Source organism: Eschrichtius robustus, chromosome 11 (genome assembly GCF_028021215.1).
Source record: "Eschrichtius robustus isolate mEscRob2 chromosome 11, mEscRob2.pri, whole genome shotgun sequence".
Lineage (NCBI taxonomy): Eukaryota > Metazoa > Chordata > Mammalia > Artiodactyla > Eschrichtiidae > Eschrichtius > Eschrichtius robustus.
The window spans coordinates 5,631,006-5,775,184 of NC_090834.1; the positions used below are offsets into that span (position 1 = coordinate 5,631,006).

Here is a 144,179-nt window from a genome sequence, read left to right on the forward strand (position 1 = left end):
TCATGAAATACTTTCTCTAGGCTAAGGATCACCCACGTGTGGTCTCTTTGACTCTTACAATATTCCTAAGAGGGCGATATTATTCCCATTTTACAGATGAGATGAATGAGGCTCAGTTACTTTCCCCAATAAGTCTAACTATAATTCTGGGAGGTGGCGAGAGGATCAGTCAAACTGGGATCTTCCTTCAAAGCCCATGCTCTTAAGCATTGTACAAACTTTGCTGCCCAAACATTTTTTTTTTTTTAACTCTGCATCGTTGCCTAGTGGCTGACGTCCACCCTATAGGATAATATGCGCTTTCCTAATTTCCCCACAAACTAGAGGCCCTTAAAAACCTTGCAGAGGTGAAATAGAGGAAATGAGCCTCTGTGGTCTACTTTTTGGACCTCCTCTCTGGTTTCTTTTGGTTCCACATTGGTTCCTTAAGGGCATGAAGGAGGAAGGTCATCTGCAGAGCTGCCCTGGAGAACGGTTTCCTTTGCTGGCATCCACTTCGGGTCTGTCACCGAAGCATGGCACTCACTCCCTTTGCCCCTTGCCCCCTCCTCCATCAGCCAGCTCTGTGAGCAGACAGAGTCGCTGAGCCCAACTCAACCCTGAGAAGTTTCTGAAAGGTTATACCCTTGAAGCTCTCCACAGTGCAGGCAGCACGTGCTGAAGTTTACACAGACTCCCCGGACCTCTGAATAGAGAGACTAATTGTGGGGAAGCTGCCTTTCAGCACACAGGATGGGCTCTTCTCTGTGGGTTTTACTATCAAAAGGCTTTCAAACGTGCAGTGGAGCCATTGTTGAATATTTCACAATGAATTAAATACCATTTCTCTCCTCACAGCTGTTCCGTGTGCGTGAGTGGAGTGCTTTTTTTTTTTTCCTGGCAGAAGACGTCTGCTGTATAAACCTAAGCACTGGGGTAATGAGATTATTTGTGTGCGAATTCTTTAGGAAAAGCATTTCTTTATTTTAAACTCAATGTGATGCAGGGCTGCTGCTCAGGAGATGGCAGGGAGAGCCTCGGAGAAGAATGCGATGGAAATGTCTGAGCAGAGCTGGGAACGGCAGGGGTGAGGGGCTCAGGGACCAGACCTCCAGCCTCTGTACATTCATCCACATTTCCCCAGGGCCGCCTGCATCTCCCAGACCTACTCGCTGGGCTATGGAGGCGGGAAATTCCATATATTTTTTTAGTAACAATTAATCACTTTTCCATCTGCCCTTTCAAAATTCCTTCCTGATCTCACAAGTTTTTAATGGCATTGAAGGAACCCTTGTTTTGCTCTCTACCTATTTTTATATCAAGGAGCATTTAAAAACTTTAAAGTGTAAAAGACACAAAGAAAACCGCTTTCTTGTAACAGTTGAGGGCGGTTTCCACAATTAGGACATATTTGACCTTACTGTTGCTAGAACATTAAGTGCTTCACGGAGTATCCACTCATCTTCCCTTGCTTGAATTACTTGTCCTCTTCAAATTTTTCATTGCCTTCCGTAGACATTAGCTTCAGGTAATCAGTGAATTGGAACTAAGTATAAAATTGATTACGATTAAATACTAGCGTAGCCTTAACTCTTCTTAAAGTATCGTCGGGGAGCTACCAGCGATTCTTTAGATCCATTGAAATCCAGGAAAAAGACAGGGGGAAAAAATGGGAAGAAGAGGGATTTAGATTAGCCACGGTGAAATTTAACTCTGAAATCTGTTGTTAAAGGACTTTGCAAATTGCCTCTCCCTTCAAATATCCTTCAGGATATTTCAGAAGTAGTTTAAGTAATTTTTGATTATCCTTCTGCTTCTATCACATAAGACAAAAATTTTGAACCTTTTGAGAGAAGTTCAAGGGAATGTTTCAGGATGCTATCAAGTGGGTAGGAGTAGGCCAGATAGGAAAAGAAGAGGACAGAGCGTTTGAAATGTAATTCTGAATTTCTCCCATTTTGGTCCCTTACTCCCTCCGCTTCCCAAATTTCCCAAAGTCTATGGCAGGGTGGGCAGGTGGGAATGAATCATTCTTCCCCCCCTCTAATGGATGTGAAAGATCTGCTGGAAAGGCAAGAGCGAATCTATGCTGTTTCCGTTGCTTTAAAACACCTAACCTTTTCCCTCTTCCTGGCTGTGTACCTGTACTTTGCCATGTGCGTATATACCAGGCTTTGTTTATTTTGTTGTAATAATCACTATAAAAATAATACATCTCTTTAAAGAAAATGTGTAAATTAAAGACTAGTCGGGAGGGGAGGGGGAGGCAGTTCAGTTCCATCACTAATGGTTAACACATTGAAGTCTCTTCCGTGGATGTTTTCTCTGTGACCAGTTCACCTGGATATCACACAGGTATCTCAGTTACCACTGGGCTTATCTCTTACTCCTCTGCCTCTGTAGGAAGCCTGTCTATACCCTCTACCCCAGGGTCACGTCCTCTACCAATCACCAGGCTGGAAAACGGGGAGTTATTATTCCACTCCCTGCTTTGTGCCTTAAGCCTTGTGTTGGTCAAGGCTCTTTTTGTCTGCAAGTGGCAGAAACCTGGCTCAACTGGCTTTATTTTATTTTATTTTTTAACTTTTTATTTTATATTGGAGTAGAGTTGATTAACAATGTTGTGTTAGTTTCAGGTGTACAGCAAAGTGATTCAGTTATACATATACATGTAGCTATTCTTTTTCAAATTCTTTTCCCATTTAGGTTGCTACATAATACTGAGCAGAGTTCCCTGTGTAATGCAGTAGGTCCCTGTTGGTTATCCATTTTAAATATAGCAGTGTGTACATGTCAGTCCCAAACTCCCTAACTATCCAATTTCAGAAGGGGATTTATTGAGTTACAGAACTGAGAGGTCCAGTAGAAGAGCCAGCCTGGGGAACTCTAGAAAATCAAATAATCTTGTCAATTCCCCTTTTCTCCTCCCCCGTCCCCCCCTTCCCCCTCCTCCTCCCCCTCTTCCCCCTTTCCTCCTCCTTCCCTTCCTCCTTCTCCTCTTTCTTCAGCTCATGTCTTTGCTTTAGTAGAGGGGAGCTGGGAGGGGTCTCGTGCTGGAAGAAGAGGGGGAAACTCTCGGGAGAGAAAAACAGTAGATGACCAAGTCTGTCAACTTTATCTTCTAAATATCTCCTGAATTTATCCCATCTTCTCTCTTATTATTGTCAATACTTTGGTTCAGGTCCCAGTATCAGTGAGCTAACCCTTTATTGTTGAGGTCATCACACTGTGTTGCAGTCACTGATTTTTGTTTTCCCTGTTAGTCTACATGCACCTTGAGGGTAGGACTTTGTCCTTGTCATGTTCATAGGACGTGGCAGAGGGCCTGAACTGCCATAGGCACTCAGTTCAGGTCTGTTGGGTAAAGAGACCAGGGTTATTAAATTCATCTGTCAGGATAATGGTGAAAACGACCCAGGATTTTAAAATCAATTAAGTCGTTAAATTAAAAAACAATGAAACCCCTCCCCAAACCCTTCGAAAGAAAATTCCAAGACTGTCCCAGAAGGCCCTTTATGTTCCGGCTCTTCTCCTTCTAAGGTCGAGGGACTTTACCATTTATTCCTGTGTCCCCAGTACTTAGCCTAATACTTGCCACGGAGCGGAGGGTTGATCCGTATCTGTATCCTGCTTGTCCAAACTCACCACAGCTTGTGGTGGGGTGGTTGGTGGCTTGGTAGTCAACCGGATCAGAAATAATTCAAAGTTTTGGACTGGTTTAGGGTCTAAGTTTACCTTGGTTAGAGCCCTTTTATTCTGTCCTTCATCAATCAGCACATACATATTGAGCTCTTACTCTGCATGGGATATTGGGCCACAAAGTAGGGTGGCACACTTGTCTTCAAGGAACATCAGCACAGCCTTGGTGGGGAGCTAAGGCAGACACAGCTACACCGGGCAGTCGGGTGAGCCTGGGAGGAATGGGGGTGATAAGGACGGTATTTTTGCTGCAGACTCCAGGTAAGGAGAGACCAACACAGCCGGGCTCCCCCGGGGCCTCTTTCCAAATTGAGTGAAAGGGAAGGTGGTGTGGGGGGAATTCATCTTGAGGTTCATTCATTTGTCCAAACTTGGTCAGCAGAACAGGACAGAGAGTTCAATTTGAAAAGGGCTTGTTTTACTGATGTTTAGAATAGTGGCCACTCTTGTTCTGCTTTATGTATCCTGGTTCCTTGTTAGTCTTTCCTGCGTTCCCCTCTGTTGATTTTCACCTCCCTGGCCCTGAGCTGCCTGCCTCCAGAGATGAGTTTATCCTCTACTTGGGCTTCCCAACCTGAGTGAAATGTTCCATTCCCTGGGTCTGCTGCCCCTCACTTCATTAGCCTTGCCGATGTTTATAAAGCCAGGAGATAATATTTTTAGGTTCCATTTGGAGTTTCCCGAGCAGCCTCTCTTTAAGCCACTTAGGAAGTTTAGAAAAGAAGGTCACAGCGATGTTAGATGTTTTTCCACTGAACTTTGGTTAGGCAAATGGTCTTGGGTGATGTTCACAGACTCCACTGGGCAGACTTACTGGATGATTGGAACTTCTTTCTCTTTCTTTTATTCGTCTTGCTTCACCTCTGGAAAAGCAGAGTTGTTTTCTTCTTTTTTTTTCTTTTTTAAACAACTTTATTGAAATAAGCTTCATTGAGATATAATTCATTACACAATACAATTCACCCATTTAAAGTGTAAAATTTAAGGGTTTTTAATATATTCACAGTACCATGCAATTATCACCATAATTTAATTCTAAAACATTTCTGTCCCTCCTAAAAGAAATCTCATACTCATTAGCAGTAAGTCCTATTCTCCCTCCTCCCTCCCCTCCACACCACCCCCCCATGCCCTAGTAACCACTGGTCTAAGTTTGTCTTTTTAAATTTGCCCTTTCTGGGCTTCTCTTGTAAATGGAATCGTACCATATGGGAGCTTTAGTGACTGATTCTTTCACTATTTTCAAAGTTCATCCATGTTGCAGCATATATCAGTACTTCATTCTTTTTTAATCACTGAATACTCTTCTGTTATATGGATATGTCACAACTTACGTGTCCATCATTTGATGGACATTTGTTGGCACTTTGTATCTGTTAGAAATAATCCTGCTATGAGCATTCATGTGTAAGTTTTTGTGTGAACATGTTTTCATTTCTCTTGGATTTATGCCTAGAAGTGGAATTGCTGGGTTGTATGGTAACTCTATGTTTAACTATTTGTGGAACTGACAAACCATTTTCCAAAACTGGCTGCACCATTTTACATTCCCGCCAGCAATATACAAGTGTTCCGATAATGACATATCCTCACCTGGACTTGTTATTGTCTGTCTTTTGGTTAGATCTCACAGCAGGTATGAAGTAGTATCTCACTGTGGTTTTGATTTGCGTTTCCTTAATGACTGATGATCTGCAGCACTTGTTCATATGCTTATTGGCCATTTGTATATCTTCTCTGGAGAAATGTCTATCCAAATCTTCGCCCGTTTTTTAATTGAGTTGTCTTTTTACTATTGAGTTCTTCATGTAGTTTGGACATAAGTTCCTTATCAGGGATATATCTATATCTATATCTATATATCTATATATCTATATATCTATATCTATATCTATCTATATATCTATCTATATATCTATCTATCTATATATCTATATCTATATCTATATCTATATCTATATCTATATATATGATTTGCAAATATTTTCTCCACTAGTATGAGTTGTCTTTTTACTTTCTTGATGTGATAATTTGCAGCATGAAAGTTTTTAGCTATGATTAGCCCAATTTATCTGTTTTGTTTGTTTGTTTCATTTTGTTGTTGTCTGTGCTTTTGGTGTCATATCTAAGAAATCATTGCCTAACCCAAGGTTATGAAGATTTATGCTTTCTTGTAAGAGTTTTATAGCTTTAGCTCTTAGGTTTAGATCTAGGATCACTTTGAGTTCATTTTTGTGCATAGTGTGAATAAGGGGTCTGATTTTTTTCTTTTGCATATATATATATCTTATTGTCCCAGCACTATTTGTTAAAAGATTTTTCTTGCCTCAATGTCTTGGCCCTCTTATAAATTTTAAATACATAGGCCACCTATGTTTTTGAACTGTCTTCTTAATCTGTGGCATAGATAATAATTTGTAGGGCTTCCCTGGTGGTGCAGTGGTTAAGAATCCACCTGCCAAGGCAGGGGACGCGGGTTCGATCTGTGGTCCGGGAAGATCCCACATGCCGCGGAGCAATTAAGCCCGTGCGCCACAACTACTGAGTCCGCGAGCCACAACTACTGAAGCCCACACAGCTAGAGCCCGTGCTCCGCAACAAGAGAAGCCACCACAATGAGAGGCCCGCGCACTACAAGGGAGAGTAGCCCCCGCTCACCACAACCAGAGAAAGCCCACGTGCGGCAACGAAGACCCAACACAGCCAAAAATAAATAAATAAATAAAAAATAAAAATTTGTGTTAAGTGGTTTTTTCAACATTGTTCACTATGATAAATCAGTATTTTTTTGGTTTATAGTGAACTTGGTGGGTTAGGATACCAGAGTTCTAAGTCTGGTTTGAAATGTGATTTTTTTGAACCTGAAAAATACCCCGAGTTGCCATTTATTGTTTATTTTGAGCCAGATACTATCAAATATTTTACATATATTATCTTATTTAAATCTTACCAAAACATCCTGTGAATTATTATTAGCTCCATTTCATAGATGAGGAAGCTGAGCTTTACATAGTTGAAATAACTTGCCAAAAGTTACACTGTTAGTAAGTTATAGACCCCGAATTTGAGCTCAGGTCAGCCTGACTCTGTAGCCTAGTATTAAACACCGTGCTGGGACTTGAGCAAGTTATGTGAAGTAATAGTAACCAGGAATAAGAAACAGAAAGCAGCCACTATGTGTGCAATTTGTGAAGAATGCAAAATCTGAAAATCTAGTTATGCTAAATGATTATCAATTTCCACACCTCTAAATAGGAACATAACACCTTCCCCTGACCGCCTGTGTTACAGTTAAACCATGACAAATGGTATTTAATTTTGAAGTTACTTAGTGTATTTTAACTCCAAGAAGAAAAAAAATAATCAGCAGACTTTTTAAGGAAAAAGTCATCATGGTTTTATGAATTAATTGTATAAATCTCAACTTAATGCAAGTGTGTTTACCAAGACATCGATATTTCTATTTCATCCTTTTGGTCTTGTGCTTGATAAGTTTCTAACAAAGTTACTAACAGTTGTCTGGAGAACACCCTGAACTTACAGAGTTGACCATACAAAAGACTTGTAACCAAATTAATATGTTCAATTTGGGCATCTTGAAGGAATAACCACTGTGAAACCCAGGGAAGTAGAAACCTGTATTTCTACTGTATTACCCCTGTATTTCTACTGTATTACACCTGTATTTCTACTGTATTACACCTGTAGTATTGGAAGTGTCAATACACAGAAGACCTGAAATCACCCCCACATCCTCTCCGCCGTCTCTTTTCTCTTTCTCCCTTCTTTCCAGTGCTCATTTGCCTTTGGTGAAGAATTTGGGGTCTGTGACTTTACAACAGTGGAATGTCTCCCAGGATGTATTGTTTGTGTGTTTGTGATGCCACGTCCTACTTGTCATGAAGTCTCTACTGGAACGTGTTATTATAAAATCACAATAAACATATATAAGTGGGAAAAAACTATTAGAAATATGTGTTTTGTGACCAGCTGCTCTTATTGCTAATGCGTCCCCACATTTTCCTGCTGTAGCTGCAAGGAGATGGGAGGTCGACTGGAACGTTCTGGGTGCAGGAATCCTCTTGTCAGTTTCCCTCGCCCCCATTTCCCGCGGGAAGGGAGCTGACGCCATCCTCCACTTCGCCTTAATCCCCAATCCTGATCTCATTCCTCCCCTGGTTCATCCTTGAGTTCAGGCAGATGCATCACTGCGAGTCCTACTGTATCCTCCTCCCAATGACAGCTTCGCTTAATTCTATTTTGAGTGGAGATGGGTAGGAATTAATGCATGAATCGTCTTCTCTCCGCCGCACCGCGCCTTCCCTCCTTCTCCGCCTACACACACTTTCTTGGTGGGAAAATGATGACTCGGTTTGTGATATGTAAGTGATAAAAGGTCTAATAAGAAATCCAACAAATGAGGACAAAAGACTTGGCAGGAGAAAACCACATTTGAAAGTCCCCGAGTGATAGAGGAGAGTAATTCGGGACATAGGAATAATCTGAAAGAGTTGCACGAATGTGTGCCTTCAGTATTTTGCACAGCTGACTTGGATCAGAATCATGCAGACTAGGAAAGTCTCTATACCCTGGACAGAGGCTGTATGCTGAGGGCCAGGAGGCTTGCCCTCCTCTTGGACATTTCTCAGAGGTGCTGTGAGATGTTGATGGAAGTGACCTTCCAGGCTATAAGGTAAAACGTTGCTGTTATTTCAATCAGAGGAAAGGAACCGTGCTTACATTTAATTCTGAGGTTTGGCACATATAGGACTTAAAATGACCCAAACTCTATGAAGATAGTGTGAAAGGGATGTCTCCTAGTTGCTCTTCTAAGGGACCCCATTTGCAGAATTACATGGCCAGCTTACCCTGAAGTCATTGCTTAAATAACCTGCTAATTGGAATGTATTGACATGAACTATCAACACAGCTTCTCCCAACGGTCAATTCCAGGCTCTTCCTGCTCCAAATAAGAGGTTCCTTGTGTGTTTTGATTTGTCTATATTGTGCTTTTTAATATTGCTCCAAACCACGATTAGATTTAGAAAGCAGCTATTGCTATCACACATAATGTATGCTATTTTCTAAGACCTTAATAATATTGTGTTTACCCATTGTACTTAATTCTTGTACCCAATAGCTTCATGACAGTAGTCTTATTTACAATACATATTTCTTTCCTTATGTTCCTATTCTTTGATTAAAGTGCATTGATTATATACATCTGATAGTTCTATTTGATTAATGCTTTGGCATTCACACCTACATTCATTTCCAATCATTCTTCTCTTTCTACCATGTTTTCTATTTATCTTTGTTGTTAGCCGTTTATTTCTGCCATGTAGTTTATTTGATCTGTCCTTGATAAATTAACAGGTGGGATTTTTACACTCTCGACGCTCAGTGGCTGCTTTGTAGTCATACCAAGTGGTACGTTGAGGAAAAAGATCGCTATAAAAATGCAGATCGATTTGCCTTCATTTATTATCCTACTTTATACAAATCTTAGATGTCTTGGTGAGTCTTCCTTAAGGCAAGACCTGAGGATGGAGGCGCACTGTGGTAAAGGCAAGTAATAAAGAGCTTATTGCCAGCCAGAATCTAATTTTACAGCTTTCAATCCATTATGATCATTGTAAAGTGGGCATTCCACTTTAGCAAGTAGGAGGCTTGCCAGGACAAAGTGGCTGCCAAAGGAATGGCAGTGTTTTCTCCCTTGGTCTTAGGTTGGAGCTTCTGTACTCGCTGATATGATTATTCATTGCTGTAAGATCATGGAATCTTCCTCTGTGTCCTCATCCCCTTGCTTTCTCTCTCTCTATAGAAGGTACCCTCAAATATTAGAAAAACGCATCTTTCTAAATGTTGAGATTGTGATGGTAAAATAACAAGGGAAGAACTGACCCCAAATGGCATTGCACATGGAAGTGAATTTATACAAGAACCATCAGGGAGTGACTATAAGGCTTTATGTTTTAGGGATGGGAATCATTCAGTGACTTTGGCTGTTTTTAAATGTTTGTGGATTTGGCAGAGTTCAAAATCTGTTTTGCCAAGTGCTTTAATTTTTTTTTTCCGCTAATTTTGAGGTCCATGAGTATTACATGGGAAACTTAAATTGTATACGGGATTACTTTATAAGTTAGCCATCCATTCATCTGTATAGGACATTTGAGAAGATTGGTGACTCTTCTTAAAAACACTTAGAAGGAAAGGTTGGTATGGTCTGATGATTAAATGAGCTACAAACCTCAAAGACTGGAGTTGATTTGAAAAGTTAAGCTCTAGAACTATTAAACAGATTTAGAAAAGGGCTGGTCTCCTTTCATTTTATTATTAAAAAAATGTTTGTGTCTGAAACGCGTGTATGTGTGTGTATGAGATTGGACAATTTCAAACGGGGAGAACCATGTCATAAGGTAATAATGCCCTTTTCTAAACACGCAGGGCCATCTACAGTGAAGCTGGAAGTGGGCCTGATTTTACCATCTCATATCACTTAAAAAAAAAAAATTTATTTATTTGGTCGTGCTGGTTCTTAGTTGTGGCAGGTTTGCTCCTTAGTTGTGGCTCGCAGGCTCCTTAGTTGCTGCATGTGAACTCTTGGTTGCAGCATGCATGTGGGATCTAGTTCCCTGACCAGGGATCGAACCCAGGCCCCCTGCATTGGGAGCGTGAGTCTTAACCACTGTGCCACCAGGGAAGTCCCTCAGATCACTTTTAATATCAAATGGTTGTTTTAGTCACTCCTCCATTTCTTCATGATTTCATTCACTTATTCGTTTATTCAGTTATCTATTCTTTCAACATTTATTAAGCATTTACTATGTCACCAGGTCCAAGTCACTGTGTTTTAAGCTGGAAATTAAAATTTGAGTAGAATATGACTCCTGACCTTGAAGGGCTGAGATTATTTTAAGCCAGGTAGTAAGTGCTCAGTCAGAAGCCCGTGGGCACTGACTTGAAGTCAGTTTTTTGTGAGAGTGCAAAGGAGGAAGTGCCTGATTTTATCCCAAAGACCCAGGAGACCTTCAGGGGGGTGGGGGTAGGGTGGGCGGGGTAGGTGTGATGTTTGCTGCTGTTTCCTGATGGATGAGTGGGATGGGTGGACCAGGGCTTTCCAGAAAGGGAAAGGCCTGTAAAAGTACACAAAACGGTGAAACACTAGGGCATGTTCAAGGGATTCCAACAAGTCCAGGACTGTTGGAGAGCAGGGGAAGAAGGTGAAACCGGTCTGAGAGATGGGCGGGGGCCAATTTGGGCCACTTGGCCCATGCTTGGATTCCATCTGGTTAGCACTCCAGAGTCTTTGAGGGAATTTGTTATTTCTACATCACGTTAAAAAAAAAAATGGGTTGAGATGTTCTCTCGTATCTCTGCTTTCCTATATAGTATCTTTCTGAGAAGCTTGTGCTTCTGTTTCACGCAGGTCTGGGCGGATGTCTTGGCTGTATCCTCCCAAGGCTCCTTGACTTCCATGGAAAGTCCTTCGGAAACGCTCCACTGCTGGGGTAGCACTTCCAGACTGCGATGTGGGTAGATTCCCACCAAAGGTTTTGCAGAAGTGTTGCCTTCCCAAATCATTTATTTATTTATTTATTTTTGGCTGTGCCGCGGGGCATGTGGGATCTTAGTTCCCCGACCCAGGGATTGAACCCTGAGCCCCCTGAAGTGGAAGTGGAAGTGCGGAGTCTTAACCACTGGACTGCCGGGGAAGTCCCTTATTTTCAAAATAATATAACATTTGTCTCTTTCTTTAAGCTGAGTATAACTCAAGCCTGAGCTCTGGATGAATGTGGAGCCTGAACAAACCCGGCAATACTGATGCGGTGGCTTTTCAGAGGCCAGCGATCTGCGATGGGGGGACAGTAGGAGAAGTGGAACATTAGCTTGTCTATCTCTAGGCGCTTTGCAGAGGCTCTGGATGGAGGAAAGCTAATCAGGAGACCTGCATGGGGAGAGAGGCGTGTTATTTAATTAGCTTTACAATGGGCTGACTTGAAGGCACGTGGTGGTTTTAATAGAGGCAGATAGATGTCCTTTTTTGCAGGGCTAATTGTTGGGAAAAAGCAGGGTCTTTGTTCCGGCCCAGCATGAGGGCTCTGATCTCTTGGAGCCCAGGGCTGCCCCTGCTTATAATTTTAGACAGAGCTATTCAAGGCTGCCCTGTAGAGAAAAGAAGAACAAGAACAGTATTGTGTATGCAGGATCTGTGCCCAAACCTCCCCAAAGTCACTAGGAAAAAAAAAAAAAAAAAGAGAGCGAGAGAGAGAGTAAGAGGACCCAGCCATGTGCATTGTAGAGTATTTCCCCATCACTTATTTGCTATGTTTGTTGGAAAGGGCAAAGCCATGCTTTAATCAACTTGGAGCTGAGGTGGGGTGACTTAACTAAACACTTTCAGAAATCCAATTAAGTCCACTTTCCCAGTGATATGGCATTAATCTTGCCAAATGGAGCAGGCAACTTGCAAGGAGAGTCTGTGTGTTCCATGCTGCCAGTCTTCATGGCCAGATGCCAGGCATTGGCGATGCCAGAGTATGAATGATGTAGCGGAGGCCCCTAAATAGCAAAATCTGTGTTGCTGACCGGCAGCACGAGGGGCAGGGTGGGCTCTCTTCCCTCAGGGTTCAGCTGGTCGGCACAGGTAGTGGCCCAGCAAGTAAAACACTTCATCTGAATGCCAGGAGGCAAGTCCAAGCTCAGAGGGGGGCTGCTACGTGGGCCCAGAATTCTGTAGCTAAAAATGCATGGGTCCGGCACAATTAGAGATGGTTAGAGGTTCAGGTTTACAGCACGAGTTAAGTTGTTAGGAAACCTCTAGCTGTCAGAAACAGAGCGGATAACGTAAGAAAAGACTTCTGTGAAGTGACTGCAACCGTGTGTGTATGGGGGGTGGTGGGGTGCTAGTTTGGGGAACGCTTCAAGCAGCAAGACACAAGGTAAGTACTGGACAGTGTGTGTAAGATTCTGCTAAGTTAGTGATCAGCTCGGAAGCCAAATAGTGAGGCCGTTTGCTTGGGATCTTATTTTGCTCAGTTTGTATGAAATCATTGAATGGGTATCAAACATACAACCCAGAGTGGGGAGAACCCAGTATTGGAAGGAGTCCTAGAGGGTGTATCTTCCTCTCTGCCCTGTTAGTGTGTGAGGTAGCTGTGACCATGTGTTTAGAACTTCCATAACCATATTTCATGTCTATAGAATGGGAATCAACTCCCTTTCATCCAAGGGGCCTGGTGTCCGGATCTGTATAATTTACATACTCAGTCTTAAAACTATCTTTATTATTATGTCATGACTTTCACGGGACCACCATGTCCTCATCTCTTGGTGAGAACACTATCTACCACAGCTTGGATTAACTTCCATGAGAAGTTTATGGTCACCAAATCCAAAGTCACAATTCCGATTTTTTAAATTATTAATAGCGGCGAAGCAGTGTCAAGTGCTCATTCTGCGTTAGACATAGTGCAAATGGCGTGGCTCAAATTCATTCCATTCTCAGACCAGCTCTGTGAGCTGGGCACTATGATCAGCTCCATTTTACAGATGAAGAAACTGAGGCTTTCTGAGGCCAAGGGACCGACGGCTGGAGAGGGGCCAAGCTGACTCAAACTCTTGTCCACCTGCAGCCAAAGCTTGTGCTCTTAACCGCTCTACCCCACTGCCTCCTCAGTTCTTTTAGAGTTTAAGGGCATTCCTTGTAGTTAGGAAACCAAAGCCTGACAGTTGGTCTGGCAAAAAAAATGGGCTCCTTGGAAGCAGGGACATTTATTTGGAATTGTCTCCTTATCTCCACACCTCTCCATTCCATTCAATCAAAAAAATACTCTCCGGGAGAGAAAATGTTAGCTCAATAGAAATGGGGAGTATATGTGGATGCTGGGCCTTTCCTGGGTCTGGAATGGTGGTTGCCAGCCATCTGGTCTCTTTCAAGGTTGTGGAGTTCTGATCTTTTTGATTTTTCAAAATTCTGAACATTATTTAGAATTTTTAATTCCTGGAAAGGGACGTCTCCTGGGAACCTGCCACAAGAGAGCCGCTTGCCGTTTGCGCTTCCCTCCCACACTCTGCTGCCAGCTCCCCAACCAGCTGGACCTTCCTCCTCCCTCCTCCCCTCCCCTCCCCTCCCCTCCCCAGCGGGTCCCTGGTGGTGCTTGCTTCCACCCAAGGCCTTTGTGTGATGAAGTCTTTCAAGATGGTCTCCCCGTCTGGGGAAAACACATGTTTCTGATCAATCTGATGAAATACATTTCCATTAAGAAATAACTTCTCTGTTTTCTACTTTCTTCCTTCTCCACCTTACCTATCATTACCCATCATCTCGAGCCCTGGAGGCTTGAAAGGACTTCCCCAGGCCGACTGATTACATGGCGCCTTCTTGCACGTCACATATGCTTGATTTGCTTCTCTCCTCTTCACCAATGTGAAGGGAGAAAGGTTTTCGTTGTACAGGAGCCAATCCAGATAGATGAGATGTGAGCTGGGGTCTCTTCCACCATCCGCTACATTCCGACACCTTCAAAAGGGGTGATGCAATGTGCCTAGAGAGCCCAGCTGTCTTCTTGTAAATGAAAGACGGCTTCATCTCTTTGGGCCTGGAGAACAGAGAATTAAATGGGAGCTGTAATCCCGGAGAAGTTGGCATATCCCTTCTTGAGATTGTTTTTCAACTGTCATTGTTCTATCAGTGGCATATTTGGGGCTCAGTACATTCTAAATATGAATAATTACTCAGGACACCCTAGAGTTGTTTTTATGGATTTATGTTCCTGCATGTTTATGAAACTTAGATTCTGTGCACATTTTTTTTCGGGACAGTACACATACAAAAAGAGATTTGAAACAGCAAGGGACTTTAAAAAGTGCTCTGCATCCCACTTCCTCTGTTACTAGATTTAGCATCAACAAACGGAGAATTCGTATAAATTCATTATGAGGCAGTGATGCCGTGCATTGGAGGATGCTGAAGGCCAGGGAGGGATAGATGTCTGAGTGAGATATTTGTAGATGACAGCTTCAAAGTATGTTAATGTTTCTTGGCTAGTAAGATGTTCTCAGTGTGACACATTTCATTTTTTCTTGGGTCGATTACGTTTAACTAGCTCAGAGAAAGTGACGTAAAATGATGTGTGTCTCTGATTCTCTTCACAGCTTAGTGGCAATGGTGGACCCTAACCAAACCCATTACTTCCTTGGCTTCCATGGTTTAAAATCAGCCTGCGTTTCCCTCGCAACATTTCCATTATGCATCAGCAGATATAGCAAATTAAGTGCAGGGAGGTGTCGTCTGCTATGGCCCAGCCAGCCAGAGCGGTTAGGCCTTCTTTGTGTGTCTTTGTGCCGCCTGCTAGGTGGTAGCAGCTCATCTGACTTTCCCTCCCCTCCCCTTTCCCATCATCTCTCAACATATCCCTTTTCTCACTGGAGAGGATGCCTCCAGCATGGCCAAACAATTAAAAAAAAAATGCATTGCTTCTGGGGACTTGACAAGTTATAGTAAATTTGAGAAGGTGGAGGGGATTTGTAACAGGCACTCGACTCCCTGTAAAGTGTCTAACTATTCTTCCTCACAAAGATGGAGAAAATTGGCTTCATTTCATGTATTCTCTTATCTTACGAACAATGGATATAGCGATTCTACATCTTACCTTCATGATAATCAGTGAAATAAAAGATTCAGGTTAAAGTTCAGAAACTCCTGAAGCCTGCTTCTGACAATACGAACAGCATGCTGCGTAAAAGTTCAGACGGATGACAAAACGACTGGTTTGCTTTGTGGTAAGCCAAATGCCATTTTTCACAAACAGCTATACCTGTATATACTCAGATGAAAAATAAAATGAATATGGTGACCTTAACAACACTTTCCTTTAAGGGCATGAGAGGCAGGTGATGAGAACAGCAGAGTAAAACTTTACAGAGACCTTTTCAGTTGGAAAAGAGTCACCTGGTTATCTCTTTAGTCTTAAACTTTGGGCAACTTTGAGTCTCACATTACACCAAAAAAAAAAAAAAAAAAAAAAAGACTGATATTTGAGTTCAAGATCTGTATTTGGAATTTTAGGAAGTTATCGGTTCATTAATTAAATAATCAGCATAATTTATTGAGCTCCTACTGTTTTGAGCTGAGCACTGGAGCTGATGACAGAAACTAATCACTGCCTTGAGGGAGTGTAGGAGGTGGAAGTGCGTATTCAAATATTCCCTTGGGGTGTGCCTGGGCTGTTGGGCCCAAGCGCCTTGGGGCACCTTGTGGGTGTGGGGAGGAAAATTCTTTGCATACAGAAAATGTCCATGTTGGGGAAATACTGAGAAATACCCTCTGTGTTTGGTGTATATTTTCAGCTTGACCTTCCCTTGCATCTTCTGTGGTCACCTCCTTTCACCTCCATTCTGCTCTGAATCCTTTGCAACTCTTCCAGCTTGAGGACCTCCTGTTGATTTGTTTGACTGTCATCCCTTGACTGTTGGCCACGCAAGTCAATGAAATTGACTCTGTGAAGGCACTGGATCCGTGCCCAGGCCTCAGTTTCATTTTGGAATCTTGGAGATTTAAGTCCCAGAATGACAAGGACATAGAATCCCTGGTGACTCTACCTTCTCGTGTCCCCCCTCACCGCCCATCCTTCCACTGTTCTCAGCAAAGTTCCCCTGTACTGCTTCCTCCTGTACTATCTTTCCTTTTTCTCTTAGAGCTATTTCTTCTTCTCGTACAATCTGCTTCCTCTGCCTAACTTCCAGCATCTAGAACTGGATGGAGAAACTCTCCACTCCAGCCCCGCTCCGTCATCTCTAGGGTGGTAAATGCTCCTCCATTGGGGCAATGGACTTGGCATTTCAAAATGAAAGGGGGAAAAGAAAGGGGAAGATTCCACAATAAAATTATCTTAAGATTTAGACCACAACTGCAAAGAACATCTGTTTTGAAATCTGGTGTTGCTTTTGTAACCCAAGAGAAAAGCAGGGTAAGATCAGAGGAAGGCCTTAGCCTTCCACCAGAAGAAACCACCTGCCGTGTGGCGAAGGAGCCGGGATCCTGTCCTCCTGGGGTTCGGAGCTCCCTGCCAGGAGCCTGGTTCTCTGCTTCCACCCTGTTATTAAAGAATATTGGGTCTCCTGCCATTTGTGCTAATGCCATCGTCCCTCTACCTCCTCCAGAGGCCAATTTAGGACAACTTACATTGGAATTCATACTACATGATCCCAGAGGCTCCAGGGTAGCCTGCATTCTGCATGACCCAGGCCCAGGAGGGAGCAAAAAATCCTGGGAAGTGTGCTCGCTCCGTTCGCTTCAAGGAAGCCAGCTGGCCATGGTGTGGAGGGAGCCTCCGGACCCTGCAGCCTTGATCGGCAGCTCCTCACCTCCTTCCGTGTGAGCAGAGCCGGAGCTGCTTCAAGAGGGGTACGTGCTGTCTGAACGGGTGGATTTTCAAATGTCGCTTGGTCTGTGGATGAGGCCCATGCATCCCACATTGCTGGGGCTGCAGATGCAGCTGAATGGTTCATAATTACAGTCTAAAGAAACTGCAGACAGCAACAGAGCCAGCCCAGGCCCCTTCTCTCCTCACAGCCCATGCCAAGCTGTCACCCACAGGGAATGCTAGTGTGGTTACCCTACAGCGCGCTTGCCCAAAGACAACAAGTCCAGTGCAGAGGAGACTCGTAGATTTCTAGAAATTGAGGCTGATCATCTATCTGTTCCTGTGTGCACTGTATCCTGCTTCCTTTCTCAAGAGTGTCTGGGAACAGACCAAGCTGAACTACAGCGACTTCCCCTGCACTGTGGTATCTGTAAACCCAAGGAGATGCCCAGAGAGAGGATCAGGGGATCCCATTCTAGAACTGACACTGTCTTTTTCAGGCTGTGTGGCCTTGGGCAGAATGACTTACTCTCTCACAGTCACTTTTTTCCTCTGGAAATAAGAGGGCTGACCTTGACTATCTCTAAGAGTCTCCATCTAACTCTAACATGTGACAAAGCCAAGACCTAAGGTTTTGTCACCACAAATGTGATCTTCCTTCTGAATTTGAAAAACAACTTTTCGGTGACTCTTAAATAAAAGTCTGCAGTTTTCTCTCCTAACCAGGTAGTACTGGAATTTCTCAACTGAGGCGAAGCTGGGCAGGTTCCCAAATCAGGAACTGAGGGGAGGGGCTTGGAGAGATTTTTTTCAATTAGGTATGATCGTTCCCCTTATCTCTCCATAAGACAGTTCAGGTGAATAGGGGGTCCATGTTACTCTGTAAAGGGGATGACCATGCAGAAGATTTTTATGTGGTTCCTCCTATAGCCTATGGTCTACTGGCTCTTAATAGCAGTAACAGTGATTTTTTTTTTTTTTTAATAAATAGGTGCTCTTTTTTAAAGAAAATTAATTAATTAATTAATTTTTTTGGCTGTGTTGGGTCTTCGTTTCTGTGCGAGGGCTTTCTCTAGTTGTGGCAAGCGGGGGCCACTCTTCATCGCGGTGCGCGGGCCTCTCACTATCGCGGCCTCTCTTGTTGCGGAGCACAGGCTCCAGACGCGCAGGCTCAGTAGTTGTGGCTCACGGGCCTAGTTGCTCCGCGGCACGTGGGATCCCCCCAGACCAGGGCTCGAACCCGTGTCCCCTGCATTAGCAGGCAGATTCTCAACCACTGCGCCACCAGGGAAGCCCCAGTAACAGTGATTTAACTTTGAGCTCCTCTTCTGACCTAGACCCTGTGCTAAATGCTTTGCATGCACTACCTCATTTAATCCTCCAAAGGACCCTACTTTAAGCAGGGAGGGACTGAAGTTTAGGATTGTTTAAATGACTTCTGCGTAGTAATTCAGCTGCCTAGTGGGTAGAGCTGGAATTTGAATCTGAGCCTTATTCCAGAGCCTACGCTACTCACGCTCATCTTGGTTTTATCCTGGAGAACTTTCCCAGGGCAAAGAGGCCCCCGGTCCTCCCCTCTCCCCGCCCACCCTCTCCTCCCTGGCTTCCCTCCTTACTTATCGCTCATTGTTTATTGTACCTTCTAAACAATAGTTAATGAGTCTGTATTACACGGTCGGGGAGAGCCAGGGGTGATTTTATTCCCTGAAACAGAGATGAGGTTGTGACACAAAAAGGTTAAGTGGCTTTGGTGAGGTCACAGAGCCAGCCTGCAGTCGGGCGACAGCAGCTCCGATCCCCCGCTTGGGTTCCTGAACTGACCCTAAGGCCTTTTGGCATCAGAGTTTAATTAAGAGAGTTCTTTTCATTTTCTCCAATTTTCCGTTTTATGGCAGCTCCATAACTTAGGTAGATATCTAAGCCCCAGGCATCTTTCTCCCCCCAGGGTGCTTTTCAGTGACTCAACTTATCACACAGAAGCCACTTGCTTTAGAGTTAAGCTTTAGAAGCCTGTTTCTGTGTGCGATGGGGGACTGCTGCTTTTTTTCTCAGAGAAAAATAACCACAAATGCAAAGCGGGCAGGTTGTGAATCGAGGACTTTTTTTTTTCTTTTCTTTTCAATCTTACATTTAAGCCAGTAAATCAACATCTGTGAGTCATAAACTTGCTCTGGATCAGCCGTTAGTGGTCTGAATGTTTTTGCACCTACCTCTAATAAAGCATATTTTAGCTCAAAACTCAGAGATTCTTCGGCTTGTTGACGGTCAAGATGTGGGAAATAGAAAAGTAACTTATTCTAGCACGCTTCTGGAGGAGGAGAGTCTGTCTTTCAGGATTGTTTATGATTAGGTGTATTTTTATATTTCTTTTTTACTGAGGTCGGAGCAGGAGTTGAGGGAGGAGCATGAAAGAGAAAGTTTATGTTTTTTACACACTCTGTGTTTTTGAGGGAATTCTTATAAAAAATGTGACTGTTTTCTTGATGTCATTAACGTCTAACGTCACACCCCTGTCCCTCAACTCCTGCTGTCTTCTTTTAACCCCTTTGACATGAGGCTTCTAGTTTAAGGAATTTCAGCCCTTGCTGGGTGTGATTCCCAAGTCTTGCGAATATTTGAAAATACAATTCTGGTTTCTCCCAAGTACCGGAGGAGCAGACTGATGCATTACCAGCAAAAACAAAAAGTTGTCTCTTGGTTGATTTTTCTTGAGTGCCTTAAAAATTAGATATAGTCTTGAAACAACGTGCCCAAGGGGATGGCAGGCAAAGCTCTGCTGATCTTGTCTTGTTAGTGGGGAAACTGAGGCGCAAATGAAACCCAGCGCACAGGCGTGCTGGGGAACAGAGCTTCTGGTCGGCCAAGGCCAGACCTAGAGGCAGAGCGGCTGACGTTGTTTAGCTCATTTTCACAAGCGCTAGCATATCAAACTCACTTAACCTTTGAATTGGACAGCGATGGTAGCAAAGTAAAAGCCCCTAGTGACCAGGAAGGTGATAGCTCACCATTCAACACATGTTGATTGAGCATCTGCAATGTGTCAGGCACCGGGCAAGGCACTGTTTTTTTAGGATACGGTAAGATAGAAATATCATCTAAAGTTCACAGGAACATTTAGAAAAACCTACTTGTGTCCTAGAGAGAATAAAAACTTCATTGATCAAAACTGATCAGATTAATCAAGTGGGATCATCGCAGGCCTGATCAGATCATTAATATCCCAAATATGTAAAAATACTTTAACTTGTCCATATTAAGTGCTCCTTGTTTCCACCAGATCCGAGGTTAGATGCATAACTTCTGATAACATCAATACTCACAATTGGCCTCCTGCAGGAGTAACTTTCCTGGAAGTCTGTGGTAGCCTCTGGCTATCTTCCAAACCCCACTCCCTGATTTGCACAGTCAAACCTTTCAAGCTTCTGTGCTTCAGGACGGGGTTAGAAAGGATGATTGACAAGTTGAGCTGTCATCATTGAAGAACTGAAGGAATAAATTCCCCCATTGCTGAAGTGGACAGTGTTTTCGGATTCATCATGGCGGGCCTAGTTTGGGGGTGAGGGAGGCAGCAGCCGTGTTTAGGCTAGCCTGGGAAAGAAAGCTGAGAAACCGACTGAGGGAGAGAGACAGGACTTGCTCCGAGGAAGCTGCGTTTGAAATAGAGCACTCACACCTGGATTAAAAAAAAAAATACCAGCGTTTCCTTAACATAACATCAATAAAACAAAACTCCCCAAAGCAACTCCTGATTTGCACAGTTCTTTTGCTGATGTATTCACAGCGGGTAAGGCAGGATTGGTTCACGATCCTTTTCTTTGCTGCTCATTTGAATGTGTAAATGCACAGTTCATTCATGCGTTGTTTCCCTCAGCTTTTCCCAGGATCAGACGGGTCTGTTCTTGTCATCTGGGGGCCAGCATTGTTTTCTGATACCTTTTGGAAACACAGCTGGATGACAACATTCCTTCGACAATTAGGATTATCACATACAACTACTTCCCTCTGGTCACTAGAAGACTAGGGTAATCTGCAGTTTGAACCAGGAGCCTGAGATTTGAGATTTATCTCCTGTTCTTGGCTCCTTCCCTCCTTGGCTGTGGGAAACCTGTAAGTTACTAATACTTCAAGGGGACAGAACTGGAATTAGATGAAGGTAAGCAGGTGTGTTAAAACTTATCAGAGCTTGAGGTTACAGTTACAGCCAAGTGGTGGGAGCTCAACATATGCTTAGAAATCAGGAAACGGTATTAAAAATAGCTTTCTCTGAGGTTGTTCAGAAAGATTTATGTTTTTTAAAAAATTTTATTTACTTTATTTTTGGCTGCGTTGGGTCTTCGTTGCTGCGCAGGGGCTTTTCTCTGGCTGCGGCGAGCACGGCCTACTCTTCATCGCGGTGCACGGGCTTCTCATTGCGATGGCTTCTCTTGTTGCGGAGCACAGACTCTAGGCTTGTGGGCTTCAGTAGTTGTGGCACGCGGGCTCAGTAGTCGTGGCTCGCAGGCTCTAGAGCGCAGGCTCAGTAGTTGTGGCGCACGGGCTTAGTTGCTCAGCAGCACGTGGGATCTTCCCGGACCAGGGCTCGAACCCGTGTCCCCTGCATTGGTAGGCGATTCTTAACCACTGCGCCACCAGGGAAGCCCCAGAAAAATTTATGTTTAATCTTTTAGTTCATCAGAGATAGCTATCAGTGCCTGGCTCCACCTATACATATGTGTCTAGGGTTTCACCTCTATGTCTACTGCTTGATTTGTTAATTCAGACCCACTCTCTCCATTTATGATAACCAGTGTGCCAGTGGCAAACCATTAATTATGCAGGATCATGTTATGGTGTCTGAAGTGTCTGGGCTTCCCAAATGGAAAAGGGGTCTGTGTACTGGGATTCTGTCATGGCTGCGAATGACGTACTCCAGAAATTCGAAACCACAGAGCCTGTGCATCACATTTTTGATGGTGGTGATAGGAGGGTTGTCAGTTTTATCGAGTAGAGGAGAATCTGTGAGAGGAAAGACAAAACTTTTGGCCAAAGGTGACATAATTAGAGGAACAGTATAATAGTTCTCCCTGCCACCCAACCACTGCTGTAGGGAAACTGGAAACTTAAGGAAGCCCAGGAGTGGATGCCAGTTTGGGGGCCCTGTTCCTGACTCTCCCAGTAATAAAGACGACGTTGGGCCTTTGTATTGGGTCTCCAGAAGGCTGCCTTGGGCTCCATCCTTATCAAGGGCAGGTCATTTTTAACTAATTTCTTAACGGTAACACTTGTTGGCCCTTGAAAAATCGAAGGCTCCTCCAGCAATCCAGTCCCGATCCCTGACTCATAATCGGCTGGCGTCCAGTATTCCCAGAGCCCTTTGAGGACACTGGCTCGGAGCCCCCTGCGCTTGCTCGCACGCATGCCCCTCCAGCCGCTGCCTCACGTCCTGTGTGTCAGTCTTTGTGAATGAATGATAGACACGCACTTGGAGAACTATGCCGCTCCCGGGACGGGGCGGGAGCGGGTGACCAAGTCCTCAAGAATGCGTGGAGAATCGGACGCACTTCCCCGAAGGGCCGCATTGGCCCGGGCACCCCCTGGCTCCGCGTGCGGCTCCTCTGCGGCCCGGCTGCCGTGCCCGGGGGGCAGAGGGCGCGGCGGGCGCCGAGCTCCGCCCAGCCTTGCTTTCGGTTTGGACCGCCGCCGGCGATTGGCCGCGGGCCCAGGGCCCCGCCCCCGGCCGTGCCCGCCCCTCGCCGCCCCGCCCCTCGTCCCTCCCGGCCTCCCCCCGCGGAGATCCTGGGGGAGGGGGCCGGGCGCGCAGATCCACGGCCGGGGCTCGGCGCCTTGAGTAACGCCCCAAAGAGGAGGGGAGAGCGCGCGGGCGAGGGAGGGAGTCGGCTCCGGAGAGCGAGGGCGAGGGCGAGCGCAGGCGGCTGCCCGCGGAGAGGAGGGAGCCGGGCCAGGACTAGGAGGTAGCCGGCGGGGCGCTAGGCGAGGCGGGGACCCGGCGCGCGCACTTTCCCGCAAAGTGCCAACTTACCCGGGAGAGAGTTCCGGCCGCTCACCTTCTGGGCGCCGGGGAAAGTCAGCGGGAATTTGAGATTTTAGGGAAGAAGGTCCGATCCCCCCGTCCCCTGTCCCTTGTTACTTATCCCCATTAAAAAGAGAAACAACGGGAATAACAGCAAACTTGCTCTAGTGCCGTCTGTCCCCCCACTCCTGGCACCATGAAGGCGGCCGTCGATCTCAAACCGACTCTCACAATCATCAAGACGGAAAAAGTGGATCTGGAGCTTTTCCCATCCCCGGGTGAGTGGTGACTGCCGAAGCCCCCACTCCAGCTCTCGGCCAGAGGCCGGGGTCCCCTCCGCTTCTACCCCCTTCGCTCTTCCCTTCCAGGCAGTGGTGCGTTTCTGCCGGAGCTTCTGCCTGAGCAGGCGATGCTGGTGGCAGCTGGAGAGAGGTAGAGAGGAAGAAGAGGAGGACTGTTGGTGGCCCGAGACCCTTGTTTGGGGGGTGGTATTTATTTTCACAGCTGTGTTTTTGTGAGTAATGGGGAAAAGCTTTTAGAATGGCCAGCACTCCCATTCCTGCTTTTTTATTTTCCCAAATGAGCGGGAACCCTCTGGCCTTATTCCTTAAGGTTAGGGGGGTGGACACTGCTGCCGAGGACATCATCCCCTGACCCTGCAGTCATCCCCCAGAACTGGAGCCGGATGGAGGGCCTGGGGTAGGAAGAGCCCAAACGGTGTCAACTGGCTGGCCTTCATGCACTTTTTCAAATGTCTTGCCTTCCTGAGCTCCCCTGTCACATGTCCCTTTGCTATCTAGCCTCTCTCTTCTGGGGTGAGGATAGGGAGATGGGAGCAGAGCTGCAATGATCATCTTAACTCCAGGAAACATCCGATTCTGTTCATGCAGGTTACTCACTTGATCCATCTTTCTAAGCTGCTGTAAATTTGTCCCTTGGTACCAAAGATCTGTTAGAAGAGGGAAAACCTCCCAACACCAAACGTGACTTTGGGTCTTTGGTTGGTGTGTTATCCAACTCTTGGATTTGTAGGATTTGAAAAGGAAAAGGGTAGGACAGAAATTTCATTTTGTCTTAGACACAGTTTTTGGTGCTAAGCAGTTTAATGGACGCTGGAGCTCCAGAATTTCTGGAATAAATGCAATTTGAGAAGAAAAGATGCTTTCTTGTAGGATAGGGAACTGCCAGCTATCCTTAAGAGATTCGTTATTTTGGAGGTAAAGGTATATAGGAAGATGTAGGGAGAAGGTGGTGCTTTTTGGAAAAAAATTAATCGCAGTAACGTGCTGCCCTGTTATATCAGGTTATCAATAAATTCAGCGGCTGATCCCCATGGTTAACACTTCTTTGCTTCCGCCATAATTAGTTGCTTATTTTAACCCTTTCTTAATCTGCTTAAACTTTCAACACAAGCCAAGCTGACGTTTTGTCATTTGGAGATCCTGCAGAAATCTTAATGAAGACATGGTAGTGGCTGGTGTCTTCTCCTCTTAGACCCCCTAACACTCAAGCCCAGGCTTGCTCCCTGGGAGGTGCAGGAAGACTAAGGCTGTTTTGTTGTCACAAGGATGCTGAGATGACCCGGAACCTCGGAGACATTTCGGGCACATAGAGCTACAGTTCAGAAATTATGCTGCTGTGATGGTGGTTTGGGGGAGTTCAAGGTAGCCAGAATAAATTCTGTTAGTCGCAACTGATTCAGACCATTTATAGAGGAAGTGAAAGGATAGTTCCCAGCAAAGATAGATCTCAACCAATAGGTCCTTTCCTGAAGTATGGCTTATTTATATGTGTGTTTATGGGGAAGAGACAGATTTGGTCATCTGGGAAATGGTGTCGATATGTCAGTCCACGAACCTACAATGGATTTGGCATGCTGGGAAGGAAAAAGAGCCCCTAGCAACACATGTTTTAGATCACAGTAAACAGCGGAAGCATTTTGGGGGAGTAATTTAGTAAATATTAGAGGTTTTAAGTATATGGTGCTGTTCTGTTGGTTATTGATAAAAAGAAATCCTGAGCAAGTAACTATTCTTAGCTTTCCCCTCTGTAAAGTGGGGACAGTGAGGCCTAATGCTGCGGTCATACCCATTATAATAAGCAAATTTACAGCGCCCTTCTTTTGCAAAAATATTCTGTCAGCAACCTTCAATACAAGAAAATTTCAACTGATCAAAGAAATTGGGCAGTCTCCTGCCATTCATTGTAATGAGATTTGATTTCTGGCGCTGTCAACTAAGTTTGAGCTCATTTTTTCCTGGAGGTTTAGTAGCATATACGTGAATAGTTATACCCATACCCCAGAAAGGGAAGTTGAGGCACAGAGAAGGTAAGTTACTTACCTAAGAATGTCTAGTGAGCCAGCAGCTCAAGTAAAATGCATCCCGGTTTCTACCACCTCAGTGTACAGTTGCCTTGAGTAATACTGCAAGTTAACCTCTGTAAAGCTTAGCAGAGAAACTTCAGTTGAGACTTAAACTTGCAGGTGCAAGGATGCAGGAAGCATTGACCAGGGCTGCTTGCTTTTGTTGGTGGGAAAAGACACTGACTGGCAAAGTGGGGATTTGCTTTGCCCATCAGACCATACAGGACATTTTTAAAGTTTAACTTCTCATAGCGTGGCTTTGTGTCTACAGCTGTGGCAAGTGTTTGTCAGAATGATTCTTTGGGTTGTTTAGTTTCTTATGTGTGGAGACAACTATTTTGGGAACTTACCTGGTTTAAATAATTAAACCAGGATTTCTCCCTCCCGCCCGCCGCCCCCCCCCCCCTCCCATATATGAGGGCTGGAGAGAGGCAAGAGGGAGGTGGGTGTCCCAGCAGGAGCCTGGGTCATTTGCCAGTCTCAGTGGCTAGGACCTTATCAAGAACCTTTATTCACTTCGATTCTGGATTGAGACCTCACAGGAGTTTTGACAGCTTTAAGTGCCAAATTACCATATACTTGGAAATAACACTGGCGTTGAATTTTCCTTGTAGGTGTGTAGTTGGATGTATCATTTTGATTGTAATACATGATTGCCAGGTTCTCAGAGCTTAAATAGGTTAAAACAAGTAAAGCCATAGAGTGTCCATGGAGTCCCCTCCTGGTGTGGAGTTTGCTGAGAAGGGGTGGAGGCTGGGTGCCAAAGCAAATACATTCCCCAGCCGCTTAATTTGTCCTCTCCTTTCCCACTCCACTTTCTTGGTGAGGTGAGCATAATGCCCAGGGAAGATCAGGAATTCTAATCCTGGCTGTTTGCGCTTTTACAAGAATGAAAAAGGATCAGCCCCCCTCCTACCCTAGGAAAGGATGTCCATCCCTCAGGGACCTGTGTTGCCCTTAGAAATAGGAAGAAGCTCTGTCCCTCTCCCAGTGCCTTTGGTCAGTCTTTGTATCTTCATCTGTGCAGACAAGAAAGAAGGGCAGAGCTGCCGGACTCTTAGGATCGCCTGTTCACTGTGCTTCCAGACCCCCACGGACCACGCGCCATTAGTGACTATGAGCCCAGCATTTCCGAGCGGGGACTCTGTAGCCAGCCTGTCTGGGTTTGAATCTCAGTTCTGCCGCTTACTAGCTGTGTGACTTTGGACGAATTACTTCATCTCTCTGTGTGCTCCAGCTCCTGCATCTGTAAAATGAGTGCGAGAATCCTTCTACGTCATAGGGTTGATATGAGAATTAAATCTATTACTGTGTGCAAATCTTAAAACAGTGCTCATCCATAATAACAACACAAAATGACGACGGCTGTAGAACTTTTAGGGGCCCTTGAAGTGTTTTATAGGGGCTACAGCTGCCTATGCACCTCCCCTAATCGCTTATTTGAGAGGGAAAGAAGAGTAAAGTTAAAGAGAACCTTTTCACCTGCCTCACTGAGATCTCACGCTCCATTCTGTGCCCCAGCAGCAAACAGCGAGCCAGGTGACTCTCAGAGTGTCAGGGCATCTCCGGGGCCCGGCTGTCAGTTACAGGCTCAGGGATCAGTCAGTTACTGTGGGTGATGGAGGTTGTCAGTGCTGCCTCAGAGCCAGAAGGCCACCAAGACTAGGGGCCGGGGAACATTTGCAGGGTTGATGGAAACGTAGAGTTCTTCAGTTATGCAGGGTTGGGAAATGCATCATGTCCAGTTATTATAAAGTATCTCACATCTTATTTATTTATTTGTTTGGCAGAGCTTGCATTCCTGGCATTTTTGGTTGGTTTGTATTGCTGTTTTTTTGTCTGTGTAACTTTTTTTCTTTCTTAAAGAGACCAGACCACCCTGTAGGGGAATCACCTCCCCCTAGGAGACAAACCAGTCCGCGGTCAACCTCCCAGAGCCCAGCTTGCTCTGGGCTCCATCACAATCTCTGCAAAACCGAGAGCTGGTTAGTGTAGGTCAGGATTTTTTCAGGAAAGCGAGGCTCCCTATTGCAAAGAGCACAGATAACTCTACAATGGCGACAGCGACAGTATAATTATAGCCGTCTCTGGTTTGCGGAATGAATCACCCACGGCTGTGGTGGCATTCCCTGAGCTTGCAATGAAGGTAGATTCCGGCCATTCCCAAGTTGTAGGGATATTTCTGAAACACGTATTGAACCTGCATTACGTGCCAGGTTCTTTCCCACTTCACGCCACTAACTCTGGGGTACGGGAACATATTATTATATCCATTGTTCAGATGAGGAAGAGGATATTCTGAGAGATGCATAATTTGCTCTAGGCCGCACTGGTAGAAATTTATAAACTGATGAGCGTTGCGAGCATTTTATACCTTATGTAAAGCACCTTGTTATTCGCAGGAACTCGGGGAATTAAAAGAGGGGAAACGAGGTGGCACTGGTGGTCGGTGCTTTGGGGGTTGAGGGGTGCAGGGGCCCCCTGCCGCCCTGCACGACTCCTCTGAGCTTGGGGTTAGGGCCTGTCTGTCCCATGAGCTCCCTCCAGGGCTGGCAGTCGAGGTGTGTTGCTTTAAGAAGATGCTTGAGGGTTCCAGCGACGCTTGCCTGAGATCACCAAGCAGAGAACCAGGCTTCTTGTTTTTCCAATGTCTTCCAGATGTAGTTCGTTCTCTCACAGGTGAGGACGTGATTGTGTTCACTTCCAAGGTCACATCCTTCCCAGAGCCTCCCCATTCGGCCTGATTTACCTCTTTCGTCACGGACACAGCTCTGCATGTATCTCACTCGCAATCTGGGCGACGAGAGACACAGATCAGCAGCAGTTTGTTTTCTTAGTACAGATGTAATTTAATTTTCCTTCCTGCAAGGAGGCCAGAGGTACCTGCCTTTGTTGTCTGCACAGCAAATAAGTTTTATCTTTTTCCCTGCCTAAAATGTAGGGTTTTCAAGCCCATGTCATGGGTCAGGGCACATTGTGTGTAGCTGTTCTGGCACAAGGAGGGAAGCTGAGCCCCAGGGTGCTACCTGCAGACCTGCCCATGCCACCACCCCCCCACCCCCACCAGCCCCCCGCTGGCCCACAGCTCAGAGGGAAACCAACAGACTCCCTGGCGACTGGTCCATGGGTGAGGTCTTGGTTCCTCTATCACTGCCTTATGGGGAACATTTTTTCCAAACAGTTAATACCCTTGGGTCCCACGGTCATCACAGAGAGGAATTTGTATATTCACCACACAGTCCTCGTGTTTTTATCTGGCTGCTCCCGAATGAAGTGTGGGCCCCGTCCCCCTGCTCAGACAGAGTCTCAGATGGGATTTGCCTCCCTGTTCACAGTATTCTAGGTCCACCCTTTGCTTACAGCTGTTAAGCTCTTCTTAACTCTGAGTTAGGAATGTGAAGGCAATCCCCAAATCTATCATTTTTCCTTGTCAGGTATCTACAGCTCCGTTTTGCTTTTTTTTTCAGTTGGGTTGAAGAGCTCTTTCTCCAGAACTTCAGTAGATGTTTTTCACATTGCAGAAACAGGCTATTTGGCTACTTTTCTTGAAGCTCTGTGCCTATCTATGTTACCTTTTTCTTTCACTTGGGGAGTTTATAGTCTCTATGCAGATCCAGAAGGAAATTGGTCTGTAGTGTAGGTTACAGCAGATCCAATATCATTGGCGGGAGCCATGCTTACAGAAACACTCAAAATATTGCTGTTTGAGCCATAAATATTTATTGATTATTAGGCCAACTTCTTCATATTTCTCAGGTGCTTTTCAGTTTCTGCTGCTTGGAGGCAGGCCTGTCACTGGGCACTGGAAAGGTAGCTTCTTACTGCCCCATCACCTTTTCCCCATTGTCCTTTTTCTGTAGCATTTCGTTCGGGCTCAGAATTGTAAGATATTGACCTAGACGGTGCTTTAAGACCCAATGTAGCATTGGAAAGTTTTAGGGTATTGGATTTCAGATCTTGATGGTGTGTGCTTGTAATTTACCGCCCAAACTGGGACACTTTTGAGAGTGTAATGGGTGCTGTTAATAATTACACCACAATGAGAGATAGACTAGGACTCTCCCTGGAAGTGGGGTGCACACTACTTAGACACTGATTTTGGACAATAATATTCTTTATGATATGTACTTAGGCCATCCAGAGTAAGCTAAAAGGACCAAATTAAGAGTTTGAAGAAATTCAAGTTCAGTGTGGTTTCCCCCAAGCATGAGTTATATTTGTAAATGTGTTTTTTGACACATAATATAATATTTCTCAGCACCTGGGAAACAACTAAAAATCAACCTCAAACGAGTTCACTTTAAGCATTTGAAACCTCTTGGTAGCTTTGAGGAGCTATGCTAAGCTGTCGATTTTTGCTTTGCAAAGTTCTGCGGAGGAACTGTAAACTCTCTGCGTGTAGGGTGTGTGTGTGTGAAAATGAACTTTTGAGTAGGGGGAAATGCCATCATTACACACGTGAAGACAATGACATTTTTCCTTTGTTTTGTTTTAATGTTTATCCAAGATGAGAAGTTTTACGTTGTGATCAAAAGGGGCAAAAAAAAATTTTTTTTTTGTACCATTAAAATGGGTAAAAACAAAAAGAAAAGTAAAACAGCAAGCCCTCAATTTTTTAGGACGGGAGGAAGGGAATGGAATGGTGGATTCAACTGCAACATCCCGTTTGGCTAAAAAAGAAGAGAAAAAAAAGAAGAGAGGTGACAGGAGAGGAGTTAGAAAGTATGAAAGGACTAATGAAAGAACGAGAGGAGATAGTGAAAAAGACGATCAAAGAATTTAAGTGATATTTCCTAGACTTTTGGAAAAACCCCCATATGGACCAAACATTGATTGCACTTGGGTAGGAATTCTAGTCCAAGTGGCCAGGTGGGTAATCTGTTTCCACTCTTTGTCTCTGTAATCATTTCTGAATACTTGACATCCTGCACGGCTGTATGGCAGGTCCGGGCAACCCAGATGGAATAACCCTTGTGCTCTAGGTGCTTTCATGGGTAAAAGCGCAGGAGGAACATCATTTGAACTTGTGGAAGTACAGGGGGATCAATGATTCTATTTTCTGTGTCTGCTGGGCGCTTTCTTCCAACAGTTGTAGGTTAGAATAATTTCCTGGGTCAGCTTCAGGGAGACCATGGGTATTTCAGAAAAATTTGGAAGATGTGGTTAAAAACAGGGAGAGGAATATTTTAGTTAGAGAGAACAGCATGGGGAGAATGCTGAAAGTTTGGAGTGAAAGAAAGGCTTACATAAATAGGAAGAAAACCACCTTGATTGTAGAAAGGGAAGAGAGTTGGAAGTGTGAGACCAGGACCTATGTGAGAGCGTTTTGCACCTCAGGATGAATTTTGCCTTTGAAAGTAGGGAGATTTTAAGGACAGAGCAGTGTTACTGAAAAGGCTTATGAGAGAGGTGATTTTTTTTTTTTTTTCTTTTGGTAGCATTACTTTACCTATCAGTCATACTGTTAGTTGTTAAAACCCCTATATCAGTTTATCAGAATAAGCGTTAAACCTCAGAGAAGATGACAAAATCAATCAGGTACATATTTTCAGGGTACAAATGGAAAATAAGAATCTAGGTTAGGCCAGGGGGTTCCTAATCTGGTGGGTGTTTGTAGATACATGATTTTTTGAAGTATGTATCTAGAAACCCCTATTATGTGCCGGGTACTATACCTACTCTCAATTAATGATATTTTTGTGCAATTAGAGTTTTGTGCTGGGATAATCACTATCATTACTTATCATTCATGAGAGTGTGTGGTTGAGTCTGATTTTCAAACATCCTTCAGAAAATCCACTACAGGGCATTTTCAGTGGAAGAGTTTCCATGTGTTGACTTCTATACTTATAGTATTTATTTTTCTTTTTCCTATCTATTTGAGATTCCCTGCCTAGGTTTTTTTTTTTTTTTTAATTCTATACATTATGCATTGATTCTCTTATATCATTGAAATACTAATTAAATGCGTGGAATGCAGTGAGGATTCAGGACTAATAAGGGGAGATCTATCAGCCTAGCAGGAATACATTTTGTGTATAAGCTAAGCTGAGTGTCCACTCTGGGGAACCCATCGCTGCCTGGAGACCCAGGAGGCCTGGATTCTAGCCATGGCTTTGCAGCTCTTTGTCTGTGTGACCTTGGGCAAGTCATTTCTTTTTTCTGAACCTCCAGGTCTTCATCGTTAAATAAACTCACTGGAGAAGATGACCTGTAAGGTTTCTCTTAACGCTGATAGTGTATGAATCTAGACAGCATTTAAAATAATTAAGGCTTAGAGAGAGCATGCAATGTCATTGAAGAGGTAGGCAAAATGGGGATATTTTTCTCCCGGTCCCCACGTCCTGTTCATCACAGTTCCATCATTGGGAGGATTTTGAATACATTTGTGAAGATTACCTTTCATGGGGAGAGGCGTTAGGAATTGTCACAGGTCTTGCCTACGTTTGGAGAAACACATTGTCCCTGGGGTGATGCTGGACCAGGCGTCATACCTTCCTCTTGGTCCCTCTCCATGAAACAGCTTCCTTTTTCCATCAGCCTTTGCTACGGTTGCAGCGGAAGGCAGCTCCAGCGCGGGGGGTCTGCTCTGGAGGAAGGAGGTGTAGGCTGGGGGTCCGGTAGGTGAAGCAGCCAGCAGCCCCAGCTGCATCCTCAGAGCCGAGCGTGTGGTCTGAGCCAGAGCTGTTTCATCTCGGCCGCTCCTTCTCAGGGCGCTGCTCTGGGCATAAAAGGCCCCTCCTGCAGCAGGAACGCGTTCTGCTCAAAGCCACCCTGGTGAGGCCCTTGCCTCTTGTTTGTACCAAGGCAAGGGCCGGGCCCCTGGCTGCTGGGCGCTCGGGAATGGGGTCTGGCCCTCCCGGAGGTGCTGGCTGCTGGGAGATCCCACCTGCTCTGGTTTCCCCGGGTCCAGGAAGCTGCGAGTGTGTGCTGGGGTGTGGTGAGCACAGGCTGCCAGCCTTGCAAAGGCTGCATTTACGGCAGTGGAGGCACGGCGCCTGCACGCAGTTGTTATCTGAAAATCAGGTTCTTGATGTTATTGCTACGTTTTGAGAAAGGTCTGACACAGTTGCCCTTTTCTTTCAGGAGCAGGGACCTAAGATCAGCGTGCCAATTTGGGGGAAAAACAAGAGAAACTGCCACTGAGAAGAGGGCAGAGTTGATCTATCTGTAATTGTGTAGGCATCTCTCATCTCATTTTTACCTTTTTCTTTTGTTTGTTTTTTTTCTTTTCTATTAGTTATTGGATGCCAGCTTATGAACGTGCCAAGAGCCTCATTCTTCTACCCCTGTCCCTACTAGCTAAGTAGTATTCTCATCTCCCAGATGAAGAAACCACGAGGTTAAACAATGTGCCCAAGGCCACACAGCGGGTGAGCGGAGTTTAGATTCAAGCCCAGCTGTAGGTCACTCCAAAGCTCACTCTTCTCAGAAATATTTGGATATTTGTTGACTTCGGGGAAATACGAAGGTCTGTTTGTGCCTGCTGTTTACCACTTCACTTATTACTTGGTTGTGATCTGGTAGCATTTCGCAGTTTGACATGTGACTTACTCCCCCTTTTAGCTTCACGGTCCCTTGAGTTACAAATGTGTTACAGGTAGGGAAACTGATGCCCATTTGTGATGCCAAGTTCCTTCCCCAAGGTAGCTTGGTAAGTAAGTGGCAGAATTAGAACAGGAAGCTGGAATTCTCCAAACCCCTTGACATTTCCATTCGGCCACACACATTTTAAATATTTCCTTGATTGGATGAATACATAGTGCATTCACATTACTACTATGGCTACTAAACATTAGCTTGAGGTAGAAGTGTTAACAAGGCATCCTCTGCTCTTTTGCTAGAGATTGAGTTCCCTGCATATTTTCTATGCATAGTTAGTCAGTCCCCTGTAGACAGTTGGCTAATTATTGAGCTTCGAGTGGGTTGCACAAATCACTATGATATGGGATCTGGAAAACTTGCACAGCTTTCCATGATGCCAAACCACTGGCCAAACTTTAAGTAGGATGGTAGGTTAGTTCTTTCTCAAGAAGTAAAAAAAGGTGAGTTACCCCGCAGGCTTCTAGACAAAGATGCAGTTTTCCTCTGGGGTAGGCTGACTTTGGACTTGGAGAAATGCATTTTTTTTTTTTTTTTTAATCTAAAGAGTTTTGAAAAGAATTCCTGTCCAACCCCCGTTTCCTTATATTGAAATATATGCTCATTGCTTTGGTCTTCTGAGCCTCAGTTTACCCTTGTTAGCAAATGAGGTCCACTTTAATGACGAGCAGGAACTTCAGGTAGCCAGAGGAGCACTTCAGGATAAAAAGTAAAACAAAAACCAAAAAACTTTGCATCTCACACTGCATGCTATGGGAAAGAATTGTGCCAGAGAGGTGTACAAGAATTACATTTTCGGTGAGTGATTTTTTTCCCGTTAGTTTCCATTTGGGGCAGGGGCATTTGCTATGGCACCAGGTGTATACACTTGGAGTTTAGCGAAGTTATATTAGATTATCCCCCTAATACAATGTGTTGTTCCTTAGCAATAAAAATAAGTCTTCTTCCCCCTGTTTTGGTCATTCTGGAAGCCAGAGCATTCCAAAGCCAAATGACAGGTTGTTACACGGAGAAGTGGCCCCTTGGCATGTGGCTGTTTCCTTGGGAGTGAGTTTAATTCTAAATGGCCAGCAGTGCCCTCGGGGGCTTCTGGATTATTGGGGAAGAGGAGGTGGGGATGGGTGTAGAGCTCGGTACACCTGATTGCAGCCAGAATGGAGAATAGGTTTTAAGTTTGGCACTTTTGAATGCGGGCACTAACTTTAGTCTTGTCAGGAGCATTTAGTCTTGTAAAGCAAATCTTAGTGTGGCTACCAAGTGTCACCTCTTCAAAATGGGGTTCAGGCCTCCCCTTCTGAGTCGTTTTGGTCAGGCCTGCGGAGTCCTCGGTCTTCCCTTTTCCTGGTTTGAGCATTTTCTGTGTTGGTAGCCAGACAGGTGCTCATCCTTTACCTTTTGCCGCCTGGCATGAGAATCAGGATACATGATTCACTTTGAGCTGCCAGATCCTAGCCACATCTCTGCGTCACCTGTCACCTCCGTCAGCTCCGTATTCTTCTGGAAGAAGGGCGTTCCTGGTGAGTGAGCTGCCTTTGCTTGGAGAGAGTGGGAACGTTAATGAGCTCACGTTTACAGAAAACTCTGGGGGCATCCGTGATATAAGGAGTGTTATTAAATTACTGGGAGATATGATACAGAGTGGCGACGCTGAATAACTAGGAACTCTCTAAGGGTGAATCGTCTGTGTGTGCAGGAAATGCATCCTTGATCCCACATCAGATCAAGAGTTCAATCTTACACCTTCCTTACCTCCTAATGGAAATCAACCATTCTCCAGAACTGCTGGGTGCTTGCTTTTGGTCTCTGTACATATCTGTGCTTCAGTTTGGAGGCATGAGAGAAGTGAAACTAATAGTCCTGGAGTACCTACTATGTGCCAGGCACTTTGCAAAGTGCTTCACACAAATAATCACATTCTTTAAACAACCCTATGAAGTTGGTGTTTTATTTTTTTCAGTGTTTTTAAATTTTTATTTAAAAAATTGTTTTCATTGAAGTAGAGTTGACGTACAATATTGTATGAGTGATAGGTGTGCAACATAGTGATTCACAATTTTTCAAGGTCATAGTCCGTTTATAGTTATTATAAAATATTGGCTGTATGCCCTGTGTTGTATTATATCTCCTTGTAGCTTTTTTCGTACCTAAGAGTTTGTACCAAGGTTGGTGTCTTAACCCCCATTACGAAGATAAGAAATTGAGTCTCAGAAAGGCTCCAGTAATTTTCCCAAACCCATAGAACTCTCAAGTCACAAATTTAAACTTAGATCCTTCTAATTACAAAGTCCTACCAACTTAGAATCTGTTTGGAGAGAAAATTTGCTAACGTTCTCATCAGAGGCTTTGATTCTTGGTGCGTCCTTCTGTGCTCTTTTGGGCTCCTCACTATTCTCAGGCTAAGAAAGAAAAACATCCAGTATATCTATAAATATATACCACTGGGGTGTGTAATAGAGCGGAAGCCAAAAACAGAGTTCCCATCATTTCCATGTGCATTTTCAAATTCAAAGTGGACACATGAAACGTAGGTACCTAAATTTACTAATGCATAGAGAGCGTTGGTGCTTTTGGCTCCATTTTCCAGATTGGGAAATCGAGGAATGAAGTAAGGGCTCCACCCATTCTTGAGAATCCTCCAGGGCGTGGATATTCAGAAGCACACGTCTAGGCCTTGAGGCCACTTGATGCAACAGGAATGTTTGTAGAAAAATAAACACACACATGGAATGAATCAATGTCTGCATGACTGACGAGCAGACATTGGAGTTAGCCTCTGATTCAGTTGGAGATTTAAAAAAAAAACTCTTTATTTCTGGATTTCTGAAGGCCTCTCTTAGGGGAGCCTTGTGGCTTTTCTATGCCCTCACCTGTGATGGGTGGCCTGATGGGAGAAATTTGAAAGTCCAGGCTGGCTGCAGTGTCTCCAGAGGGTTTTGGGTGCTGGATGAGCAAAACAGCAGCTTCGTGTTTTAGATGAGATCGGGCCCTGGCGACTTGCTGCTGGACTCACAGGGTCGGGGTAGCGTGAGCTACTCACAGGCATCGGCTGCAGACGACGAGCGGCGACCGAGGATGAGTCCAGTCTCCAGGGGCCCCGACCGCCTTGCTTTGTAAGAAAACACTCGCGGTGTCTTTATGGGCAAACCAGTTCCAAGGAATTAGTATTTGAATTTCCAAAAGCTGGTGCAAGATACGTAGGAGGCTTCTCCCACACAGACCAGCCAGGAATCTGAGAATCTTCTTCAAATTCCTGTTCTTTTTTTTTTTTTTTTTTTAATTAATTATTTATTTATTTGTTTGCATTGGGTCTTCGTTGCTGCGCGCGGGCTTTTCTCTAGTTGAAGCGAGCGGGGGCTATGCTTCGTTGTGGTGCGCGGGCTTCTCACTGCGGTGGCTTCTCTTGTTGCAGAGCACGGGCTCTAGGTGTGCACAGGCTTCAGTAGTTGTGGCACGCAGGTTCAGTAGTTGTGTCTTGCAGGCTCTAGAGCGCAGGCTCAGTAATTGTGGCTCACGGGCTTAGTTGCTCCGCAGCATGTGGGATCTTCCCGGACCAGGGCTCGAACACGTGTTCCCTGCATTGGCAGGCGGGTTCTTAACCGCTGAGCCAGCGGGGGAGTCCCCAAATTCCTGTTCTAGTGGAGCCTAAATGCGGTCCACTTTTTTAGTCATTGGAGTTTGGTTCTTATATTCATCAGATGGTCTGTTTATGCCAAATGTTTCTTAGCATCTTCTTAAGATACAGATGCATTCTCTTCCCATTCGGTAGATGAGACCTCATAGTCACAGGGGAGGGATCCGTTTTTGGGTGGCTCCATAGAAAGTCTCTGTGTCCGTGAACCCCACAGCCTCTCATTCATGACACTGGTTGTGATGACGTCTCTCCCTGCAGCCACCGCCCTGTCCTGGAAAGAGCAGGGTTTGGAGGTGAGACAGCCCTGCCTTTGAATTTTCTGCTCGCTAATTCGCCCTTCGGCAAAGTATTTAACTTCCCCAAGCCTTCCTTGTCTAATCCTTGCGATGGAGGTAATCATAAAGAGCTTGCAGGGCTCTTGCAAGGATTTGAGATAATTCCCGTAAGATACTTTTCCACTGACACAGGGCCTCGTAAATGGTGTGTTATCCTGTCTCGTAGGCCGCCACTTCTGTACAGATGCTCTTTGCTGACAGCGCTGTTGGTACTTCAGTGGTTGTTAGGACTGTGGTTACTGTGAACCTGGTTACAGAAAAGTTTCCACTCGACACCCCTATAACCAAGTGGGCCGGAGCGGTCCCTGTGGCCAATGATGGTGTTTTCTTCCTCTCACGCACACTTACCAAACTTGAGCTTGGCCTCAGGTCATGGGTCCGACTTTAAAAGCATCATGTTCAGGCCCTGGCCAGGTCAACAGGGCCGGTTCTTGGAATTGTCGTTATCAGGATATAGAATTATTTTAATTGTCCTCGTCTTCTCTTCTGGGAGTGACCGACCTGTCACTGCAGCTGGCCTGGAGTAGAGCCGCCTCCTTCAGGCTGCCCTCCACGTTAGCCTGCTGCTGGGAAGGGCCAGGTCAGTGAGTCCACTCGGCGCCCTCCTAAAGATAATGAGCCTCGGGTCGGAAGAAGCCCACTGGCCTTGCTTCCTTCTCCACACCCCGTGTCCCTTCTGTCCCCCAGCAAATGCCCAGTAGACCCTCGCAGTACTAGCAGACTTCCGCTAAAGCGCTTCGCAGCTGAAGATGCCTTCTCTGGAATCTGCCTGTGGCCAATTGCAGTGGTTGATTTACAGCCAGAATCTGGCACCTGGAAAAGGGGATCCTGTGTCTTTAAACAGCTGTGCTCCAGTGTGTGTAAATGTGCTTGCTAATCCAGTGACTAATTCAGTATATTATAAAGCAGCAACAAGCAGGCTGCCAGGGCAGGGCTGGATCCCAACTGGAGTGGTGTGTTAAGGCTCAGGGAATTATTTCTTGAATTCTGCCACACCACCCGTCTCTGGAACGGACTGGACATCTCATCTGTCCGTTCCCTGCACCAGAATCAGCACTTGCGTTCTCCGGATTCCCATCCTGCTCCTGCCTGCTCCCTCCCTCCAGACCTGGGGTCACTTGATTTACTCATCCGAGGGTAGAGCCAGGGCTCCATCTGAGTCAGGGCTGGGGAAGCAATCAGAACTGCTCTGGGGCATTCCAGGGGCCCAAACTCATGATCCCTCTTGGAAGAGAATTTTCCAAAAGGTCCCATTTGGCCACAGTGTTGTGACTGCACCTTTTCTCGGTTCATGGCCGGTGAGCCTGGTCCCCTGTTTGTATGCCTGAAGCCCTTTTCTGTCTGCCCTTCCTTTTTTCCCCCCAGGGTTGGGAGAGAAACCTTCAGAAAGAGCCAGGTCTGATGGAGATTTCCTTCTCCTGAAAGCCTTCAACATAGAAATATACAAATGCTAATGTCACTCTATGTGGGCCCTGGGGCAGCCTCTTCTGGGGACAGCTTGGGGTGAGGCGAACTTGATGGTCTCTGCCTGTCTCTTGGAGTCTGTGGCCTCCCTCTCAGTCCTCCTGTAAGTGGTCCCAGAAGTTGTAGGCTCCAGGCGTCCGCCTCTGGAAACGACCTCTCCCAGCGTTTCCGTGGCCTCCCAGTGAGTGGGCCCGTCTGCATCTCATGAGGCTTCCCTGTGGCCGAGGTCACAACGATGTCTCTTCCCTGTCGCTAATGCCACCCACCTGCCACTGGAGTTGCCCTTGACACCTTGGCCCCTCCTCTTCCTCACCCCCTACACTCCAGACGTCAGCACCCTTGCCCCAGTGCTTCTGGAAGCCAGCCCATCACTCAGTCTCAGTCATCATCAGGAGTTGTGAGTGTGGAGCAGTTGTCTGTTTGCTTCTGTGAAGGGTCCCTGTCTCCCAGTCACCGGGAGGTGTTCCCATTGCTTGGCTCATAGCAGGTGGCTCATTAGCTCTTTTAAAAAAAAATATTGCTTTTTCAACTGAGAGGTAGTTCACATAATATAAAATTCACCATGTTAAAGAGTACAAGTTCAGTGGGTTTTCGTACATTCACAGAGTTGTGAAACCATCACCAATAACTGACTTGGGAACATTTCTGTCACCCCTGAAAGAAGCCCCCTGCCCGTCGCAGTCAGTAGCTCTTTCTGCGTGAAGGCGTGCTGGTCAGGCCGTCCAGCAGGGCACAGGAGGACGTGGAGCTGCGTCTCCTGGCGGGAGCCCCCACCGCTCTCCCCTGATGCTCCAAGCACGGACCCACAGAGCCACGAAGCTGGGGGCTCGCTTGTTTTGGCTCTGCTGTGTAGGAAGCTAGTGTCTGTCTGGGCACAGATAATGAGCCCTTTCACTGGCTGCAGGGCTGTTCAGTCCCGGAGCTTGGGGCTGTGGTGGCTGCAGTTTCCTAATGGCTTCCTGATGAGGCAGAGCCACTTACCAGCAGCGGATGAGGGCTGCGTATCCGCACCCGGGTCTTTCCCTTTCCCACCTGAGGCTGCGGATGGAGAGTGGCTTCTGTCCCCTCCCCTTCTGCATTGATCATTTCTTCTCTGCTCTCCACCCATTGGCCTGTCAGGCCCCTTGACCTGGAGATGGGGTCTGCCTGGTGACTTCTCAGCCTCTTGGGCTCGCCCCTGGGAGAGGCCTCCGATGCTGTCTGCTCTGGGCCAGGGTGGGTGAGACTCTGGGGTCACCCTGGGGCTGCCAGAATGCCCCGGGCTGGGTGTTTGGGGCCCCATTCCGAAAGGAGAGGAAAAAAACCCTGTGGAGGCTCCAAGAGACCACAGCACAGCCCTTAGCTGTCTGCACTCTGAAAGCATTTGCAGTTAGAACAGGAGCTGCTTGTACTGCTCTAGGACCTGGCCTTTTTGATTTAGACTTATGGTCTTGTTAATTAGATGCATCAGGTTCAACTTACAGGCCAGCGCCCCTGAGTTTCTGTTCTGCCTTTGTCAGTGGGGCTGGTTGTATCCCCTCATGGCTATCACCATGTCTTCTTTACCCTTCCAGCAGGACTGGAATGGTGGCGTCATAGACCTTGTGCATCATGACACGATGGTGCTCTCCTCTCCTTTCAGTGCTTTTTAGATGGAGGTCACTAGATCACTGAAATTAACTGCCGCCTTCACTTCTTCTGGATCGATAGCAATAGCACCCTCAAATTTTAGACCTGTTACGCAGAGTGGTTTCGTGCAATTGAAGTTGGGTGCTGGAGATTCTTGCTTTATGATCCCTGGCATTCAACTGGGATCCCTGCTGGAAGGAAGCTCTTCTACCGTAGAGCCTGGCCATCCTGATTGAAAACGTATAACCTGGAGCAGGAGCAGATCCCATCATGGGCCCGTTATATCCCATGCTGATTAGATCTTTGGATGGCTTGTTCCTCTGTTGTTCTTACGAACCTGGGGAGCAGTAGAGTTTGTCCTGAATGATGACCAGGGCTTGATAGCAGCAAAGATAGGAGGGAGATGTCTCCCTCCCAATCCACCACGATAAGGAAACAGCAGTGGTGCAGAGGACAAAAAATACTGGCATGGAGCCAAGAGGTCTTGAATTAGTAACCATGTGATGTCACTTCCCTGAGCTTCGTTTTCCCCATCAGTAAGAGAAAGGGGTTGAACTAGGTGATGTCTCAAGTCCCTTCTAATCCTGCGTGTTCCGGGATCGGGAGTCCTGTGGGCCACCTGACCAGGGCGGGCGCTCACCCACCCTCATCTCTATGGCAGCTTCCTCTCATTCATCTTGTAATTACGTCGAGTTGCCAGGAAGGGGAACATCCCTCCAAGGACTTGTTAAAGCTTTATAGCAAATTCTGTGAATTCCTCTCTTCCCTTTTTGGCCGTGGATAAGCTGTGTGCATCAGATAACCACAGTGAGGGCAACACAGCGGAGCAGAGGCAGGGAAAAGTGTGCACACGCAAGTAGGGTGCGTGTGGGGTGCTAGCTCCTGCCCAAGGCCATGGAGAAGGCCAAAGCTGAAGAGATACAGGGGCCAAAATTCTAGATCAGGAATACCTGGAAGCAGCCTCAGATGGTAGGTTTAGCAGGGAACTTCATGGTTTAGGGAGAGGACCCCATAATCCCTTGAAGCTGTCTCTCGGGGTTCTAAGTACCTCCCTAGCAGCTCAGGAAACTTGAGCTGGGACTCAGATTATTCCCTAAAACCCTTAAAGCAACAGGATTTCTGACTCCTCGTTAGGGATGTACATTTGGATTTACTGAGCTGAGTGGGGCCTTTATTTCACGAGTTGTTGAACATATAAAGCCTGATGCTGTAAATTCCAGATGCTCCGCGTTAGGGCACTGGCATCGGTTTTTGGTGCATGTAGCTGGTGTGCATTTTGGTGCACTTAGCAGGCGTCTTTGAAGATTGTGATAGGTCCAGAGAAGCGCTGTCTCATGCGCTTGCCAAATATACTATGGGTGGGAAGTTTTGCATCTTCTGTGATGTCAGTCTCTTCGGGGCGGGAACGTGTGTTCCTCTGCCTTCTTCCTATTCCTGCCATGTGGCTCCCACGTGGTTCTCTTGAATGACACTGGGATGAGTCAGCAGGGCCCTTGGAGAAGAAGGGGATGCTTACTTAGCCTGTTGGGAGCAGGGGGTGGGGGAGATTCTAGTCAAGGAAGCAGTGTTTGAATGAGGTCCTGGACCGGGTTGGATGGCCCAAGTACCCACTTAGATCTTCACAGTTTGGTGCCTTTTAGGTGGTCATGTTTCGCCTGAGTTTCAGTCTCCACCATCTGCTTAGGACAACAGTGTATAGGGGTGTTTGCTTGTCGTGGCCTTGTAGGTGGCATCTCAGATATCCTCGTATTTCAGGTTCACCAGGCCACTCTACAGATGGTCTGACCCCTGAACATCTGGATCCCTGCACTTCTGAAGTCAGCGAAGAGAGTGTGGGGATGGGGAAGGAACACAGTGCGTCACTTTTAATCACTCGTTGGTTACATTGGTCCCAGCTGTGTGCAGCACTTGCCTGCTCTGTGCTTAAGCTTTTAAATTATACGACATTTAAGTGCTTGTCTCCAGCTCCCTCCCGCTGTGGTGACATTACCTGGGATGTTCTCAGTGAAACACCCTAAGCTATTTCAACGGAAGGGACGAAAACCATCTTTTTCAGGTTCCTTTCTACCTACTTAGTGTTGGTTTTCCAGGAGCAAGGAGGTTGATGGCAGGAACTCGTAGGCATGAGTGGGGAGCTGAAGATTTTCCTTAGGGGTGGCGTCTGTATGAATCCCTGGATGTCTTGCCTTTGGGAGATTCCAGCTTTGCAGTTAGGATTCTGAAGTCTGTAAGCTTGGACTGGATCCAGGGGGTGCAGTTACTGACTCTGTCAGTTGCCGGTCAGTGCCGGGCTGTCGGTGGAAACTCACAGTGAAGTCCTGCGGGAGGAGGGCTGCTTGCAGGGCCTGCCCCAGGGTCCCTGTGCCTCCTTCCCCAGCCCAGGCCCGGGCTCTGCTCATTTTCGGTTTGGTGTCTATCACAGGCTTATGCAACCATTGCTGGTCCTTGTTGGTAAGCCTCTAGACTATAAGTAACGCAGCTGGGAAGGATTAAAATTGTCACTCCAAAGTTATGTCAGAGCAAAAGACGGCATTTCCAGAAAATAGAGAAACTGTCCAAAGAGGATGAACTAAAGGGGAGTCAGAGGCCTTTATTGAGACGTGGGGCACACATACATGTGAAGATCAGCCCTCAGCCTCTTTATGCGCCAAAGAAATGAGGAGGGAACATTCCCATGAAGAAGCACTCTGAGAGGGGCACCAACCATGTGTCATTAAGAGACCCGACGGGACGGACGGGACTGTTGTCTCGGGAACAATAGAGTTGACCTCCGTCTAGTGGTCAGGCTTTCCGTGCACCCCTGCCTTTATTGCTCTGGGCTGGACTGAGCAGCAGTTACAGTCTGGACCTACCGCTTCTCCGTGGTGACTGTATTTTAGCAGTAGGCACGCACACTTCTTCACTTGGCTAAAGAGATCCTTTAGGCTAAGAAGAAACTACTCTGTGAGTGAAAAAGGAGCCTATTTCTAAGCAGGCAGTGTTCTGGGTGACCTCATCTTCCTCCCAGCCCAGATCCAGTTGGAGCTGTGCGTACAGGGCAGAAATCCAGTTCCTCCTGTCTGGGACTCACAGTGGCAGATAAAAATAGACCAAGACTTTGTCTGCAGCCATTGTTCTCGAAGTGCCCATTGTTTCTGGAAGCAAAGTGGCTGTAGCTCTAGAGCTTTAAGCTCTGTGCTCGCTCTCTCTCCCTCTCCCTCCCCCCCTCCCCTCCTCCCTCCTCCCTCCTCCTCCCCCTCCCCTCCCCCTTCCCCCCCTCCCCTCTCCTCCCTCTTTCCATCTTTCATTGTGCAGGGATCTGAGTCCCGGCTCCCCCATTTCCCTCAGCCGCCTTTGCACTTGTCTGGAGCTCCCCAACGGGTAGGTCAGCAGACTCCACTGAAGATTTTGTCCAAGCCTTTCCATGATTTGTGGCCAAGATGTGGACCTGTGGATCCAATGACAGTAAAGGCAGGAGGATTTGTAACTGGTTGAGCAACTAAACCCAAAGGGTCTTGATTAATGTGTCAGTATCGGAACGATGCCTCGTCTCTGGTGTTATGTTATGGGTCACAGTACTTGGTCGTTGACGTTTCAACGTTTTTATCAGGGGCTCGGGTTAGAGAAGGATGCAGAAAGTATACTTAGTAAATTTCAAACGGTGCAAAGCTAATAGGGTAAGGACAGATTCATGATACAAAAATGATCTCTACGCATGGAAACATGGATCCAAACAAGGTGAAGTTTAGTATGGATAAATGCAGCCTCTGCATGAGGTTAATAAGACTCAGTCAATAAGTGCAGAACTGGCTCAATCGCAGCGCCTATGGAGAAGGTCTGGCGGAGCACTTTGAGTGAGTGGCTTTTGCAGTATGGCTGTTAGAAAGATCGGGGTTGGTCTGCACCAGTAGAAATGCGGGAGTAGGCTGGTCATCTCCACGTTCTCATTTGTCTCCTGAGAAGTCTGGTTCACCTGTGAATGTTCATGATGCTCTTTAGGGACACGGACATACAGGGATGACCCTGGGTGAAGGCATGGCCAAACCAGGCCATTGTGAATGGTTGCAGGAACCAAGGAATTTTAATACCTGGACTGAAGTGATGATAAAGGGATGAGTAAAAATATTGAAAAGCTGATAGATGAAGAAAGATTGAAATTGTACTGTGCGATTTCAGCCAACAGCACTGGAGCCAATGGTTGGAACTCATAAGAAGGCAGACATTAACTCAGTGTGCGCAGTTGTTTTAAAATAATTATTGCAGTCCTTAAGTGAAACTGAGTGGCTCAAAAAGTAGAGAGTGGCTGAATGTCTTAAGTGAGGAGTTATACTAAAGGACCCCTCCAGGCCTTTCTGGGGAGTGTAGCCATCCCGTCCCAGATCCTGCCCTGCCTCTGACTGTCATTACTTATTGCAGATAAACCTTTGTGGGTCTGGGAAGCTTGGCGGGGGGGTCATGCACACAGAGCGTATTGCTTCGGTGCCTGCGGCTGGCATTTGGAAAACGGTTGGCATTTTGAGATCATTTGTCTCTGTACTGGGAAAATGGACATAGATATTCTTATTTTTCACTGTGGTTTCCCTGGGCTGAAAACAGACAGTTGCACTGTGTGAATGTCTATGAGTATGCTTTTGCCCTCTCTGTCCAGATTTATTTATTAAAAGAAAAACACATCTGCATAAAAAAGCCTTAGAACACAGGAAGAATGTCCACTTTGTTTTTCTTTCTGTAGCACCGAGACATGTGGGGTTTCAGCTTCCTCCAAGGGGTTTTTGAAGACTGGCTTTCATCTCAAACAAGGCTTTTTCCCATTGGAAAAAACAGCCCATTTTTTTGGTTTGAAAATATATTTATATAATGTGTAAATAAATAAGAAAGACGAGAGAGAATTTCCTTTCAAAATTTATGGAAAAATGCTGCTTTCTGAACATCACTAATTGGGAGTAAGTTGCTGGCCCTTCCCAGCCCACTTCCACTCTGCCATCTGTCCCTTTATTCTGGTTTAAATTTTTCCAATATTGGCTTCCTCTGCTTTTCCCTTTCTTTCCCTCTGTTCCCTTCTCTGCCATCCATCCATCCCCCCCCCCATCTTCACTGCCCGCTCTGCCTCTCATCTCCTCTCCCAGTTCCCCCATGTCTGTTCCACTTGGACCCCACTCCTCCTGCCTTGCTCCTAAGCCCCTCTTCCTTCTGCTTTCCCCGGCAGCCCTCAGCAACTAGAGCCCTCACTGGAAGAGGCCTGTCTCTGTGTTTGTTTCCTGCGTGGGAGGGAGAGGCAGGCCTTGAGAAAACAGTTCAAAAGTGCAGAAAAACTCCACCTCTTCCAGCCTAAATAAACGGGCTCCACTCCATTTGTTTGCCCAGATTTTTCCTTTGCCCACCGAGAAAGCTCCTCACCCTCCACCTTGACCAGCCGGGTCTTCCTGGTGATGCTCAGATGCCCCCTCCGTGCCCATCTTGCCCCCAGGCCAAGTGCGGAGGGGGCCCTGCGGGGAGCCTCTGACTCAGGGTTCTGGGTGGGAGCCACAAGCTCTGGCGTTGCAGCTGCTGTCTGCGAAGAGAGTCCCAGGGTTGGAGGCACTTCCTTTGTCATTACTTTCTCTGTAATGAAAATGATGGAGAAAAATGAACAGAAATGTTTTTGTGTCCATTTCTGCCTCCGCTGCTTTTAACTCTGTTAAGAGGTACGGGTGGAAAATACCCGGCTTTCGTGCCCAGGGATCTGGGTTTGAGCGCTGGTAAGATCACTCAACTGGCCTGATTATCTTGGTTCAGTCACTGAAGTACCCTTTGTCAGCCTCCATACCCTCACCTGTGTGACAGAGAGAATACTAAACCCTTGGTTGTTCTCAGGCTCATAGTAGAATGGGGGAGAAAACGTTTTCTACAATGTAAACTTCTACTCAGGAAGCAGCACTGAAAATTATAGGTGGGAATCAAGTGACATGGAAATGAATTGGTCAGCCTGATTAAGCAACATCTCCGGGGCCTCAGAGTGAAGCATCAAAGAGTAATATGTAAACTGAAATCGCGGAAGCTGGGATAATAGCAAGATGTAGGATGTCAGATCTTTTCCATAGTCTTCTTGAGTGGGGGTTATCCTTTGCCATGTTGTTGCCAAAAGCCTTCTGACCCTGTCATGAGTATTTTAATTGAGGGCAGGACAGGGCAGGAGTTTGCCCTGGCTCAGAAGTCAAGTCTGGGGAGGAACCAGTGAGATGTACCATGGCTGTCTGCAAACCGTGGAGCTGAAAAGGCCCAATGTATACTTTCTTCCAGAGTAATACAGAGACCTTGCCTCTGTGTTTTCCGTGACAAAAGAAGTGACACTGTTCTGGGACATCCAGGACTTGTAAAATGCCTGGTGTGGAGTCAAGTGTAACTGTCTATGTAGGAAATGATTTGAAACATGTGATATGTTCTGTAAATGGCTTTGAATGACCATTGAAGAACTTTATTCTTTAAAGTACCCTATTGAGGCGGGCCTTCTATGCAGGAATCCTAATCTGAATAGCTAAAACATTCTTTTAAACTGTGAGCATGTCATTCGTTTAAGGGCATATGTATGGCTTGGGTAAAATGCAGCTTGGGTTCTGATAAATACCAAACATGAAGAAAAGAGTTTTGAGCACAAAATTACAGTTTTGTTTTGTGCCATATAGACTCTAAGCTGGCACTCTTAGGAAGTTTTTAAAACCAAAAGGCCTCTTAGGTCCCCTGGATCCTGGAGCTGTGAGGTGTTGTCATGGCAAAACACATATTCTAGATGATTACTGCTACAAAAAAAGATTTCCCCCATAGCGGATTGGAGGATACCGAATAGGTAAGGAGTCAGTCTGTCTGCCAAAACAAAGAGCCAGATTCAGGGGATGTCAATTTCTATTTATATCTCAGAATCTGATTTTTACATTCATTTCCTCATTTTCTCAGTTGCTTGGTCGTACATACCTGGGGAAATCTCCAGGTTCCTTCTCCTTGCTGTCTCTCTAAGCTTTGGGAAATAAAATGGTATATTTTTTTTAGTCTTTCTATTTTACAAGACACTTTTCAGTTCAGTTCAAGCCACCAATAACTTATTGAGCACCCACTAGGCTTTGGTATTTTCACACATATTGAATTTAATCCTCACTGCCAGGTAGGTAGAGAATCCTAGCGAGTGAAGGAAGCTCCTGAGCTTTCAGTGGTCCGCGAGGACTCTGCAACACACCCTCGCTTGCCAGAGCTGCTGGAGAAAACACAGAATTAGGAGCCGTTCCAGCAGGGCCCATTCATTCAGATATTTCCTCTTTCAGGCCATGTGCCCAATGTTTGGGGTGGGAGATCTGAACTGTTCTAAGTAAGGAAAGAGCAAGAAAACGTAGCTGCAGGACCCAGGGGGCAGTTCTGCTTTCTGGCGCAGCTCCTGGAACGGAAGAGCCTCTCTGGGTTTCCCTGAACACCTGGGATTGATTTGGGTTTTGCTCTGACTTGGAAACATTTGCTGAGGTGGAGGTTGGAGGAGGGGTTGGGGAGGAAAGAAATAAATCCAGTGATTAAAAATAGCTTGTGCATGTCAGGTGCCTGAACGAATTGGAGAACACGCCCACAGTCCCTTTTGTCTGGCAGGTCTAAGCTCCTCGCTGCCGAATTACAACCGCTTTCATTTGTTTTTCCTGCTCCCCTACCATGTAATGGTCAAGGGCTCATTGGAACCATGTGTGAGCCCGGTGAGTCACCAAATCCTCAGGACTTCAGTGGTAATAATGTGTTAAAACTCCTTTTGGGGGATGGGACGGGGGTGGGTGAGGGGAGAAGGGAGAGGACTGAAGTCACTTCCTACAGATGTTCAGGGTCCTTGGCTGTCTCTGCAGCCTTGGTTCCCAGGCCCAGCTGCTGGGCCCGAGGCAGGCTTCCCTGGGCAGTTCGCAGCCTGCTTTGCCTCTCAGAGGACCATCTCTTTTGTCCTGGGACAAGTTCCCTCTGAGAAGAGGCACCTACCTTTGAGTTGGTGTGCTGCACCCCAGCAGCGTGCTTTATTTCCCCGAGGCAGTAACTGGAGACTGGCTCGAATTTTCGGTCAATCAGATCACTGGAGGGTGAATTGGGGATTTTCTGTGCAGCTTCTTTCTCCATCCCTCAGAGTTTCTTGTTTTTTTTTTTTTTTAATTCGCTGGTGACTTCAAGGGCATTGGTATCAAGAGAAGGACCGAAGCCCCGTTGTGTTTCCCTAACTGATAAGAAAACTCTGTTTTGGGGTCAGGGTGTCCCATCATTTGGGGCAGCGATGGACTGCTGGGTTGGGATGGGTGGTCCCCAACCACGACGCTGAGCTATTCTCGCTTAGCTCTTGCTAGAGCCAAGGATCCTGCTTGTCTCTCATCGCCTTGTCACTTCATTAGGTTTGCGAAAATGGGGTCGAGGGGCTGAGGAGGGACGCATTTCCCTTCTTTGCATTAGCCTCAGCCAGAAGCTTTGTGGATTATACTGACTTCCTCAACAGGAAGCCCTGCCTTGCCAAGTTTCTAGCGCCTGTAACGGGATTTGGAATCAGGCGTGTAGGACAAAGAGGACCCTTCCTTCCTAGTTCCAATCCATCCTTGCATGAATGAGAGAAAGGTTGAATGAGATTCCTTTTCACAGCCTTCTGAGATATTAGTGTCTTCATTGGGTAAATTCTCTTAGGGACCAGTAACAACTGTCCAAGGACAATGTTGATTGTTCAGAATCGGTCACTGACCACAGCCATTTTGCTATTTCTGTTGATCTGAAGGAGTAAAGGTGCCTCCTCTCTTATTCTAGGCAGTTTGACTTCTGCCCTTTGGGTGCTGGCCAAAACCCTCGGCTTTTTCCGCCCACTCCTAGTTCCAGTTGTAAGTTCCTGAGGACCTAAACAGTCAGGAGGAATTATCTCTGCAGTCTTTTGCTTGTAGGACGTGGTGGTCAAAGGAACGGCTGGCTGCCCTGATTTGAAATCATCCCTCTCTGATCCAACTTCATCACTCTCCAGATCATGGTAATGTTGCTTTAAAAGAAGTTCTGTGGTTCGAGTGGACCAATGAATGAAATGTAGACCTAGATTTAAGCACTGTGGAAAGTACTCTGAAGCCTTATTTTCTTTTTCCATGAGCTTATCTGTTTCTTGTAAGCTTTCATAGTATGATCCTCCTTTATCTCAAAAGTATCCTCGTGACAATAAAATATTTGTGGGTGAAATGGCATGTGGCCTGGGATTAGCCTTAACAGTTCTTCTGTGTTGGTGGGGAGGAGACGAAGTAAAAACTGGTAGTGTTGATGGATTTTGAATAGGGATTTATTATACTAGTCTCTCTACCTTGGTGTATGTTTAAAAATTGGCGTAATGAAAAACTTAAAACCCTGTGAGGGATATAGACACTACCTATCAACAGACCTCTTTTTAGCCATGCACTGATGGAGTGACTTACCCAGCGTGATTACATAAGTGGCAAAACTGAGAACCTGTGGGTTTTGACCAACAAGCTAAGGCAGCAAGCCCGGTGCATTGTCCCACTGTGTCTTTTCCCCCTGTCTTCAGAATCCTATCTTTCCATTTGGGATAAGTGTCCTTTTTTTCTTCTCTGTATGAATGAGAAGGTTTCTTCTTGGTCCTTTCACTTTAAGAAACCTATTTCAGCCAGACTTTATGTAACTAATTAACCTTATATTATGAGCACAATTGCCCATCAGGGTGACTCAGGGGTGAACACAGACAGGGAAGGAGGCCAGGTTGTCATTTACCGTGTGTTACTTTGTATGGAAGGAAGGAAGCCTCAATACCCTTAGTTCCAAGAAAGGAAAAGATTACAGTCGGTTCTGTAAATGGCTTTTAATTATGTCTTTATGGGGCGAGCTATATGAAATCCTGGATTTCTTCGATCCAGAAATGGTTTTGTTTAAGTTTTTAATTAACTGACTCAAGTGTATCTCATTTTCAAACTGAGAAATAAAAGTCCCGTTTTCTGTGTCTCAGCTGTAGAAATTTTAGTGTTCTTGGATTTCTGGTCCATTCCTATTTGCAGCAGCAGTGGAATTGAATGGAAAGACCTTGGATGTAAGAGTTGAAAGATGGAGTTTAAGGCAGGCTCTTGATCTCTTGCAGTCTTGGTTTTCTGATCTGTGAAGTGGGGGTCCTGTAATACTTTCCCAGGCCCCCCGGAAGCTTTATGTTGTGAGGATATTGGGGAACAGTATACGGGAAGGGTCTCGGTGGACCGTAGTGGTTTTCAGATGTAAGGTGTATCATTCATTCCTGGTGTTTCTTTCCTGCTGCTATTGATTGGGGCAATACCCACCACCCGTGGCTGGTGTCGTCATGGTAACCCACCAGGCTTTGGCCAATCCAGTGGCTGCACAAGACTGGAATGTGCACCTTGGATTTCTAGTCCATCGCCTAACCCTCGGGTCCCAGAAGCTCCAGTCTTCCTGCCATTTATTTGAGGATGGTGACAGGAGGAACATCTCAGTTCAGCAAGGCCATAGGTCTTGAACTTCTCCTGGAACCAACGCCACTTCAGGCTTAGATTCTAGGTAACGTTGCTGATATGAGCCGTTCGGTTTCTTTCTTTTTTTTTTTTTTTTTTAGAGCTAGTAGTATTTTCTTTTATTTTATTTTATTTTTTATTTTTTATTTTTTTAATGTCTGAAACATTTATATTAACATATTTCCATACAAATACAAATATAAGATTTTTAGAAATTTCATGTAATGTCTGAAACATTTATATTAACATATTTCCATACAAATAACCCAATGAAAGTTTAGTATTAGTTGTTTTGTTTGTTTGTTTTTTTATACTGCAGGTTCTTATTAGGCATCAATTTTATACACATCAGTGTATACATGTCAATCCCAATCGCCCAATTCAGCACACCACCATCCCCACCCCACTGCAGTTTTCCCCCCTTGGTGTCCATATGTCCATTCTCTACATCTGTGTCTCAACTTCTGCCCTGCAAACCGGCTCATCTGTACCATTTTTCTAGGTTCCACATACATGCGTTAATATACGATATTTGTAGCCGTTCGGTTTCAAACAACTTAATAGAATGGTATGAAAAGTCACGTGACATGTCCTTGATGGGTTCTTGGGCACTGAGCAGTCCTTAACTTTGAGTTCCATTATGAGTGAATTGAAACCCTTGTTCTACATTTGACTTAAAACATCCTTGGGCTGTATAAGCTTTTGTTCAGGATTAGGTCACAGTGAAAAAGCAGATGTTTCCCTGCATTGAAAAGGCCACAATTCATTGTGTTCCTACGGATTCAAGAAAAACTATCTGCTAATTTCTACTCTGATAGTGTGCAGTCTTGATTGAACAGAGTTTGGGACCGTTATTTGCTCACTAGCTTCTGTACAACTCTCCTCTCAGAAATCTGGGTGATTCCTATAAATACTAACTCAGATTTAGGGTCCTGAGGAATAATCCCTGGGTCAGAAATCGAATATACTTGTAATATGTTTATGTTTCATAAATATACTTAGAGCCTCCACCGTATCAGCATAGTATGTTTCCAGGTCAGGCGCTCAGCATTTTGAAACAAATGTGTTATTGCAATTCAGGGTATTGCAAGTGCAATTATTAGCACAAAGGCAATTTTAGTTCTTGTCCGTAAAATACAATTAGTTAACTTCTGTGGAGCATTGATTAATTTATAGACGCTGCTGCTGAAATTAGAAATATTTTTGGCACGTAATAGAAAAGTCGTATGGTAGTTCTGTTTTCTGGTACCTAATAGAAAAGTCGTATGGTAGTTCTGTTTTCTGGTACCTAATAGAAAAGTCGTATGGTAGTTCTGTTTTTTGGCACCTAATAGAAAAGTCGTATGGTAGTTCTGTTTTTAAGGAACCTCCATATATTTTAACAGGTAACGAGATAAGGTGTGGTCAGAATAACAGAGATGCCTGCTTGGGCCAAAAACCATGTCAGCTGCTCCACCTGTGTAATGATTTCATTATTTTTATTGGTCAGTGTAATTGACAGAACTGCCACAAACACGAATGAGCAACCCAGAGGGCATTTTTGCATCCATATTCTTCGTGATGAGAGTTTAATGTTTTATGTTAATACCACTTTTGAAAGTGATTATTCATCATCATTTACATGCAGTGCCTGTGCTACTAAAAAAGACAATCCTGGATGATTGTTCATTCTCTTATAGAGGAGTTTTGATTTGTTTTTAAACCTTCAATTCCACACTTCATGAAAATAGGTAAAGCTCTGACTTTCCTGTCTGAATGCTTTGGGTCCAAAGGCACTGATAACGCCTTCTCCTGAGCTCATCAGGTCCAGGTGTCCCAAGTGTGTGGTGTTGGCTTTCCCCAGCTGGGCTGGGAGCGCCTTTTCCAGAGACCCAGCGCTCTGAGTCCCCAGTCAGGGGCACAGCCTCTGGGTGCCATGCAGCACCTAAAGCCTGGCATGTGGACCAGGCTTTTGAGAATGGCATTGAGGCGGACAGGCACAAGTTAATTCCAGCTGCTTCCCTTGGAGAGAACAAGCCAGAACCTGGAAGTGCCGGCTCCCTGACAGGAAGTGGAAACCTGCGTGGGGAGTTGTCAGCCCAGAGGCCCTGTCCTGGCCGGACTGCTGGGGCACCGCTGTGATAGGAAGCAGACTCCGGGCTCTCTGCTGTCACCCTCAGCTTTCACGTCACCCTAGCATCCAGCTGCCCAGGCTTTCCTGTTCAGAAGGCGTCTGGGGCCTCCTAGCCTCATCCTTCAGTTCCAGTTTGCAGCAGAACCACTGCTGGTCCCTTTGGCCTGGCCCACATTTTCCACATGCATTTTCCTGGCCCACTTCCGCCATCAGTAGAGTCCTTTTCATCGAGTCATAAATCCAATGGAGGGAACAAACACACACAACAAAACCCACACAGTTCAAGTTCATGAATTGGTGTTGGATGGGAGCAAAGGGATGGAAAGTTGATTCAAATTTGGAAGACATTGAATTCATCCAGCGTTTGTTGATTGACTCCTGTGCTGGGATCTGGGGTTGCTGCCTTTGTTCCTTCTTTCAGAAGCGATACTCTTGATTAAATAGAGAGCCCTTTTCTCTAAAGTCAAACTGACTTCCACTCTAAGGGAAGATCTCCTGGACCTGTCCCTTAGCTGTTCTTGGACGAGGAGAGTGGGGACGAAGGGGGAACACTGATGTCTTTCTTAGTGACTCATGTGATGATTATTCCATTGTTCAAAGGGCTGGATGTTATGTAATCAACATTTTATCCCATCCCCCTACTTTTCCCCTTAACAATCTGGGATTTTCCAGCATTTTGTCAACCTTCCTGGAGGTGTGTTGATTTTTCCACTAGGCTTTTTTGGGCATGTCCCAGGGCAACCCAAACTCTCCACTGCCTGTAACTTCAGATCCCCCTCAGTGCAGGGCCTGGGAGAGCCACAGCAGTGAACCCTTCTGTTCTTCTAGGGCACAGGGCAGACTCTGGGCAGTTTCCTGGTAGCACCGCTCAAAGCAAACTGAGGGAAAGAGCTGCCTGCCCTTCTTTCTTGCCACATAATTTCCATTCATTTTGATGTTCAGAGGCAATATATTTGTTTCTTTTTTCAGAGGTCACCAATTATCATTATTTTCCCTCCTATGTTTCCATTTTATCCAGCCAATAACACATTACTTACATCCAGGGAACTTTTTAAACTAGCCAGGGTTTAGAGATGGCTGGTGGAGGAACTTCTCCAGTGGCCCCGCCATTTTCTGTCAGTTTCCTATGATACACTGAAGATTCAGGGTGAGCAAGAGGGCTTCTGGAAATTACTGCAGTAAAGTGCATTGCTGTCTCAAGGTCACAGGACAGCTAGTAGGAATTCTCAAGTCATTTCTTTGCTTATTTGCTTTTTGTTGGAAGTTGTGCCTGAGGTGAATTTGGAGGATTTTTAACTTGAACCATATCTATGTATCTTGGCTTTGAACATGGTCTGCAAGTACAAGAGGGACACAGCAGAGATAAAGATGCACGTGGCCATAACAAAGGAGGTCACATTTGTGAATCTGCAGATTTTGATTCTTCATACTTCTTCACCACCTACATAAATCAAGTTTTATAGGTGTTACCTCCTATATGCATGTCACATCTGACCACTTAACATTTTCTGCAGAACCATCTTCCTAGCCAAAGCCGCCATCATCCCTCACCACAACTGATGCAAGAGCTTTTTAACAAGTCTTCTTGCATCCATTTGGAGTTACCTCCTAAACCATTCTTTACCGGCAGCTAAGGCGATCTTTTTTTTTTTTTTTTTTTTAACCCATTTTTAAAAATTGTGGTAAAGTGAACATAACCTAAAATTTACCAACTTAACTATTTTTAAGTTACAGTTTAGTGGGATTAAATATACCCATAATGTTGCACAACCATTGCCACCATCCACCTCCAGAACTCTTTTCATCCTGTAAAATTGAAACTCTGTCCCCGGGACACAAGCCCCCATTCCCTCCTCCCTCCAGGCCCTGGAAGCTACCATTCTACTTGCTGTCTCTATGAATTTGAGAATTCTAAGTCCCTTATATAATTTGTCTTTTCATGACTGGCTTATTTCATTTACCATAATGTGAAGGCTCATCCATGTTGCAGTATATGTCAGAATTCCCTTCCTTTGTAAGGCTGAATGATATTGTACTGTGTGTGTGTATACTACCTTTTGCTTATCCACTCATCTGTTGATGGACACCTGGTTGCCTCCACATTTTAGCTACTGTGAATAATGCTGCTATTAACATGAGTGTACAAATATCTCTTCAAGACCCTGCTATCAGCTCTTCTGGGTATATAGAGAACTAAAACTCAACACAAAAAGACAAATCACTCTACTAGAAATGCTTGAATAGACGTTTCTCCAAAGAAGATACACAAATCACCAATAAGCCCATGGAAAGATGCTCAACATCACTAATCATTAGGATAATGCAGATCAGAACTACAGTGTGGTACACTTCACATCTATTAGGATGGCTACTATAAAAAATGGAGAAAATAAGTGTTGGCAAGGAGGTGGAACCTTTGTGCACTGTGGTGGGGCTGTAAAATCATGCAGCCACTGTGAGAAAACAGGATGGCATTTCCTTGAAAATTTAAAAATAGAATTACCGGGGGCTTCCCTGGTGGTGCAGTGGTTAAGAATCTGCCTGCCAATGCAGGGGACACGGGTTCGATCCCTGGTCCGGGAAGATCCCACATGCCATGGAGCAACTAAGCCCGTGCGCCACAACTGCTGAGCCTGTGCTCTAGAGCCGTGAGCCACAACTACTGAGCCCACGTGCCTAGAGCCCGAGCTCCGCATCAAGAGAAGCCACCGCAACCAAGAGCAGCCCCTGCTCGCCGCAACTAGAGAACGCCAGCGCGTAGCAACGAAGACCCCACACAGCCGAAAATAAATAAATAAATAAAATAAAAATAGACTTACCGTAAGATGATATTCTTCAAACAAAATGTAGTCATGTCATTCCTCTGCATGAAACTATCAGTGCCTGTTTTGCTCAGGATACAATTATAAATTCCTTAACACACTCCTTACTTGCGTTTTCAGCCTCCTCTCAAGACGCTGTCCCCTTGATCACTCTGCTCCAGTTGCATTGATCTTTTTGATACTGAAACAGGCCCAGGTTGCCCTCTTCCCCCATCTCAGGACCTTCATTTGTGCTATTCTCTTATCTCGGATCACAGCCCTCTAATTCAGTGCTCATCAGGATTACCTGGATTCTGTGTTACAAACGGATTTCCGGGCTCCGCCCCCTCAGAGGTTCTGATTCAGGAGGTCTGGGTGGGGCTGAGTTCTCCCAGGTGATGCTGATATGGCTGGTCTGGGGACCACACTTTGAGAACCACTGGTCTGGAGTAGTTTTTAAAAAACTCCTGTGTATCCTTCAGGTCTCAGGTCAAACATCTCACTTCTAAAGGAGGCCTTCTCTGATTCCTCCAGACCTGCAGGACTCCCTGTTATGTGTTAACACTTCATCTTCTACTCCTCCTATGAAGCCCTTACTGACGTTGTATTTGAACGTTTAATTGTGTAAATAGTTTTTTTAATGACTGATTTCCCTGCCAGAATCTGATATCCAGCTCCTTCAGGGTAGGGATCATTACTGTCTTGTTCACTGTTCTTTCCCTAATCCCTTGCATGTGACAAATGCTAAATAATTATTTATTGAACGAATGTTGTTATTTCCTTTTCATAGGTAACGGCAAGTGCGTAGAAACATTAATATTCTCAGTGAGTGTGAAGGATGGGTAGGGGCTATGGGGGAATTAGTAGAGCTATACAGAAAGAATAAATGTATTTTGTCAGAGAGGCAGGGCATACGAGGCAAGAGTCAGGTTTTTTGTTTTTAGTTTTTTTTTATGGGCCCTACCACACTGTGGAAAGCCCCCCAAATTTTACCTGCCCTGGTGAGCATGCTACTACAGTTATTTCTCAGCTTGTCTTCTTCTTCAGACCATTCATGCTCTATTATATTTTATGGGTGGTTAATTACCTACTTAGTTTTATCTTTAAAACTGAGCTATAACTGACATGTAACCTTACGTTAGTTTCAGGTATACAACATCATGATGTGATATTTGTGTCTGTTGCACAACGATCGCCACCACCAGTCTAGCTAGCATCCATCACCTATTTCGTTTTTGTTAGTAGTCATGTGCTATTTTTTCCTTACAGATATGGAATGTGCAGATGTTCCGCTCTTAACTCCAAGCAGCAAAGAAATGATGTCTCAAGCCTTGAAAGCTACCTTCAGTGGTTTCTCTAAGGAGCAGCAACGCCTGGGAATTCCAAAAGGTAGGTTTTGTAGTTGGAAGGAGAGAGGATGGGATCAGACTTTGAGACATGGTTAGTTTTCTCACCTGTTGGGTGAGATAGACGTTATTACTCACCACGCTTCAGTCAGCAGCCACAGATCGTTGCAGACATCTGTTGGAACAAGCGTAGACACATGCCAATGCTCCTTCATCTCCCAGGCCTGCCCCTGCCATCTTGGTTTTAGGGCAGTGGTGCCCAAACTTGTTTGCACATTAGACAGGGGATCGTCAAAAAATTCCACAGTCCAGGTCAGGTCCCAGACCAATTAAGTCACAATTGCTGGTCGCATCAGTAATTCTGAAGCTTCTCGAGTGACTCCATAGTACAGACAAGTTTGGAAGGCATGGTCTTGGAGTCATTCTGGGCCACCATTGGATGAACTCGATGAGCTGCATTTCTGGGAATTTACTCATTTTCTCTTCCATGTCCTTTGGTGAAATGTGTTTACCTTTGGGTGTTCTCATCCAAAAGGGTTTATTCGGGAATGTAAGGGGAAGTGGCTTGAGTTGTCAGAAAGGAAACATGATGGGGGAAGACTTAAGCCTTGACCAAGCAGCATTTCCTGAACAATCGAGAGCAGAAAGAACGCTTTTCTATTGAGTAAGAGAAACAAAAGCTGTCTTTAGACCAGGCCAGTGCTACTGCTGCCTGAGAGGCTTCCACCCTGCCAGACGCAAGCCTTTGGTAGATTCTGTGCATGTATCTGTCCACCTTTCCATGTATTCTACTTTCCCACAAACCTCAGCTGACAGCAATGCCCAATCACAAGGCAGAATACAGTGAATTCTGACCCCTGGGTTCTCCAGCATCTCATAAGGTCATGGTCTAGATTGAAGGGGGTAACTTTGAGAGCAGGCATGCTGTGGGCCTCACAGCCTGCCATCATCTGAGCTCTTTAAGTGTCATTAGCTGGTGTAGTCATGTTAAACCAGGGGTCATGTGTGAAGATTATATATTGTCTGTCCTACACTTCTGCTCAATGCAGGGCCTGTGATGTGTATATATTTTGAAGGGTATCTGGTATAATACAGGTACCTAATAATGTCGTTATTACTAAGTATCATTTGAATGGCTTACTATTACTAATTGCTGTGATTATTACAGTCAGCCCTCCGAGGGTTCCGCATTGGCAGATTCAACCAACCACAGGTCAGATTCGGTTGGCTGAATCTGCCGATGCAGGAACCCACGGATACAGAGGGCTGACTGTAGCCCGCCCTTTTATGTAAGGGAGATGAGCATCCACAGACTTTGGTATCCGAGGGGGTTCTGGAACCAGTCCTCCTTGGATACCCAGGGACAACTGAGCTAACCGTGATTAACTAAGATAAAAATAATTCAGCATAATGGTCTCAAGTACATTATAAGAGTTAAGAGCAGGGAGAGGTGAGTGCAACGTCCAGAGCACACTTGACTTTGTTATTATCGCTGTTAAAGAAGTCATTTGTTCCCTTGTCCCAGGCTTTAAAAAAGTCTGATGGAAATAAGGCAGTGAAAGAGGAGATTCCTGGAATCTTGGTCTGAAGATTCCAAGGGTGGAGAATACTCTGCTACTTTTTAGCTGATGACAGTGATCTTCCAGCTGGCGAGATAGAGAAGATGGGGCTGTTGGATGCGGGATGGGGGGTGGGGGGAGGGTTATGGAAGGTGCCCCATCGGGCATTCCTAATTCTGTGAATCCGAGAACATCCTCAGCGAAGGTCAGATGCTTTCGTGTTGTCTCTGAGGCTCGGGGAAGAGTTAAGAGCCCGATCTGCTGGAACGTCATTTGATCTCTCCCCGCAGACCCCCGGCAGTGGACAGAGACCCATGTTCGGGACTGGGTGATGTGGGCTGTCAATGAGTTCAGCCTAAAGGGTGTGGACTTCCAGAAGTTCTGCATGAACGGGGCAGCCCTCTGCGCGCTGGGGAAAGACTGCTTTCTCGAGCTGGCCCCAGACTTCGTTGGGGACATCTTGTGGGAGCATCTGGAGATCCTGCAGAAAGGTAAATGCATGGGGGCAGGGTGAGGTGGGAGCCGTATGGGGTGGCTTCGAGAGTAGGTCCGGGAGCGTGCCCAGTGGTGCAACATCGATGCCATCACCTGGGCATCCAATCACAGCACGCGTGGTCTACGGCGTAGACGGTGCCTGGTAAATAGCAAGTGTTCCATAAATGTAAGTTTCTTTTTCTTCGGTGTACTGGAGGTTCCAATTTTAATCTTTAGCTAGACTGTACTCCTGAAGCTTCTTGGTATGCAAAGTTCTGGTCCCAATCCTTATCTTAGACTCAGGTACTGTTTGAACAAGCAGTGCCCACAGCCAGCAACAAGAGAGTTTTTCTTTCTTTCTCTCTCTCTCTGTTTTTTTTTTTTTTTTTGGTAATCTTAAGACACACTCTCTTGATCCATGGCCACATCCAAGGTTCGTTTCTCAGAGCTTCTTAATAAGCAGGCTTCTCTACCCACTAACTGGATTGGAATTGCAGTCGCGAGGTACACCTTTTCCATCTGGAGCAGAAACCGGGGTTATGTCAGGACGCCGTGTTGCAACCTTGTAATGACATGGCCTCTCCTACCAGCCTCTTCCAACCTTTTTGGACCAAGTGACTCATGTACCACAGTCCTGGCTGAGTACAGAAACAGCAGCAGGCGGCAAACTTGGGTGTTTTTGCGCTTATTTTTCTGAATTTCTTCTTAAAATAAATTGCAGTTACCAGCAGTCAGCAGTGCCCTCCAGCTGACTGTAAGCCTAGAAGCCTGTTGCCCTCTCTGACCCAGGCCCACCCTTTCCCTGTGGTCACCAGCTCCAAGCCCTGGTGCAGACGCAGTGACGGGGGGAGGGGGGCAGGCAGCAGAACTCAGGCTTAGCACTTTTATTCCATATAATACCTTCCTTTGTTTAAGGATATTTTCCACTCTGCAATGCCCAGGAGAGACCCAAATTAGACTCCTCTGGGCACAGAAGTGTTATCTTTTTCTTTTTTCTCCTTCTCTTCAGCTTCTGCTGAAACAGAAATAAATAAGCAGAGTCGAGAACTAGGTGCGTCTGGCCTTCCCCGAAGCAACGCCGTGATCTCGGTGTAACTGCCACAAACCACTCGCACGTGTTGACGTGAGCACCTGTGTATAGAGGGAAAAGATACAGCAGGCTCAGAACAGATCTGATGCAAGCATTGGCTTATCAACACAGCAGTGGGGTATACCAGACCGTGTCGCCCCAATATATGCTGCTAATACACCGTTTCCCTCCAGTCTTCACCCTGGGGCAGCCAGCTGTCCTGGAGTGTCTAAACCTGCCTCTGATCAGTTATAACTCATCTGTACAGCACCTCCTTGTTTCCAAAGTGCTTGAAACTACGTTTTTCTCATTGGATTCTCAAAACAACCCTGGGACATGGGAAGGGCATGTTCTCTCGGTGTCCTTGTCTGTAAAATGAGGACAGGTTAGGTGGTTTCCTCAACATCACTTGTTTCCTTAAACCTAGGTCTTTTCAGTCGAACTTCCTGTCCTGTGTTCTTTGTGTAATGATGCAGACTCGTGGGGTAGCTTCTGGCCTACCTTCCTGCAAAGGAATAATACAAGCAAATTTAGGAGAATTAGGAAATAATGGAGTGGGTTTGAGAACATCTCACCCATTTTCAAGGGAGAGAGGCAGGAGAATCGTCCTCCTTCAGGTCCTTGAAGAGCTGAACGTGACGTCTGTACTGAGGCTACAGCTTTTGTTCTGTGATTAAACTAAGGCAACCCAGCGCCGAAACAACATAGCTTTTCTGGGTGGGGTGGCAGGCCAAAGGTACAGGGGATGTTTCAATCTGATAAGCTGCTAAAGCAGAGTTTAATCATTTTATCTCAGCTGGGAACTGTTTTTTCTGTGCAGGCATAAACTTGTTTTCCCAGCAGTCTCTGCTCCCAACAAGCTATCAAATACCTGAGGAGCAACCCAAACCAACCCTCTGTCTTTATGTCTGATTCTTACAGTGAAACGTAATCAGACTGTTCCATACAATGGTCCGGGGCCGCCACCAGATTCCAGGGTCATTAGAAGATCCACAAGCTCACCTTAGTTCCACGGAGAGAGGCTTCCTCTGCTTGCTTACCTTCATCCGTGTTCCATTCTCATTCCTGTGGAGCTTGGCATCTGGACAGGAGTTTGGTTCTGTGCCTCTTCTCTCTCTTTGTATGAGCCCTGTCATATTTCACTAAGTAGCATCACCTTACTAACATCTTATCTGGGCCTGAACTTGACATTTGAGGGCAACAGAAAAAACACAAAACAAAAACCAGACATCTGTTGGAAGAAATGGAGGCTCTAAAATCTACCTGCCTAGGGATGGTCCTATATTTCTGAAAAGCTTTGGACCTGATCAGTTTGAGTGTTGGCGACTGATTTTGGTAACCTCGCAAGATGTCTTCAAGCCTCGGCTGCTGGCGGCACACGCATGCATCAGAAAGAGGGTGAATGCCTTCCCACCCCTTAGAGATTACTCACAGAATGCGCTTTCTGAGATATTAAATCCCATTCCGCAGCTACCGGAATCATAAACTTAGCCATACTTTAGTGAGCTCGTCTCTAGACAAGGCCCCAGTCAGGGGAGACTCAGACACCAGCTCAGTTAGTGGACATGCAGATTTCTGCCAAGAGGGGCTGAGATCACTGTGGTCCTTTTGTCCAAGGTCCTCTTCGGCTGAGCGTTGCTTGCAGGCTGACCTCTTTGTTTCGTTCCTCCCCTGTCTGTTGCAGAGGATGTGAAGCCATACCAAGTTAATGGAGTCAACCCTCCGTACCCCGAGTCCCGCTATACCTCGGATTACTTCATTAGTAAGTTCGCCTCCTGCCCTTCTCCCCACTTCCTGCTCGTTGTCACGGGAACGTAGGAAGGGATCCCCTGTCCTAGGCCATCTCAGGCCCCTGCCTGGTAATTCTACAGAAAATAATATCTTCTTAAATGTAGACTCTTGGTGGTTTTGTTCTTCCCACAAAGCACAAGGCTTCAACCTATCTGCACGTTTTATTCACCTGCACGCTCCTACACTGGGGTCTTTCCCATGTCTTCAGCATGAAGGTCACACAGAGAGACAGTGACTTGCCTCCAAACCGTTATGTGCCCCGTGGTGGCCATCAGAGGTTCGGGCTAGGGATTTTGCCCTGGACCGTGTTCTTTCCTTTTTACTGGTAGATGTGACAGCATTTCCTGTGAAATCCTTCCTCCAGAGCATGCCCTGCAGCCTCAGGAACATAAAGCCTTCTCCTTCTAGTACCTTATCCCTCACCAGGCTGCAGGGGTGGCCGGAGGGAGAGAATCAGCTGTAGGGCTGTGCTTATCTGATGGCTTTGCTTTCAGAGGGTGTCTTAAGCAGGTTTATTTTCACTTTATCTCTTTACTATTATGATTTTTATCCTAACAACAACAACGAGCTTATTGTGTGCTAGAAATGTTGGTAGGCTTTTTCCATGTATGCTGTCATTGGATTTTCATCACAAAACCCTGAGGAAGGTGGCCACCATCCCTATTTTCGAGATGAGACAATTAAGTCAGAACAGGGAAGTGTCTCGTCAAGGGCCACGGCTCTTGAGTAGTGGAGCAAGGTTGAAAACCCAGGCCCTTTTCACTTAAAATATTTTTCTTGCATTCCCAAAGGTAGTCAGCTTGTTTGACATTGCGGGGCCCTTGTAAGTGGGGAGGAACGGCCTGTTGCCGGTACTCATCTCTCCTCTCTCCAATTGCACATGCTCTGTGTTTCCAGGCTACGGTATCGAGCATGCCCAGTGTGTCCCTCCCTCGGAGTTCTCCGAGCCCAGCTTCATTACAGAGTCCTACCAGACCCTCCATCCCATCAGCTCGGAGGAGCTCCTCTCCCTCAAGTATGAGAACGACTATCCCTCGGTCATCCTCCGGGACCCTCTGCAGACGGACACCTTGCAGACTGACTACTTTGCCATCAAACAAGAAGTGGTGACCCCAGACAACATGTGCATGGGGAGGACCAGTCGTGGTAGGTCGGATTTCTGCTCTAGAAAATTCTAAGAATGACCTGACTTTGTGAGCTCTCCAGGTCCCACTTTTCCCCCCTTGCTCTTAGCCCCGGGCATTCCTGAGTTTCAGCCTTTCCATCTTAGAATGTCTAGATATTAAGAACTTTGTATCGTGGAATTTTAGCTAAGTCCTTCATGATGACAAAGGCTCTGGGTCCATGGTGGAACTGAAATCTGGCAGGAAGAACAATCGCCTTTCTTATTTGGGTAAAACATTTCACCACCTGATAACTTTAGGTGCTTGTGGCTGTTTTTTAAGGTATGCGTTATTTTCTTGGAGAGGATTTTGCTTAAGGAGGACACAATCACATAAAAATGATTCAGAGACCCTCCCGGGGAGCCCTTATCTCTGCGTCATCCTGGTGTTCCGAACATTCCCGGTCATCCCGAACATCCTGGCTTGGTATCTGAATGACCTCTGCTTCTCAGCCTGGGCTTCCTAGCCTCCTGTGACTTCTTTGGTTTGGGAAGATAGAAGATGGTTAACCAACAGCTTATTTGGAACCAGTCTTCAGCAGTGTGGTGGAAGTGTGTATTTAGCTAGAGGACCAGGGAAAGAGGCGGCCAGAGGCTTCCAGGAGAAGGTACTTTCGTTGCCGTGACTGTTAGGACAATGATAAAATACTCACTGACAGTGAAATAAATGGTTCAAAATAGAGCTGGCTGACTCTATAAAGCAAAAAAGGTTAAATACGCCCAGTTTTTAAGATCAGGACATAAACACTCAGAGGCGCGGCTCACCTAGTGAAGTTTTCCAGATTGTTTTGTTTCTGACAAAAGTGCAGTCCATCGTAAAGAGGGACTTGTTCATCCAGGAAGGACTAGCTGATTTCTGACAAGTTGAAAAAGATGACTATTCTGATGGATAAGTGGGAGGGAATTAGAGACAGGAAGAGGACAGGAGAAAGCCCTTCCAAGTGGTGCTTGCGAGGCCTTTGGCCCCAGAAGTCGGGCCTGGCCGCCTCGTGGTGACTTCTGCTCCGTGATGACCCCGCTTCCTATGCTAAGGCCTCGTGGGCCGGACACACTGTCCTCTCCTTCGAGTGTCCAGGCTCCTACTTCCTCCCAGCAGGCCTCGCGATGACCAGCAGGCCTGCAGAGGGAAAGTCCCCAGCAAAATCGGAACCTGTAATCTGCCTTCTTGCAGCCCCGGGGTGTTTTTGTGTTTCAGACAGAAGGGGATGGGTGGGACCAGCTTCGCCTTCCCCTTTCTTCTTTATTTTTGGATGCAGGTCTATTTAAATACTTACACACATGTGTACCTTTTTTCTCAGGCGGGTCACAGCAACAGAGCGCCTTTCTTTCTCACGGGGCTTCCTGTGCATGTGTGATGAGGCCGAGTGTGCGTGGGGACTCAGCCGTCGTGTCACTTTGGGCAGATCTGCTGCCAGGTCGTTTTCCAGTTGGCGTCTGGCTTTGCATTTGTGTGATTCCCCCTTCTCCCTCTCCTTCTCCTGGTTTTTGGTTTTGGTCCCCACCCGCCCCGCGACCCCAGATGAATCCCGATGGACCAGACGGTGACCTGTACAAAAGGACAGGAGGGCTTTCTCTCTGGCCTCCTTCTCCCTCACTCGCACCAAGCTTCACGCCACACAGACTTGAGGGGGAGACCGGTCTGTTCACGGTTGCTTCTTGCGAGTTAGAAGCGCCGCAGACAGGATGTATTCCAGGGGCTGATTGGCTGTGACACGGTAGGATCGGTCTAGACTGAAAGCATCACTGCGAGCTGCTTATTATCAACGATCATCGTAGTGTTCGTGTACTGCATTAGGGTATACAGAGTGCTTCTGTGTCCCACTTCTGTGGACTCGGAGAGCTGTCTTCTTTTTGCTGGTCTGTTCAGTGGGCTGCCGTCGTCCTCCCCAACCTACTGTTCTGAGTGCTCCGAGGTCTGTGTGGTGGAGTAGCTTTGGAAGGACCTCGCTGAGCCATTTCTCAGGAAAGCCAGCTGATGGATGGCGTGGAGGACACGAGCTTCCCTGCGTGAGCACAGTAGCCTAACCGAGTGTCTAATCCAGTTGGAGTCAACCCATTTTGGGAGAAAATACCCGTAAATGATGGTTCCCAGCTCCAGGATTGTGAAAGAGAGCTAAAATGAAAGCAGCCTACTGCTATAAACTGCAACTCTCAACAGACTTGCATTTGGCTCATGTTTGAGAGGCTGCCAGAGAGTGGTTCTGGCCTCGTTTAGTGCCCTTGCTTATTGGGACTCCTTGGAAGCTCAGCTGTCTTGCATGTGAAAATTCCAGTCTCTGTGCCCTCCAAATATAAAAATGAGTGAGAGAATCACCTCAGGGACATTTGAGTATAAATACAGCCTCAACATCGGTGACTTCGTGGGAGTATTCTTCATGAAAATATAAACTTTCTTTCTTAGGTTTTTGGTGTGTGTAAGATGGATAGCTGCTATGAGCAAACACCTTTTTATGAGAGACCACAAAATTTCCTGTTCTGTTGAAAAGAAGCTGTTGCATTCTTGGTTGGGGGCTGTTTTCTTGAGTCTTTTAATGTGAATTTCTGGAAGGGACAATCCCTTCTTTTTTTATTTTTTAAATATTTGTATTAGAGTAGAGTTGATTTACAATGTTGTGTTAGTTTCAGGTGTACAGCAAAGTGAATCAGTTATACGTATACCTGTATCCACTCTTTTTCAGATTCTTTTCCCATGTAGGTCATTACAGAGTACTGAGTAGATAATAATAATAAAAAGTTGCAAATATGACAGTGGACTGGGTAGGCGGGGCCGATAACTCCGTGAAGCTCTTCCATTTTACCTTCTGGGGCTCTTCCGTTTACCTTCTGGGGATTACCCTTCTTTGAATGAGTGATTGGAAGAAGGCATGAGATGAAGCAGATAAATAACTATGTTTCTGTTCCAGGCAGTATTGGAGGGGTTAAGAGGTTCAGGAAATCTGCAAGGGGAGATTATGTAAAAATTACATATTTAACTGAGTATCTTTTATCTGGGGTTAAAAAAAAATTTTTTTTTGGAAGCAGTGCATCTTCTTTCTTAATTACTGTATATTTAATTTTGGTTTGGGCACCAAGATTAAATATTTGAATTTCATCGGTTTAACGAATTCCCTCTGTTATGAAGGGGAGAATACACCAGAAACACATTAGTATTACGTTGTGTATGCCAGCCTTATGCTGGGATTGAAATTTCATGGTAGACCAGCCAGCCCTGACTCACAGGTATTTCTGCGTACACATTTGTCACATCCTTTGGCTTCTTGAATTTGCTGAAGTGGCCATTTAATCTCCCATGATTTAATTTAGGTTGCCTGGAAAGTATCTGGAAATAAAACATAAAAAAATATTCCTGTGAGCCTTTTCAGTAGTTAGATGCATTTATTTTTGTCCCCCCCCATTTTTTTAGGCTTCTTTTTAATGGCATTTTTGCCAATGGAAATTTCTCTAGCAGCTATTATGCAATCATAGCAGCTGTTTATAACCTGGTTTGGGAAATTAATGAACTTGCATGATCTTGTGGTCAGTTAAGAATGCCTTAAGCAACTCATAGAGTAAAGGATTTCTGACATCGCTATGGACCTTAACTCTTTAATCAACTTCTTTGTTTTTTATTGCCTACATTTCCCTAATAAAGTACAAATTTCAAGTACAAAGTTGCACCTGGAGAGGATAAAGAATATGGATTTCTATTTAGAAGAGTGATAGTGTTTTCTTTTTTTAACCTCCTGGAAAAAGCATCTCATAACTTCTTTCTCTGTTTGAGAAGGCATAGAGGCACTACTGCATGTATTTCATTTTAAAAGAGTGTTTGGAAAAAAGGCTAAAAAATAATATTTTAGTTCCAAGGTCAAGGAAGGTCAATCTGCTCTTAGTCTAATGGAATTTTTTTTTCTTATGACCAGAATATTTTGCCAGATGGGGCCTTTTGAAATCGTCTCCCTGGCTTGAGTTAGGATAGGGAATGAATTGAGCCTGACACTGCTCAGATTTCTTCATCTACTCATTGGGTCTAATTCATCAGCCAGAAATCCCATCATAGCAGACAGGATTCTCAGCCTGTAGATTTCTGGCTCTAGAATTCTTGCGGTCCCCAACACTGCTGTCTCCCTCTGGCAGATGTAAGCTGCGCCCGACTCTGAATCTCTGTCCTAGGGGCTCTGGAGCAAGACGAGACCATGCAGGGGGCTCGGAGGCTGGGCCCAGGCAGCCCCTCCTCCCCAGAGCAAACCCACACGCCTCCATCCCCCCCCCCCCCCCCCCCGGCCACTCCCTCCATCCCTCCTGCGCATCCTCACCGAGAGGGTTTCACAGTGTCTCTTCCCATCCCTCCTCCCTGCCCTCCTCCCGCCTCCTCCTCCTCCTCCCCCCCCTCCAGGCAAGCTCGGGGGCCAGGACTCCTTTGAGAGCATAGAGAGCTACGATAGCTGCGACCGCCTCACCCAGTCCTGGAGCAGCCAGTCATCCTTCAACAGCCTGCAGCGCGTCCCGTCCTACGACAGCTTCGACTCGGAGGACTATCCAGCCGCCCTGCCCAACCACAAGCCCAAGGGCACCTTCAAGGACTATGTGCGCGACCGTGCTGACCTCAACAAGGACAAGCCTGTCATCCCTGCTGCGGCCCTGGCTGGCTACACAGGTAGGCACCTGCCCTGCCTCCTGGTCGCTGAGGGTGGGCTCCCTGGAAGCTTCTGTGCACATTCCCGGCCCCTGAAGTCAGCCTCTTTCTTTCTGGGGGGGGGGGGGGGGGGTGGGTGGGTGGGGAGAAGTAGACTCCGAGAGGTTGGGTTAGCCTCTCAAGCCACTCTGGGAATAGCCATTGGGTTTTGGAAGCAAGCAGTGTCATTCTATCCCAAGGGATCCTTTCCAAGGTTGGTAGGGAAAACTGATATTTTGGATATTTACCCGTAACTGGGAGAAGGGAACTCTTGTTGATTTGGTGTTTCTGGAAGCTCTGCCTTGTGGTCTAGCATCAAGGGACTTCTCGCCTGCTCTTGCGAGGTCTCTCTAAACCCAAAAGCAGCAGTGGCATCTCTCAGAGCCATCACTGAATGGCCTACACCCTGCACTCATCTGCGGTAGAATCCTCATTATTAGGCTGGTCTCTCCAACGGGAAAAGTGCCCTCAGTCACCCTACACTCTGGCCGGATCCTGCCCTATGTAGGAAACCTTTCTTGTCACTTAGCTTTATTGTTGATTTTTTTCCAGGAGTGAAAGTTGTAGTAGTGGTGAACGAAGAAAGATCATAGAGAAAGGAAGATGTATGTTGAGAGTCTGGGCTTTGATTGAGAATCTGGTAATTGAGCGAAATGATTCATTGTCCAAGCAAGGTGTGGCCCGTAGGCTGTCTGACTTTGGAAGGGTTTGAAGAGTATATCTGAGAACTATCCAAGGAGCAGGCGTATGTTAATGATCAGACCCTTTCTGTAAGATTGTAGTGTTTTGTAAAAATTAGGAATTGTGTCGCGAGCAGAGCTTATCTTAAGCTTGGATGACACAGCTGTGATCTTGCCCTCTCTTCTCTTACGGTTTATCCACCCTGGACGGGTCACTGGTGGGGACCCTTTGTGTGGATGAAGACAGACAGCAAAATCTGTGTTTCTAGTGACGTGTCTGTCTGATCTGAAGAGTGTGCTGGGTCCCTGTTCTTGTGTGAGGGAAATCTCAGGTCTTTACTAGGAAAGCCAGCTGACCTTTGAGAACAACTCACATGCTTAGAAAAGTTCCTCCTCCTTCAAGGATCAGGGGTGTGTCTTTTACGTTGCATTCTTCCAGCTCCTCATGCAGTTCAGTGCACGGATAGGTGCTCAGGAGTTATGTCTGGATTTTGAGGTAGCAACAAGGTCTATATATAGAGTTATGGGCCAGAAAGGAGCTTAAAGGTTCCCTACTTTTTTCTTTCTGCAGTATTCCCCAAGTCCTTGCTGGAACATCATGCGTAGGTGGGAACTTGCTGCTTTGCCAGGGAGTTCCTTCCCATCTTGGGTAGCAGACAATGAACGTTTGCCCTTTTCCATTAATGACGCCTGGAATAAGGAAAGTATATAAAGTCTCTTTCAATATGCACAGGAGTGCTGGCTCCTGTAATAACTCTTAGGTATTGTAAGAACTGGACTCCACTTGGACACACTGATGGAGGAGGAGAGAAGTGCTGCTTAATTAGGAGGAGGAGAGGCCAGGGTAGCTCTGAAATGACTCTGGGCTGTGGAGGTGGCAGACATCTCTAAGTGGCTGTGTTTGCTTCTGTTTTATGGTGCAGGGAACCCTAGGCTCTGTCATTTGCCCAAGTGTAAAGGCCACCTCTTCTCCTCCTTCTGCCCGAGCTTCCAGGACCAAATCCTCAACTTAGTTTCTCCTTATTAAAGATCTTGCCTTATTCCCTCTGGCATAATCTCCACCATAACCACCATTACCAGGCACGATTATAATTCTTCTCCCATGACAATTTTCATCATTCTCTCTTAGCTTGGTGTACAGTTCTGAAAATTTTGCTAGCTAAGGCGGTTTTGTGGATAATGATATTAAATAAACTGACTTTAAGTTCTAAAGTTTGGGTTATGGCCAAAGAGAGTCTTATGATTTAGGTCAGCCTTCATCGGAAAAGATTCTGTTAAGGATTCATGGCTACACTACAGAAAGTCTAGAAGTTTCTAGAAATGGTGAAAGCCTCATCTCCACCTCAGATAGAAACTCCTCTGAAAGGGGTATATATATTAGTTATTGGATTTCCTAGATGGGAGAAGCTTGCAGAGCTAATAGTCTACAAGAGTGATTTAAAGGGTTTTGACTAAGATGATCTCAGTACCTTGGCAAGAATTATCTGAGAGTTGGGAATCTCTCCACGTGTCCCAGTTTCAAGAAGAGAAGGAAAAGGATGAATCGGAAATTTTAAGAACTAGGAATGAGTGTGAAGTACAAATTAGGGACATGAACTGCCCTCAAGAGGGCCAACACCAAAATGCCGCCTGTGAGGCTTCTCTGGCAATCCTAACCCAGAGCCAAACAGATGAGAACATCAAAAGCTCTTTTCAGGACAAATACAGGAATGTCCTGGAGCTCTGAGTTATGTTTGATGTCATCCCTTATTTGGATAGATTATTTTTAATGGGTGCCCCTCCCTCCCTCCCTCCCTCCCTTCCTCCCTTCCTTCCTTCCTTCCTTCCTTCCTTCCTTCTTCCCTCCCTTCCTCCCTCCCTCCCTCCCTCCCTTCCTTCCTTCCTTCTTCCTTCCCTTCCTTGCTTCCTTCCTTCCCTCCTCCCTCTCTCTCTTTCTCTGTCTCTCTATCTCTGTCTCTGTCTCTGTCTCTATCTCTATCTCTTTCTTTCTAGGGGATAAAACATTCAGTGAATGGAAGAAAAGAGTGGATGTTTATCAGTTAAGATCTCAAAAATTCAAGTAGTCATTTGAACTAAAAAACATTTTTCTAAGTATCTTACCATTCAGTAGTTTCTTCTTTATAACTGGGGATTTAACTTTTCAAACCATCTCAAATGGAGGTGCAAACAATAGCCCAGAAAACAGAAGTCCTCTGTGCTCCTCCCAGCCCTAACACACTGTGTGATTTTAGGCAAATTTACCCTGTACCCTCTTCTACTTTTAGTGAAATGGAAGTGTCCCTCCCTCTCTTGGTGGTAGGAGATCTGTGAAAATGTAATTGAACTAACTCAATTAACGAGACAAATGAGTGCTAGACATGGTGCTAGACGCAGGGGAGAGAGCTCACTCGTAACAAATCAATTATTTCAGCAAATCTGAGCACATGTTGAGTGCAGACAAGTGTTCGTAGCCTTGGAAGGTTCACTATCTTGACGAATTCAAGACATTGTCTTTGTCCTTAGACTTGAACTGGATTTTCTTATTGCTGTGGTTTGATGAAGGTCAGGAATTTGTTAGGCATGTCGGGAGTGGTCCAAATTGGGGTGGCTTTTCTTCCTGTGTTCAGTGCCTGGTGGACTTCTCCTGTCTGCAGTGCAAACTATATCTTGCCCCTCATTGTGACCCCTTATCACTTCACATACGTCCTAGGGAACGGGGAAGGGGGATGGAACATGCTTACTCAGCCCCCTCCACCACGCAGGGAGCCTGTAGTGACTGGAGTTTTTATAAATGGATCTCTGAGTCTATGCAGACATGCTAAGATGAGCTGCAGTTTGGAAAAGTACTTTGGAAAGTGGAAATCATTGTATAAGTGTTGGGAAAACTTTTCATTGCTCATAAATGTCACACCTATTTTCTATCTCAAGTTCTGAGCTCTTTTTTTTTTTTTTTTTTAATCTGTTTCCTTAAAATTCGACCAACTCCGGCGTATGTGTGGCCACACAGTAGGAGCACGTGTACCTTTTACATCACTATTACTTGGCTTGAACTAAAGGATGTATGTATAGATTCCCTGTGCTGGGGTGTGAATCCATTTTCCTGCCAGCGCACTAGGAGCCTAGGTCTCTGTTCATCTCACTCTCAAAGGAATACATTTTACTTCTTCCGATGCTGTCTTAGTTACTGCACTGAAAGTGTGGAAATCAGTTAGAAACTGAATTTTCACATTCTGTTGCACAGTTGCATTCTTCCTCCCAAGATAAGAAAATTGCATCAACCTTCATTGGGCTCCCATGGCAACTTGTTAAATTAGGTCAAGATGTGTGGGCAGATAACATGGCTTGAAAGCCTGCCTGTTAGCTGAGTTAAGAATACATCAAATGCAGTGCTGGCTTCCGCCAAGAATGCACCTTCTTACCTTACTGGGACCGCTTATGGTTATCAAACTGATGCGATCAGAGAGCTCCATTTTCTTTTGTTCGAAGATACATTATGAACCCCATCTGATTACAAAACAAACTGAGAGAAGTGGCCTGGTGTCTTCTGTGTATTTGATGGACCTAAACAAAATGCTTTGTAGATCCTTGACAAACATGGACATCTCTGATTTTTTTTTTTTTTTCCATTTCAGCAGGTGTAGAATAATATGCTGGATTGTCAAAGAGTATTTCCCCTTCCTCTCTGTCCCTCCAGGCCCCTTTTATCAATGATGAAACTGAGGCACCAAAAAGGACTTATTCCAGGCCTTCTGCAGGAAGGTAGCACTTGAATTGAACCTTAAGTGCCAGATGTCTCACCTGAGTACGAAATCTTTCTCCCTCTTAAAGAATGAGAACACTCATTGGTTATCTCAGTTGCTCCCATAGAGTAGATTAAGAGTCTTGTCTCTTGCTTGTCACTAATTCACACTGTGTGTGTTGGGGGGAGGGGGAGGGGGGTGTTGGGGGCAGGAGGGGGTGGAGCTATTGGTCTGTAAATCAGCTTTATAGGACTTCACTCCAGATTGCCAGACTTTTGTTGCTACAAATAAGGAATCCTTTCCTATCACTTCTGCAGTTGGTATGGGGCAGGCCTGCTGGGAACTGTCGTGTTGTCATTGTCTAGGAGAAGCCCCAGCTTTGTGTTGTAATTGTTGATGAAGTGGTGAGGGTCTCTTCTTTATCCTGGAGCCTGAGAAAAGCTAAGCCCAAAGCTAGTCAGTAACTATAACGAAATTATGTTTTACCATGCTGGGCAGATTTGTGAATAGTTGATCCCTCAGTCTCCTAAAGGCTCAATATGGGACTATCAGGAATTCAACTTGCAAATATTTTTGCGTGAGACATCACACGAAGCCGTACCAGCCTTGTAGAAAGAGAAGCCCTAGGTATTCCCCTGTTGCTTTTGGCCTGAGATAAACCTTCTTCTTGCTATTTTGTAGATAAATTAGAGCCCGTCCGCCGTCACACAATAACAGAGTCCCTGGGCCGTGCCCAGAACCTGGGGCATCTGACTGGTCACTGAGTTTTAGGGTTCAGGAACCTAAAGCTACTGCTAAAACATGTATTTGAAAATAAACAACTTTCCTGCAAAAGGAAGTGCTTCAAAGCCCTTCAGTTCAGATTGAAACCTGAGATTGGATGGCATTTCCTGAAATCACAGTTTTCTGACGGAAAGCTGGATTGCAAAATCACCCCAGTGTCCTCAGGTACAAACAACCACCAAGGAAGCTTCTGGTGTGAGCCTAAGTCACTGATGAGGAAGGGGGGGTGGTGCGTCACCAGAGCAGAGGAGTCGTGCAGTGTGAATTTGTGCAGAAGATTCTAATTCTGTTCTACAGGTGGGTATGTTATTAGGAACAGCTTGGAGTTTTATAATTGGGGGAGGGTGGTTATTCCCTGAGCCAGGCTCTGGAATATAGTCTTTCCACACGTCCCTGCTGTTGCGATAAGGGTGTGAATTGACTAAAGTCAAGAAGAACCAGCTTGCTGACATGAGTGTAGCACTCTGGTGCCTGTTGTGTGCAGTACTGCCTGTTACAGGGGCCCTGAGGTTCTCGGCCCAGGCGAGGCTGGGCCTGGCCTCAGGCTTGCAGGAAACATCACAGTCTTGGTGTAGACCATCCTTGGGCAGCACCTGGGTGGCTGGGAAGAAGGGAGCTTGGCAGTGAGAAAGGCAGAGACAGAGTATCTTCCCTCTCCTGCTCACAGGCCCCTGTGGGTAGCAGGCTGTAGGAAGCCAGACAGACCCCCTGAGCCTAAACGGAGGCTTGCTGCCGGAAGCCGGGGGGACTCGCATTCTCTGTGCTGTGTTTGGCGCTGGGCCCTAAGGGGGTGTGTGGCGTGCATTTGGGATCTCACTGGAGTAACCGGTTAACATGCTGCTCAGTTATGAGGCTGCTGGGAAAATACTTTGGAGCCCGGGGAAGGAGATCTCCCTGGCAGCTCTGGGCTGGAGGTGGGGGGCAGAAGCCCCTTGGTGTTGCCGGCATGGGCATTCCACTGCTTCCGCCTCCTGGCTGGTTCGCTTTGGGACCGTTCTTCTTAATCATCTGCCACCCGTGGAAAAGATCACACGGTGGGAGGATTTGGCCTCACTATTCACTTTTTTCTTCTAACTGGCTTCGAAAATATGGACAGGGAGTTTCCCCCTTTCCGTCAGTTGCCCTTGAAGACCGCAGCTGGCTGAGCCACCCCGGGGTCTGGACGCAGCTACAGTAGCTCCGGCGAGCTGCCTTTGGGGCAGAGAGGCCCCTTCATCCTTTACAAAACAGATCTCAGGCCCTGGTGTTCCAACTCCCTGAGGCCTGTGGGTGCCTGGATTAGGAGGCAGGAACCTTCCACGATGACCCATCTTTTCTGGGGACCCAGCCCCCCCAGCTTTAAAGGAGTCTCTGAGTCTCCCATTTTTTGGGTCACTGTTTCTTTAACAAAGTCTAACTCCAAGTGGTGGAACTGGGTGGTGACGGTTCTGGAATGCCACTCTGTCTCCACTTTGAAGCTCCACCTTTTTGTCTTTGAAGTCAAACGTTTCCACTGAACAAAATTCAGCCAGTGTGTTGCCGAGGCATCCACACAGGTCCTGTCGGCCTTGAATAGCTGGCCTGGGAACTCCCGCAGCCTCTGCTGGGAAGGGCTCTGTCAGGTGGCCCCGATTTCGCCCCTTGGCATCTCCTGGCTCCCTGGATGCCTTTGCCGCTCTGGACACTGATGGACCAGTGGTTCCTCGGCGTGGAGACTCCATTCAAGAGGTGCTACAGTTGACCCTTGAACACCACGGGGGCGAGGGGCGCCGACTCCCACGCAGTCAGAAATCCGAGTATAATCCCCAAACCTAACTACTAGCCTACTGTTGACCTGCTAACATAAACAGTCGATTTACGCATGTTTTGTCTGTTCTATGTACATCTACGTATATTTTATGCATTCATGGCATACCTAACTTTTTTCTTAGTCTTTCCATATTTCTAGGCTATGCGGTTTGTCTGAGTTTTTTTCAAATTGTTGCAAATCTACAAAAAAATTTTCCAATGTATTTATAAAGAAAAAATCCACGTATAAATGGACCCATGAAGTTCAAACCCCTGTTGTTCAAGGGCCTCTGTATATCCCTCCCTCTTCTCCCTAAAGTGGCTTTCATGTGATGCTTACAGATGGGATGGTTATCAGCACCCTGTCTGTCACTTTTATGCCTTCAGACTTAAATCCAGGTTAAGCACATGAGAGGAGACCATCCAGGCTGTTTGACCACTGGGTATGTTGCAGAGGTTTCATCGTGGTGGGGTTAAGAGCATGGACAGCCTGAGTGTGTCCTGGCTTTGCCACTGACCAGCTGCGTGACTGTGGGCAAGCTGACATCTCTGTGCCTCAGTTTTCTCATCTGCAAAATGGTCATAATAGGAGTTCCTATCTCCTAGGATTATTGTGGGAATTACATGAATAGCTTATGGAAAGCACCCAGCACAGTGCTAGGTCCACAGGAAGCACCCTCTAGGTGCTAGTTGTTACCACTGTTTCGTATTATTCTCCAGACCTTCTGTCCTTCAATACAGTTCTACATTCTTCGAGGTCAGGTGATGATGGATTTGACTGACAGAATTCCAGTAATTCCGGGCAGTATCTTGGGGGCACAGCCAATATTTAATATCAGATTAGGTCACTTCAGCTATTCAGCTCAACCCACATGTGTCATGAGCTCCTACTATGTGCTAGATAGACTCTTTCATATGCACTCTTTTTTTTTTAAACTGTCTCCAATGACCACATGAGGAAAAATCTGTTATCCTCATTGTACAAAGGAGGGAATTGAGGTTCAGAGGGGGAAGAAGTCTAGCCCAAAGTCACACAGCAAACAACAAAGGAGAGGCCTCTCACAGGTTTTCACAATGTCAGACAATTTGTAGGAAAATATCCAACATTAGTAGCATGTTAGTTTGGGTCTGCAGATGCCAAGGCATGATTAGACTCGGGGGAGAACATCTGAAGGACACAGTGGGAAGAGGCAGAGAAGGCAGGGGAGCCTTCAGGCTGTGCCGCAGGTAGGAAGGAGATTTGTAGGAAAAGCCTCCAACTGCAGCTCAATTCCAAGAGAGGTGTGGCCAGGCTGATGGGAATCCTCGGTCGGAGTTGCCCAGTGGGGGAGCTCTCTGTCTTGCAGGAATGGCCTCATGTGCCCTCTGTGCCATCCCTGGCTGGAGCAGCCCCAGGAAGCCTGACCTTGGTGGGGACAGGGTAGATGGGGTCACATATGCTCCCTGTGGCCAGAGGGCCCAGCAGCATGTGGTCATGGCCCCAGCATCCCTGACTGATCAGCGTGGTGTCTGGCTGGTCGTACAGCAGGACTCTAGACCACGGTCCCGACGCTCTTGGTGGCCCATGACAGGCTTCTGGATTCAGTGCCTATTGTTGACTTTAACTTACCGAACTGCATTGTTTGCTGTGTGACTCACCTCTCCCTGAGAGATAATGAGAGTGAAAGTTGTCCTAAGGTGGGTGAATGTGAAAGTCTGAACTCGGTGAGGAGGCTGGGACTTGTTCGGCGGGAGAGGTGCTCTTAGGGCCGGCTCCGTGGAGGTGTTTGACCTTCAGAGCTGAGATGGGTGCAGTTTCTCGTGAAGGCCCCTCAAGGCTGGGTTCTCGCTCCTTCGTTCTTTAAAGGCGTGGGTAGTGCCTTTTCAGCTCATCCCATTGTGGTGGAACAGAAGTGTTTCTGCTGCTGCCTCTACGCTGCTTTTAATACCCTCTTCTGTTATTCCACCCAATCTGGCTACCATGCTTTACATTTGAGGGGTGTTCAGAAATTATTTGCTAGATAAAGACTTGAAAAGTTATATGCTCAAATGATGGCTTAGGATCTAGTCACCTCCCCAAGAATTTGAATACGTTAACTAGTCATTTCTCGAGGGGGAAACTTGGTATGAGGGGGAAACTTTACTCCCTAGGATAAACTAAAGCTCAGGTTGCATTTGAGAACCTACTAGAAAAGGTCCAGGCTTCAGAACTCTCAAGTCCTATTTTCTAGTTCTAATCAGTGAGACATCCTTCTTTCTTCTTGTCACCTACATACTTAGGAAGGCATTTTCTTTTGACATTTACATTAGTGACAGAAAGCTTTTTGTTTGTTTGTTTGGTTTCTAAACAAAATTTTCGCTCCGTACCCTCAAATCCAAACCTTACCCATTTCTGGTGACTTCTTAAAACAATCAGTTACCTCGAAGACATCAGGAGGAAAAGCTGTAAAGAAACCCACTTCCTGGCTTGAGCTTTGCTGCCTCACCGTGCAAGTGTGTGTCTGAGTGGCGGATTGAACGTGGTCAGGCAGAGTTCTTGGGTTTGGAGGAAAGGTGCCTGCATTTGAGTACAGGCTGCCCCTTTAAGAGAGGAACCGTCTCCTTTCCCTGCGGCCACTCCCACACATGTGTACTTGCACACATGCAGGTGTGAGGAGCCCAGGCAAAAACAAGGGCCTTTCCTCCAGACACTTAAGTGTCTTGTTCTCAGGCCCCAGGCAGACTCAAGTGAGCCTCACTTTCGTCTTTCCCAGGCGGGGCGGCCCGGCCGACCCATTGCCAGCCAACCAGACTCGCTGCCCAGACTGTCCTGGACACTGATAGCTGGACAAGACTTTCTGCTCTTCCTTCCGTTAATACTGATGGGATCTGTGTCTAGGGCCAAGCCACAGACATTTGTGGGGAATGCTGGACTCATTCTAGCTCAGCCCTACATAATTATGAGGTGGAGTGTGCTTTGGTGATGAGTATAAATGATTAGGAGGGGAAAACGTGCACTGCGGGAAAGAGGATCTAAGTCTGTCTGTGGCCAAGATTTCCCCAAACCATAAATGTCGGTGAATGTTGCTTTCACTTGCAAAGCAGTTTGCATCTGTTCTGTCTTTTTGTGCCTGCCTACTTTGAATTAGAGCGAGAACTTCAGAGTTATCCCTCACTTTCAAAAACCTGAACTGGTTATTCTCATCTACAGTGTTTAAAACATTTTACACTTACACTTACTTTAACCATTTTGTCTTAGCTTCTAACTTTCTCCTTTTTCAAAGTTGCCATATAAAAGGCCAGTTGAATTCTTGGAAGAAGAATTGAATTTGATCTAGTGCTTTTGCTATTTTTTTTCAACTCCATCTTTTTTTTTCTCTTGTTTTCCTTTTGAAAAGTCTGCTTTTAAAAATATTTTTTTCTGTTGTTTAGTTCTTCCATTGTTGTGTTTTATTACTTTATTTTATTTTTTTGGCTGTGCCGCACAGCGTGTGGGATCCTAGTTCCCTAACCAGGGATCGAACCCGTGCCCCCTGCAGTGGAAGCACAGATTCTTAACCACTGGACCGCCAGGGGATTCCCTCCATTGTCGTGTTTTATATTGTTCCCAAACTCCTCTGCGCTGTGGTCAGCTCTTTATATATATGCATATATTTATATTTATGTTTATTTTTAATCGTAGGGACTTAATCTACATCTCTATAAAGTAGAGAGGAGCAGGGATAACTATTTTCAGTTTAGGGATAGATAAACTAAAGCCCAGAGAGGTGAACCAGCTTCATGAGATCGCTCAGTGAATCAGGGAAGAATTGAGATCAAAGCTCTAGACACTTGGCTCCCTGTTTTGGGCATTTCCCACCATCATGTATACATTTTCATTTTATAGGATACTACCTGCTGCTATCTCTCTGTCAGTATGTCCAAGGCCTGACATCTTTGTTTGTTTGTTTAAATTTTTTGAAATGCTTCCTCCTTTCTTTTGGTCTAACGTGTCAGAGACATGGACTTGACATTAAAAGCTGGTTTTAATTGTTTTCTAACTTGTTTCCATTGTAGGATCCTGGCTATACCAGCAATGCATAAACACAAGGGCAGGAACATGTTGTCCCTCATGACGTTCATGAGGTGTGTTTTTCAAGTGCCTGTTAGAATGTTGTTTGTGGTTATGAGTTGAATTATTGGAACTCATATCCCTGATTGCTGCCCTTGTGTTACTAGCCATTGATAGAGGAACATGTGTATAGAACATATTGATCTACAGTGATTCGTTGAACCAAGGCACCTTGGCCAGTTACAGAATGTATCGTACATATACAGATTGTGTTGGGGATGAGGTGAAATTGGGTTGAGTTGAGGGCAAAGGAGGGACATAACTCAGAAGAAATGGAAAAAGGCACCTACAGGCACAAAGCCAAGCCAAAGTATCAAGCAGTCTCTACTCTTCCTTCTTTTGAAAATCCCAGTGCTCTGGATGCCAGACCATCCAGCAGTACATCCCTTGGCTCATTCATCCTCAGGCAGAAGACGGTGCAGCGTCATGTTGAGTTTGGCCCAGAGGGCAAGAGCCTGACAGGATGCTTTCTGTTCAGTTTGTCACTGAACGTCATTTCATAAGGACTGAATGGAAACAGGGACTTGGAGATCTTTTGTGAATGATAATTTAGAAGGGGGGTGAGAAGAAGGGGGTGATGCTTAGACTCTGGGGTGACCCACCACCCCCAGAGGTGGGCACTCCTGCAGTAGTTTGAAAGACAGATACACTTGTGAACAGATGGGTCATTTCTGGATTTGAGTGTTCTGTTTTTGCCATCATCGTTTGGCTGTGGGTAGAGACACCTGGGTGAAAGGGAGGGGCCAGTCGGTCCCGTTCCTCTGTTTTAGGACCACCTGTCAGATGTGTGCCATTGGGGCAGAGTGAACCCTGTTGCAAGGGTGACCAACCATGAGAGTTTCATAGGTTAAAATAAATGTGGTGTCCTGCCCACACTGAGGTATTTGACTTTGAGAGTCGAGCTACAGAGATTAGATTCTCAAAGTAGCAAATGAATTCCCCAAAGGACAGGAGGTGTGGTCGTTTTTATTTTGGGGCCCATGTTGATGAAACGTAGCCTGGGAGTCACCCATATTGTTTGGCCCCAAATAGAGTTTAATAGAGAGAAGCAGTTTGGGTCACTGTTTTAAGCCCTGACACCTTTCTGCAGAGGAGGGTTGTTTTGAATCATGCAGTTCAGTAAATGTTTACCGAGCACCTGTCCGAGACGAGGTCCCAGGCCTGGCATTGAACGCAGAAGGGTCAATCAGACGCAGCCCAGGCTTGCGGGGAGCCAACAGCTGGAGTCACTTAACAACAAATAGCTTTTTGATAGCTGGTGTTTGTTGGTGAGGCACCGTCCCAGGCTTTGGGTTACAGCAGTGACAACACACAGTCCCCGCCCTTGGAGCATGTGTTCTAGTGGTGAGAGAGGTGCAGGGAGAACAAAGCTGTCAGAGCTGGTCTTGGTGCAAGCAAAGCATGATGGGAGGCTGCCCGAGAGAGCTGCTGCCCTGGGCTCCACGTTTGTGTGTTAGCCTCACGCTGGGCACAGGTGACAGAGTGAGAACTTGCAGCTGAACTGGAAAGGAAACACTGAAGTCCCACCCTGACCCCGGTGCACGAGCAGCGAGCTCATTGCCATGGCAGGCAACCCCCAAGCCTAGAAACGGAGAAGATACCTATACGTGGCCACATGGAGAGAATTACGGTCCTGAGCATCTGGAGCGTCTAACATCCCATCCTAGCCTGTTGCTTTCCTTTTACCTGAGTTGCTCACGTCTTAGCCTCGGAGCAAGGGAGTTAAAAAAGCAGGGGCTTTTAAATAACCAGCCCTGTCTCATTGAGATAGATGGGGATCTCCCAGTCCCTAGACAAAGAGAAGGGACATAAACAACCAAATGAGTAAGACTTTACTTGACAAGCTTTGCCTTAACAAAAAAAGGGGGGACGGTAGCCTTGGATTTGAATTGCTTTGAGGGTCCCCTCTGGAGGGAGGCATCCTCGTGTGACTTGCTCTGCTGGCCTGGGGTCCCTCCAGGTACCCACCTGATATTATCTCTTCTGAGATTGTGTCATAGTCTTCAGATCAAGACTGTCAGTGTTGTACTAAGAATTTTCCTCTTCCCCCCAGAAGCCGAGAAGAACAAAGCAGTCAGAGGAAATTCCCCACTGCGGCCAGGGAGGGGGCCGACGGCGGGGCAGGGGGGGGTGTGAGTGCGGCAGGGGCCCTCCCTCCCGCACCGCCTGGGGGAGAGACTTCCTTCTAACAGGGACCCCTCTGTTGTTGCGGTTCAGAGCTCTGAAGCATAGTTTCCCAGTGATGCCACTGGATTCCTGAAGTGTGACACCCCAGGGCAGCCTGGTGAAGGCCGCCGTTGACTGCCTCGGGGCCCCTGGACAGGGACACCATTGTGAGTCACATTTGGTGTATGAGCTCCCCCTTCCCATGACTGGCACTATTCTTAGTACCATTCTCTGCTCCCTGGGACAGAGGTCACTGGGACCACAGTCCAGTTGGGTGGGTGTGTGGGCCTGGGCCCAGAGCGGAGAGGAGGTGCCAGGAAAATAGAGGAAAAGGCTTTACCACGTGAGGGCGTGTCGGAGGGAGGGCACGGGATGGAGCCCGGCCCCGAGGATTTGAGCAGACCAACTCCAGGTGATGCAGAAACAGCCCCTAGGAGAGCTCGGACCGGGAGGGCCAGCCTCAGCCATTGTTTGCACAAGTCCGGGGCTTGAGAACTTCCCTTGGGCCTGGACTCGGGTGCCGGCCAGGAGGTCAGTGTCACCAGGGATCCCAGAGCCACCTCCAAGTGCTGGCCTGTCAGGTGGCCCTGATTTCCCCTCCCAGGCCCTCCCACAACCCCGTCGTTGTGGAAACAGGCTCCCGCGTTGGACTGTCCACTGGTCCAGCCGGCGGACAAGCCATCCTGACGCCCGCATTCCTGCCCTGACCCAGCGTTTCTGGCCGGCAAAAGAACCCCACGTCCTTCCCATTTCTGTTACCTCCACAGCCAAAGGAGGGTCGGGGTGTCAGCAGAAGTGTACAAGGGAGGAATCTCTGGGCGGCATCACGGATCCCTTTCGTTCGGGGTCACCGTGAGGGCTTTCTGAAGGGTTAGCAGCAACTTCCAGAAAGCCCTGGGTGGGAGCCCTGTGTGCGCGGTTGGCTTGGGTGGGCTGGCTGGAATTTTCCTCAAGAACTGAGGAAGGAGCCTTGAGCTGACGTCACCGCTGTTTTGACTTCGCTATTGTGCCGCCCAGCAGAGACTCGCCATCCCGGGCCTGTGCTTTCTTGAGGCATCTGGTTTTCGTATTTATCCCCCCTCTTCCCTTCTGTAAATAGGAAAAAAAAAGAGAGGACACCACACCTAGGACCTGGGCTCCCAGTTCCCAGATGTCAGTTTTATGTTCCTTATGAGCAAAGGAAGACTCACAATGAGGGAAAAGCGAAAAAACCCACATGCAGGGGCTCACCCCGCCCTCGGCCACATCCATAGACACCAGGGGTCAGATGCACACAGAGGACGGTCTGGAGCTGCAGGGCCTGCGGCTCGGACATCTCAGTTTGGGAAGTGGCAGCAGGAATAGTTCTGTCTGACGTTCCTTCCTCATGAGCTGGTCCCGGCGACGCTAGTCAAAGCCCCTTCCCCACTTGATGGCCGCACGTCTCGAGGTGGGGGACGGAGGTGGCTCTTGGACCTCCCTCCCCGGACTCGGGCTGTGCTTGCTGTTCCCAGCCAATGGCCAGGGCTTGCCTGGGGACAAGAATCCCCATATTTTGTTTCCCTTTCCTCAGCTTGGTATAATTAGCCCCCTTGTCTCCCCAAAGGGATTTTAAGACAAGTAGTGTGAGAGAGGTTTTAAGGTAACTAGTTGGGGGGGAGAAATAATGAAGTTACATAGACTAATGGTGACCACGAGGGGACCTGCCTGGGCTGGAAGTGTCACCTGTGGCGGTGGACACCAAGGTCACTAGTGACGACTGTCAGGAGAACCACTGGCCACCCAGTGTCCTGGACTGCTTGCTGTGAGAGGCGGGGAAGAGATGTTTTTAAAAAGCTGGGTCCTTTGATCCCTGGGACCCCTGCAGCCAACGGGCAGTTTAGATGCCAGCTTCCGGGTTGCTCTTGCCTAGGGGCAGTGGAGTGTCGAGATGAAGAATTTGGGGGTCAGGCTGCCTGGGTTCCAGCCACACCACTTGTGACCTGCGCGGCCTTGGGCAGGTTATATAGCCGCACAGCGGGTCAGTTTTCCCTGCTGTAAAGTGGGAGAAACGAATACGATAACAGCAGCCTCCACGCGTGGACTTACTGTGAGGGATAAATAAGATGTCATAAAGCATCACATGTTACTACGGTACATAGTAGGTACACGAAAAATCATAGCTGCTGTTCATATTTTCCTTTGCCAGGTGTCTGAAAGCAGCACCCCGTTCTCTCTCATGTCTGTGGTATGTGGTATCGACCCAGGAGAGGACCGTGAACTCCCTGGCTTATTTACATAGTTTTGGACTGTAGTAGTTGATTTTTCCATACGTGTCTCATTTCAGGGATCCCGTGGGTATCTATACTCATTCTCCACTTCTTCAGGGAACCTGTTATGTCACAAGGGCTATTATAACTGCTTTCTTCTTATTATTTTGCCACCAGAAATTCCATAGCATTTCTTAATAGAAATCTCTTTTCTTACTCCTGTCCGTCCGGATGACTTCTTAGTGATTCCTCATAGGAAGTCACTTTAGGACATTACTCCAGGCAGAGGGTGGTAGCTGGTGACTATTCAACTGCTAAGAAACCTGCAAATGTGTCCAAGCTGTCCATGAAATTGTTTTTTCAGCGAGGGGTAGAAACAGAGAAGGGTAAGGCTTTACCAGTGTAGTTCCTGGGACTGTTTCCTCAAACGTTAATATATTTTGTAGGCATTTGCTGAATCGTTTGACTCTAGAATCTGTGTAAGGCATTTCTTGCCAGATGGGTTTAAAGTGCTCAGAGTGAGGGTGAGGTAGAGATATTTCATTTTCCCTGCTGAGCTTGGGCTGTGCTGAGGAGGGACCACTAGGAAGCTGTCGCTATAGCAACTGCTTCCTTTGGCTGTCCCAGAGCTCAAAGGAAGCTCCCAGACCAGCTGCTGTTTTGCTCATAGGCGTCCATCAAGGTTACCCTGGTGCCTGGGAGTCAAGGCCCGGGCAGTAGGCCCACCGTTTTCTAATTGTGCCTGGAGGAACGTCACATCACTTTTCTGAGCACCTTTTTCTGCACCAGTAGAATGGAAACAGTCAGCCCAGTGTGCCTTGCCTATAAGGAGGGTTAGAGAGCGGCTTGTAGGAGCAAGCAAAATGGTGCATGTGAACATGCCTTATAGACGTGTAAGACATAACGAAAGTTTGCCCTTAGAGGTCATAAAGGACGTTTCTGTTTTAGACTGAGAGGCAACGTAAAGCTTGTTTCCTATTGAATCTCAGTTTACTTTGGATCAGACAACTTTGAAACCCAGGCTGAGGATGAGAGTCTAAAAAAAGTCAAGTTTCCCTGTGTTGAGTTAGAGCGTGCCAGGCTTTCTTCATCTACATGGACTGAGTCTTTCCTAGCCACACTGTGTCCAGATTGCTTCTGAGATGGTGTCACAAAGCACCGTGTAGACTTGTAACAAGCGTCATGGGCTACTGAAGCCGTATCTGTCTCTCTAGCTACACGCGTAAACTAGGTAGGAATCACAGGCTGCACTGTCATTTCTGAGTAGAAGGCTGTCCTAGACGGAAATCTATGTAGCATAAAGCTTTTAGCATAAGGTAAATTGATAATCAGAGTATGTCAGGCCTTCTAGAACTAAGATCTTGGCGACGTTGATGACTAAGACAAGAGACGTGTGTGTGTGTGTGTGTGTGTGTGTGTGTGTGTATAAATTAGAGTATACCGAACCCATGGAGAATTTCTGAGACAGTCCTCACCTGACCTCTGAAGATTTCAAGTTAGTTCCTCCCAAAGGGCTTATCTTCCCTTTCTTGGTTTGGGTGCTTGCCGGTAGGTGGCCTGGGGGACGGGATGGTGGGAGAGAGGAATATTATGACCAAAAGAACATCTAACTTCTGTTCCCTTGTTAGATCACCCTAGGGTAGCGATCCTTCTCCCTCGAAAATCAGGGGCCAGAGGTTCCCTAATCTAGAGGGTGCTTATGGGCTTCGACTTGTGATTGGAACTGGCAAAGGCATTCCTCGGTTCCTCCCTTGAGTACTTCGTAAGGCAAAGATAATGACTTCGTTTTTGAAGGCAAAAAAGATTATGCTGCCTTAGCATATCTCAGAGGAGCGATAGAGTGTTTTCTTTCTGGAGTTTGCTTAGCAATGAAAATGGACTGACCCTTAAGTCGATCCAAATAAGGCAGTTGCTGTTCTGTCTTAAAGGCTGTTTTGGTAGGAATTCTTCACCTGTTCAGTCCGTTCAAGCTCCTAGCACCTCCTGTACCGCTTGTGCTCTGTGTTGCCTTCCTTTTCCCCTGGCTGATGGGCTGAGAGAGGAGGGGTCGGGAGTGCCCTGTGATGGGATTAGTTGCTGAGAGTGTGGAGCGTCTGGTGTAATGATTCACGATGGCTTGTGTCTCCAGGCAGTGGACCGATCCAGCTGTGGCAGTTTCTTCTGGAATTACTCACCGATAAATCCTGTCAGTCTTTTATCAGCTGGACAGGAGATGGCTGGGAATTCAAGCTTTCTGACCCAGATGAGGTAAGAAGGGAGTGACTTCAGAGTCTCGTGTTGAGGGAGGATGAGAGAGAGCTCTGGAGACGGGTTCTGTGGGGTTGATGACATTTTCTAGGGTTCAAATCCCAGCTCTGCCACCTGCTACTTGGGTGACCTCGTCTGAGCCTTAGTTTCATCATTTGGAAAATGGTGAAAATATCTACGTTGGCCATTTGTTTTCCAGGATTAATTGATATGATGCCCGTAAAGTGCCTGGCACCTAGTAGGTCCTTTGTAGACACGAGTTGCTTTCTCTGACTTTGCACCCTCCCTGGTCTTGTTGACTCTGTGAATATGGAAGGGGTCTGACAATTTGAGAGGCCTTGGAAGATTGGTACAATTTGCACATTGTGTTTTCATTAACAAATGCTTTAGTGAGGGGAGGAGGAATAAATTGAGTTTGGGATTAACATATACACGCTACTATTTATAAAATAGGTAACCAACAAAGACCTACTGTATAGCACAGGCAACTCTACTCAATATTTTGTAATAACCTTTAAGGGAAAAGAATCTGAAAAAGAATATATATATATATATATGTTATATATATATATATATATAAAAGTGAATCATTTTGCTATACACCTGAAACTAACGCAACATTGTACTCAATTATACTTCAATACAAAAACAAAAACAAAACAAAAACGCTTGGCGAGTGGTTGCTCTGTGCCACGCCCAATTCTGAGGATAAAGAACACTGAACAAGAGAGACACCCTCTCTGTTCCGGCAGACGTGAGGAGCCCTGTGCCCGGTACAAAAAAAATGCTTCCTGTTGATGAAAGGCAGGTGTGATTGCAGCTCAGCCGTCCATCCCTTGCATTAGATTTCATGCTTTCAAAGCAAGGACATTCTATTCATAATACAGGGTAAGAGGAGACACTATAGTGTTTCTTTTCTTTTGCTATTTTTTAATGTCAGATGCTTTAACTCCATTCCCTAGAAGTTCAGGGTCACTGTGTTTTCATCAACTCAAAGAATCAACTTCACTGTCACGGTTGCCCAACCCTTGAGATTTGGAATTCAGAAAAGATTGGTCAGAGAAGTAACTTCTATGTACCTGAATCTCTGACCCTCTCTTGAACATCATGGGTCACCATGGACGGGTGCAGGCAAATAAACATATATATTTGGATTATCCTGTAGATGTTTACCCCTCTTCCTTTTTTTAAAATTAAATTGCAGGTGGCCAGGAGATGGGGAAAAAGGAAAAACAAACCTAAGATGAATTATGAGAAACTGAGCCGTGGCCTTCGCTACTATTATGACAAAAACATCATTCACAAGACGGCGGGTAAACGCTATGTGTACCGTTTTGTGTGTGACCTGCAGAGCCTCCTGGGGTACACGCCCGAGGAGCTCCACGCCATGCTGGACGTCAAGCCCGACGCCGATGAGTGATGGACACCGAGGGGCCGGAGAAACTCTGCTGAGACATTTCAAAGAACAACCACGTTGGTCGGACTCTTAATTTTTAATTGTTATTCTATTTTTAATTTTCCAGAACTCATTTTTTTACATTCAGGGGTGGGAGCTAAGTAAGCTGCAGCTATAATCAATTGTGCGCCGTTGGAGGAGGAGAACCAGGACTTGTGGGGTGGGTGGGACAGGAAATTCTTGAGCGGATTTTCAGGAGAGAGACAAGGGCCTTCTTAGAAGCTTGAAGGATCTGGCTTAAGGGAGGAAGAAACAAACGTGTCCAATCATTTTTTAAAAAATCATCCATAAAAAAAAAATGTGTCTTGAGTTACGGACCTATTAGCAAAAGAAATTGATGCATCAGGAGTCATGAGACTAATAAAAGGCAATTAATTTCCTTTTGTTGTTAGGTCTGGGAGGGTGAAAAAGAGGGAGGTGGGGTAAAGCCTTTTTTGGGGGGATGCACTAAAAACCAAGGACTATTTACCTTTTATTCTACTTTCCAAACAAAGATGGACTTCAGTGGGGAGGGACCAAAACTGTTTTTGTGTTAAAATTTATTCTATTAAATTTTGTGCCAGTATTTTTTTTTTTTTCCTTAAAAAATCGTCTTAAGCTCTAAAGTGGTCTCAGTATTGCTGTACCATGCAATTTTGTTTTTATTTGCTGGCTGAGGATTCTGTCACAGTGAAAGGAAACTGTTTATATAGACCCCACTGGAAAGACAAAGCGCTGTCACTGAGATCAGGGATCCCAAATTCATGTGACTGATGTATGGGGGAAGAAATAGGGCTGATTTGGGTACAAGGGAACTGTGCATGTGAATTTCACCTATAATTTTTAAAAATTGTGATCACACCCCTCTACTTACTTGTCATTAGTGGATTCTCAGAGTTTGGACTTAACGTTGAGCTAAGCATTAAGTCTTCGAACTGAATGTATTTTGCAGCCCTGGTTTTGGACCACAGTAAATGTAGGAGCACTGTAGAAGTCATGGAAAGGGGATCGAAGGGGGAAGATTGACCTGGTTCTTTACTGGTTTTAGGCCTGTAATGTACGTGACTTGGAATAAAATCTGTATGCGTGGGCATTACCCCTCAGGCCTTAAGAAATAAGTCCTGAATGCATGTCATTCCCAACTAACACTCTGTACTTTCTCCTTTGTGTATTATTTTCCCAGCATCCCACATTTATTGCTTTCCCCCACTCTGTTGTTCAGTAGAGAGAGATGTACAGCTTTCTGATGGGTGAGTGAAAGAGTAACTACAGACCTGACATGAGTTGGAGAGCGTCTGATAAAGCCATTTAGATGTCCTGAGTTTTAGGAGCCGTGGAAATGAAGGGAGCCTATGAATAAAAGGGGGCTTGGCTGTCTTTGGGAGAAGTGCAAGGCTTTCCTTTGAAGAGTTTAAGGCAGCTGAGTCGGGTGTCAGGTGAGACTGGGTGGGCAGGCAAGGTGCATAGGGCAGATGCGATGAGGGCCCCGTGCTTTGGATCCGTTATTCTGGCACAGGGTAAGTGAAGGTTAGTAATTGCAGAGGAAGACCTGAAGGCATAGGAACTATTAGGAGAGGAGCTAGGGTGTAGGAATAAGGTGGTCCATGGGATTCAAATCTATTTTTAGTTCTCCCAAAGTTGAACTACAAACATAATCAACTGTGGTGTTGTAAAGGGTCATCTGAAAATGGAGTTTGGGGAGGGTGGACCAACATCTGACCACTGAGGAAAAGTGCCTCATACAACTAGGATCCCCCCTTCCCCGGCTATACAGGTAGGTGCCTGATTCAAAGGAAGGTGACAGAGGGATGGCTTTTCGGGCTTCAGTGAGGAAGAGGAAGAAACATTTAGGACGGGCTCCAGCTGAGAAACTGGAAGTACTAACTACCTTCTAGCGTAGCTTCAAGAAAGTGGATTGTTTTCTCCCAGGTCCTCTTGCAGACCCCGAATTATCAGGAACTTAGCTCTGTGATTCACGCGTTTCCTCATGCTGAGAAATCGGAGCGTCTGCTTGGAAAGCAAAGGCTGAATTTAGCCCAGCTGTGTATTTTGATCTTCTTCCGGATGCAGGTGCCTTAATGAAGCTCTCGAAATATTTTAGGAGCTGCTCAGGGAGTGTTAGGCAGAACTGTTTGGACTACATTGTTTTCTCTTAGATTATGTGATCTTTGTTGGGCACTGGCAAAGATGTGTGTGCGCCTGCGTGTGTGTGCATGCGTGTGTGTGCGTGTGTGCACGTGTGTTTGCAGACATGCAAAACTGCAGCTGAGATAATCCCGGGGCTTTCTTGTGAAGTCTTTCCCCATTTCATTGGTGGGTGAGAGTAGGACCAAGGCCGGGCATCGGTCACTGCTTGTTTGCCGCCAGGCATAAAATCACTTTCTCAACTCATCAACAACCTCTCCTTGCAAACTGATGCTGAGAATTCCCCTGTGTGAGTCCTGCCGTAGTTCCCTCGCAGATAAGATGTAAGCAAGTACTGCCTCATGCTCTTCAGCTGCTTGTTTGCTCAGATGCCCTTTCTCTCTCAGTGCACCGTTTTCACTATTTGTAGATAGTGTATGAGTTCAGACAGCTTTGTCGATCTGGCCAGATGCTTTTTTCTCCTTCTGTCCAAAGGCCAGAGACCATCCCAGGAAGAGTGGTGGGTGGTTTATACACTGGAAATGTAGCAGAATTCTTGGAGTTCTGCTTTAAAAAAAAACAAACAAACACATGTTAACTTCAGAGGAAGGATGGGCAAATCTGGTTGAGCTGGGTGAAACTCTTATTTTCCTGGAGATGCCTTAACCTGTGTTGGTTTTGGCTGTCGGGTTCAGGGTCACTTTTGTTCCCTTCTGCATTCAGGGGAGGGACTTCCCTACGCAGAGCCCTGGTTTTGTGGCTTTGGGGATTGGAGGTAGCATTCAAAGATCAGATATGCTTTTCCTCACTTTGGAGACGAACACTCTGGGTTTTAGAGCATTAACCTGCCTAATCTTCACGGTGAAAATGACACCTTCTCTATTCTAGTCATGCTGTGCATGCTGCTTTCTCTGTTGGGGTCTATATAAATGCGTTGAACTCTTATCTACATTCCAAAGAAGTTTCGAGGAACCATAAATATATGTATACATATACATATATAAAATATATATATTAAAAGGAAATTATCTCTATCAGGAATACTGCCTCAGTTATTGAACTTTTTTTAGAATACTTTTTTTTTAAGCTCGGAAGTATAGGGGTGAAAAAGATGTTATATTGTGTTTGACTATTTTCCAACTTGTATTTTCATATAATTTATATTTTTTAAAAGCTGAAAATTTAAAAGCAAGATGAAAAAAAGGAAAAGCAGGTGCTTTTTAAAAATCAGAACTGAGGTAGCTTAGAGATGTAGCGATGTAAGTTTCTATGTGTTTTTTTTTAAATGCAAAAAAATTTCTTATGGGGGAGTTTTTTGTTTGTTTATTTTAGTAGCTGATGCTGGCACATCATTTTGCTGGAGAATTTTTTATATACTGTAGCCTGATTTCATATTGTATTTTAAACTGTGTGAGATTAAAAGCAAAGAAATTCATTCATAATGATGTGGGCTTGGCTTCAGTCTTTCCTGTCTGGTTCATGCGTGAAAGCAGGACAGGTTAACCAACCAGAGGCAAGCACAGGAGGGAACGCAACTCCGTCTTGCTGATCTCACTTGCTCTACACCATTTCAGATAAAGATTTCCTAACAAAGTGAGAACTATAATAGGAATAGGGGGAAGTGTAATGTGACATCCCAATTAGAAATAGGTGGTATCGTCCTTTGTGGAATGTCCCCGGCCTCATCATACCACATTTTGATCGTGTCTGGAGGACTAAGGGGCACATGAAGAAAATTTTTAATGACTCAACAGATAAACATTTGATTTCAACTAGGTAAAGTTTCCGATATTAACACAGGAGGTTGAACATCTTTGGTCCATGCTCAGGAACAGCATTCTTCTCCCTCCTTCTGACATTCATTTTGTCCTGAGCCAATGTGGACCCATCCCATCCATCTCCTTGGCCCCAACTCTTTCACTGGGGCTGAACACTGGGAATGATAATATCCGTCCGAGCCCCCAGCAGCCAGTGTCATCAATCCGATCGTATTTATAGGTGCTTTGGGGAGGAGGGTTTAGGAATACATCCTGCGTGGTGCTTTTCTCTTGTTGTTGGAACTGTGGAAGGTGTATGTCTTTAAATTAACACCAGCATTTGCAACACAAATCCCAACTCACAGCTGGAATGAGAATTTGTGCTGAATTGTTCACAAAGAGAGCTCTGTTTTTGGAAGATCGGTTTCTTCAGGCCTGGAGCTTGAGGTTTGCTGAGTGCACGTTAAACACCGACTGTGTGGTCCAGTGGTCAGGGAGCCGGCCTGGCCGCGAGGAGGGCTCGGGTCTGCAACCCAGTCAAGCCACCGCCACTCACTGGGGCACTGTGGAGAGACGGCTGGAGGTCCTTATATTTTTCAGTCTTCAGCTGCCAACCTGGGCAAAGCCACAACTCCGGAGCCAACCCGAGGCCACATCTAAGCTCTTCTCCCCCTGAATCCACAGAACACAGAGAATAGGTTTCTGCCTCAGTCTAGGATTTGGTCAGAGAACTTTCCTTCAGTGGCAAGTTGCTGTTTATTCCCCCAAAGTATGTGATTTCATGCTGACCAGGTTAAAAGATACAAGATACACTGGAACGAAAACAGCTTAGGTCTCTGTTTCTCAAACTAGGAGCTAGAGTTTAGCTGGGGAACTCTCAGACACCTGGGCTTTGGTGCTCTCTCTTAATGACACTGCTGGGACCCCCGTATTGAAGTTGGGGTGGTGGAGAGACAGTATCTTCTAAAACTCCCTCCAGATTTGGGGGAACGGGATAAGGTGAGAAGGAGGCGCAGGGAAAAGAGGAATCATTCAAAAGAAGCTGGTGGTCAAAAATCTACAGATTTTGACAGGCTTTTGGGTGGTTGTAGGATAAAGTAATTGCCCAAGCCTAGTCTGGCTCCAGACTGCTATGGCTTTGGAGCAAGCTGTAGCGCCCGTGCTAAAAATAAATTAATAAATCATGACCAAAAATTGACCAAAAAGAGCTTACCTGTATAATGAAGTATAACTATTTTAACCTGAAAAAGGAAGAGGATTGTGCTTTGTACTCTGAGTGAAACAAGCCAGGCAGTGGAGACTACAGGGTACACACAGGTTGGCTGAGGACTGAGTCTGTGCTTCAGAGATGTTCAGTGTGTCCTTCACAGTGTTGGGACTCACTTCTGCGACCAGGGACTCACTTCTGGGACTCACGGTGCCCGGCACTACGGCCATGGGGTGGTCTTGGAATCCTGTCCTTCCTGTAAAGCAAACACCCATGGACGCTGAGTGGAGGCCGCCCCCTTCGAGATGCGCATGAATCTCCTGTTTTGTCTCCAGTGGCTCAGCCCCACACATTTACGTCCCTGCCTCATTGCTGTAGAATGTGAGTTTGTCAACCCCCTGAAGGTATCCCTCCACCTCCCATGTTTACTTGGCATGAAACTTATTTTATTCTGGAAACCAGCAGTGGAAGAGAGCACAAGAGGTCATCGGGTTCATCAGAACCATCTGACTTCTAAACCCTTGTTGTCTCCATGATGCCATGTGGCCACCCAAGAGCTCTGAAAGGTCCCCTTTGATGATGCTGGCTGATGGCTCACCTTCCATGGAAGCCACAGCCCTGGTTACTAAGAGGGTTGCTTCATACACCGAGTGTGGAACAAGGACAGTCTTCTTTCAGTAAGGAAGCTTTTCCACTCCCACAGCCCTTTCCACCCTCTGCTTCTCCCCAGCGCTGCTCTGGGTGGTGGTTTGTGGTGCAATTTCAGTTGTACAGAGGCCTTTCTCTAGCTCAGATGTAGGGCTACTTGACCCTCCGAGGGCCGGCCTGTGCCCTTCGATGGGCTTACCACTCAGCACACAGCTGGGTGTCCGCTGCTGTTCGGGATTCCTCCCAGTTGCAGGAATCCTCTCCAAAGAACCACAAATATCAGAAGAGAAAAGCGCTTTCTCGGCTCCTCTTGCCATGAGGCAGGGATTTAAGAAAGTCTGATAAAAGCAGGTGTTGACTGACCAGTGAAAATTTTAAAAGGCTTGAAATTGAGGGGAAAAATATCCCATTTATTGGGAATTGAGAACTTCAGATTAGCTGGGGAAGGTGGCCCTGGCCTCCCCGCCCCTTTGTCATTGCCATTTCCTGTTTTACTGCATGTCCCAATCCCTTTCTTTTTTTTTCCATTTTCCTGGAAAATATTTCCATCCTGGGAAAGCCAGTTTCATTCGATTGCCTGGGGTACCTCAATGTGCTGATGCCCAAGGTAATGACAGTGACGGCCACCTGCCCGGAGCAGCGCTGGGGACTCAACAGTGGCCTCTCTCAGCACCTGCTGGGCAATCCCCAAAGCCCTGGTGAGTTGCTATTCCTGCGGCTAATCTCTTATCCTGCCATCCAGGCTCTAGTGGGCTCTCAGCCGTAGCGTCTTCCAGAGCTTTGATGTCAGGCTGGCTCTGGTCTCTCCATATGATAGCACGTGGTGGAGCAAGGAGGTTTCCAGCAGCCACTTGTGAGAGCTACCGGGGCTCAAGAGAATGCCACCACCTTCTCCCAGCCCATTCCACACTGTCAGCTCAAGACACCGGCCCTGGGCAAGAACAGGCTAGTTTTAACCTTTGTACAGGCAAATCCTGAAATTTCAGTCTTGACTCTAATGCCCTTTCCTCCCAGCCCCAAACTGCTTCCTCTACTCATTAAATCTCATCCACTTTCCAGGCAAAACATCTTGGCATAAAATTGATTCAGAATTGATCATGACAGTAATTTCTATTAGTTCTGATGGATTCCAACAGTCTGCTAAATGCCAGTGTTCAGGTTGGATCCTGCGAGGGTGGAAGGCTTATATATCACTGAAATCATTCCTTTGATGTGCACCTCAGCTCTCTGGGGCCAGTATCCTGTGCTTTCTCATCCCGAGTCTCCTCAGGGTGCACCGTGGGGAGTGGCTGCAGTCTGATGGCTGCTAGATGGCAGGTATTCTTTCCTCCCTGAGTTCCCTCAGGGCTCACCAGCTCACCTAGGCTGTGACCGCAATGGCTGATGACTGCCACATCCTTTGTTTACTGACCTGGCAGGAAATATTCCATTTCTCAGTCTGGAAGTGGTTCTGTGGAAACAGCACAGGGTGTGACGGAGTCGTGGTGACAGTTGAGGAGGGGAGAATGGGGAGGAGATCATTCAGGGCCTTGTGAGCCAGGTGAGAGTAAGGTGGGACCCTGAGGATCTTCCCACAGGCTAAGTCACATGACCCGATCTGTGCCTAGAAGGATTCTTCTGCCTGTAGAGCAAGAACAGATCAGAGGGGACAAGGATGGAGGAAGAGAGAGCAGCTGGAAAACGATTTCATCTGTTGGGAAGAGAAGCCTGCCGGAGTGTCAGCCGGGAGCTGATGAGCAAGGTGCTCAGGGGATGGAGCCCCTGGGACTGGGTGGGTGGCTGGCGTGGGTGGGTGGCGGGTAGGCTGCTGTGCGAGCCCTGGGATGTGGGTGGTGGTACCCGAGGATGACTATTACAGTCCTTGCGCTCGGCCACCACATCCCCAGTGCACGCATGTTAGATCCGGAAAGAACTTTAGAGGTAAACCCAGTCCCCTCATGGTGTAGATGAAGGGGGTTTAGGTTACTTGTCTGAGGTCCCATAGCTAACTGGTGACAGAGGCACAATTAGGTCTTAGCTCCGCTGACTCCAAGGCCAATCCTAGGTATCCAGTGAAGGTTGAGGGCTTGTCCCTCCAACACAGGCAAGAAAGAGTCCACCTCTTCCTTTCCTCCCTCCCTCCCTCCCTTCCTTCTTTCCTTCCTACCCTCCCTTCCTTCTGAGAACAAGAGCTATTTAGCTTACAGATGGGTGTGACAGGCCTCCCCGTGTGATGACATAGGCTGTCTCCCCTCATCAGGGTGCTGATCTCCATGGAGCCCAGGGCACCCGCCTCCACCCCAGGCTGGAAGTGAAGAGAAAGAGGAGGTGTTGGTTCCTCTGCTCCAGTGGTCACTCCTCTGCCCGCTGGGAGCTGTCTCAGCCCCCCTTGCTTCGCGATCACTGAGCATTATTCCCAGAATCCCGTTTGGTGCGGGAGAAAGAGCATGGGTCTGACCAGCTCTGTGACAGCTTCCCTTCACTACCCGGCCATCTTACCATCTCTGTATCTTGGTCTCACACCGCTTCTCTGAGACTGACAGGCTCTTGCTTTTTTTTAAAAAAAATCTCTCTATTATGCCAGTTCTTGGTAACTCCTCCTCTTTTTCTCACCCATTCCCTTTATTCTCCACCTGAGTTTCCTCTCTTTGTCTCTCATCTTATATATCTAGAGAGGAAATGTCATAGGCTGCAGAGAAAAGGCAGTGGCTTTGAAGAGTAGGAGCTCTGATCTAAACTGCATGGCTTTAAGTCCTAGCCCTGCTGCTTTGGGGCTGTGTGACTTTGGGCAAGTTAATGAACCTCTCTGTGTCTCGATTTCTTCATCCATGAAATAAGGATAATAGTACCAATGGCACAGGATTGGTACGGTGATTGCCATTTAATATATGCTGACGCTTGACACGTAGTAAGTGTTATGTAAGGGGACCCAGTAGTAAATGAGAAACTACAGCTCGAGAAAGCCTTTTTCTCCCTTTTGGGAGGACAGTTTTCTCCCCTGGATTCCTGGGACAAGGAGAAGACTTCGGCATTCAGGGTAAGGGCCCTGAAGGGGCTGTCTGCAGAGTTGGGTGTGTCTGCTCTGCCCTCCCAGGCCTCAGGACGGAAGGCTCTAGTGCCAAGGCTCCCCTGCCTGGCACGGCCAGCTTGCTGTCGCAGCTGCAGGTGGGCAGAGCACTGGCTCCGGGCTTGGAAAGGCGGACGCTGTTCTGGCCAGCTCCAGGACTCAGCGTTTTCCACTACTCTTCTCTCTGTTTGTATTCCTCTGTGGGCTCCCCCCGCCCAGCGGGGGCTTCTGAATGACGCCCAACAGCAACGCTGGGCCGGCTCCAAGCCCTCCCCGTCTCCTCCCGTCGGCAGGCGGAGGACCCCGGGCCTGGTGGCCCCTGCACAGGGTCTCTCGCTCACAAAGTGCCATTGTACGGGTTGGTCTGCGGGAGACAAATGATTTTGAAATTTCAAAATCAACTGCAAGTTATTTTTATCCACGGAAGGGCTGAAATGCCTTTATTTTCCATCTTGGAAAACAAACCTTAAGGGATCACTGTGCTGTAGAGAGCATCTCCATTTGCCCTGGGATTCAAGCATTTGCCAGGGAGGCTTTTGAAAGAGCGGGGCTCAGAAAGGATGAAGGCGAGAACACCAGGCCGTCGGGGCCCACGTGACCCTCCCAGGATGGGGGTCTGCTGGGCTTGGCCCAAGACCTATGGCTGGTGTGGCCCCCAAGCCCTCGAGCTTTGCTCCTGCTGATGCTTGAGCACTGACGTTTCTCCTCCTTCTTGTGCCCGCACCCCACCGACCCGCCCAGCTCTTCACAGGCTGCTTCTCTCGCCCAGGCCCTCAGCCTTCAGTGCGGGGCAACTCAGGACTATCATGTCCACTTCTTCTGGAGCAGGGGTCTCGTGGGGGAGTGCACACTCCAGGGATGGCACAGAATAAGACATGGACTACGGGAGGACTTTGATTCCTGTTTATTTTCACTCTGAAAATAGGAGACGCACTTTTATTTACTACTAAGGAATATGCCTATCCACCTCGGTGCCTTTGGTCAGCCTCCTTTGGCTTCTCTGCAGGCACTCAAAGCTCTGCAGGCCAAGGTGGGGTCATGCAACATAGAAGGGGGTCTACACTGCTGCCCCTGTTTCAGCAAATTATGGTGTTTTAAGGTTTACGTGTACGCAACGAGTAGATTTACAACCCAGAATGTCTAATTTTAACCAAACGATCCTCACAAAATGGACAAGGGGCTTAAAATGTTTCCTGCGATGAAACTGGATTGTAGATGATAGGAACAATTCAGGCACACGAAGACCAGAAAGAAAAGCCGGATTACTTCTTCAACCCGTGGAACAGATTACTTGTCATCCATATAGGGAGGTTAAGACAACAATGATTTAATTACACGTGGCCCAAAAAAGTTTCCAAATTACCAACACTATATTAAATATAGACTTCCATTCATTGTCGTCAATAAGCATCAGTGCCCCGGGCACTAATATTATTATCAATCAATGCTAATAGATATTAGCTAGTGCATCTAATCTACAAATAAATATGCATCGACTGCAGGTGGTGCTTGAAGATATTTACGGACGGGGGTATAGGGCCAGAAAAATTTTGAGATGACTGCCCTGAAAGAACATTTGCTGTGAGCCAGCAATTTTTCTGCTGATGATGAAAAAAGCTCATTTGCAATCAGTTAAAATCAGAGTTTAAATCCTGACCCCCTCACTCAGTAAACTACTCAATATCTTTGCATCTCAGTTTCCACAAAATCACAACAATAACAGTTACCTCATAGGTCCATTTTGAGGATCAATATAATAATTCATGTTAAGTGCGTAGAACACTACTTAACATACAGGAAGCGGTCCTATCCCCTTTCTCGTTCTCCTCTTGCTTCTGCTTCTGGGACCTGGGAAGGTCAGACAGTTCAAAATGGAATGGAGCTCACTCTCTCCAAAATCCCACTCTGACCCTCAGGGGGCATTCCCTCGTGACTGAGAAGGTGAACCTGTGCTTTTCAACCCATGGCTGGCTGTTCTTGGCTGCAAGAGGAAAGAAGATTTGAGTGTGTATGTGTTTAAAAACCAGCCTGGGTAGGCCTTCCTGGTGGCTTTCTAACAAGAGTGCAATAAATGGCTCTGTGTTAGTTTTAGTTGGCTTCCCAGCAGACCTTTTTTCCACGTCAGAAGGTGGAGCCCAGGAGTGCTACAATTGGCAGTAATTAGTCCCCACCACGATGCAGATCAGCCAAAGATCTCAGACGTGAATGAGCCTTCACTCATTCATGGGGGGAAACGAGGAAGCCCACACAGAGCCTGGGGCCCGGCCTTTGGCAGAGGGTCTGGCACCGTCTCGCTGTGCTACGGAAGAAGCAGGGTGAGGGGCCGTGGTGGGCAGTGGGGCTCGGTCCTTCTGGTCCGTCTCCCCGGCTCCCATTTTGCACATGAGGATTCAAGATGAAGGATTGGTGAAGCCATCCAAGTGTGAGAGCCATAATCTTCCTCTCTACCAACTGTCACCTGTGACTGTTGACCTAACTAGGGTTTGGATGATCTCGTAAAGGCCACGTGCTAGCTTGGAGAGAACATCGACCAACGCGTATACGTGGACGCCCTTTACCCCTCAGACCCCTATTCTAAACAGAGCTTCAGGCTCAAGTCTGAATCTCAGGTCCTCCACCCCGTTGTAATTGGACCTGGAAGAGCTTCGTGGGGAGTCAGAAACTCCATTTCAGAGTCTACCAAAACGATCCGTGACTGTTTCATTCACAATTCTAAGCTGGGAGATGCAAGAAAAAGGAAACAAAGTTGTTGAAGCCTAGCATTCAAAGTATGTTGTATCAATAGATCTTGGAAGAGACTCACTTCGCAAAGAAACAGACCCCAGCAAAAAGTGGAGGGAGCTGGTGTGACCTGAGGGGTTGACACGGAAACTGCTCTGGCCCGTTGCTCTCTGGGTGACCTCACCGGTGAGCTGTCCTGCAGTCCATTCCAGACAGGTGACCAACCTGTGAGTCAGGCTTGCCTGGGCAGGAGGCAGCTGGTACAGAGAATACACCTATTCCTGTAACCTGACAGCCTTGACCCCTTGGCCTCTGAGGGGTTACTCCATCTGGGGACAAAGCAGCCTTTGTCCTTATAAGCTGCCCACAGGTTGTAAGGAGGGAACAGAACTTCCTTCCCTCTCCTTCCACCTGCCGTGTAGGGTCTAGAGCTCATGGATATTCTCCGAGCCACCCACTTCTCTTTTTTTCTCAGGCCAGACTTCCTTGAGTTTCAGATGAACTATGCTTGATTTGTGACTCTGCCTTCACAGATAATTTGCTTTGCCTTTTTAAGAGTGAAATCCCAGAGTCCAGTGTGGCAATTCCTAAGCCTGTAGACAGTGATAAATTTCTGGGACTTTTCCATCCTGCCCAATACTCCTTACTTTCTGAATTTCAAAAATCCATCTCAGGGGCTTAATTCTCTTAAAATCAAAACATGGACTTCAGGACTTCCCTGGTGGCACAGTGCTTAAGAATCTGCCTGCCAATGCAGGGGACACGGGTTCGAGCCCTGGTCCGGGAAGATCCCACATGCCGCGGAGCAACTAAGCCCGTGTGCCACAACTACTGAGCCCTGTGCCACAACTACTGAAGCCCACGCGCCTAGAGCCCATGTTCCGCAACAAGAGAAGCCACTGCAATGAGAAGCCCGCACACCGCAATGAAGAGCAGCCCCCATTCACCGCAACTAGAGAAAGCCCGCGTGCAGCAACGAAGACACAAAGCAGCCAAAAATAAATAGATAAATAAATTAATTTAAAAAAAAAAAACAAAAACATGGACTTCAGAAGTATGCAGCCCTAAGATCAACTTGGGGGACCTTTGACACATAACAACCTGTCTGAAGCACCATTTCTTCTTTTGCAAATAGGATAATATGATCAAATGGAATAATGTAATAAAGTGGCTTTTAAAGGACCTGATATATAGCAAATGCCCAATAAGTGTTAGTTTCCTCTCTGTCATCCATTCTATAAGGTAGAGAATCCCCTGAAAATACTTTCTTTCTTTTTAAATATTAATTTTACATATTTTCTAAAAGGTTGTATATTTATTGAAAATTTAGATAACACTGAAAAATATTCAGGAGGTAATTTAATAAACACCTTTAGTCTTCCCTATTGAAATTTTGGTATAAATTCTCTCAGAATTTATAGATATGCATTTATATTTGATACTAAATATGCTTTTTTACTCAGGTAAAATTTACATACAGTGACGTGCACAGATCTTAATTGTTCCATTTGACAAATCTGTGTAAGTAGCGTATCCAGAAAGTTCCCACCCTGTAGGCATTCGCTATTCTAATTTCTATTACCATAAGTTAGTTTTGCCAGTTTTTGAACTTCATAATTCATGGGGCATTGGATGGAGTACTGAGAAAGGTTTTGCATCAGTCCTGGAACAAATTTAGCCCTAGACTAAATACTGTTGTACTCCTGCCTAATAAAGCTGAAAAGCACGACTCAAAAGGGTCAAACTATTTCCAAGTAACTTAGCTCAAGAATATTTTTAGGAATACAAAAATATCCAGCAAATCCACAATGTCTGGCATTCAATAAAAATTACCAGGCATACAAAGGCACAAGAAAATATGACCCAAAATGAGGGGAAAAAAATCAGATGGTTGAATATTTCCCAGAAATGACACAGGTATTAGAATTAGTACACAAAGATATTAAAAGAGAGTGACAATTTCACATGTTCAAAAAGTTATGAGAACATGATATGTAGAGATATGGAACATATTAAAAAATGACCCAAGTCAAGCTTCTAGAGATGAAGGCTATAATGTATGAGATGAAAGATCTGCATGGGACTGATGACAGGTTTAACACTACAGAAGAAAAAAATAGTGAACTTGAAGTCATAGCAATAAAAAATATGTGAAATTAAGTACATAGAAAAGAAAGACTGAACAGAAAATGAGCAGAATGTCAGTGAGCTGTGGGACAAATTTAAATGCCTGAATAAACATGTAATCAGAGTCCCCAAAGGGGCAGGAAGTGTGATAGAAAAAAATACATGAAGAAGGATTAATGGCTGAAATTGTTCCAAATTTGATTAAAACCCTCAACACACAGATGTAAGACACAGAAGTCCAACAAACTCCAAGCACATGAAAATTGAAAAAGAAATACAGTAAAGCATCAGAATCAAATTGTTTAAAACCAGAAACAAAAGAAATCTTAAAAGTAACTAGTGAAGAAAGACACATTCTATACAGAGGACAAAAAACAAGAATAGCAGCAGATTTCTCATCAAAAGCACTGCAAGCAAGAACACTGTGTACAACATCTTTTTTTTTTTTTAAATATAATCACGGCACTCTTTTTTTCTAAATTAATTAATTAATTAATTTAATTTTGGCCTGTGTTGGGTCTTCGTTTCTGTGCGAGGTCTTTCTCTAGTTGCAGCGAGCGGGGGCCACTCTTCATTGCCGTGCGCGGGCCTTTCACTGTCGCGGCCTCTCTTGTTGCGGAGCACAGGCTCCAGACGCGCAGGCTCAGTAGTTGTGGCTCACGGGCCCAGTTGCTCGGCGGCATGTGGGATCTTCCCAGACCAGGGCTCGAACCCATGTCCCCTGCATTGGAAGGCAGATTCTCAACCACTGCGCCACCAGGGAAACCCCCTGTACAACACCTTTAATGTACTGAAAGAAAAAAGTCAGTCAACCTAGAACGCTATACTTAGTGAAAATATCTTTTGAAAACAAAGGCAAAACAATGACTTTTTCAGAAATAAAATATTGAAGGATTTTTAATCACCAGCAGAACTGCACTATAAGAAATCATAAAGAATATTCTTCAAGCTGAAGGAAAATAATACTAAGTGGAAATCTGGGTCTACACAATGGAATTAAGAGCTTAGAAATGAAAATTATGTGGAGAAATAGAAAATACGTTTTTTTCCTTATTATTTAAATCTCTTTGACTTATTTACTTAAGAAAATCTATCGTTTGAAGCAGCATAAGAGCAGTGTAATGTGGGGCTTATTACATGTGTAGAAATAAAATGTGTGACAACAGTAGTCAAAATTCAGGAGTCAGAGAATGGAAGTACATTGTTGCAAAATTCTTTTAATATATGTAAAGTGGTATAATATTACTTGAAGGCTGATTGCAATAAGTTAAATCATAGTTTATGAACCCTACATCAACCATTAAAATAATACAAAAAAAGAGATAAAATGGAATAATAAAAAATATGCAATTAATCCAAAAGCATAAAGAGAGGGGAAAGGGAACAAAAAACAGAACGAATAATAATAATAAAAAAGCCAGCTGGTAAATTTTAAATCACCATATTCACCAAATATATAATCACACTAAGTAGAAATAGTTTAGTTACCTCCGATAAAATGCAGAGCCATCAGACTGATAAAGAGAAAGCCCCATCTGTATGTTCCCTATAGGTTAAAATTAAAATGAAAAGTGATATACAATGTTAATACTAGTCAAAATTAAGTCAGAATGGCTATATTAATATCAGAAAAAGTAGATTTTAGAACAAAAAATACTATCAGGGATAAAGAGGGTCATTTAATAATGATATAGTGGTCAATTCACCAAGAAGATATAACAATCCTAAATGTTTATGTAACAAATAACTGAGTTTCATTATACATGAGACAAAAAGTGACGAGCTGAGAACAGAAACAAACAAATCCACACTTAAAGTCAGAGATTTTAATAATTGATAGAAAATGTAGATGCAAGGTAAGTATCTAGAAGATTTGAACAACACTGTTAATCAAATTGACTTAATTGACAGTTTTAGAACACTACACCCAACAACAGCAGAATACATTCTCAAGAATTAATGAAACATTTACCAAGAGAGACCATGTGTTATAATAAAACAAATCCTAATAAATTTAAAAGGAGTCAAGTCATAGAAAATCAGTTCTATAACCACATGGAATTAAATTATAAATTAGTATCAGGAAGACAGCTGGAAAGCCTCTAAGTAGTTTAAGCTAATCTTCATAAATAACTCATGGGTCATACATAAATCCAGAGAGAAATTGTAAAGTATGTTAAACTGAAAGAAAATGGAAACACAACCCTGAAATAAGTGGATTCAAGTAGTACTTAAGGGGACATCTACAGCCCCAAATGCCTTATATTAGAAAAGAAAAAAGGTCTAAATCAATGAATTCAACTTCCCACTTAATAAACTAGAAAAAGAAAAGCAAATAAAAACTAAAGAAAGTAAAAGACACAGAAAGAACAGAAGCACAATCAATGAATTAGAAAATAGAAAAGCAATAGAGAAAATCAGTGAAATCAAAAGGTGATCATTAAAATCAATAACCCTCTAGCTAGACCGATGAGAAAAAAATAAAGAGAGAAGACACAATTTACTAATATCGGGAATGAGAGAGGTGGCATAACTAGTTTCTAAAGATATTAAATATAATAAGGGATAAAATAGTATACATGGTATGATTCCATTTATAAGAAATTACAGAAAAAGGAAAATTATTCAGTACTGAGAGAAAACAGCTCAGTAGTTACTCGGGATGAGGGTGGAGGGAGGAATGGATTACAAAGGGGCCACAAAGGAAATTTTGGAGTTGGTTAAATATTTGTTATTTTGATTTTGGTGATGGTTTCATGTGTGTGTATATATAAATATATTTCAAAGTACATCAACTTGTACACTTTATATGTGTGCAGTTTAGTGCACTGTAATTTTACCTCAGTAAAGTTTCTTTGTAATGCTGTCAGAGGCTGGTTAGTTCATTTGGTTGATGTTCAGTGTCAATGAGGCCAAGACCATAAGCTTGAGTCCAGTCATAGGTCAGTTAGCTTCTATTTCCAATAGCAGCAAAATGTACCTCTTTTTCCTAAATTTTAAGGTCATTGAATCTGAGCGTGGATGGCTCAGGGAAACCCACAACCACTACAAGGGAAAAAATAATTTCTCCAAGTAAATTGTTTACATATAGGCAATGGATCTTAGCAAACCTTTGGGTTTATAACGAAGAGCACTACATTTTCTTTTTTCTAAAAATGATTTCTAATTAATCCTACTTAGTTCTGAATTTTACTTTATCCCTTAACACTAGATCTAAACACTAAGACTAAAGATCTAAATAATTGTCACTTACACGTGTAAACTTATATTTTCATGTCATTTCTTTGCATCTAAATATCTGTTCTCCTCTTTCTTTTTTTAAAATAAAATGTAAGTAGATTCATGGAGGTATAATTGGCATGTAATAAACTGTACAAATTTAAATGTACAATTTTACAGGGTTTGACAATTTGTGAAACCATCACCACATTAAAGCTAATGAATATGTCCATCACCCCAAAGTTTCCTCAAGCCCTATGTAGTACCTTCCTCCTACACAATCCTTCACCCCATCTCCTGTCCTCAGGCAACCACTGATCTGTTTTCCATCACTGTAGATTACTTTACATTTTCTAGAATTTTGTATAAGTGGAATCATATACTATGCAATTTTGGGGGGGGTGTCTGGCTCCTTTCTAGCAGCATAATAATTTTGAGATTCACTTACACTGTTGCTATTCATTCCTTTCCATTGCTGAGTGGTATTCCATTGTATAGATGTACCACAATTTACTTATCCACTCATTTGTTGATGTATAATTAGGTTGTTTACAAGTTTTGGCTATTACAAAATTTATTATGTTAGCTTTTCTGTTCAGGTCTATGATTCCTCTGGGTTAATTTCTGTGTATGGTCAAACATCGTTCAAACAAGCAGGCACATAAGCAATTGTTGTACTACCACTAACATTTGTTGAAAAGATTTATCCAAACAATTCCAGTATATTTGTCAAAAATGAATTGAATAAATACATATGGGCCTATTTCTGAACCTTCCATTCTATTCCATTGATCTATATGTCTATTTTATCTACCAAAACCAAACTATCTTGATTTTTGTAGTTTTATCATAAACTTTGAAAGTATCAATAAACAGCTAAGACCTCCAACTTTTGGGTTTTTTAAAAAATAAAAGTTACTTTGATCCTTTGTATTTCCATATAAACCTTAGACTCCCCTTGTCAATTTCTACAACAGAGCCTGATAGAATTTTGGTTGATATTGCATTGAATATATAGATCAATTTGGGAAGAACTACTATCTTTACAATATTTAGTCTTCCTACTTATATGCATGGTATACCTTACCATTTATTTGGTCTTCTTTAATATCTCTCAGGAATATTTTATTCTTTCAGTGTAAAGTCCTGGGCCTCTTTTATTAGACTTAGTATTAAGTATTTTATATTTGGAGGCAAAACTACAAACGGAACTTATACATTTTTATTTTCCATTTTATGTTGCTAGTGTGTAAGAATAACATTGATTTTTATATGTTTGTACCTTATAACCATGCTAAATCCATTTATTAGTTCTAATAGTTGTTCTGTAGATCCCCTCAGATTTTATTTTCATTAAAAAAATCATATCATTTGCAAACAGGGCCAGTTTTACTTCTTTTCCAATAAGTATGTCTTTTATTTCTTTTTTTTTTTTTTTTTTTTTGCCTTATTGCAATATTTAGGGTCATTGATGATTCTGGGATGTAGTTTGCATAATCAAGAGCGAGATGGGCTGTCACTAATATTTTGAAATCCCTTCATCCCCTGACTTTTATTCAATATACCATCAAATAAGTCAAATCAGTGATAAAAATTAATCTCTCATACCTAGAAATAGATTTAATGTCATGATGGACAAACATCATCTGTATGCCAAGAATATAGTAATGGAGTGTATAGCATGTGATATAATTTCCATGCTATTTTATGAATTTGAAGGTACTTTTGTATCTTACACATAAGTGAATAAAACACAGTAAACAAAAAAATCTCAGGGAAGTCACAAGTTTGGTGTTTTAAAAATCCAGCTTCTGATGGCAGTGTAGGTTTCCAAAACATGCAATGGGAAATAACCACTGAGTGATAATATCTTGTGTAATGAGGAAGATCTTAAGATCCAACTCAGTCTGGAAAATTCACCCAAAACTGTAAACCTCCAGCTCTGAGTTGCAGTGCAAATATCATAAACAAGCAGTCACAGCAGGCATACTTGTAGTTACTAGAGAAGAGTTACATTTCCAGCATTTTCTCATATTTGTGAGGTACCTTGTAAATATAGAAATAGTCAACCATACCTTGGGGCACTTACCAAAGACCTTTTGCAGTTAGTAAGGACTTATTCAAAGAAATGACCATCCTGACATTCACTAGTAATGATTATCATGGGACACAGAAGCAGCTCAGTGGCAGTGAAAAAAGGGAAACAGAGTTAGGGAGCTGAGGTTTCCCTTTGCCAGGAAGCAAAGTTGGGTAACAATTGCCAAAACAATCTGTCGCTCTGTTGTCATTTGGAAAGGTGTTTGTGTGTCTCTGTGTAGTTAATTCCATAATTTGAGTGTAACTTTTTTGGTAACTAATTCTTTTTGTTAGCTTTTACACATCACAAACAAAAGTACTAGCTCTTACCACTTGACAAAGTTGGTCCTATCGGACGCTCACTGTCAAGATCAATAGTTAGGGAGGGGTACCTGTTGAGTGTTCCACCCTTCTCACTTTCCCAGCCATTATACCATTTGCCACACTACATTAATTTGAATAATATCTTTGGAATTTTGGGTCATAAAACTTAGCTCTTATTTCCCCATAAAATCAGAATAGTAGTAGTTAGTATTTTGAAGAAACTCTGGCTGTAGGCAAAGCAACGTGCTAAATACTTTGCATGATTATTTTAAAATAATCGTACCCATCTGCTAGGGCTGCTATGAAGATTAAAATAGATGCTATATGTGAAAAACAGGGAATTCCCTGAAGGTCTAGTGGTTAGGACTCGGAGCTTTCACTGTTCCCCTGGTCCGGGAACTATGATCCCGCAAGCCACGCGGCAAGGCCAAAAAAACAAAACAAAACAAAACAAAACAAAAAACGCTGTGACCAATTCTTTAAAAAACAAACAAACGAACAAATAAATAACAAAATTCAACTCCTGGTACAAAATTAATGTTAAGTAAGTGACTAAGTATTAATTAACAATATTGATCTACTACTGCTACTACTAGGTGTTATTTTACCAGATCGACTTGATAGTTATTGGAATTGTTGACCATTTTATCACGGTTACATGCAACACTGATATTTATCTTTACATATATAACTTTGCAACTATTTCCTAATTCCTTAAGGCCAAACTCTTAGAAGTGGAACTACTTTTGAGACTCATTTAATTTGCAAGTAACAGGAGGCATCTTGAGCTCTCTGAAGGAAAACACCTATTTCATGGACTCAGTGATGGGCCTCTGTGACCATCAGGAAGGCAGCTGGAACTGTGAAGTTTCCAGAACCAGGGACTGAAAAGTCATCAGGACCTCCTATCCATCGCTTCTTTTCCCCTCTGTATTTCTTCTGTAGCATTCTCTCTCCTCTTGACAGGAAACACGACTTTGGGAAAGTTCCAGAGCTTAGGTGGCATAGACCCTGCCACACAACAAGAGGCCAAATCTCTCTTCCTCTGTCACAATTTAAAAATCCCAGGGAAAGGGATCTGATTCATGGGTCACGTGTTTACCCCTGACCATTAGCTCCGGCTGTGGGGAAAGACACCCTCTTGCTGGGAGCTCCACTTGTGGTAGGGCGAGTGGGGGTCCAGAGAGCAGTGTCTGGGCAGGCAACTCAGTGTTTCCACTCTCCTGGGTCAAAGTTTATGTACGTGACAATTTTAATTCCTTCAAATGGCCTACATATCCACAAATGGTATATAAGCGCAACACTTTCTAAATCAAATTAACAGAACGAAATAATGCCATTTGCAGCAACATGGATGGACCTGGAGATTGTCATGCTAAGTGAAGTAAGTCAGTCAGAGAAAGACGAATATCATATGATACCACTCATACGTGGACTCTGATTTAAAAAATGATACAAATGAACTTATTTATAAAACAGAAACAGACTCACAGATTTCAGAAACAAACTTATGGTTACCAAAGGGGAAACATGGGGCGGGGGAGGGATACATTAGTAGCTTAGGGATGAACACACACACACTATTATATATAAGATAGATAATCAACAAGGACCTAGTGTATAGCACAGGGAACTCTACTCGATATTCTGTAATAACCTGTGTGGGTGAAGAATCTGAAGAAGAATGGATGTATGCAAACGTATAACTGAATCACTTTGCTGTGCACCCGAAACTAACACAACATTGTAAATCAACTCTGCTCTGATAAAATAAAATTTTTAAATGTGGGCCATAAAAATAAGTTAATAAATAAATGAACAACTCTCTTGTCTGTTCCACTACATCCAAGCTTTGCAAATATAACGTTCAGCTTAGGTAAATGAAATATTGGAGAGACAGAATCTCATGTTATGCCTTTTACCTACCATGGAGCATGTCTCCTGTGTCTTCAACTCATTTCTGCATTCCTTTACTGGAGTTTTCTTTTCTTCTGCCCCTGATTTTGGGGGGCCTCAAGGATCTGGGCTCAGCGTTCAGGACCTGCCTCCTCTCAGGGAGCTCACCAACTTTCACGATGTCATTTAGTACTTTTGTAATAATGATCTTCAATATCTACAGCCCCTTCCTAACTGCTCTTCTATTCTATCCTTAGAACCAGAAGTCTTATAATATTTATGGCCAGAAACTGAGACATCAACCTGGACTTTTGCATTTCCCTCCTTTGCTGTATCCAATCTTTTGCCAAGGTTTTGGCTGTACGCATAAGCATCTTTTTTTCTGATCTGTCCACCATCTATCTCTGTTATTCAATCCACGTGAAGGCAGTGCATGGCAGATCCTCAGCCCCCAAGTTTAGATTTTACGATTTAAGGCGCATACGAAGACAGACTATATCTTTCAGTCCCAATTCCAAAGTCTCTGAGTGGGTCACGTTCCTATTTCTGAACAAATTACATGCAGCCGGGGCTCAGGGTCATGCAGCAGAAATATGAGAGGTTATCAGCCCTATGGATGGGGAGTTTTGTTTCCAAAAAAGAGGGTCTGGGAAGAAAACTATAGTTGGTCTTTACACGAGTCATTGAAACATCATGGAAAGGGCTTTAAGCGTTGTCTGAAGTCAGAATTTGGGATATATTCTACATACTGTTGATGAACTTCAGGTTCAAATATGAGTTCCCTAAGTAAATAAAGCTTAATATTAGGCTGGAAATTTTCATATAACTATTTCATGAAAAAAAAATCCTGCAAAGTGCAAAGAAAGGCATCTTCCTGGCTTTCATTTAAGTAGAAAAATCACAGCACCAGCCATCGGCAACCTTTTCAGAAGCTCGTTTTTCATCATCTAGACATGCAGTATGTAATTCCCCTGATGTCAAGGTTTGTGACTTCCAAATCCCTGCTGTTCCACGCCACAGGGGTGACATCAGCACTCTGGGTTTTCCCAGACGTGAGCCCAGAGACTCTCAGTACCCTTAATATGTGTTGTTTTCAGATAAGAAAGTGTAAGCAGACAGGAAGAGGAGACTTCCCTATAGCTTATAATATTGTCCCTACTGCACTAATGACCAAAATTCAACTCAAAGAAAAAAAAGAATAAACTCAAGGAGAGATTCACCCTTTTTGCTGTTCAGTATTTAGGCATATCTATTAAGTATTCCCGGGTGGGGAATGGCCTCACCTCCCACGTTCTGTACTACATTCATGAACGATTTTTTTTTTTCATCCAGCGATTTGCTATACCATCTCATGCCTCTGGGTTTATGCAACCGTCACCTTTGGCTTTTCTGTGTAGGTAAAGTTTACTTGTTTGCCAAAGTCCAGCTCAAATATCTCCTGTTCTTTGAAGTCTTCCCCCGCCCCCCATTTTTTCTTCTCCTCCACTTCTGCTGATATAGCTGTTCCTTCTTAAGTGAACCTGCTATACGTTGGCTCCTCTCTCTTCAGCAACATTTAACAAATAGGTTGAACACCTATTTGGTGCCAAGTGTGAGTCTTTGACTTATATAGATTGAAAATATAGGATGAAAAGGCATGTTTCTTGACTACAAGTATCATTTAATCTCATGGAGAGACAAAAAAGAACAGCACCATATGACATGATTGAGAGTTATGATGTGTGTATAGGGGAAGGGATAGGCAATTATCTTCTCTGCTCCTGGAGCTGCCTTAAATGTGGAAGGAGGTCCATTAGCCTAACACTCTGAGCCTTTCTCTGGCCCTTACTTGCTCTTCTCCAAGGAGTGATGCGTTTGATTGGTGAATTTTGAAAGAAGAAATTAGTCCTGCTCATAGTGGATTCATATTCTCTTCTGTTAGACCATCCCATAAATCTTCCAGTGGGGAAGTCTGACCCCGTCCATCTGAGCCTGTGCCTCAGAGGGTAAGTTAGCTAAATTCTGGGGCTTTAGGAAGCTCCTTTGTCCACTTGCCCGTAGGTATAAGCTCCACACTATTAAATCAGCTTTATCAGTAATAAAGGTAATATTCTGGTATCCTGTTCCATCTGCTTTCTTTTTTTTATCTTTTAAAAAATTTATTTCAGAGCTCAAATAGGAAAAAGGGGTGCTATGTTCTGATCCCTCAAAGAGGAATCAGATAAGTTGTTACAGAGCAGGTGATGCTTGAACTCTCTAGTAAAGTAGTAGGAGTGTGCTGGATGGACAGGACAGAGAAACTATTCCTAATATGGAGGGCAACATGTCCACAAAATTAGCACAGTGATTTCACAGAAGAATGTGTCATCTGAGTTGAAGGGCTGAGAGTTTCCAAAGATGTGACTCGATAGGAAAATAAGAATCATATCACAAAGGGCTCTGTTATGTTAAGAAATTTGGTAATTTTCCTATAACAGTGAAGGATCCATTAAGAAATTTTGAATTGAGGAATGGTATGAGGGAATTTGGGTGCCAAAAATATGACTCTAGCAGCGGTAAGAAACAGGGTTGGTTATTAAACCAGTATGGTATTGGCTTAACACAGACAATGTAGACCAATTGAATGAAATAGAGAGCTCAGAAATTAACCCATGCATTTACGGTCAATGGACCTTCAACTAGGGTGCCAAGAATGTGCAATGGGAAAAAGATAGTCTCTTCAAAAATGGCGTTGGGAAAATGGGATATCCACATGCAAAAGGATGAAACTGGCCCCCTATCTCACCCCATGCACAAAAATGAATGGAAAATGGATCAAAGATTTAAAAGCAAGACCTGAAACTGTAAAACCCCTAGAAGAAAACACAGGGGAAAAGCATCATGACATTGGATTTGGCAACAATTTCATGGATATGACAACAAGAGCAGAGGTAACAAAAGCAAAACCAGACAAGTGGGACAACATCAAACCACAAAGCTTCTGCACAGCAAGGGAAACAACAGAGTGAAAAGTCAACCCACATAATGGGAGATATATTTGCAAACCATATTTCTGATAAGGGGTTAACTTCCAAAACATGGAAAGAACTCCCAAAACTCCATAGCAAATAACCCAAATAACATGATTTAAAAAATGGGCAAAGGACTTGGATAGACATTTCTCCAAAGAAGATATACAAATGACCAACAGGAATTTGAAAAGGTACTCAATATCACTAATCATCAGGGAAATGCAAACCAAAACCACAATGACATATCACCTCATGCCTGTTAGTATGGCTGTTGTCCATAAACCAAAAGATAACAAGTGTTGATGAGGATGTGAAGAGGTTGGAACCCTGCTGCACTGTTGGTGGGACTCTATAATGGTGCAAGCACTATGCAAAACAGTATGGAAGTTCCTCAGAACTTAAAAATAGAGCTATCATATGATCCAGCAATCTCACTCCTAGGTATGTATTCAAAAGAATTGAAATCAGTATCTCAAAGAGATATCTGCAATCTCATGTTCATTGTAGCATTGTTTACAACAACCAAGATGTGAAAACAACCCAAATGTCCATTGATGGGCAAATAGATTTAAAAAAATATGGTATATACATATGATGGAATATTAGAGATTTAAAAAAATATGGTATATACATATGATGGAATATTAGTCTTAAAAAATAAGGAAATCCTACCATTTGTGACAACATGGATGGATCTGGAAGACATTATACTAGGTAAAATAAGTCAGTTCCAGAAGAACACATACTGCATGATTCCACTTATATGACGCATCTGAAATAGCTGAACTTACAGAAGGCAAAAATAGAATGGTGGTTGCAAGGGGATGGGGGAGGGGAAAATGGGACGTTATTGTTGGTGAGTATGAAGTTATATTTATACAAGAGGAATAAGCTCTAGAGATCTGCTTACAACACAGTGCCATAGTTAACAATGTGATGTTGCGAGCTTAGGGAAGATTTCATGTTGCATTCTTACTACAAAAAGAAAAAAAAAAGCAAAGTGACGAACTTTTGGAGGTGATGCATATGCTTATTACCTTGATTGTGGTGATGGTGTCACGAGTGTATACATGTCTCCAAACTCATCAAATCATATGCATTAAATATGTGCAGTTTTTTGCGTATCAATCATACCTCAATACAACTGTAATAAACAAAAAGGAAACTGACTTGGTGGATGTAAGGGGATGGTTGGAGTTATGGACACTGGTTTTACACGAGTCCATGTGACAGGTGATGAGGGACCAGAGTAAGCAATGACAGTGGGAAAGGAGCAAAGATGAGGGATTCAACAGATCATAAAGAAGTGGACTCTGTAGGACATGGTGGTTGAACGTGACAGATAGGGGTCTAGGCTGGATCCTAGATTTCAGGTTTGATCATATGAGATGCCTCCGATCAATACCTCTATCTGACCACCTAAAATACTGCCTCATAATTCATTGATAATTCAGCCGCACTAGTTTGTGATCTCCTGAAAAAGAGGAACTACGACTTTTATTTAAGTATCCAGAAAGCCTTGCACATTGCCTGCTCTATAGTGGGCTCAAAATACTTCTGAATTTTTCGTTTAAAAAAAAAACCATATAGTGCTTCCTATGTGCCAGGTGCTACTCTAAATGCTTTACAAATATCATTTCACATACTCCTTGTAACAATCCCTCCAGGATAAGTATTATTATCCTTACTGTACAAATTAAGAAACTGAGGCACAGAGAGATTTACTAACTTGCCTGATGGGATAATAAGTTGCCCATCTGGGTTTCAAGCTCAGGCTTCACAGATGCTGCTCTTCACCACTGCGTTACACTGAATAAATACTATCAACACAGGCTCAGTTAATACCTCCAAAGCAACTTCCATCCACCTTTCATTGAATAATACCTTCCAAACTCAGCGCACATATCCTCTGACATTCCTCCACTCACCTGAGCCCAAGGTTGGGTTCAGAGCCCCTCCTGTTTGCTTCCACAGTGTCCAGCGCTGACCTCTGTCCCAGGACAGACCCTACCCACTTGGAACTGCCTATTCATTTCGCTATCTCCTTTTCTACCTTTTGAGCTCCTTGATGGCAAAGGATTATATCTATACCTGTCTGTGGTCCGATCACCTAGCATTCATTTATTTTGGCTAAAATCAGGAAGAAATGATCCAACAAGGTAGGTACCCATGTGGCAGGGCGTCAGGATGAACCTTGAGAGCTGGAGTAGGAGTTGGTGGGGGGCAGAGGGTGGGAGGTGAAATGCAGGTAAGAGTAAGAGTTTGCTCTCAGGGACTAAGCCCCTCTAATCCCATGAAGAGAGGGGGTCGAGGTGGAGAATTCCCGGCCAGTGAAAGATCCCAACATCTGTTTCCCATCTTACTATCCATTTATGATTTTCTCCCTCTTCCTCCCTCTGACTCTCGGAGTTGGCTGCAGCCGGAAAGCCCTTGTGGAGGTAAAGTTCTCGGTAAATCACCGAGAGGCCTCCAGGGCTTTGGGGCTCATTTTTCACTGGAAAAAGCCAAATCCAGGGGAGGGTGGCAAGGGCTGGTAAAGAAAGGTGGCCTGGGATATCTCCAGGTCCTGTTGCTTCTCTGCACAACGAGTAGGGAGTGAGTGGGCAGACTGTGGTGTGTGTGTGTGCGCGCGTGTGTGTGTGTGTGTGTGTGCGTGCACGCAGTGTGCAGGTCCAGGGATGGTTCAGACCCTTCCTTGCTGTCCTCCGTAGGCAAAGCCTCTAAGTGGTTGAACCTTGGCAGTCGTGTCTACACTTCCCGGCCCCATCCAGATAAGGACAAGGGTGTTCTTCCATGAGAAAGTCTCTGCAGAGCCTGGGTCTGAGCCAAAGCTCCTGTTCTTCACTTGCCGCCCACAGACTTCACAGGAAAGTAAACGGGGGCAGGGAGACCACGCCCAGATGCCGAGGGAATAGTAGCCAAATGGGAACAGACTGAGGCAGGGGAGACTGTGAGCCCGTAAAAAATAAGTGGTAGGAAATGCCCTCTTCTGGAATCTCTTTAGGGCTGGTGGTAAAACTTAGTTTCTCTATCACAGTGTTGCCTTTAATATTTAAGCTGCTTTCTACAATTAAGCTGTTTCACATCCACGTTTGGTGAGAGCCAGTTTAGGGCACAAGGTTCCACAGGCTAAGAAAATCAGATGAACCTATTAGGACAATAAGGTTCCGTTCTGAGCTCTCCCATAGACATGGAAACTTTGTATAGATCATTTAGCCTCCAGGTCTTTGTTTCATCAGCATGGAGAAGTCAGGTGGTGCTGTATTAGGAATAACTAGATTTTGCTTTGAGATTCTCAAGGGATGGTGTTAATAATAGTTCTCTATTATGAACATCATTATTCACGTGGGGAGGTTTTTACTGGAACTTCAAGCCTTCTGAAGACCTTGAAACGATCTGGAATGGGCCTTTGTGGTACAGTGCTTTGTTTGGTAATATCTGTGGTCTCTTCCACTTGCCAGCCCATCAAAGTCCTAGAGTGACAGCAGAACTGATTCTCTGTCTAGGGTTCTTCCCATGAATGACTCGGCCCACTTTAACAGACTAAATTTGAGCCTCACAAGCATAAAAAAGGATTTCTGCACCATATCCAAGTGTGAGAAAAAGCCTGGGAAATGTCGTTTCCAGAAAAATGTGGATGGTTTATGAGAATAACAGATAAGATGATTTAAAATTGAGACCATTCCTGACAACCTAGGTCTAAAAGTTCCCATTGCACAAGTGCCTTTCCAATTTATTTTTTAGGATTCCAAGGAAGAACCTCCGGCTTTCTACAACGTTTGCTACAGACTTCCATTTAACCCCTAGAATAATTTTTTCAATGCTTCTACTGTGAGGGAGAGGCAATAGTCTGGTGGAATTCATACTAAGAGGTGCATGACTAATATCAGAGCCTGAGGGCAGTGGAGAGAGTTTGAGTGTCTGAACTGAACTGAACAGAAAACCCCACCCCCTACTACAAACAAAAGTGCAAAGTCCCATAAGAGAGACCTACCTGATTCTATTTATAGGAACATCTGGGAATTTCCCCACAGTGTGTTTGGCTAAAGCTTTGCTCCTGGGATAATTCACCATACCTGTACCTAGCTCCAACTTTTTTTTGGAATGAGTTCTCTACCAGAGACCCCACAGGGCTAGTAAAACTAAAATTTTTCGGATGGCCTCAAATATGAATTTGACGGAAATGCACAAACATGTTTGAATTCAGCCGCGCATGCAGCCTAGACTGAAAAATGATAGTAAAAACAACAACATTTAACATTTGCTGAGTTCTTACTCTGTGCCAGGCACTGTGCCAATCACTCGGCCTAAGTCACAACAGTGCTAAGAGGAAATTACTCTTATTTCCCCCATTGTGCACGTGAGGGAACAGAGGCTTGGGGAAAGAGGTTAAACAACCTGCCCACATTCATGCAACTAATACTTGCTGAGGTATTTGTACCCGGTTGATTGACTGCAGAGTCTATACGTGCCCCTGCCATGTTTGCTGCTTCTCTGAAGCAGTGGAGCCAGTGGATCCTGAGATGTAAGTCAACATTTAGCCCAGCACCTCCTAGGACATCACTTATCATATCCTTGCTGACCTAACTAGTACACACAATTGATACTTGGAGCACTAAGAAGGCAGGTGTCCAGGACTTGGATGCTTAGTACCTTTCTTCTTCCATCTTCCCGGGAATCACTCCTGGCAATGTTTGTGGTCTTGGTACTCGTGTTAATTCCATTTCCATGTAAGGAGGTAGATGGGAATGGGAAAGGGTGCACATGATTACTGGTACCCACTGAAAATGTGAGAAGGAGTGTCCAAGTTACGGGAAATGTCAGGATATGACGTTCTTTGAGCAAACCCAAAGGAAAGATGAGAAGACGACAGGTGATTCCATTCCTCCAACTTTCCCCTCCCACTTTGAAGTGATGGAGAGAAGGAGAAGGCTGTGCATGACGTAGAACAGTGATGGACGTGCCAGGTCTGGGCCGAACGAGGAGAACTTTCTGGGATCAGCCAGCTCATTCAGGAGGACCTGGATTCTCCCACAGTTCCTAGAGCCCAGTGGGGCACCTCTCCGGTGGCCACCCTGTGCAGACTTGGCTATTATTCTTATTTTGACGATTCTTACGACCAAATCCCACACTTTGGAGAAGGAAATACCCCAGTTCCTCAGTCTGCCCAGAAGCTGTAGTCCCAAGGCCTCCCCTTTTCCTTTGGCCCCAATGCCCCATACTTGGATGGGGAAAACCCTGTTGACATTTTTGGGGAAGAGAAGGAACTGAGTAGGTGGGTGGGTTCCAAACCCTCTTCCTGCTGCTGTGTCCTTTACACGAGCTCTGCGCTTTTGGGGCCTGGAGCCCACAATAGGCTCTCCTGGCCTGTGGTTTTCCTATCTTCTAACTGCCTGCACCAGAGCAGGGCGGGGAAGAGGGAGCTGTGGCCTGGTTCCAGAGAATCCGTATCTCAGACAATGGGCGCTGGGAGGTGGGTCAACCAGGATGACAGCAGCCAGAATTGGCCCTTCTCAGGGACTCTGAGCTTTGAAGGTGGCCTGAGGGTCCCCCCGCCTGTCCTAGGGCCTGGGATTCCTCCTCACCTCACCCTCCAGGCCTCCTGAGAGGATGGCGTACATTTTCCTGGTTTGAGACGTGATGTTATCTGAAGGCTGGTCATTCAGTGATTGAAAGAGCCTCTGTCTTGGAGCTTGGAGCCCTAGGTTTTGAATCTAGCAAGTGGCCAGATCTCCTCAAGCCCCATCTATCAGATTGGCCAAAAAGTTTGTTCGGGTTTTTCTGTAACATCTTACGGAAAAATCTGAATGGATTTTTTGGCCATCCCAATGCAAGCAAGAGCAGCGCTGGCTGTTTTGTAGGCTAGCCGAGACTCAGATGAGGTGAGAGTGCCAATACGGCCAGTCAATCCGTAATGGACTGCTCACGAGTGAGAGGTTCTGTTATTATTACCCAAACAAGGTATTATGCTATTAATATGTATTCATTTTGTTATCAGTTCATAATATAAGCAGTTAGTATTTATTTAACAGACACTGCCTTAAATATTTTTATTTATTTTAATAAAACAAATATTTATTTAGGGCCTACTAGGTGCCAGGCACTGTCCTAGGAACTGGCAATTCAGTTGAAAACAAGATCCTTGCTCTCCTGGGCCTTACTTTTCTCCTGGGAGAGACAGATGGTAAACAATTATACGAAGCTAATGAAGGTAATTTCAGACATTAATGAGTACTGTGAAGTGAATAATATAGAAAATGGGAAAGAGAGTCTCTGAGGGTAGATACAACAGTTTTATATAGATGGTTGCCTTCTGAAGAGGTGATGGATGTGCTGGACTTGGATGAAGCCACCCATGGCAGGGGGGTTCTTGTGTGTGTGTGGGGGGGTGTTCCTGGGAGACAAGAGCATGTGTAAAGGTCCTGAGGCAGAAGCAAACCTGAGGACCAGAAAGAGGGCTTGGCAGTTGGAGGTGGTCTGGGCCTGGGGCTGGGGCAGGAGATGAGCTTCATGGGGGCCTCCAGCAGGCGTGGCCTTGTGGGCCACGGTGAGAATCCCACCCCCTATGGAAACCACCAGAAGGCTTCGGAAGGGAAGCATTGCTGTCTGAGGCATCTTTTCGAGAGAGTGCTGGCTGCTGGTCGATAAGCATTAAAAGAGGCAAGAGGGGAAATCGGGAGATCTGTTAGGAGGAAACTACCTACAGTATCTCAACTGATTATCATAACAACTTGGTGAGGGAGGATGCCATATCATCTTAATTGGGAAACTGAAGTTTTTGTGACCTTGAGTGGCTTTTGCTGGGTCGTACGCTGGTGAGTGTGGGACCAGGAACGGGGCCCAGGCAACTTCATCAACTTTCTGTAGACTTCTCCTCCCCCGCAAAAAGGGCTTTGAAAGCTGCTGCAAGTGATGCTGTTCATTGCGGCTGACCAGCGGATGCAGGGAGCAGCGGAGATGGGAGAACGGTCCCGCTGTGGCGGGGCTGGGCTGGTGGTGGGGAAGGCAGCTGCTCCTTGCATCTCAGTCTGGATGGCCGGCCAGGCCGCAGCAGGAGGCTCCCTCCACCCTCCCGGGGGAGTTTCCCATCTCGTCACAGGGTCTCCTTTCCCCACCGCAGCGGGTCCCGGGCTTCTGTTTGTGTTTGTACCGAGCACTCCACTGAAGCCTGTGGTCGCAGGTTGGCTGCCCTCCTCGCTCTGCCTCAGGATTCGAGCCGGGGGGTGAAGATCGGCCACTTCTGTTTTGCCATAACAGCTGCCTCCATGGTAACCGCCTGTGATATCACTGGAAAAGTGATTTGCAGGACTACCGAGCTGGAAGGAGAGAGACGGGGTGGGAGCTGGAGCCGGAGGCGGAGAGGGTAGCGTCCACGCCAGGGCTCAAGGGTGTTACACACACGACCCTCTCCATAGTCCCTGTCATGTCTTGTCTCCTGGTTCAGGCTTTAGCAAATCCAGATGTTCTTCGGAGAGCTCGGGCATATTCAGCCCTGTTGTAAACTTCTCTTCATTTTTCAGCCAGTCTGACAAATATTTGTAAGAGCCTCATTCTGTGAGTCTCAGGACACCTTAGGGCTGGAGGCGGTTCATGAGGACCAGCCCCCCTGCCACCCGGGGACTGTCCCTGCCCTCTGGTTCTACCCCTGGTCATGCCTCGACCAGGAGGACTCACTGTCCGAGGGACCTGGTAAGACATCCGAGCAGCCTTTTCTTAGAAACAGGAAACCGTCCTCAGCCAAGTACAGACGAGCTGAAGCACCCAGAAACCTGAGTATTGCTCCAAACACAGGGGATCGGAGGTAGACAGGGAGGGCTGAACTCCTGGCCGGGTCTCTGCCTTGTTCTCTCATGAATGGGGTGGATCTCAGCTGTCTCAACCACTCTTCCTTGCACTCAGCCCATTCTATCCGTAAGTTCCGGGGACACATTCATTGAAATGGTTTTAGCAAAATCTTTTTCACTCCTGGAAAGAAATGCATGAATCAAGACAATATCGGATGGACCCAGAGATGATCACACTAAGTAAGCCAGACAGAGAAAGACAAATATCATAGGATATCACATATATGTAGAATCTAAAAAAAAAGATACAAATGAACTTATTTATAGAACAGAAAGAGACGCACAGACATGGAAAACAAATTTACGGTTACTAAAGGGGAAAGGGGGGGGACAAATTAGGAGTTTGGGAGTAACATATACACACTACTGTATGTAAAATAGATAACCAACAAGGACCTACTGCATAGCACAGGGAACTATACTTAATATTTTGTAATAACCTATGAGGGAAAAACATCTGAAAAATATATATATATATATATTTATACATATGTATAACTGAATCACTGTGTTGTACACCTGAAACTAACATGACATTGTGAATCAACTATACTTCAATAAAAAATTAAAAAAAATAAGTCTGGGGCTTCCCTGGTGGCACAGTGGTTGAGAGTCTGCCTGCCAATGCAGGGGACGCGGGTTCGAGCTCTAGTCTGGGAAGATCCCACATGCTGCGGAGCAACTGGGCCCGTGCGCCACAACTACTGAGCCTGCGCGTCTGGAGCCTGTGCTCTGCAACAAGAGAGGCCGCGATAGTGAGAGGCCCGCACACCGCAATGAAGAGTGGCCCCCGCTCACCGCAACTAGAGAAAGCCCTCGCACAGAAACGAAGACCCAACACAGCCATAAATAAATAAATAAATCTATAAAAAAAAAAAAAATAAGTCTGTTCCAAAGCTACAAAAACAAAAGCAAAACAGAGGCCACCCAAAGCACACCATCACATAAGCAAAAAGGTACACTTCTGACTTAAGGCACCAAGAACTGGGAAATTGCCTGTTGTGGTAACTACTCTTAATTATTCTGATTTTCAGTAAGATATTTGAGCTACCTTGGGTAGATTTGTTAAAAAAAAAAAAAAGAGAGAGAGACATTATGTGTTATTTTTCTTAACCTCATAACCTCTACATTGGATAGACCTTCATCACTAGCATGACTGGGAAGATTGCCGACTGAGGCCATTCTTTGAACAGAGAAGGATGAAACGCAATGAAGATTGTTTACTTCCAAATACAGCAGTAGTAATGGGGAGCACCAGGTAGAGAAGGCTATTTGCTGTGTCTTATTTGCTAAGCTGCTTTATAACTCTGTAAACTCTCTTTTCAAGGGGTAAGTCCATACCTCTGCTCCTTGAGGATTAGGAGCACATCTTTAAGTTCTCTGTGGCATCCCCAGCACCTAGCTTGATGCCTAAAATTCAGTAGCTACTCAGTGCATAGTTGTTGGTGAATAAATGAATGACCAAATCAGTGAAATTAGTTCTTGATTCATTGAGGTCATACTAAACCAGAGATTGGGTGAAGGGGAATAGAATCGGGAAAGAGAGTCGGTGTGCTGGTGGAGAAGAGCTCTCCCCTCGGGGTTGCTGGCAGGATGTCAGCAGAGGCAACGTTAGAATTAAAATCAGTATTTCCCCATGTCTTTAAATAATATTTGACAATGTTATTTCAACAGTTGCATAATAAAAAAAAAAAAATCAGAAGAGCAAGGATTAAATCCTGACTCTGTCACTCGGTAGCTGTGTGACCTCAGACAAATTGTTCAGTCTCTCTGGGCCCCAATTTCATCTCTGTAACAAGACGTTTAGTACGTACAAATATGATGATAGTAACCTTGGGATGAAATGAGGCAGGGATGGGAGAGAGCCTAATGGTGTCCAGCCCAGGGCCTCTGCACACCCTTTACAAGCTGGCATTTTAGTGGGCTTGGCTGAATCTGTGGCTCAATATTTTTTAAATGTACGAGGCAATTTGTTTTCCCACCGATGGAGCTCAGCGTATATCTTCCAACCAGCCAGGGTCCACTCTCCTCTCGGTGTTCTTTCTTATAGACCCAGAGCCAGGAAGCCTCTCTTGTCCTGTGTGTGATGCTTCTCCTGGGTGGGTTACCTCCCCCGAGTGTCCCCAGCCTCCCCTCTACGGTTCCTGGAATCAGCAATGCAATGGGTCTGAGTGAGCACCTCATAGAAACTCAGAACACATCCTCATGTGTTTTGGGAGCTGCGTGGTGTGGAGCATGGATGGGATTTTTCTGCTGTGTTTTTTACCTAAAGTCAAGCCTGGGACCAGCATTAATGACTGTGCTTTATGAGTAACAGCAACTCAGCCTGCAAGGAGATCCAGGCCCTGGTCCAAGCCCTCCTTCGGCTCCGCACTTCTCTGCCCATTCCCGCCACCACCTACACACAGGCGCCGGGGACAGCTCTTCTGGAGGCAGCCCCTCCCCCTGCTGTGGCACTCGGGCCAGCCCCGGGAGTGGCTCCTGGGGTTCGGTCCCCACAGCTCATTTTCCATTAAGGTCACCAGGCAACCACCAGAAAGCGACAACTCCTGACACAAGCCCTACTCTGCCCGGCGACAAGCTCTGTATCCCATTACTAAGCCTGGGCTGGCTCCAGGGCTGTGGACATGCCAAAGGCGTGTTGCCTGGGAGGGTGGCCTGGACAGTTCCAGCCGTACCCTCTGCGGTGCCCGTGGAGCTGGGACCCTGGGCCATGGCAGTGAGGGCGTGGTGGGGGGAGTCAAGTAGGGGCACCAAGGCTTAAAGTCAGACATGGGTCCCAAATGAAGACTTGACTTTATCCCATTCTGACTGGAACGTTTTTCTTTTTGGGTGTCACCCTGGAAATAAACTGCTGCGCTACTTAAAAAAATGATACTAACATCACATTTTGATATGGTGATTGACGGTGTTCAAAACAGATTTATTTCCACGGTTGAAATTTATCCTCCCGCTAGCTGCTTGAGGTAAGTAAGGTGTTGTCTCCATTTTAGAGATGGGGAAACTGAGGCTCAGGGAGAAATTTACAGGCCCAGGGTCACTTCAGCAAATAAGTAGTTGACTGAGACCCATCTTAGGACTTCTTCCCACATCAAGCTGCGGTGTTCATGCGTTCTTCTTTCCCAAGGACTCTGCTGTCCTTAAGTTAATTAATCCAGTCACCTACTAACTTACTCATTTATACTCATTTAACAAATACTATGGAGTGCCTACTACATGCCAGGTACTTGTAAAGCAGTGAACAAAACATGCAACCACCCTGTCTTCATGGCACCTGAATTCTGAGAGGAGACAGACAGAAAAATACTTGTGAGATGTCAGTTGGGGATAAGAAGACTGGAGAAAGTGAAGCAGAGTTGTGGGCTGCGGAGAGCCAGTGTGTGTCCGTGTCAGAGATGGAGCAGAGCCCCTGTTTACACGGGCTGATCAGAGAAAGGCTTTCAATAAGTTGCCATTGGATCAGAGCCTGTAAGAAGTGAGGAAGCCCTCCTGGTGGTTCCTGGGCCTGCGCTGGATGACATCATGGGTTTGGGTGTGCACCCCAGCTCCCCAAGGAGAGATGAGAAAACCTGCGACTAACTTGCTCAAGTCCCAGTGCTCTAAGTAGGGAAGAAAAGGTGCAGACCAAGGTCTGTTGTCAAATCTCTGCTTTTCCATTTTTTTCAATTTGGCCGTGCCATGTGCTGTGGCATCTTAGTTCTCCCACCAGGGATCGAACCTGGGCCCCAGGCAGTGAAAGCGCTGAGTCCTAACCACTGGACTGCCAGGGAATTCCCTCAAAGATCTGCTTTTAACCACCCCCAATTTCAGACCGAGACATCTTATCGAGTGGGGAGATACGAGGGGCAGGGTCCTCTTTCCTTACGTTCCTCAAGAAACATTTGGTGTTTGCCAATCCCGCCTAGCGGATTTCAGTAAGGCACAGGCTGGCATAATAAAAACAGTGGCCTGTTTGTATGATCTGACTTCCTTTTTATTTCCTGTTTATATGTCATATCAGGCAAAGGACCAGAGCTCAGAGATTACAGTCAACATCAAGCGTGCTGTAGCCAGGGAGATTGGACTAATGATGATAAGTTTTCTTCAAATGTCACCATATGCCAGGCACTCTGCTAAGTACTTTATATCTAGTATCTCACTGAACTTTCACAAAAATCCTCTAATACAGATTCTCCTTTTATCTTCATTTTACAGATGGTGAGCTTGAGTTGCATAACCCAGCCGAGGTTACATGACTAAGAAGGATCTGACTCAGATTCAACTCACCTCTTATACTGTAAACTGAGCTCTAAAGCCCTAAGGAATGGGTGAGGGAAGTCTTAAGTGGGGAGAGCTGATGAAAAGGAGGCCAAAGGGCAAAAGGCAGAGCAGACTGTGGGTCCACTTTGTTGGGCCACGTGTGTGTCTAATACACCCAAGTGGAGTAAATTGGGATTGGTTCTAAACGAAAGCTTTTGTGTCCAGAACTGTACCATGGAATTATGACAAGCAATTCATGAATTCACTAAGAATGTGGGGGGAACTCTTGACATACTTAACATTTGATTTTTTAATTTCCATTTTTTTCTGATTATTAAAATATAGGCTTATGGACAACGAATGAGAACATGGAGAAAAGAGTGAAGTAAAGTGAAAGCATCTCTAATCCTACCCAAGACAATCACTATTACCATTGTGCTATCTTAGGGTCCTGTCTTCTTTCTAGATTTCAACAAAGCATATATATATTAAAATATGGAATTTAGTCAAACAAATTCTTTACATGTAATGATGCAACGTCACCTCCTTCTGTGAGTGGAACTTGCCCAGGACCCCAGCTCCACATACACAGCTGGAGCTCAGGCTCAAAGGCTCCCCTTTCCCCTTTGCCCATCACCTATGGGTTGCACAGGAGTCTGTGTAAAGCCAGGCTCTGGCTGGGCGCTGTGGTCTCCGGAAGGATTTTCACTGACCCTGGGCTCTGGCACAGCCAAAGGGCATCCGCCCCTGCTACTGTAGCTATACGTTTCCCTGACAGGAGCTCCTCTCCGTCCGCCCTAGATGGCGGACATTCACGAGCAGACAGCAGGATTCACGGCCGTCTGGCTTCTCCCTGTCCTCCCCCAGATGAGCTAAAGCCAGATGACAGAGCCTGAGACAGACCCGAGGAGGGGCAGCTGGAGGATGGATGGCAAGCCAAGAGGAGGAAGACAATATCTGGTCCCTGCTTGGCCTTTGGCTTAATCGTAACCACATGAGCTAAGTCAGAGCTACAGAGTGGAACTGGGATTAGAAGAGAGTTTCCTTCGGGAGACTGATGGGGATAAAGCTATTACTGCGTGAGACCATGTGACGTTGCCGACATCATCCTTTTAACAATGATGGTAACAGCAGCTGACGTTTATTGAGAGCCCATTATTTGCCGGGCACGGTACTCAGTGCTCTGGGAGGATGACCCCATTAGTCCTCATAACACACTGTGCAGGTAGGGGTTACTGCTGTTCTCCTTGTGAAAATGAAGACGCTGAGCCCCAGAGAGTAAGTATGATGCCCAAGGTCACCCGGCTAGTTCATGGTTGAGCTGTGCTTTGAGATAAGACAGTTTTACTATAGATCCTATGCCTTTCACATGAGGTTCAATTGCATTCATTCATTCATTCATTCATTCGTTCATTCATTCACTAAGCAAGCATACTAATTCAAGCTACCGTCATCTCTCACCTGGATAACAGGTAATAATAACGTCTTAAGTCTTTCCTTTCTCTGATACACAGAGGTTCATCCTTGGTTGTACATTGGTATCACCTGGGAAAGTTTCATCACTACAGGTGCCTAGACTCAGAGATGCTCATTTAACTTGTCTGAGATATGGTCCAGGCAGAAGCTAGGTATATATAAATTCTGAGCATGTCCCTCTCTTGCTTTAAACATTTTCGTAAATAAAGGCCTTGATTCATAGCTTGGCTTCGCTCCCTGACTCTGTGACACCAGCCCCACCCTCCTTACCAGCCTCCTTTCACACAGCCCAGCTGCAATCTCAGCACACTGCCACTCGGGCCTTCTGGACTTCCTGGAATGTTCCAGGCTTCTCGCTGCCTCAGGGTCTTTACATGCTGACCACAATTCCGTTCCCTGTTTGTCCGATTGACTTCTACTTATTCTTTCGGTCTTAACTTGGTGCAGCTGATTATAAATGTAGTCACAATTCTTCACCCCTCTTCCATCGGCACTTCTTGCCATGTAACTTCCTGTGCTCCGCAGATCAGAGTCTCTTTTCCCCCTTCTTGAATCTGAGCTCACCTGTGACTTGCCTCCATCAATAGGATGCTGCAGAAGGGATGAGCCTGAGCGTCAGCAGTCTTGCAGGCTTCTGATTCCTCTCTTGGAACCCCACTGTCACCATGTGAACAAGCCTGGTCTGGTCTGCGTGTGGATCCCATCTGAGGCCATCTCAGACCAGCTAACCCCAGCTGATCTGGAAATGAACCACAAATTCATGAGGAGGCCCAACTGAGATCAGAGCCTGGCCTGGATCAACCAATTCTTTCAGTTGATACACAGACTTGTGAGCAATAATAAATGGTGGTGTTTTAAGCTGCTAAGTTTTGGGTTGATTTGTTATGCAGCAAATCATAGCTGATACATTTCAATATCACTTCCTGTTTCTCTTCTAACCCAGATCTGGTTCTCCCATTTGTCCATTTTCATGGCACCTTGTTCTAGTAAATTTTGGCATTTATGATAATTGTATCACAGTTAAAAATCGTGCAATTAAGAATTTTTTTCTCTCTCTGATTAGAGTTTAAGCTCCATGAGATCAGATTTGCCCCCTGAAATACTCTTTTCATCTAGCACAGTTTTGTACACAGTAAATGCTAAATAAATATTTGTTATCAAACAAATGCAAAATGAATGAATACATTCACTAAACATTTATAGTGCCTTCTACATATTGGGTACTAGGCAAAATTTTAAAGATATAAGAATGAATGGGGCACAGACTTTGCTCTTATGGTGTTCACGTTTTTAAAGGCTGGGACATGCGTGTGTAAATAAAAAGTGTAGCCCAAACTAATAAGTGTAATTGAGGATGTTTTAAGTGTTGATGAGAGAAGGATAGAGTAGTTGGTTGAATACATCTAGAGGAAAAAGAGAGGTTTCTGGAAAGTGCTATATGGAGAAAATATTTGAGAAGATGATTCTATATCTGATGAATGTGTAGCATGGGTATCCAGATGCCGTAAGTGGTGCTGCCCTTGGCAATATGACTTTTCAGAATGATTAACAAAGCTTGTTAATTTTCCGTACAAGAAAAAAGGGCGTCTTCCCTCGATTTACATAGCAGCTGCATTTATGGAAAATGCAAACTGCACAAAACCGTGCTTTAAAATTGTACAAAAATTAGGTCCTATGTGTTTATACGTAAATGGAATTAAGTGTTAGGCTCAGATAGTTATAAATAGGTTTTCACCCACACGAATGTCTGAAGGGACTTCTGAAAACAAACCATGTGGAATGTGGGGTAATTTTTCGTTGCCTGGGAATGTCCTCTGTATCTAGGATACCTAGTTCCCCTGGCTTTTCCACACTAAATGGCAACAGTGTGACAATGCAAAATTCATTTTCAATTTCTAAGGCTTTTTTACCAGTGTGGCACCACAGCAGCTGAACTACTGACGTAGAAAAACCTGCTTTGACTAGTTCACCTTCATGTTTTATGAAACAGTGTTATTTGAAAGGCCTATGCTTTCCACACAAGTGCTCTAACACTTTCAAATTACTTTGGTATAATTGCAAAAGAGGATTCAACAGACTTTCTTGAAGGAGAAAGAATCTGAATACACCATTTCTGTCTCTGGAAGCAAATGCCCTTAATATCTGTGCCGTGCACAAGAAGGATGTGGTCTGGAAGCCCAGGAAGCCCACATTTCCACAGAAGTAGGAACAGCCCAGCTAAAAACTCATTTCATGGTTCTTGGTCAATATCAGCATACAACCTGTGAAATTTCCTGGAGACTTATTCTGAATAGAGCGAGTCCTCATTCATTTTTACTGATGGGAGTCGTTTGGATTAGTGAAGAATCCTAGTTGTTTGACATTTGTATAACATTTAACAAATCATTTTAAAGGGTATATAATCAATGAGCAAATATTTGAACACCTGCATTAGGTGGAATCGCTATGCTGGCTGTTTTGAGAATACAAAGAATCTTACTAAATGTTTCTGATCTTAAAGGAAGTAAAAGTCTAAATTTGGAGATAGAATGTAATTGTGCAAAATTTACTGACAACATAAATGGCAAATGCCTAATGAGTGGGACAGGCACTAAAGGCTTTCGTAGTTCAAGGGCAAAGAGGTCACTGAGAACTAGAGTCATCAAGGAAGTTTTCACAGAGGCTGGAGCAGACAGGAAAGGGCATTCCAGGTGGAAACAATGGCATGCGGAAAAAAAGGAGGCAGCAATATGAATGGCATCTTCTAGAGACTGTGAATAGACTCATCTAGCCAGAGTGCTACTAGGTAGTAGCTAATAGTAATATAACCATGGCAATTTATAGCCTCATAGCTAATCACCTCCAATACCATAGCAAGATATCAGACCTGGTGCTCTAGGAAAGAGGGGTCATTGAACATTTTGATCAGGAGAGTGAAAGGATCAAAGGTTATTTAGGTAATGGGAGAAACCTTTTGGTTTTTAACCCTGGTTTATATCTCATTGTGGATAAATATCTAGTAAAGAAATACTCCTGGCCTCTGAATCCCCTAATGTAAACATCTCCAGGGAAGGAGGAATTATTTTTCTAACTGAGAAATTGGGAGATACACCTGGGCATGTGTTATTCAGCCCCCTTCCTACTCCTCTCCTAAGATATTGCTGCAGAGTGTGTCTCTTTGCTACTTGCAGTCTGACTTTTACAGGGATAGGTCCACATGGAGAGGCCTGCATCCGGATGTGCTTGTGATTGGGTAAGTAACTGTCTAATTCAGAATGAGGTATTAGCGTGCCCACTTGGCTACGAACCTCAGCTGCATTCTCCAAAATAGAGTTTATCTGTAAAAAAGCCTGACATTTGGATCTGCACATGTCTAATGCCAGCTTTTCTCTCTTAATTAATTCCAACTTGGGTGGAAGAGTGCTGGTGCTGTTTAGCTTCTGCCATGTTGGAGATAAAATATCCATTTAGACAGAGGTGGAGGAAAAGCCTCACCAACTTGAAGACCCTAAAAAAGATTCACCAAAGAAAGCTTATGCCTAATACACTTTAGACTTAAAAATTATGTTGGCACTGGAATAGTCAAGATCCAGGGCAGAAAACAGAGAAATTTCAGGATACTCCAGATCAGGTGTTGACAAACTACAGCCCGCTGGGTTAAATCAGGCCCATCACCTGTTTTTGTAAGCAAAGTTTTACTGGAACACAATATTTATTTACATATAGTCTATGGCTGTTTCAGTATTTAGATATATTCATCAGAATTGAGTAGTTGCAACCAAGGCCATATGGCCTGCAAAGCCTCAAATTATTTCTGAATTCTGAGTGGTCACTGGGGATCAGATACCATTTACACATGTTTTTACTTAAGTTTGCAAGAACATAGTTTACTAAATTGAAAATCTGCGGTAGATTATGAAGGGAAAGGAATGATCTTTCTCATTATTTCCATCAAAATATAAACACTAAGAGATAAGTCATCTACCAAATAAATAATCATCACTAAATATCCCTCATCAATTTATTCTGTTTGTGAAATTAATTCTTGTGCTGCTGGATTTTGGACAGCAGTCTATGTTCTTGAATTTATCTGCTTTTGAACTAAAAAGACTCCTGGTACAGTCTCATGGTACAGTCTAACACTGGCTCAGCATTGTCAGGTTTAAGCTCTGAAGCCCATCCTTTAGAATTTCTACTCCTTGAAATAACAATAGTTAACAGTACTTGGTAGAGTCTTTTGCATGAAGCGCTGAGATTGTCCTTTGTTGAATACATGGAAAGCTGTGAGCTTTCAGGTAAGCATCTGAGGAAAGCAGAAAATATGTGTGGATAAAATTAACCATAGTTTGTGTCGTTAATTTATTACAGTCATCAATAATATCCAAATGGAGAAGTACAAAGTTCTCTACTGGGAGACAGTAAGTAACCATCTCATAAAGATTTGACAAATGTTTCTCCTGAGGATAAGAACATATTATAGAGAGTCAAGACATTAATAAATCTCCAGGTACTTCCAATTCAAAAAGTGCACAATTTCAGAAATATTTATATTAATGACATTTTACCTACATAAAATTATCCTTTGACTTAAACAGCTCTTCCCATGCAGCTTTGAAAACAGCACTGAGCTAATTAAGAAGTCCAGATCATACCAAGAATACCTAATCATTTCTAGTATTTCTTTTTATAGAAGGTGAAAGGACAAATCTTTGTGACTGTCCAGGGCTTTCTGGGAAATCTCAAAAATAGTTTTGGGTGTAAAAGAAATTGCAATTTCTTTTTTTTTTGTTTGTTTTTCAAATTTGGGATATTCTCTTAGCAAACTAAATTCAAAAGAGTTCTAAAAGTAGATTTGGTGGCTTGATTAAGATAGTATCACAGGTGCCTGAGAAACAATAGTGTGAAGGTTAATTTTATGTGTTAACTTGGCTGGGCCAAGGTGCCCAGATAATTGGTCAAACATTATTCTGGATGTTCCTGTGAGGGTGTTTTTAGATGAGATTAACATTCAAGTTGGTGGATTTTGAGGAAAGCGGATTGCTCTCCACCATGTGGGTAGGCTGCACCCAATCAGCTGTAGACTTGACTAGAACAAAAGGCTGACCTCTCTTGAGCAAGAAGGAATTCTGCCAACAGGTGGCCTTGAACTGCAGCATCAGCTCTTTCCTGGGTGTCCAGCCTGCTGGCCCACCCTCATGTTTTCCTTGATAAACCAAAACACTTCCCATCATTATGAAAACACAGTTGTATTTTCTTGCCACTATCTCTGCTAATATATTATTAATCACCCATATGTACTATAACTTGTAACTAAATTAACTAACTTCTACTTTCATAGGAAAAAAACTGGGAGGGAGGTGATTGATAATTATTTGTCCATTCGCAAGCATTTTAGCAGAATTGCTAGGATATGATATACATGGTACAACTACCCACAGGCACAGACACCCATTTTACAACTTCCTAAAGTGTCAAAATAGATATATCCATTAACATGACCCAAAGGTATAGTCACTCCATAACATACAAAAATAAGAAACAAAAGTATATAGATTAAAAAAAAAAAAAAAAAAGTATATAGATTAGATACATATTATGATCAATGTTTCAGTATTCTGTTTTACTTAGAATCTATTCAGGTGTACAGAGATTAGTCATTAATTAATTTAATATCAATTCTAGTTAAAGTTAACTAAGAATCTTTACACTTATTTTTAAGCTGAAACATTACGGAACATGTTAAAACTGTTGAAATTATATTTTAATTTAGTTGAACATCAAATCTTATAAAAACAAGATATATGCTTATAGTATACTTAACATTAATAAAATCAGGATTTGAAAATATGATTATTTTCAAACAAAATGACCAAATCAGTATGGATTCACTTTCATTATGTAAACTTGGATTTTTACATAAAAATACCTCTGGGCTAGCAGTTTCTATGAAAAGACATTTTTATTCCCTTAAAATATATATTTAAAGTATTAGGTGTTTAGTTTCTTTATTTTCTGGGAAAATATTCTGAATTCTGGGAAAATGTTATATATATATATATTTATAAGCACTTATTCTCGCTAAACTAATTAAAACATAGCTCTTTTAATTTAAAATACATTATGATCTCATTTCTTAATGTACTCTAGAGGTAGAAAAATATTTCACATTCACACACTGAGAGGTAAAGACTTTCCTCCCTTATACACAGAGATCCCCTGGCTTCAGTTTTACAACTTTAACCATGGGTCAAAGTAAACAAAAAGACTCACCAGACTAGATCTCAAAGATTAGTTCTCTTTCTCAGAGGACATATAATTTTTATTTAAGCTCGCAAGTAGACAGACAAACAAAAATTAATAAACCAGATTCTCTGCTGTTTCTCACCTTGGAATAGATCCCCATCATCCAAGAGAAATCACCAAATGGTCAGATTAATAAAATTAGATGCCCAATCTGGTTGCCATCGATAAGGAATAACTCATCAGCCATGCAAAAATCAGACCCAGAACTGAACTTGGCTAAGTATAGAAACAAAAACAAAAACACAAAATCTGGAGGAAAAGACCAGAAAAAGAGTCAGGACAGGTTAAGTTGTTGTGCCCCTTGAGAATCACTCCGAGAACCAAGAAAAGAGATTTTTGGACTTGCTGCATGAAATAAATATTTAGATAATTCAGTTTAATTGGCTATGTAGGCATCTCAGTGGGACCTCCACAACTGTTAAAGTATAATTTTCAAAAAGTTAAAAACACGACTCTCATTCACATATAGAAGGACTACTTCTCCAACATTATTCATAATTTTTCATCGTTGAGGAAACCAGTAAGGTGGTAAAGCTGCCTCAGAGAAGACAGCTTTGAGGAACTGGATATTTTATAAGCATTAAAAAATAAAAAAGAATGTTAGAATAAGATTGCTAGGATAGGTACCAAATTGGTTAATGTTCAACAGGACAATAAAACTGTAACCTTTGGGATTATCTTCTCTAGTAGACAGAAATATGCTAGTTAACCTGAAACTTTACAGCATCTGGGCCATAATCAAATTGTAATAGGAAAGTCAAACATAAGCAAACTCCCCAAGAAAATTAAAGAATCCTTGGGCAGGCCTATTCAGTGCTTCTGTATGATATTGAAAGAAAATACCATCCTCCCCTTTGATTATTTTTTACAGGTTTTAGGCAATTTTTCTTAATCTTTTATTGCCCCTGTTCTGTTTGTATGACTCAAACATGTTTTGATTTTGCAAACAATTACAGTTCTTCTTGAATTTCCTAGGCAGGCTTGATTTCTAGAGGTCAAGCCTTTTAAATATAGGTATTTCAAATTCTCTTCTAGCATTTGGGTTTACAATGATTCCATTGATTTTTTTTCTCTTTATGTCTTCCCAAGATAATGGTATATTCTTTTAATAATAAAGACTCTCCTTCCTTTTTCTTTGTTTTCTAGAACAATCTATAATAATATTCTTCTGTGGGAGGAGCTGTAGCTTGGGACTCCGACATCTAAAGCCTCCTTCTAAACATATGTGATTAACTAAGTTACGCCATTTACTCTGGGGTGACTCTCGATAAAATAAGCTGCATGAATTCAAAGTTATTCCTTCCACATTTTTCTCTTTGGGCTCTATAAGGGCTTCAAAACAACTTGGAAAGATGAACAAAATTATGGGTAGCTGATCTAAGACTAACTCTTCCTGGTTTAAACACTTAAAGCTAGCATGTCACATCACAGTGTTCTGCAGCACAGGTGGGAAGTGGTTACTTTTTTAAAACAAATTTATTTTTATATTTATTTACTTTTTATTGAAGTATAGTTGATTTACAATGTCGTGTTCATTTCAGGTGTACAGCAAAGTGATTCATTTATATATATATAATCTTTTTACATTCTTTTCCCATATAGGTTATTACAGAATATTAAGTATAGTTCCCTGTGCTATACAGGAGGTCCTTGCTGTTTAGAAAAGTGTCTACCTTTGAAGTGTAAAGTCTAGACCTCCTTTCTGGTTGGAGAAATGCAGCAGAGGCAGCCAATGTTGTTCTGCAGGGTCCCTTCCTGGACACTGCCCGGCTCCTCGCTGACCCACCATAAGGCCTGCAGGGCTGTATTAGTAAGACTTTTTCCTGTGATCAAATTCTTGCTAGAATAGGCACAGCTTGCACGCGCTTACTAAGCCCCCCATTTGTTGGGCATTTTGCTATGGAGTGTGGGTGTTGAGGAAAGCTACAAACCTGCCGAACAAAAGTGCCATCAACTCTAGTGACTTACAAACATCAAAATCCCATATGGTTGGCTTCTAAAGCCTGAGGCCTTAATCTGCCTCCACAAGCTGCACCAGATAAAAGCCTCACAACCCACAACTATAACAGCCAGCCGCCTGGCATAAGGTCAAAGCTCCACAAAACCCATGGTTGCTAAAATCTATGACCTAAAGCCTGCAATCCAGGCCCCATCAGGAACCTTAATCTACAGGTGCTGTTTAGTTTTCCAAATTCTAATCCTTTTCTATTTCTGAAGTTTTCCAGCTCATTAAACTGAATGTTGGATTCATAAGGAAAATAAATAGCATCCCATTTTTTTCTTGCCCCAGTTTGGATGCTGAGAGATGGTCTATGGAGTCGACATGCTGAAGATGGGCATAGCATCTTTATTTGAATGAAGCGGTTGGAGACCACGGCTCAGGTGAGAAGGTCGTAAGGACTTGCATTGCGTGAAGCCTTCCTCTTCCACTACCCTCACACATGAGGCAGAGTTTCCAGGAATTTTGCAGTGGTGGAGGGAGTGTGAGTGAAGAGGCTTCCAAGCTACAGAACTAAGGTACACACAGGTAAGTTACTCTCTTGGGAAGGAAGGAGTAACAGGAAAGTGGGAACATCCTCTAATTGAACTCTTTCCAGAACATCGAGTCCAACATGAGACACAGAGAACTAGAATCACTTTTTAGATTCGGACCTTGGAACAAAAAGGCGACAGGCCTTGGGATCTTAGAATCTTCCATTCATGTGTTATTCATTCCTTTGTTCATTCAAAAATATTGATATTCTACTATGTGTTCCACATTGTACTAGAAACTGGAAAACAACAGTACATAAGATTCGTAGGGTTCCAGCTTTCATAGAATTTCTAATTTGTGTGAAAGACAGAAATTGAACAAATGCTTGCCCTTATCCTGGCTGCCAAAATCCAAGAAAACACAGGGCTCTCAGGAACTTTTTCTCTTGAAAATCCAAATCAAATTGGCTTAAGAAAAATAAAGCATTTTATTTGCTTACATAATTAAAGAGTTGACGTCTTGAGGCATATCTGGCAGTAGGGGTTCCAGAGCCATCCAAGTCTGGTTTCCCATTTCTGTTTCTATTGTGTGTATGCCACATGCTGTTTACAGAAGGCTCTTGTAGATACAGCAGCTCTAGATCTTACATCTCAACTTCAAGCCCAGTGGAAAAGAGTGAGAATCTTTATACCAGAATTCTCAGAAAAAGGTCTGATTGGGTAATAAGCCCATTTCCATGCCAGTCACTTTGGCTTCGGCTTGTGCCCCGTGGAGCCCCACGAGAATGAGATGTGTGGTGTATGAGTGAGGGTGAGCCTAGGTCCCCAGAAACGATGGGATAGGCTTATTATTAGAAGGTTGAATGGATACAGGGGCACAAAAGCCGCAGCTGTTCACCATGAGTGAATTAGTCTGGGGATAACAGGGAAGCCTTCTCTTCGGAAGACATGGTATCTCCGTGGTCTGAAGATCTGAAGATCTGTAGAGGTTAGTTCAAATTTAGAGATGGTAAAGAGCATTCCAGGTTGACGGAACAGCGCGTGAAAGATTAGAGGGAAGAAAATTATATATTTCAGGCCAATATGATCAAAAAAGTGATAAAGGGAGGGGGGAGACTGGAGAGTAGGTTGGAAATGTAATAGGTATCAGATTATAACAAGTCTTGTCGGTCATAGCAGAGCCTTTATTTTGGTTTTAATCTAGCCATTTGGATCAAGGAATGGTAGACAAGGGAGAAAGAAAGAAAGAAAAAAAGAAAGAGAAAAAGAAAGAAAGAAAGAAAGAAAGAAAGAAAGAAAGAAAGAAAGAAAGAAAGGGAAAGAGAAAGAAAGAAAGGAAGGAAGGAAGGAAGAAAGAAAGAAAGAAAGAAAGAAAGAAAGAAGGAAAGAAAGAAAGAAAGAAAGAAGAAAGAAAGAAAGGAAGAAAGAAAGAAAGAAAGAAAGAAAGAAGAAAGAAAGAAAGGAAGAAAGAAAGAAAGAAAGAAGAAAGAAAGAAAGGAAGAAAGAAAGAAAGAAAGAAGAAAGAAAGAAAGGAAGAAAGAAAGAAAGAAAGAAAGGAAATTCACCTGGGTGACTATATATTCCATGGACAACATTCCATTATAATCTCAAGGGTCTGCCCATTTTTTAAAATGTACTTGAATGTAGATATAGCTAATATTTCTTAAAATAAATGGTCCCTTAGCTGGGCATTAGAAATCATTGTGCTCACCAGAGATGTCTGATAAAATGATACTTAGTGGGTATGGGCTATGACTTAACATACTGAGAAACAATATTATCATCATTCTCTTTTGATTTAGACTCATTGTTCTTCAAATAACTTTTTTATCTTTCAGTGGTTGGAACTGGGCCAGTTCTAAGCAACAGTTATATATTAATACTAAGAAGAGGAGAATGCGCGTGCAATGTCTTAGCACAGCTATCATTTCACCAAACATGAGGTGTAGGGGCCAAATCATCGGGTCAGGGCATGGCTGCATCCTCCTTGGAGATCACGCTATCCTGGAAGACAGAAACTTTTTAGAGAACAGAAGGCAATAGAAACGTCAGCAGGGGAATTCTCTTCATTTCGCTGCCAAACTTTTCACCTTACCATTCTCCAGATTATTAAGAGATCAAAAGCTACTGTGGCGATGAGCCAAACCAAGAACTTTTGCTGCCGACACCGTAGGGAGAAAGCTAATGGCTGAACAGTATCTGTATCCCAACAACATCAAGATGAGCTAAAAGCCTCCTTTCTAAGGGGAAATCGAATAATCAGAAAGAAGTGTTACAGAGAGAGGCTGGAAGGAGTTTAAGCCATGGAGTGGATCCTCTTGCTGAATCAGGATTAGCAACAGTGATTTGACAATATTTTGCTAAGCGTTTCTTGACTGAAGCAATGGCAGAAAAATGAAGGGTGATGCTGTAACTGGCAGAGTCTGTTGTTTCTCAGAAAGAATGCAATTATGTGGAGTGACGGATGTTAACTCGACTTATTGTGATCATGCTGCAAGATTTACACATAACAAGTCATTATGTTGTACACCTTGTACTAACACATGCTACAGGTCAATTATATCTCAGTAAAACTGGAAGAAAAAAAAACTAGGAAGCGACAACTGAAAAAAAAAAAGTCTTGTTTATGCCAGATGTGTACAGCTGCTGATTCAGAAATATAGAACGTCTTGGACAAGGTAAAAAAGGAAATAATGTAAATTAATGGATAGACGAGTCTCTTAGGAGTGTAGGAAGATGTGGAATGGAGCCCCAGCGTCCTACGAATCAAAAATGCAGAAAATGTAAGTGGAGATCTTAGAAACAGAGATATAACAAGACCTAGGTGAGAGCTATCCTAGTGCAGCTCCACCCAGAGAAAAAGGTCAAGATGACCCTCGCTCCTTGGGCTTATGTGTGCTAAGGTCTCCAGTTCTGAATGTTTCTGGCAAGAAAGTTACGGAAGGTTTTAGCGTTTAGGGTTGTGTGCAGAAGGGCCTTGGTTTGGGAACAGGTGTGTCTAAATGTATACGGTAAGTATCTTCGCTTTTTTGTGGTAAGGCTACCCCCTCCCCCAACTCGTGAACTAAATAAAGAAACTATTCTACCATCATGTCTATTGTTTCAAAGGTGGCAAGAAAAAGAAGAGACAGAAAAACATTAGGCTTGACTGAAAGGAAATCAGGCTGTAATGTTTTTGAATTTGGGTCAAACTCCAGAGCTTTGATATTGAACTCCTTTGGGCAATTTCTATTAGATATATCATTACTGGCCTGTGTCTAGTGGCAGAAGAGAATTGGAAGAATTCTGCGGGCTAAGAGAGCTGAAAAATTGTTACGAGGTTGTGTGAGCCAGTCTTTCAAGGATGAGTGCTTCTTTTCATATTTCTTTTGGGGATCCCATATACCATACCAATAACCAGCACTGGTCCCTTAATTGTTTGGGGTCAGATGAAATCTGGCAGAGCAACGATGGGCTTTGGGTTTTGCAAATTGATGATTGCACAACTTGAGGAAAGGACAACTGTTCTGTCTTAAAGAATGGCTTTCTCAGCATATGGGAACCACGAAAGCTACAAAGGTCTTGAAGCAAACTGGCTGGCAAGAGCAAATTCCTAGGGAAAACACAGTGAATCGCTGGGACTCTCCTTACCACAAGCAAGAGTATCTACCAGCTCATATAAGCTAATTGACAGCGTCGCTAGTCTTTCTTCTACCTCTTCTCAGGCTTGCTCCCAATCGGAAGATTTGGTCTTTGGTTGCTGGGTCCCTGGAAAAATAGTTTCCCACCATTCTTTTCGTCTTTATCTTCAGCAGAGATTGAAGGAGGCAGACAGAATGAGGTCTGTCTGCAGTCAGCATGACTGTGAGAACTGTTTACATCTGTGTAAGTCTATGCGGGGGACACTATTCGCTGTGAGAGTGGTTGCTCAGAGACAGAATAGGGGGATGTGGGTGGGGGTTACGGGAGAGCCACGCGAGGGGGAAGGAAGGGGGCCAAGGGTGGGTTCCTCCGCTCATGGCCAAGGAAAGAAGGGCTGTTTGCAGAGCTCAGCCTGCAACTTAGAAACTGTCTGCACAACCCAAGATGCAGGATGTTGCAGGAAGATGTGGTCCATGGTGACCTCAGTGAGGACTGGGAAGGCAAGTGACCCACGTGAGACTTTTCAGCCTTAATCTGTGCCATTTGACCCTTGGTCCAAAGACATGGGGTTTGTGCCACTTGCTCCAGGAGACAAATTTGCACAACTGTCCCCAGTTTGAAGGGGGACACCTCGGGGTGTCCTGTCCACCTCGGGGAATTTTTCTTCTGGCCTCTGTCTCCCCTCCCCTCCCCTCCCCCCTTCTCTCTCTCTCTCTCTCTCCCTCTTGTTTAGCTGGTCATTCATTTCTCAAGAGTCTTCCCCTGTGATCTTTTACCTTTCTTCTTTTTTCCCACCAGCGTCCATGGCAAAGTCCAAGGTGTGTTTAGAGGACTTTTAATGGTCGGGAGACTGGGGAAGGGGTGTGGGGAGGATAAGGAACGAAGCATGGAGACCACGAAGGGCTTGGTAGACATGAACTTGCCTTTTTGTTTTCTGCCACTGTGCTCTTAAATTTGTGCGATTGTTTATTGGACAATCATGTTACTTTTCTTACCTTCTGAGGCATGCACGCTTCTCTCTACGGAGAAATAAAGACTTATTCACTTCAAACAACAGGCTCAGGCATTCCAGGGGTGCATATTCACAGCATATCTGTTAATAATCTCTAGATACATGATGTCACGTGGGCAGATCTGACCTGCTACGCTGCTTTCCCCACTGCTTTCTTCAGAAGTAGGTCCCATTTCCCAGGCTTCTGGGCAAAGGCGTGCTGGGAAAGCCAAATGCCTTGGCCAAGGATGCTTTGAAGAAACAGGGAGTGAGACAGCTCTTACCTCCTCTCACAGAACTTCCTGACTCATAAAATGGAAGAACAGTTAAGACCCCTCGAGGCCACTGTGTCCAAGCCTCTTCATTTTACAGAAAGAGAAACTGAGGACCAGAGAAGTAACCGGCCCAGGACTCCTATTTATGGTAGAGCTGGGACTAGCATTTCGATCCCTGATTCCTGGTCCGGGGCTCTTTTCAGTCAACAGCAGTACACTCAGGGGCCCTCATTCTCCCCCCCTAAACCCTGGAGCTGTGGGCGGGCGGGGGACAGATATGGTGGCTTTACACCCAGTTGTTTCCTTCGGTTCTCAGGCCCCTCAGCTTCTGCACGGGAGGCTTATCCGCAATGTCTTCTTCCCGTCTCCCGAGATTCCTGGGTCTTAGTCCCTGCTAACCCCAGAGAGTTCCTTCCCGGGGCATCAGGGCTCGTCAGCAGTTTTCGTCTCTGGGACAGAAGTGGCAGGGCCTCAAGAACTTTCGCTTCTCACCACTCAGCTCAATCTCTACCTGACTCAGCAGAGGTTTCTGGAATCTCCCGTCTGTGTGCTGACCAAGTCTCAGATGGGCACTAACCAGAAGCGATGGGTTGCCTCTCTGTTTCTGTAGTGAGAAGACCAGAAAAAGCTGAGGATGACCATTGAGAAAGAAAACACACAGTAGGTAAACACAGCATCTTCTGCTCTATAAATAACCCTAATTAAGATGAAAACACCCACACGGCCTCATCTTTTTTTTATTCTTTCTGTTGGACATCATGGGAGGTCCTTGAAGCAGAACCTCTGGTGCTTGCCAACAATAACCAGGCTCTGAGGGAGAGAAATGTCTATGCTTCTTCCATTTTTCTGGCTAACTTGACTCTGACTCTTTTCTGAGGCTTGACGCTGACCCATCTTTCTTTCCCCTCCTGTCTTTTAAGGTGACTTTCAGAGCCCCCAGGCCTGACTCCATAGTCCCTCCTAAGGTCCCAGTTGATTTATGAAAGCAGTTCAGCAGGGCTTAATTCATCACGCAGTGAAAATAGTGCCAGGAGGGTTTCCCTTGGAGGGAGGAGTCGTGGTTATTCTAGGCTCATTTTTAAAAGGGACCAGATAACATTAGACATTGTACAGAATTTCTTTCTCTTAGAGACTGGTGGGCGTGGGAGAAGTGGCTCGGCTATCTGAGGGGGCTGACAAGAGTCTTGGGCCTCAAGGGAGGGCACTGGAGTGGCTGGGTCATTGTACATGAAGTGGGTGGAGATACTGCTGCCACCAAGCAGCCTAAGAGCAGGCTGACTGCATGCACAGAGCTTAGCGAGGCCCTGCTCTGTCCCTACCCTCCGTCTCCTGAAACGGGAACTTGAGATTTTCCCATACTGCCCTGTGGGCTGGACAGAGGACAGGGGCCACACTACCCAGCACCAGAGCCAGGGTGGGAAAGGCAAAGAGAGAAGGGGTCTGGAACCAGAGAAATTACAAAATCCCTGGGCTAAAAATTAGAGTTTATCAAAATTTAAACTCTGAAATGTTTATCAATCGACTCCTAATGTTGTGAACAAAAGAAACAGATCCTGAGAAGGTTTACTTGCTTAAGTTCACATAGATAACCAGTGGCAGAGCCAGGGTTACTCATAAATGACAGATGCTAGGTGGTCTCTTCAGAATCACACTCTGCCTTTGTACATCTCATGCCAACTTTAAGTCTCCAAACACTCCCACACAGTTAGGCCACGAACATTTATTGAGAGTAAATATTTAGTGCCCCTTCATGCTCCCAAGCATACCATGAAAAACGCTATCATTTTTCTAATGACACTGAACTCATCTGTTTGTGACTCTGCCTCTTCCACTAGTTGTGAAAATTGAAATCATGTCGTATTCAACTTCCTATGACCAGGACCTATGTTTGCTGAGTCGTATTGATTTTTTTCAGGCCAAACTCTGTTCTTAAGAAGATATAAAAGATGTAAAGCATATTCCCCTTTATTCCTGTAGCTTATAGCCTAATAAGAGGTGTAAGAAAAACATGTGTGATCCTTTTATTTCTTTATACAGGAAGATCTTCAAAAATCACACTTGCTTAGTAAATACAATCCAAAAACTTTAACCTGATGTCCAAAGTGGTCCTTTCCTTGGTCCCATCATCTTCTTACTCCCCTTACTCATTTACATGTGTCGATTGCATGGACAATTTTAGGTGCCCTGAAAAGTCCCTGCATCCCCAATTCTAGTCACTTTCCCTACGGAGTAATCATACCCTATGTTGAAATCCAACTTATCCTTCAAGATCCATTTCAAATGCTTCTTCTTCTTGATCCCTTTTACCCAGGAGTGGCTTTGAAACTCCTTCCACATGGTCTTTGTCCCTTATAGATATGACAGGGCCTTTTGTATCGTGGTGGCTGGGTGTATAAAGTGAATTGTACATCTGGTTCCTTCCCCCGCCTGCATGTTCCTCATAGCTAACTAATTTCTAACTCAGCAACTCTCAGTGCCTAGGCTAAGGAATGCAAATAAATGCTCAATGGACATTTGTGGAATGGATCAATAAATCTACCTTGGTAGACTGAAATTACTGTAGGCTGGGATTACACCTTGTCTTTACATTCCCATCACATGTAACACAAGGCTGCTTTTCCAGTAGTATTGGTTTCATCCACGTTTGTTGATTGAAAGAACAACTAGGAATTACAAAGGAGCCTGCCAAAGTGCAAACGTATAGAGTGTTTCTTAAGGGTATTTTGCCTAGGAAGTCGAGTTATGCAGTAGAAATACTGTGTGCTCCCTTGAGAAGGTGTTTCTGAGCCAGAATCTGGGGGGGGGAAAGGTGGGAGGAGTGCAAGGATGGAGAAAATCAGACTACCAATAAGGAGAAACCAGCCCTTTGCATTCTAAACAAAGGGCCCCGAGAGATCAATGCCACACTCACGCTCACATGTCAGTTCTTCAGCGGATGGGAATGTCAGTGGAGAGATATTGGTTTGGAGGTCAGAAGACACTTGGCAAGTTGTTTATTTACTTTGAACATCCACTTTCTCATCTATAGAAGAATAATTTGTTTCAGGCCCACTGGGTGGATCAAGTGAAAGAACATACAAATTTAAATTTGAACTGTTTCTCTTTTGACTGTTTGAAGCAGCTTCTGGCATTTCTCTTCTGAGGCTTCTCCTCTACTGAATATATTTTTTTGTTTGTCCCTTTTCTCTGGATTCAGGGATTTTATTTACTAGTAAAAGGATTATCTGCAGATCATGTGCTTGCTGTTGGTGTTCCTTTTAGCTATTCTTAAGTAAATAATCATGGATTTAGGTATAAAATTGTCTTGACAATATTGTTTATAAAACCTGAGAACCATATGCAACCATTTAGCTATAGAGAACTAAACAAAATACAAAACACCTGAAAAATAAAATGTCATTCAAGAGGTGGTTCAGTCTATCTGTGAGGTTAAAAATGATAATCACCCTTTTGGTTCCCATTTGCATTTATTTAATTGTTTAGAGAACTGCTGAGCATCTTTTTGTTTATTGGTTCCGTGTGTGTATAATATGTACTATTTTATATCTATCTATCTCTATCTATCTATCTAGTTTGTTTTTTTATTTGTTTTAGTGTGCAAGATATCTCCAAAGACAGGGAAATCAATCATAGATGACCATAGATTTTATCACCCCATCAAGATACTTTTTTTTTTTTTTAAATTAATAGCTACTTTATTTATTTATTTATTTATTTATTTATTTATTTATTTATTTATGGCTGTGTTGGGTCTTCGTTTCTGTTCGAGGGCTTTCTCCAGTTGCGGCGAGCGGGGGCCGCTCTTCATCGCAGTGTGGGGGCCGCTCTTCATCGCGGTGCGCGGGCCTCTCACTGTCGCGGCCCCTCTTGTTGCGGAGCACAGGCTCCAGACGCGCAGGCTCAGTAGTTGTGGCCCACGGGCCCAGTTGCTCCGCGGCACGTGGGATCTTCCCAGACCAGGGCTCGAACCCGTGTCCCCTGCATTGGCAGGCAGATTCTCAACCACTGCGCCACCAGGGAAGCCCCATCAAGATACTTTTGAGTGTGAAAACTGGTGCTATTAATAATATAACAGAAAAATAAGCCTACACTCTGATTGCCGCGGCCAACATTAGGGCTGTATCACTGCCCTTACACACTAAGACTCCCAGCTTTCTTCTTCTGCGTTCTTTATTCTTGCCACGGGTTCACTCAAAAATACAATAAACTTGTTACTGTAATGGCTTTGCTTTATAGAAAAGTTGTAAAGATATGCAGAGAGCTCCCATCTACCCCTCATCCAGTTTCCCCTAGTGCTAACCATCTCACATTATCATGGTACATTCATCAAAATGAAGAAGCCAACAAGGTGCATTGTTATTAACTAAGCTCCTGACTATCATCAGATTTTGCCGGATTTTACAATCATGGCCTTTTTCTCATCGAGGATCCAATCCAGGATTTCACATTGCATGTAGTCATCATGTTTCCTTAGTTGACTATGGGTTGTGATAGTTTTTTCCCCTTGTTTTTCATGATCTTTAGCGTTTTAAGTAGTACTGACCAGGTAATTTGGGTTTGTCTGCTGTTTTAGTCATGATTACACTGGGATTATGGGTTTAGGGGAAGAATACCATAAAGCTGACAGTCTCTCCTCGTCATCATAGTAGGGGGTCCATGTTATCGATATGTCTTATCACTGGTGAAGTTAACCTCGATCAGTTGGTTAAGGCAGGGTTTGCTAGGTTTTTCTACTGTAAAGTTATCTCACTTTGTAAAATGGAACTTCAACCTCAGTGATAGGAAACTGATTTTGTTGGGCCGATGTTTCTCATAGCTTTTCTTTGATTTGCTAAATGTCAGGTCTATAGCCCCAGAGAAAAGACTGAGGCTAAATATTTCTTTAGAGCCCAAACTCCTTCCCTGATGATCACAACACATGGCTCCTGAAGTATAATCTACCCTCCAAAAGGTGGTTCCATCAAAGGTTCAGAAGGAAAAGCCTGTAATTAAGAGCTGGTCCAGGAAACATGGGCAGGTCCAAGGCAAGAGTTCCATGATGATACAGTCCAAATATCATCCAGACGTAACATCCTTAAAAAGTACCCTCTCGTCATTCTTAGAGTCACTCCAAGGCAAGGCTGAGGGGAGAATGAGAGCATCTGCCCAGAGGCAGGCAATAAGAGAGTGCATTTTCTACCAAGAATTTAAAAACAATGATGAAACTCACTACAAGTCAATCTGCATTTTTATTACCACCATGCACTGGGAATTCTAAACAATTTAAGAGACAAAATGCTCCTCCTCAGAGGGTAGACGTTGTCCACCACCGCCTCCTTGGGCAAGTCACTGACCATGACTGGTTAAGAGGATTTTGGATGGAGTGAGCCCGCCATATGAAGCCATCTTCAAGGCAGCGCTGGCATAAGGGTTAAATACCTGAGCTCATACAGCCTCTGTCCTGTCCCAGTCTCGTGACTTTAGTTACTTATCCTAAATATTTCCTCATCAGTAACGTGGGACTAATTCCATATAAGTGTTGGGAGGAAGAAATAGTTATGTAATGGATTTAATGCATATGGTAGAAGTCAGTATTTAAAGGAATAGTACTACTTCAACCGCTTACTCCTGGCAACTATACTAGAACATGTCAACTTTGAGGATAGAAAATCTTTGTCAGTCTAAGGCTCTCTGGTCTCCAAGATGCCTTTGACTTTTAGAAGGATGTACCATTCTCCCAGGAAGTAACTGAATTCTGGGCAGAACTGGCTGGGAAGTTTGGTTCTGATCCAGATTCAGTAAGTTTGGCTTCCTAAAAAAGATTAAATTCACTAAAGATCTTTCAAAACCACATTGAGATGTAGGAAAAGTACACAAGGAACCCTTGTAGTCTTGGGTTAGGAGATAACCACTGAAAGAAGACTCCTCCTTAGGATGAATGGGAAAGCCACGTCTGAGGTCAGAAAGATCTCTTTGCTGGCTTGAGAGAATGGGGTTCATATGCAAGCCACACTCAGGTTATTTTATTTCCATCATCATGATGATTATCTGTGATTCTGAGCCACCCAAAGCTTGGAGATCATCAATCCACCATTAAAACGGACCAAAGCATCTGTAAGGTGACAGTCCATAGCGTTTCTAAGGAACCAAAGTCAGGGGCTAATAGTGCACAGACTGGGGACAGTTGAACAAATTTGTCTCATGGAGCAAGTGGCACAAACCCCTGTCTTTGGACCAAGGGTCAAATGGCACAGATTAAGACTTAAAAATCTCACATGGGTCACTTGC

The 144,179-nt window shown here is 44.8% G+C and overlaps 1 protein-coding gene across 2 annotated transcripts; it reads left to right on the forward strand.

Annotated features, from left to right (window-relative positions):
- Positions 1-22,891: 22,891 nt before the first annotated feature.
- ETS1 (ETS proto-oncogene 1, transcription factor) lies at positions 22,892-90,097 on the forward strand. 2 transcript variants are annotated; one of them, XM_068556669.1, is made up of 8 exons: positions 22,892-23,333; positions 56,701-56,820; positions 58,627-58,827; positions 61,564-61,641; positions 62,568-62,816; positions 67,205-67,465; positions 85,024-85,142; positions 86,347-90,095. In XM_068556669.1, the coding sequence occupies exons 1-8, from the start codon at positions 23,252-23,254 to the stop codon at positions 86,560-86,562; spliced, it is 1,326 nt and encodes a 441-aa protein (XP_068412770.1). In that variant the 5' UTR covers positions 22,892-23,251; the 3' UTR covers positions 86,563-90,095. The 2 variants fall into 2 exon arrangements, with proteins under 2 accessions (XP_068412770.1, XP_068412771.1); XM_068556670.1 differs by lacking the exon at positions 67,205-67,465 and having other exon boundaries at positions 86,347-90,097.
- Positions 90,098-144,179: the final 54,082 nt, after the last annotated feature.

Excerpts from the sequence above, each read along its gene's own strand:
- ETS1 (XM_068556669.1), top strand. The coding sequence starts at position 23,252 with ATGAAGGCGGCCGTCGATCTCAAACCGACTCTCACAATCATCAAGACG. Across the intron at positions 56,821-58,626 it reads ACGCCTGGGAATTCCAAAAG|ACCCCCGGCAGTGGACAGAG; the intron begins GTAGGTTTTGTA and ends CTCTCCCCGCAG. Across the intron at positions 67,466-85,023 it reads GGCCCTGGCTGGCTACACAG|GCAGTGGACCGATCCAGCTG; the intron begins GTAGGCACCTGC and ends TTGTGTCTCCAG.